The 134,853-nt window shown below is 60.1% G+C and overlaps 9 protein-coding genes and 2 long non-coding RNA genes across 18 annotated transcripts in view; 5 read left to right on the top strand and 6 right to left on the bottom strand.

The window, feature by feature from the left end:
• SCARF2 (scavenger receptor class F member 2) overlaps positions 1–8,831 on the top strand; it is an 11,102-nt gene extending 2,271 nt beyond the window's left edge. For 2 of the 3 annotated variants that reach the window (XM_043489735.1, XM_043489755.1), the window contains exons 2-11: positions 2,537–2,595; positions 2,701–2,802; positions 2,982–3,501; positions 3,603–3,821; positions 3,930–4,058; positions 4,613–4,716; positions 4,790–4,907; positions 5,209–5,339; positions 6,345–6,497; positions 7,236–8,831. In XM_043489735.1, coding sequence (XP_043345670.1) covers positions 2,537–2,595; positions 2,701–2,802; positions 2,982–3,501; positions 3,603–3,821; positions 3,930–4,058; positions 4,613–4,716; positions 4,790–4,907; positions 5,209–5,339; positions 6,345–6,497; positions 7,236–8,071 — 2,371 coding nt within the window. In that variant the 3' untranslated portion in view covers positions 8,072–8,831. The remainder of the gene's footprint in view (positions 1–2,536; positions 2,596–2,700; positions 2,803–2,981; positions 3,502–3,602; positions 3,822–3,929; positions 4,059–4,612; positions 4,717–4,789; positions 4,908–5,208; positions 5,340–6,344; positions 6,498–7,235) is intronic. The other variant, XM_043489744.1, reaches the window with a different exon arrangement.
• Positions 8,832–31,695: 22,864 nt separating this feature from the next.
• On the bottom strand, positions 31,696–42,504 carry ZNF74 (zinc finger protein 74). The gene is made up of 5 exons (XM_043489724.1): positions 42,083–42,504; positions 41,729–41,799; positions 34,450–34,576; positions 34,050–34,145; positions 31,696–33,519 (listed from the first exon to the last, which is right to left on the bottom strand). Exons 1-5 carry the CDS (start codon positions 42,108–42,110, stop codon positions 31,967–31,969), a joined length of 1,875 nt encoding a protein of 624 aa, XP_043345659.1. The 5' UTR covers positions 42,111–42,504; the 3' UTR covers positions 31,696–31,966.
• A 6,517-nt stretch (positions 42,505–49,021) lies between these two features.
• On the top strand, positions 49,022–50,274 carry LOC122440264 (protein FAM246A-like). Its single transcript, XM_043466328.1, has 2 exons — positions 49,022–49,116; positions 49,437–50,274. Exons 1-2 carry the CDS (start codon positions 49,022–49,024, stop codon positions 50,272–50,274), a joined length of 933 nt encoding a protein of 310 aa, XP_043322263.1.
• Positions 50,275–54,024: 3,750 nt separating this feature from the next.
• On the bottom strand, positions 54,025–81,889 carry DGCR2 (DiGeorge syndrome critical region gene 2). 6 transcript variants are annotated; one of them, XM_043489624.1, is made up of 10 exons: positions 81,614–81,887; positions 74,183–74,305; positions 65,987–66,112; positions 62,963–63,182; positions 61,818–61,894; positions 61,325–61,501; positions 60,726–60,929; positions 57,638–57,790; positions 56,877–57,113; positions 54,025–55,962 (listed from the first exon to the last, which is right to left on the bottom strand). In XM_043489624.1, the coding sequence occupies exons 1-10, from the start codon at positions 81,690–81,692 to the stop codon at positions 55,715–55,717; spliced, it is 1,644 nt and encodes a 547-aa protein (XP_043345559.1). In that variant the 5' UTR covers positions 81,693–81,887; the 3' UTR covers positions 54,025–55,714. The 6 variants fall into 6 exon arrangements, with proteins under 6 accessions (XP_043345559.1, XP_043345568.1, XP_043345603.1 ...); XM_043489633.1 differs by having other exon boundaries at positions 62,963–63,173; XM_043489668.1 differs by lacking the exon at positions 61,325–61,501 and having other exon boundaries at positions 81,614–81,889.
• A 1,841-nt stretch (positions 81,890–83,730) lies between these two features.
• Positions 83,731–85,263, top strand: TSSK1B (testis specific serine kinase 1B). Its single transcript, XM_043489697.1, has one exon. The coding sequence runs from the start codon at positions 83,964–83,966 to the stop codon at positions 85,065–85,067; it is 1,104 nt and encodes a 367-aa protein (XP_043345632.1). The 5' UTR covers positions 83,731–83,963; the 3' UTR covers positions 85,068–85,263.
• Positions 85,264–88,537: 3,274 nt separating this feature from the next.
• On the top strand, positions 88,538–89,998 carry TSSK2 (testis specific serine kinase 2). The gene has a single exon (XM_043489711.1). It carries the CDS (start codon positions 88,631–88,633, stop codon positions 89,702–89,704), a length of 1,074 nt encoding a protein of 357 aa, XP_043345646.1. The 5' UTR covers positions 88,538–88,630; the 3' UTR covers positions 89,705–89,998.
• On the bottom strand, positions 89,806–97,381 carry ESS2 (ess-2 splicing factor homolog). The gene is made up of 10 exons (XM_043489682.1): positions 97,212–97,381; positions 96,086–96,254; positions 95,899–96,000; positions 95,384–95,553; positions 95,175–95,292; positions 94,813–94,946; positions 94,160–94,262; positions 93,373–93,482; positions 91,656–91,771; positions 89,806–91,297 (listed from the first exon to the last, which is right to left on the bottom strand). Exons 1-10 carry the CDS (start codon positions 97,344–97,346, stop codon positions 91,018–91,020), a joined length of 1,437 nt encoding a protein of 478 aa, XP_043345617.1. The 5' UTR covers positions 97,347–97,381; the 3' UTR covers positions 89,806–91,017.
• Positions 97,382–97,942: 561 nt separating this feature from the next.
• GSC2 (goosecoid homeobox 2) lies at positions 97,943–101,637 on the bottom strand. Its single transcript, XM_043489611.1, has 5 exons — positions 101,394–101,637; positions 101,023–101,276; positions 100,357–100,627; positions 99,383–99,703; positions 97,943–99,079 (listed from the first exon to the last, which is right to left on the bottom strand). Exons 1-3 carry the CDS (start codon positions 101,635–101,637, stop codon positions 100,523–100,525), a joined length of 603 nt encoding a protein of 200 aa, XP_043345546.1. The 3' UTR covers positions 97,943–99,079; positions 99,383–99,703; positions 100,357–100,522.
• A 9,843-nt stretch (positions 101,638–111,480) lies between these two features.
• SLC25A1 (solute carrier family 25 member 1) lies at positions 111,481–114,404 on the bottom strand. Its single transcript, XM_043489595.1, has 9 exons — positions 114,168–114,404; positions 113,827–113,934; positions 113,649–113,748; positions 113,418–113,556; positions 112,955–113,039; positions 112,710–112,814; positions 112,499–112,614; positions 112,333–112,406; positions 111,481–112,128 (listed from the first exon to the last, which is right to left on the bottom strand). Exons 1-9 carry the CDS (start codon positions 114,250–114,252, stop codon positions 112,014–112,016), a joined length of 927 nt encoding a protein of 308 aa, XP_043345530.1. The 5' UTR covers positions 114,253–114,404; the 3' UTR covers positions 111,481–112,013.
• A 530-nt stretch (positions 114,405–114,934) lies between these two features.
• On the bottom strand, positions 114,935–115,991 carry LOC122454959. Its single transcript, XR_006273558.1, has 3 exons — positions 115,909–115,991; positions 115,734–115,786; positions 114,935–115,536 (listed from the first exon to the last, which is right to left on the bottom strand). It is a non-coding gene; the product is annotated as an uncharacterized LOC122454959 (long non-coding RNA).
• On the top strand, positions 115,800–119,985 carry LOC122454952. The gene is made up of 4 exons (XR_006273557.1): positions 115,800–116,310; positions 117,002–117,839; positions 117,976–118,061; positions 118,621–119,985. It is a non-coding gene; the product is annotated as an uncharacterized LOC122454952 (long non-coding RNA).
• The last annotated feature ends 14,868 nt before the right edge of the window (positions 119,986–134,853 follow it).

Genomic DNA, 134,853 nt, shown 5'->3' with positions numbered 1-134,853 from the left:
CCTGGGGCAGGAGGGCAGAAGGTGCGAGAGAAGCAGGCAGGATGAGGTGGCCGGGGTGGGGGGGGGGCAGGGGACACGTGGCCTGTCCATCCTGGGTCCACTTGGGAGGGTCGAGCCGGGTGTTTCTCTGTGCATCGTCTCTGGGAGGGTGCGGAGTACCAGCCTCTCAGCCTGGAAAGGCAGGCCTTACCCTGAGATAGAGTCCACTTGGGGTGGGGGCTCGTGGGGAGGAGGCCCCCAAAGCATTGCCATTGTCTCGCTGGGACTCGGGGAGCCTCGTGAGGGAGCCAGAGTCGACAGAGCAGGGGGCACAGTGGGGGGAGTACCCATGGGGGGCGGGAGGAGAGCCTGGCTGCCGTGGAGTCCCGGGGGTGTGGGGGCAGAGGAGAGGGCAGACACTGGCACAGTGAGTGGGCAGTGCGCTTGGGCGGGTTCAAGATCAGGGTCTAAACCAGCACAGCTCCAGCGGCAGTGACCGTGCTCCGTGTGGGGGCACCGCCTGCTTGCTGGGGGGCCTGGACTGACACGCAGGGTCCCGCCTGAGTGTCGGAGCTGCCCCGTCCCCGGCCCTCTTTCTCGACCTCTCACTTTCATTAGATCTGGGACGACTGGGCTGCCAGCCCATCCCAGCCTTTCCTGCCGCCCGTCTCAGGAGGAGAGGCCCCACAGGCTCATCCTCTACATGGGCTCTGTCCCGCCAGCGGTCGGGGTTTTTAGCTCTGCTGGGTGGGGCCTGGGTGCCAGCCGTGCTGGGGGAGCTTCCGGGGGCCTGTTCAGCATGGGCTGAAGCACACACAGCAGCCTTGGGTGAGTTCTTGAGCTGTGCTTAGTCACTCAGTCGTGTCTCCAACTCTGCGAGCCCACGGACTGCAGCCCGCCAGGCTCCTCTGTCCATGGGATTCTCTGGGCAAGAATACTAGAGTGGGTTGCTATGCCCTCCTTCAGGGGATCTTCCTGACTCAGGAATTGAGCTGGGGTCTCCTGCATGGCAGGCAAATTCTTTACCAACTGAGCTACCAGGAAATTTCCTGGGTGACTTCTTTTTTTTTTGGGGGGGGGGTGGTAACTTTTTTTTTAGTGACAAAAGCTGGACACATCTCACTCTCTTAATCCTCCTGCCAGACCTGTGCAGACCCCTTGTACAGACACAGTGGCTGGCGGTCAGATTAAGTTCTGTGTACAAGGCCACACAGCAGGTGGCAGACCCAGACACCCAGTGCACCTTCCTGGGGCCCTAAGGCGAGGCTCCCAAGCTGGTCATAGAGCCAGGCAGCCAGGCCACCTGGGACAGAAGGCAGGCAGTATTCCCAGGCCATCCCAGCAGGCCACTCTGGTGGGGTCGCCTGCAGAAGGACCGGCTCCAGGGGCTCTCCATCCAGAGTCCTGGGCTCAGGCTGGCAGAAGAGGCAGGGGGTGACCCAGGGTTTAGTGATCATCGCAAGCTGGGAACACGGAGGGCATCTTCTGAGGGGCCTGCTAAGGGGGGCTCAGCCTTTCCTTTCCCTGACACCCTACCCACCAGGGCCATCAGGCCCCTCCCACCTCCCCCACCAACACATGCCAGTTCTGGGTTCCCATCCTCCCTCCTGTGCTCTGAGGTTGGATGGAGGCCGTGTGCCTTTAGGATCCGAGACCGCAAAGACCTGAGTGTCTGTTCCTTCTTGACCTCCTTTGCCTGCAGCATGGGCACACCCTACCTCAACCCTCATGACCCTTTCCAGGGGCCATGGCTTCACTTGGGCAGGGCCGCCGAACCTCTGTGTCTGCCCACCCCATCAGCCCAGGGCTCGGGAGGCTGCACCACCCCAACATGGGCACTTAGGAAGTTCTTACCTCCTACTGTACCTTGGAAAAGCCAAATAAAATTGAGGTTTCATGAAACTGCACAGAGAGGACGTTCCAGCGTGGCCTTCCTCGAGCCCGAATCTCGCCCTGGTGCTCTGCAGCCCTCTGTTGCACTTTCCTCACCTGGACAGACTCCCTGGGTGTCCCCTGCCCGTCCCCGAGCAAACCCCTTGCCGAGGCCACCTCGCTCAGAGGCTGCCTGTTTTAGCCCCAACAGGGCATCCTGATGTGCTGCCCAGCCCAGCCAGTCCTGGCACTGTCTGGGTCTGAACCCTTGACACCCATCGGGCCAGACTCTGCCCCATCCTGGGGTGCCCTAGCCTGCCTCACTGGAGCTGGTCCTGGAGGCTCAGAGACCTTTCTCCACCCCTACCTCACCACTGCCCCTCCTCCGACGCCTGGGGTCTCTTCTCAGGCCTAGTGGATGGGGGAAGAGGGCACAGATCAGGAGAGGCAAGACCCCCAAGTAGAGAGAACTGTGAATTTCTTGGAAGTGGTCTGTGCTCTGCCACCTCCCAGGGTTTGCTCTGGATGGCTGAAACTTGTGACTTACTCGAGTCCCCCGAACCTATAGCAGCGCCTCCGATAACCACCTCCCACCTCCCGAGGGCAGGGTGGGGATTGCTGGTGGGGGATGGGCAGTTCCCTGCGCGAGGGGCTCAGACTCAGGCGCCAGTCTCTCTGCCTGCAGCTCCCAGGAGCTCACGTGCTGCGCCGGCTGGAGACAGCAGGGGGACGAGTGTGGGATCGGTGAGTGGGTCATCTGGGATCGCGCCCGGGGTGCGGGTGGGCACGGAGAGCAGGAGACAAGTGCGGCGGCTGGACTGGGGACACCCCGGCCCGTCTCGTCCGCAGCTGTGTGCGAAGGCAACTCCACGTGCTCAGAGAACGAGGTGTGCGTGCGACCCGGCGAGTGCCGCTGCCGCCACGGCTACTTCGGGGCCAACTGCGACACCAGTGAGCGCGGATCCCAGCGGGCGCGGGGCGGTGGGGGCAGGGCCCAGAGGGGGCGGGGTCTGGGCTGGAGGCGGGTGCTGAGTGGGCGGGGCCAGGTCCGGGGGCGGGGCGCCGGGTGGGAAGCTAGCAGGCTCTCTCGCCAGCGCCTGGGCAGCCCCCCGTCTCCACTCCTCCTACAGAGTGCCCGCGCCAGTTCTGGGGTCCCGACTGCAAGGAGCTGTGCGTCTGCCACCCGCACGGGCAGTGCGAGGACGTGACGGGCCAGTGTACTTGTCACGCGCGGCGCTGGGGCGCACGCTGCGAGCATGCGTGCCAGTGCCAGCACGGCGCGTGCCACCCTCGGAGCGGCGTGTGTCGCTGCGAGCCCGGCTGGTGGGGCCCGCAGTGCGCCAGCGCGTGCTACTGCAGCGCCACGTCACGCTGCGACCCGCAGACGGGCGCGTGCCTGTGCCACGCGGGCTGGTGGGGCCGCAGCTGCAACAACCAGTGCTCCTGCAACACGTCGCCGTGCGAGCAGCAGAGCGGCCGCTGCCAGTGCCGGGAGCGCACGTTCGGCGCGCGCTGCGAGCGCTATTGCCAGTGCTTCCGCGGGCGCTGCCACCCGGTGGACGGCACGTGCGCGTGCGAGCCCGGCTACAGGGGCAAGTACTGCCGGGAGCCGTGCCCCGCCGGCTTCTACGGCCTGGGCTGCCGCCGCCGGTAAGCGCGGGCCCCGCCCGGGGAGGGGAGGGAGGGACAGGCCGCCGAGGGGGTGGGGGTGAGGGGCCCGGGCCCCGCCTAGCCTCCCGCCCCTTCCCCAGATGCGGCCAGTGCAAGGGCCAGCAGCCGTGCACCGTGGCCGAGGGCCGCTGCCTGACGTGCGAGCCGGGCTGGAACGGCACCAAGTGCGACCAGCCATGCGCCGCCGGCTTCTACGGCGAGGGCTGCGGCCGCCGGTGCCCGCCGTGTCGCGACGGGCACGCCTGCAACCACGTGACCGGCAAGTGCACGCGCTGCAACGCGGGCTGGATCGGCGACCGGTGAGCGACGCGCGTGCGCCCCAGACACGCAGCCCCCCGCCGCCCTCCGCACTGGCCTCTGTGGGCTTCGGGGCCGTTGGCCCTGACGCCCCCTCCCCCTGTTCCGAGGTGTGAGACCAGGTGCAGCAATGGCACGTACGGCGAGGACTGCGCGTTCGTGTGCGCCGACTGCGGGAGCGGCCACTGTGACTTCCAGTCAGGACGATGCCTCTGCAGCCCGGGCGTCCACGGGCCCCAGTGAGTGCTCGGGGGCGAGAGGTCTGAGTCAAGGCACAGGGCTCCAGCCAGACCCCAGAGGCTGCTCTATTGGTGACCAGGCGGGACCCAGGCTTGGCCCTCAGCCAGCTAGGGAGCGACCAGGGGTCTTGGGGGGCAGTTTCCTGCCCTGGCGTGGAGCTGGCGTTCGAGCCGGATCTGGTGGCCAGGTCAGCCTGTGGTCAGTGGGCTCCCCTGAGCTGATGATATGAAGTGCGCAGAGACCTCCACGTAGACCCACAGGTCTGGTCCGGCAGCCTATTCCCTGCACATCAAGAGTCAGCCCCGAAGTGGGCACCGCGGCCAGTGATCTTGGCCGGTCCCCCAGACTCCCCGGCGCTGGAGCGCACCCATTTGTTTCCAAGACACTGATCGCCCAGGACGTGCTGGAGGTGGGGGTGGCCGCAGTCCCTAGAGAGTGGAGCCAGGGAACGCGGGGCCGGCCGGCCGCGGGGTCGAGCGCGGGAGGCGTCTCGGAGGGCAGCTCGGCGGCGCCCCCAGACCCCGCCCGCCTCCCTGACCTCGCGCCCCCGCAGCTGTAACCTGACGTGCCCGCCCGGGCTCCACGGTGTGGACTGCGCCCAGGCCTGCAGCTGCCACGAGGACTCGTGCGACCCGGTCACCGGTGCCTGCCGCCTGGGTGAGTGGGTAGGGGCCGCCGGGTGGGGGCGCGGGGGTCGCTGGCCCCCGCTCTGATCGGGCGCTCCCCACAGAGACCAACCAGCGCAAGGGCGTGATGGGCGCGGGGGCGCTGCTCGCCCTGCTCCTCGGCCTGCTACTCTCGCTGCTCGGCTGCTGCTGCGCTTGCCGCGGCAAGGACCCAGCGCGCGGGTGAGGCTTCGCCGCCCGGCCCTAGCCCGGAGCACTGCGCGCGGTCGCCCTTCCCGGCCCCGCCCCGCCCCCGGTGGCACCGCCCCCGTTAGTTCAGGCCCCGCCCCGAGGGGCCCAGTACACTGTAGGCCCCGGCCCCTGTTAGCTCAGGCCCCGCTCGCCGCCCCGCCCTGCCCCTTTGCTCAGGCCCCGCCCCGAGGGGCCGCGTCCACTGTAGGCACCGCCCGGCCGCCCGTGGGTGGGCGCCGGCTGACTCGCCCCGCCCCTCCGGCCAAGGCAAGGCTCAGTCCCCTTCGCTCAGGCCCCGACCCCGCAGGGAGCTCTCACTGGGGAGGAAGAAGGCGCCACAGCGCTTGTGCGGACGCTTCAGTCGTATCAGCATGAAGCTTCCCCGGATCCCGCTCCGCAGGCAGAAGCTGCCCAAGGTCGTAGGTAAGGATGACCAGGGAACACCTCGGACGCAGGCGGCTGCCGGGAAGTGGCCGTGACCGGGTCAGTATAGGGACGGCGGGGCTTTGATTGTCCATGGGAGGGTCGAGGAGGGGTGCGCCCAGGGCGAGGAAAGAGGGCTCGCGGGTACGGGGGAGCCCGGGAGGAAGGCAGGGGGGTGGCCTGGACGTTCCGTCGCCCCGCAGTCTGCAGGAGTGAACGCACCGTCTGTCCTGGTGCGGAGCCGCAGGTGGACGCGGGACCTGTGCGTGGGAATGCCCTGCCGCAAGAAGCCCCCGCCCCCGGCCCAGATTTCTGGCAGTGCCCAGGGTCTTCCCTGGAAAGGGGGCAGGCTGACCCCTGGGCCCCACCGCGATGTCAGGACGGGTCAGCTGCGGGTTGCAGGGCGTGCCGTTTTCTCTCCTCTCTCTGCGCTGGTTCACACCGGGGTGCACGCTCTGTGTCTTTCCCGGTCATTTCCAAAGATGAAGGGCACGAGGTGATGAAGTCTCCTGGGAGGTAAAGGTGGAGACAGCTGAGAAAAGCCACGCTGGGCCCAGTCAGCTTGGTGCGGTCTGTGGACGCGGGTGTAGGGGCTGGAGCCCGCCTCCTGTTTGTGCGAGGGGGACAGGCTGGCAGGCTCTGCGATTCCCTGTTGGCAGGGCCTACATCTGTCGAGGCCGAGGCCGTGCCTGGGGGTGGCAGCCTGCTGAGGTGGACTGAGCCAAAAGCTGGCCTCCCCACTGCGCGTTTGCTCTCAGAAACTGCTCGGGGCAGGGTCTGAAGCATGGCCTGGAGGGCCTGATGCCTCTCCCAGCTAGGTGCTCCCTGTTTTCACAACGTTCGGCCTGACCTCGGTCAGCTCCCTGGCTGCTGGGAGAGGCCTGTCCTACTCAGAATCTTGGGGTACAGCTTGTCGGGTCCCTACCTCACTGTGGCAGGAGGGCTGGTGAGGGCCCTGGCTGGGCAAGGCAGGGCCCCTGGCAGCTGTGCCCCCGTCCTCCCCAGTGGCCCATCACGACCTGGACAACACACTCAACTGCAGCTTCCTGGAGCCGCCCTCGGGGCTCGAGCAGCCCTCACCATCGTGGTCCTCCCGGGCCTCCTTCTCCTCCTTCGATACCACGGATGAAGGCCCCGTGTACTGTGTACCCCATGAGGGTGAGTTGGCCTCTCTTTGGGGTGAGGACCCCTCTCGCTCTGACCCAGTGAAAGATTCTCGCTGAAAAGACCTCTGTGCTCAGAGGGACAGGCAGGAAGGGCTGGTGATGCTGTCAGCTGGTGGGTGGGCACACAGCTGAGGCTGCAGGTCAGGCTTCTGTGCTGCCCAGCACCAGACTGGGCTGGGGGTCTGGGGAGGTAGCCACAGCCAGTTTCACATCTGGGGAGACCAGGCAGAAGTTTCTGGGCTGGGGGAGGGGCTGGCAAGAGGAGACAGGAAAGGGAGTCTTTGAGATCTGGAGGCACACTTTCCCGGGAAGCCTTGGCTCACAAACGTCAGGAAGCAACCTCACTCGCTGGACTTCTGGCCCCTCTCCTCCTGCTACCATCCCCGTGAATGATCCTGGGCAGGTGACCAGGTGACCCTGAGCCCTGGAAGGCCTTGCTCTTAAAGAAGGATAAGGAATCGAGGGTCAGATATAGCGATGGTGGCCGTGAAGGAGGGGTGCAGGGGGCCGAGGTGGGGCTGCGGCCCAGGAAGGAGCCCCTCGTCCTGCCTTGGGGCTCCAAGTCAGCGGTCAGCGGGGAGCGAGCCAGCCCTGTTTGGATGCCAGGACGCTTGAGCGCCAGTGGGGGTGGGAAGAGGACAGGAGGGGGCGCCGGCGGGGGCTTGTGCCTGTAGGCTGGAGGGCCGAGCTCTTCCCGTGGGCGGTGACCGTCCCGCTCTTCCCTGGTCAGAGGCGGCCGCCGAGAGCCGGGATTCGGAGGTCCCCGCCGCGGCGCCAGTGACCACGCCGGCGGAGGAGGCTGCGCCCCTCCCCGCGTCCTCCGACAGCGAGCGGTCGGCATGTAGCGGTGACGGGCCCGGAGGGGCGCTGTATGCGCGTGTGGCCCGGCGCGAGGCCCGGCCGGCCCGGGTCCAAGACGAGGCCCGAGGTCTGTCGCTTTCGCCATCGCCCGAGCGCCGGAAGCCGCCACCACCCGACCCCGCCACCAAACCCAAGGTGTCCTGGATCCATGGCAAGCACGGTGCCGGGGCTGCCGCCGCAGCCCGTGCGCCCTCGCCTCCACCTGCGGGCCCCGGGGCCGCTCCCAGCCCCAGCAAGAGGAAACGGACGCCCAGCGACACGTCAGCGCGGCCCCCCGGGCTGGCAGAGGAGGGGCCGGCCCTCGCGGCACCCTCCCCGCCTCGGGCTCGGGCTCGGGGCCGCGGCCCAGGCCTCCCAGAGCCCACGGACGCTGGCGGGCCCCCGCGCAGCGCTCCCGAGGCTGCCTCCATGCTGGCCGCCGAGCTGCGCGACAAGACTCGCAGCCTGGGCCGCGCCGAGGGGCCCCCGGGCATGCAGGGCCCCCGAGAGAAGCCGGCGCCTCCGCAGAAGGCCAAGCGCTCCGTGCCTCCCTCCTCGCCAGCCCGTTCGCCCCCCGCGCCCGAGGCCCCGGGGCCCGAAAAGGCGGCAGCCGGCACGCCCGGATCCGACACCCCTCGAAAGAAAACCCCCATTCAGAAGCCGCCCCGCAAGAAGAGCCGGGAGCTGGCGGGCGAGCCGGGCCGGGCGGGCGCGCCCACGCTGTAGTAAGGGCGGCCCACGGGCCTGCAACTTCCCCGCTTAGCAGCACTGCTTGGCGCCCCGTGCCCTGCGCGCCCTCCTCTGCCACGGGAGCTGCAGGGCGGGACGCTGCGTCTCGCTGGTTCGGCCCGCGGCCCTCCTGGACGGGCCCGTGCTTGCTGCGGCAGGAAGCCCCATCCCAGTGGCTGAGGCCTGACAGGCGCTTCGCTGACCCCTCCCTTCCCACAGCCTCCCTGGGGAGGGCTCCCGCCTGCCTGCTGGGCTCTCCAAGGCCAGGGGCAGGAGGGCTCTGTCTAGAGGACACCTCCCACTGGCCCAGAGTGCCTCCTCTGGGCCACCTTCTCACTGGCTGGGGCCAGAAGCACTTCCACCCGGGATGCCTCTCCGGTCAGGGCCTGGCGCCTCTGGCTGGAGGCTCCCTCCCCGCGACCCTGGCCAGAGGCTTCTTCCACTGGCCGAGCCCCAGGGTCTCTGGTTGACAGGAGCCTGGGGAGGAGGGCTGGTCTCTGCTCCTCAGGGGGCTTGGCTGTCCCCCAACCAGTCCTCCCCAGCCTCCCCAGCCCCCTCTGCTGTCGAGCTGGTTTTGATGGCCTCCCAGCACCCCACATGCCTGGGAATTCGAGGGGCAACTCCAGTGGCCTGAGGAGATGTATTTATAGGCCCCTGGCAGGGCTGCTCCCACCCCCCCACCCCTGGGGGGCCCCAGGATGGGCTCCTCTCGGCAGGGGCTTGGCCAAAGCTTTCTGAATAAAGTGCCTCCCCCCCCCACCACCATGGTCTGCCCGCTTCCTCTCTGCTGGGCCTCTTGACAAGGACGTCACCCCAAGAAACCTGGCACCCCTTGACCCAAGTGGCGTCTGGGAGCCCAGGTGTGGTCCCCCAAGACCACGTGGGAAGTGGGTCCTATCTGTCTGCCCAGCCTTCAGCTTTTTATCCAATGTGTTGGGCATCCACTCAGCCCACCCCCCCTCCACTGGCAGCTGGTGACGCCGGGCGGGCGGGCAGGAACAGATAGGATGGTTACAAGGAAGGAGCCCGTGTGCGGCGACTCCTGCCCTGCGCCTTCCCCACCGGCCACCGCTGTGACACTCGGGGCCCCAAGCTCTTTGGTGTGTCTGGGGCGGGTCAGAGGCTGGGGCCAGGGGGCAGCAGGCCAGGAGCACAGCCTCTAGCCGGGCCACGTCTGGCACAAACAAGACCGTCTGGCCATTCACAGAGCCCTGCTGTCCGTCTCAATGGGCTCCCTGTCCTCAGCCGGAAACGCTCAGCCGCCCACCCTGCTGGCTGCGGGAGCTGGGGGAGGGGGGAGCATGCCTGGCCCCGAGCCCCTGCTGGCCCCTCTCTGTCCTGGCCTTCTTTCTGCATCCCTTATTATGTGTCTTCAGGGCTTGTGGCCCTCAGGAGGGCCTCGCAAGTGATCTTCCCGAGCTCCATAACCTCACCTCTCTATGGTGTGCACTGTCCCCGCCCACCTGGGCTCCTCCATCGCCCGCCTCTGCCTGGCGGGCCTCTTCCTCACCCCCCAAACCCCGTTGCCAGCTCTTTCCATCAGGAGATTCAGCCAAGACGCTCCCATCACCTCCCCACGCCCTCCCTGTGGACCCTGGAACGACCGGAGTGTGACCAGTGCTGGTGGCTCAGGGGTCTCACCTCGTGAGTCTCCGGTCCTCTGGCCAGATGCCACCTGGAGGTCCATGTCGGTGACCCATGCAGGGGCCGAGCCAGCTGAGCGGAGACGCCTCATGGCACGGGTGGACATCTGGCGTGGCTCCCGTGGCCGTGGTCCCGGCCTCTGGCCTGGTCGGGCCGCACGTGGAAGGCGGGCTCCCGCTCCCTGGGCACACGGCTTCCCTAGAGCCATCCGGGCACCCTCCCAGCCGTGGCCCTGCGCCTGGCCACAGCCTCATCCCTTCCTTCCGGCACCAGGCTGTGCTGGCTGCCGGGCAGAGAACACAGCCTTAACATTGGCCAGGAGGGGCAGAGGCCCAGCGAGGGCAGGGCACGGACTGAGGAGGGCGTGGAGGGCGGGTGGTGGGTCAGGCGGCAGTGGCTGGGCACCCCCACTCACCGTGCCCACCCTGTTGCTCCCCGACCCCCCCGACCCCTGCTCCAGTGGGCAAACCACTCCCCGGCCTGGATCAGCACGGTTTGGGGCAACCGGAGGGCTTGGGCCCCATATCTCACGTCCAGCAGGCCTCCCCCGGGGCCCCTCCGCCCCCTGCCCCGGAGCCTCCGAGCATCGGAGACCCTGAACTTCAGGAGCCCCTCTGTGTCGGCGCCCCATGGAGCAGGGGCCCCTCTGGCACTTCCGGCAGCAGCCCTGCTACCGGCACCCTGGAGGCCAGATGCTGTGGCCTGGGGCACCCAGCCCAGGAAGCTCCCCCCCCCGGAAGGTCTAGGTAGCAGCCTGGTGAGGGAGCTGCCAGACCCCACCCCGGCCCGACACCCACTCCCCCCCCCACGGCCCTGCAGCAGCGCCAGCTCCCAGGGCAGGCGCCACAAAAGGGAACCGCGGCTGCTGGAACCTCCGTTGCCATGGGGACGGGGACCACAGGACTCACATCTGGTAGCGATTGAGGAGGAAAAATTATGAGTCGTGGAAAATGCAAATATTTTTTGTAGCACAGAGCACAAAGGAGGGGGAGGAATGTGGGACTGGAGAAGGCCTGAGCCGGAGCACACGCCACACAGAGGCCGAGCTACATGCACACACGCGTGCACACACACGTGCACACAGACACACACTCTGAAACGTACCTGCACCTACAGCCAGGCCAACAGAGATCGAGAGATGCCACCAGTGCCCCCACCCCCGCCCCGGGGCGGAAACAGACAGCCCTGCCAACACAAACACAGAAACTGAGGCCGAGGCCCTGTCACACCGCACCCGCACACGCACACCAGGAGAACCGGGGAAACACAGGGAGAGACGCACACACTGAAGCGAACACGCGTGTACGAGGAAGCATGCTCTCTCGGCAAAACTCACCTGGAACAGAGAAGGCTCAGCAACGCACAAGGTACCACCAGGTGCGGGACACGGAGACGGCATGGACGTGCGGCACAGCACAGCCCCCAGCTCAGAGAAGACCTGGGAGAGACACAGACCCTGCAACACGCGCGTGCGCACACACACACTCACACACACACACCCTGCAGGCTCCCAGGAGGACCCACAGCACTCAGTCCACTACACATCAGGAGGCGGACACGGGACGATGCTGCTGAATTTGTCTGTGTTGGAGGTCGCACCCCACTGTGAGCCCAGAGCCCGATCCTGAAAGGCCAAGTTGTCCTGGCACGTGCCAGACTCCCTCATCCGTTCTTGTAACTCCCTCGATCACCCGGCTCTAGAAAACCCCAGCTGCTACCTTTCCTGGTCAACATTTCTTGTTAGCAAATGTTGCTCCTGCCGCCATCGCGGGAATAAAACCATCCGCTGACTGTCTGGTACATCTCTCCGTATGGTCCTGCAGCCCCGACCCTTGTTTTGGGTCCTGGTCACTCCTCCAGGTAGCGCCCAGGAGCTAACCCTAGTCCCAGGGAGCCCCCAGGGCCTGTGCACCAGGGCCTCATCTGTTGGGAGCACAGGAAGAATTTGATCTTTTTTGAGGACTCGATTTCCGGTGTCTGCTTCTTTTGGTTTCAGGGTCTGACCATTTTGTCTATTTGTCTGTGTGTCTGTTTTGAGCTTAAATCAATCGAGTTAGTAGCTGCTGGGAAGATGGTTTGAGGTGGCCGCAGATGGAAAGAGCCATGTGGAGGCCAAGGTTTCCTTAAGGCTGCAGAGAGGCTATGACAAGGTCAGGGGCGGAAACACCCAGCAGTCAGTCCCTTTGGGGAGGCTCACGGAATGCAGGGCCCCCCCAAGAGGGCAGTGAAGCTGGGGGGTGGCATTAGGAGAGCGGAGGTCTGAGAGCAGACAGCCAGAGTCCAGAGACAGGCGAGGGTGTCTGCAGAGGTTGGGCCCCCCTCGGAGGACAAGCAGGAGGGCCCGTGGGTGCATGAAAGGGAGTCTGGGTGGAGAAGCCATCGATGGGTCCAGTGGGGCCGGTACCCTGGGTCCTCATGGGGACAGTCGTGGTGAGTGAGGGCATCATCGGATGAGTCCGGCTACAGGGCCGAGTCACCTGGGTTAGTCAAGAGGTTAGTTAGTTTCACATTAGCGAAGATGGGAAAATGACCCAAGTGTCTGTCGACAGATGAATGGATAGCAAAGGGAGGTCCATTCATGCAATGGGATGTTTACTCAGCCTTAAAAAGGGAAGAAATTCTGACACATAATACAACAAGGGTGAACTCTGAAGACATCATGCTAAATGAAAATGAAATCAGCTCATCACAAAAGAACACATACTATATACTTCCGCTTACGTGAGGTATTTACAATAGATTCGCAGAGAGACAGAAAGTGGGGGGCCAGGGGCTGGGGTGGAGGGTGGGCAGTTAGTGTTTAGTGGGGACAGAGTTTCAGTTTTACAAGATGCAAAGGGTTATCAGGATGGCTGGTGGTGACGGCTACACAACAGTGTCAGTGTACTTATTACTGAGCTATGCACTTAAAAAGGGTTAAGATGGTAAAGTTAATGCTATGTGTCTTTTACCACACCAAAAAAAAGAAAAAGAAAAAGTCAGGAGGTCAGCGCCTCACCGGCTGAGCTGTGACATTGGGCTGAATACTGGACTTGAGGCAGCTGGTGGTCTGGGAGCCTTGGACACACATGACTGTGGTTGGGTAATGACTTTGGGGGTGCAATGGGCAACAGAGTGGCCCCCACTGGGTTAAACCCCAGAGTCGTGTTGCATGTGTTGCAAAGTCAAAGCTACTTGGTAAAAGCTGGTTTAACAGAAAGACAAAGCTTGGCCTTCACCCTACAGTTTTCATTAAGCCAGAACCCACTTTATATTCCCTTGACCCCTTTTTCAGAGTTTTTTTCCTCCTCACCTTGAATTACTTTTCTAAAAAAAGTAGTTTTTATTTTTTTAGAGCAGTTTTAGGTTCACAGCAAAATTAAGCAGAAGGGACAGAGTTCCCATATACCTCCTCTCCCTTGACACTCATATCAAAATCTTCCTCCCAAGTAGGATATTTGTTACAATCTGTGGGCCTGCAGTGAGAGGCCAGCATCCCGCAGAGCCCGTGGTTCCCATCGGGGTCACTGATGTACGCGCTATGGGCAAACGCGCGATGACCCATGTCCACCGCTGTGACACGGTCCAGAGCAGTTTCTCTGCCCTAAAACCCTTCCTTCTCCCGCTCTTCAGCCCTCCCTGTCTCCCCAGGAGACCACCGCTCATTTTCTGCCCCCACAGTCTCGCCGTTTCCGGAAAGTCGCCGAGCTAGACCGGCTCCGGGCCCCCGGCGCTCGCTGCGCCCCTGCCCGCGCGTTCGTGCCGGGCGCTCGCTGTGGGTGCTTGCGTGTCCCTCGCGCACCTCCCGGAGGAGGGCGCGGCGTCTCCTCGTCTGACGCGCCTTCCCGGGGGCGGGGTGCTGGGGGGCAGGGACCGGGTATGGGACTCTCCGAGGAGGCGCCCGCTGCCCGCGGAGCGGTGGGCCCGCGCGCTAGTGCGGGGTCCGCGCCGGAACGCGCGCCTGCGAGGCCGTGGCGCCATCTAGCGGGGCCCTCGGCAGCACCCGGGGCGGGGCCTGAAGCAGGGGCGGAGCCCGAGGCGGGAGCGGGGGCGGGGCCCGAGGTCGGGGCCGGGCCCGAGGTCGGGGTGGGGGTGGGCGGGAGTGGTTACCTCCATCGAGACCTCATGGGGACGGTGTCCACCTTCTGAGGCGGAGGCAGCAACCCGCCGCTCCCCGGTGCGTTCTCCGGACGTCCACCCACTCTGCCCTCCAGGTACCGCCGGCATAGGCAGGGAGTGCGCTGCCCCTTGCAACCAAATGCGGAATTTTTGTAGCTTAAAAAAACCCACAGGGACTTCCCCGGTGGTCCAGTGGTTAAGAATCCGCCTGGCAATGCAGGGGAGGCAGGTTCCATCCTGATCCCCGTTGGGGGAACTAAGATCCTGTGAGCCACGTAGGAAAAATAGAAGAAAAACAAACAAAAAAAACAACAGTAAAATTGATGTTACCTGTTGCAGTTGAGTCGCTCAGTCGTGTCTGACTCTTTGGGAACCCATGGACTGCAACACGCCAGGCCTCCCTGTCCATCACCAATTCCCAGAGATTGCTAAAACATCATGTCCATCCAGTCGGTGATGCTATCCAACCATCTCATCCTCTGTCGTCCCTTTCTCCTCCTGCCCTCAATCTTTCCCAGCTTCAGGGTCTTTTCCAATGAGCTGGCTCTTTGCATCAGATGGTCAAAATATTGGATCTTCAGCTTCAGCATCAGTCCTTCCAATGAATATTCAGGACTGATCTCCTTGAGGATGGACTGGTTGGATCTCCTTGCAGTCCAAGGGACTCTCAAGAGTCTTCTCCAACACCACAGTTCAAAAGCATCAATTCTTCAGTGCTCAGCCTTCTTTGTGGCCCAACTCTCACAGCCGTACATGGCTAGTAGGAAAACCATAGCTTTGACTATACAGAACTTTGTCGGCAAAGTGATGTTTCAGCTTTTTGTATTTTATAATTACTGTATGAAACAAATGTGAATGTGAGTGGAGGATGGCGGCTGGAGGCCTCTGTGGAATATAAGAGTGCAATAGTAACAACAGAATTCTGGCCAGTGGATCACTGCCTGCTGGAGCCACTGAGGCTGTTGGGACAGGGCCTTACCTGACACTGGTTCAGGTCACAGCAGTTCACAGCAAGGTGCCATTCATCCTTTCTTGGTTGAAAACTAGGCCACATTGGACTGTTCACTAGAGAAAGAAGGGGGATCATCACCCCACCTCTTCACATCTGGTGTAATGGATCTTGCCTTCAAGTCCCTGTTTGAGTGAATTTGGGGCCATAGTAACAATTTGCATGGCTCAGGAAACTCTGCAGGGTCTTAGGCCAGAACTAAGGAGTAAAGCTTTATTTTGTTCCAATCAGAGCGCCCGTCTTGATAGTGGGCAATCTCAGAGGAGAGGGAGCCAGACCCTGGAAGAGTCAGGTGACCTTTTTCCTTCCAAGGTCTGAGCACTGGGGAAGCCCAGGTCGCAATGTGCCCACACCAGGTGGGGGCAGCCAGGGACATTCTGACCTGGGGGCTTTCCTTGGTGGGAGGCTTTGGTGCTTTGGGCTGAGGGAACCAGGTCGTAGGTGTTCCCCAGTAATTCCCGGTCACCTAAGGCCTCCGTGTCTGCCGAGAGCCATGGGCCCGGTCCCCGTCCTATTTACCCGCCACACTTTTCCTTCTCTACGATCCACAGGAGGAATTGGCCAGCTGCAGCCCAGGGCCCAAATCTGGCTGGAGGCATGTTTTCATAAACAAAGGCTGAGTGGCCCACCCCTGCCGCCCGCTGCCAGGAGTGCTTACACGGTGCAGAGCCCTTGGACCCTGCCAGCTATTTCGTAATCCGTACCCGCCCCGAAGCCGCTGCTGAGGGCAGGCCACTTTCCACGCCACGGTGCTGGAGCGAGGGAACACACCTGGTGCCCATTGCCCACTTCTCGACACCAGCACCCTGGCCCCAGCGCCCCACTCCCAGCCTGAGCTCAGGCTTCTCGTCGCCTTGCTCCGACCCTGACTAGCACCCAGATGCCATGACTCATCTCAGGCTCGGGGAGGGGCCCTCCACTCCCCAGGACAGGCCCACTGCCTGCCTGTCACCTTCCGGCTCTGCCTGTGGCTCCCGCCACCAAACCGTCGAGGAGCGCGTGGAGGTGGCCTGGCTGCTGCCCTCCCCCGCCCCCACTGTCTGTCACTCGCAAGCAGCGCCATGGGAAAACCTGTGGCCCCTGCACTTTATCATTCAAGGTGGAAATTGCTTTTTGTGACGATTACAGAAGTAACGTGTCTTTACATGTTATTTTAATAATTCATTTTAATGAATTATTAATTCATTAAAGTAATTTTAATAATTCAGAACGGGACTCATCACCTAGAAATCCCGTGCATATATTAGGGGTCCTCATGAGTCCTGTCCTGGCCCCCACCTCACTTCATTCCTCATTTCTTGTTCTGTTTTTGAGTGAGCAGACCGGCCCTGCAGGCGGAGCTGAGCTCAGGCCCCTTCCCACTCTGGAGCAGGACCAAGGCCCCATCTCAGTGGTTGTTTCCTGGCAACACCAGAGTGACATCTGGGGCTCACTGCGGGGCAGCCTGGCTGGCGGCACCCCCAGTTCGCACACCCCGAGCATTAGCGCACTGCTGCCGAATGGGGCTTATCCCAGAAACACAAAGACGGTGGGGTGACTGGAAACCTATTCACAGTCCAGCTGCGTCTCCACCCGGAAACAAGCCCGCAGCCATTTCTGGGGCTGCAGAGGAGTTTACCCCGTTCAACATCCAGCAGCGATTTTCCAGAGACTTAGCAGACTGGGCGCATAGAGGTAGTTTATTGATCTATTTATCTTTTAAATTTTATTCAGACAGTTGTAGCTTCTCCTGCGTTTTTAGAAATGTTTTTCTTCGTTTGTGGCAGCGGCGGGCTGCCTCTCAGGCTTTGCTCTCGCTGCCTCGTCCCTGCAGTGGCGTCTCACTGAGAAGCACAGGCTCAGTGCTTCCATGGCACGTGGGATCTTCCTGGACCAGGGATGAACCTGTGATCCCTACATTGGCGTCTCCTGCATTGGCAGGTGGATTCTTTACCGACAAACCACCAGGGAAGTCCAAAGATGGTTTATCAACAGGGTAAAAGTCAGTCTTGGCCAGTGGTAGGCATTTCACCTGATACTGAAATACCAGCTCTGTCACCCTTAAGTCGGGATGGAGACCTGAGCCCATGGGTAATCAGCCAAGTTGGTTCCACTGGCCAACGCAGAGTCACGTGGGCTTAAGACGGGCGAGTCCTCCAGGTGGCATGGAGCCTGAATAAGGAGTTTGCCTGAGTTGTTTTCTAGGCGTCTGGAGTCAGCTGCGTCTAGTTTGAGCTGAGCTGGTTAGGCCCGGCTGGGACCCCGTGCCCCGCGCCCCGGCTCGCCTGCCCGTGCCCCACGTGCCCCACGCGCCCCACGCACCCCACGTGCCCCACGCCAAGGCCGTGCTCCTCCTTCGTCCCGCGGGCACCCTGGCCCCGGCCTGCCGGGAGGCAGCTCTGTGGCTGCTTCTCCTCGCTGCGGCAAAACTCGGCAGCTCAGCTTCCAGGGAACTAACAGCGGCCAGCGGAGGGGTGAGTCCAGATGGACCCTCTGCTGAGGCTCGTTTGAGGCCGGCACTGAGAGGCCGTGGCTGAGTCTGGGCACCGGCCTGGCCCCTTTGCTCCAGGACCGCCCCCGGACTTTCTCAGCGGGTGCTGAGACCTTGCTTGCTTAGTTTTGTTTTGTATCAAAGAGATGGTTTGGTTTGGGGGGATTTGGGTTTGGAAGACGCTTTTGGGTGAATATGGGCTTCCCTAGTGGCTCAGCGGTAAAGAATCTGCCTCAGTGCCGGAGATACAGGTTCCATCCCTGGGGCAAGACGATCCCCTGGAGGAGGACACGGCAACCACTCCAGTATTCTTGCCTGGGAAATCCCGTGGGCAGAGGAGCCTGGTGGGCCGCCATCCATGGGGTTGCAAAGAGTCAGACACGACTTAGCGACTGAAACAAGAACGAACAAGCCCTGAGTCGGGCACTCCACTTGCTACTGTATTGGATCTGAAGGAGGTCTTTTTTTTTTTTTTTTTTGCATAACATGAGTGTTGAATCCCAAGTGTTGTCTGCTTTCAAGTGGGGAGATCCAGATGTAAGAGTTAAGCCATGCAAGGTGGACTTCCCTGGTGGTCCAGCGGTAAAGAATGCGCCTGCCAACGCAGGGGACACGGGTGGGAAGATTCCACAAGCTTCAGGACAGCTAAGTCCGGCCGCCACAGCCACCGAGCCTGTGCACTCTAAAACCCACGCTCCACAGCAAGAGAAGCCAACTGCCCCAAGGAGCCCACGCACAGCCACTGGAGAGTAGCCCCTCTCTCAAGCAGAGAAAGCCCGAGACCCGGCACAGCCAGAAAAGAAAAGTTAAGCTGCACAAGGACTGCCGGGCAGCACTTCCTGGGGATTTAGCAAGTCCTGCCCCGCCCCAGGATTGGGAGGAATCCTGGCAACACATTTGTCAGCCCTTGTTACACACGTGGGTCTTGAACACACAGGACAGAGCTGCTCCGGGGGCGGGGACGCCCTCGCCAGGGTGGCCGTTCCCACCAGGACACGACCTGGGGGTGACCGTGTTCCACTGCACGTGGATTCCCAACTTCCCAGTTGTGGGCAAAGCCCCTTAGGGAGATTGGTTCCTTTATGTCATATTTTAGATTTCCCATATAAATGGTGTCATATGCTATTTGTCTTTCTTTCCTTTTGATTAATGACTGTTTACTTTTGGCTGCTCTGGGTCTTCGTCGCTGCGTGTAGGCTGTCTCTGGTTGTGGTGCGTGACTGCTCACTGCTGTGACTTCTCTTGTTGTGGGGCAGAGGGTCCAGGCGCCTGGGCTTCAGTGGCTGTGGCTCGCGGGCTCTAGAGCACTGGCTCAGTAGTTGTGGCAGACAGGCTGAGTTGCTCCATGCACAGGGGATCGTCCTGGACCAGGGATCGAACCTGTGTCTCCTGCACTGGCAGGCAGATTCTCACCACTGCACCATCAGGGAAGCCCAGACATTTGTTTTTTTCTTTCTGACTCACTTTACTTAGTATGATAATCTCTAGTTGCACATATGTTGCTGCACATACCATTCTTTTTTTTTTTTTCCTTTGGCTGCGCCACACGGCATGCAGGGGGGCTTGGTTCCCCAACCAAGGATCAAACCCGTGCCCCGTGCCGTGGAACCGTCAAGTCCTAACCACTGGACAGCTGGAGAATTCCTGTCATTTCATTCTTTTTCATGGGCTTTCCTTGTGGCTCAGCTGGTAAAGAATCTGCCTGCAATGTGGGAGACCTGGTTTTGGGACGATCCCCTGGAGAAGGGAAAGGCTACCCACTCCAGTATTCTGGCCTGGAGAATCCCATGGACTCTACAGTCCATGGGGGTCACAAAGAGCTGGACACGACCGAGCACCTCTCAGTTTCACAGGGCTCAGGATATTCCGTCGTATGTCTGTGCCGCAGCCTCTTTACCCATCCCTCTGCTGGTGAGCGCTGCGGTGGTTCCGTGTCTTTGCTGTTGTAAGTGGCGCTGCAGTGCACCCTGGGCTGCATGTGTATTTTTGAGTTATGGTTTCGTCTGGGTTTATGCCGGGAATGGGATTGCTAGATCATATGGCAACTCTTTTTTTTTTTTTGAGAAACCTCCATACTCTTTTCCATGGTGGCTGCGCCAATGTACTTCCCGCCAACTGTGTAGGAGGGTTCCCTTTTCTCTACACCCTCCCCAGCATTTGTTATTTGTAGACTATTTAACGATGGCCATTCTGACTGGTGGGAGGTGATGCTTCATTGTAGTTTTGATTTTGCATTTCTCTGATAGTTCATCTGCCTGTTGGCCATCTGTAGCTCTTCTTTGAAGAAATGTCTATTTAGGTCTTCTGCCCGTTTTCTGATTGGGTTGTCTGGTTTTTTGTTGTTGCCGAGTTGTATGAGCCGTTTATGTATTTTGGAGGTTAAGCCCTTCTCAGTCACATCATTTGCAAATATTTTCTCCCAGTCCGTATGTTGTCTTTTCATCTTGTTTATGATTTCCTTTGCTGTGCAAAAGCTTGTGTGTTTGATTAGGTCCCATTTGTTTATTTTTACTTTTGTTATTATCTCTGTTGCCTTGGGAGACCCTGACCTAAGAAAACATTGGTGTGATTCATGTCCGAGAATGTTTTGCCCATGCTCTCTTCTAGGAGTTTAATAGCGTCATATCTTACAGTTAAGTCTTTAAGTTATCTGAGTTCATTTTTGTGCTTGGTGTAAGGGTGTGTTTGATTTCGATGCAGCTGCCAATTTTCCCAGCATCACTTGCTGAACGGACAGTCATTTTCCCATTTTATATTCTGGCCTCCTTTGTTGAAAATTAATTGATCATCGATGTGTGGGTTTATTTCTGGACTCTCTGTTCTGTTGATGTGTATGTCTGTTTTTATTCCAGCACCACACCATTTTGACTAGTTTTGGACTATTATCTGAGGTTTTGGAGGCTTATGACTCCTGCTTTGTTTTTTTCCCCCTGAGGCTTGCTTAGGCAATCCTTGGTCTTCGATGGTTTCATATAAAGTTTTGGTTATTCTTGTTCCATGAAATTTTTATGGGAAATTTGATAGGGATCAAACTAAATCTGTAATTTCCTCGGGTTGTTCAGTCGTTAAGTCATGTCTGACTCTTTGTGACCCCATGGACTGCAGCACTCCAGGCTTCCCTGTCCTTCACTATCTCCCTGAGTTTTCCCAAACTCATGTCTGTTGACTCAGTGATGCCATCCAATCATCTCATCCTTTGTCATCCTCTTCTCCTCCTGCCTTCAGCCTTTCCTAGCATCAGGGCCTTTTCCAATGAGTCAGTTCTTTGCATCAGGTGACCAAAGTATTGGAGTTTCAGCTTCAGCATCAGTCCTTCCAATGAATACTCAAGAGTGATTTCCTTTAAGATGGACTGGTTTGATCTCCTTGCAGTCCATGGGACTCTCAAGAATCTTCTCCAACACCACAGTTAAAAGCATCAGTTCTTTGACACAGAGCCTTCTTAATGATCCAGCTCTCACATCCATACATGACTAATGGAAAAACCATAGCTTTGACTAAACAGACCTTTGTTGACAAGTTGATGTCTCTGCTTTTTCATATTCTGTCAAGTTTCTCATAACCTTTCTTCCAAGGAGCAAGCTTCTTTAATTTCATGGCTGCAGTCACCGTCCACATTGATTTTGGAGCCCATGAAAATAAAATCAGTCATTGTTCCCACTTTTTCCCCACATATTTGCCATGATGTGATGGGACCAGATGCCATGGTCTTCATTTTTTGAATGTTGAGTTTTAAGCCAGTTTTTTCACTCTCCTCTTTCACCTTCATCAAGAGGCTCTTTAGTTCCTCTTGGCTTTCTTCCAATAGAGTGTTATCATGTGCAAAACACATCATCAGCCTCAGTCATCTGAGGTTATCAATATTTTTCCTGGCAATTTTAATTCCACCTTGGGCTTCACGCGCACACTTTTCGCATGATGTACTCTGCATATAAGTTAAATTAACAGGGTCACGGTATACAGCCTTGTCATACTGTTTTCCCAATTTTGAACCAGTCTGTTGTTCCAGGTCCAGTTCCAACTTTTGCTTCTTGTCATGCAGACAGATTTCTCAGGAGGAAGGTCAGGTGGTCTGGATTTCCATCTCTTTAAGAGTATTCCAAAGTTTGTTGTGATGCACACAGTCAAAGGCTTTAGCTATGTCAATGAAGCAGAAGTAGATGTTTTTCTGGAACTCTCTTGCTTTTTCTGTGATCCAGCAGATGTTGGCAATTTGATCTCTGGTTTCTCTGCCTTTTCTAAATCCAATTTATCCATCTGAAATTTCTTGGTTCATTTACTACCAAAGCCTGGCTTGAAGGATTTTCAGCATAATCTTGCTAGCATGGGAAATGATTGCAATTGTATGGTAATTTGAACATTCTTTGGCATTGCCCTTCTTTGGGATTGGAATGAAAACTGACCTTTTCCAGTCCTGTGGCCACTGCTGAGTTCTCCAAATTTGCTGGCATATTGAGTGCAGCACTTTCACAGCATCATCTTTTAGGATTTGAAATAGCTCAGCTGGAATTCCATCACCTCCACCAGCTTTGTTTATAGTAATGCTTTCTAGGGACTCTTGACTTCACACTCCAGGATGTCTGGCTCTAGGTGAGTGACCACACCATTGTAATCATCTGGGTCATTAAGAGCTTTTCTGTACAGTTCTTCTGTGTATTCTTGCCACCTCTCCTTAATCTCTTCTGCTTCTGTTAGGTCGTTGCCATTTTTGTGCTTTTTGTTCCTATCGTTGCATGAAATGTCCCCTTGGCATCTCCAGTTTTCTTAAAGAGATCTCCAGTCTTTCCCTTCTTTTGCTTCCCTCTGTTTCTTTGCGTTGTTCACTGAGGAAGGCTTTCTTATCTCTCCTTGCTATTCTTTGGAACTCTGCATTCAGATGAGTATTTCCTCCTGCTTCTCCTTTGCCTTTTTTTTTTTCTCCTTTGCCTTTTGCCTCTCTTCTTTTCTCTGCTATTTGTGATGCCTCCTCAGACGCCACTTTGCCTTCTTGCATTTCTTTTTCTTGGGCGTGGTTTTGGTCACCGCCTCCTGTACAATGTCACGAAGCTCCGTGTCCGTAGTTCTTCAGACACTCTGTCTATCAGACCTAGTCCCTTGAATCTATTTGTCACTTCCACTGTATACTCATGAGGGGTCTGATTTAGGTCATACCTGAATGGCCTAGTGGTTTTCCCTACTTTCTTCAAGTTGAGCCTGAACTTTGCAGTAAAGAGCTGATGATCTGAGCCACAGTCAGCTCCTGGTCTTGTTTTTGCTGACTCTATAGAGCTTCTCCATCTTAGGCTGCAAAGAATATAATCAGTTTGATTTTAGTACTGACGATTTGGTGACATCCATGTGCAGAGTCATCTCTTGTGTTGCTGAGGGTGTTTGCTGTGACCAGTGCATTCTCTTGGCAAGACTCTGATAGTCTTTGCCCTGCTTCATTTTGTACTCCAAGGTCAAACTCACCTGGTTAACCCAGGTATCTTTTGACTTCCTACTTTTGCATTCCAGTCCTGTGATGAAAAGGACATCTTTTTGTTTGTTTGTTTTTGGTGTTAGTTCTAGGAGGTCTTGTATGTCTTCATAGAATTGTTTCGCTTCATGTTCTTCGCTAATGGTGGTTGAGGCACAGGCTTGGATTACTGTGATGTCGAATGGTTTATCTCAGAAATGAACTGAGATCATTCTGTCATGTTTAAGATTGCACCCAAGTACTGCATTTCAGATTTTTTGTTAACTATGAGGGCTATTCCATTTCTTCTAAGAGATTCTTGCCCACAGTAGTAGATACAATGGTCATCTGAATTCAGTTCACCCATTCCCAAACATTTTACTTCATTGATGCCTAAAAGGTCGATGTTCACTCTTGTCATCTCCTGCTTGACCACGTCCAGTTGACCTTGTTTCATTGACCTAACATTCCACGTTCCTAAGCAATACTGTTCTTTACAGCGTCAAACGTTGCTTTCACCACCAGATACAACCACAGCTGGGTGTCTTTTCTGCTTTGGCTCAACCTCTTCATTCTTTCTGGAGTTTTTTCTCCATTCAGCCCCAGGAGAATGGGGGCTCATCTTTCAGGGTCATATCTTTTTGCCTTTTCATTCTCTCTGTGGGGCTCTCAGGCAAGAATGCTGAAGTTGCTGCCACCCGCTTCCCTGATGGAGCACAGTTTGTGAGGCTCTAAGCAGCAGGCACGTGCCCACAGCCGCTCGTCTTAGCTGGAGGCCCTTAGCTGGAGGCCCTGCTGGCCCACTGCTGGTCTTCATTTGAGTGTGTAAACCTTCGCTGGCCGCCGGGGGTCGGTCATTGTGCAGCTGGAGGTCTAGGCAAAGGCCCTGCTGGAGTATCTGGGAGGTGGGTCTGGGGAAGGCTGGGGCGATGTTGGATGACGCCCAGGAGCGGAGGGCCCCCGCCTTCTCCGCTGCTCTGGCCGCCTTGCTTAATAGCAACAATCTGATTGGTGTTCTTGTCTCTCGTCTTGTAAGCTGTGCAAACTAGAGAGAAAAGCAGGAATAAAGTTAAATTTGTGAGAGTTGCTTGATTTGTGTTTGCCTTTTCACTTGTTTAGGGCTTCCCTGGTGGCTCAGCTGCAATGCGGGAGACCCCGGCTCAATTCCTGGGTCAGGAAGTTCCCCTGGAGACGGGAGAGGCTATCCTCTGCAGGATTCTTGGGCTTCCATGGTGGCTCAGACAGTAAGGAATCCACCTGCAACGTGGGAGACCTGGGTTTGATCCCTGGATGATGGCACGGCAACCCACTCCAGTGTTCTTGTCTGGAGAATCCCATGGACAGAGGAGCCTGGCGGCTACAGTCTGTGAGGTCACAAAGAGGTGGACACCACATGTCATTTTTCCACCATCCCTAACCTCCTCAGATGTAACATATAAGATTAGATGAATCGCCTGTCTCCTTTTTCCTTGACGAAGCTAAAATTTGGTTCTCTCCTCCTGTCCTCTGATAAAATTAAATAGCCCTGGTGTGTGTACCCCTGTCAAGGTCCTACTTGATCAGGTTATTGTGAAAAACCGTTTTTATTTCCCCAGCCTGTCTCCTTCCCATATTAAAAAAAAAAAAAAAAAAAGCCATTTTGTTATTTATTTAGCTGTGCTGGGGTCTTAGTTCTGGCATGCGAGGTCTCCTGTCTTCTTTGGGCATGCAGGAGCTGGTTCCCTGGCCAGGGATGGAACCCAGGCCCCCTGCATGGCGAACAGGAGTCTTAGCTGCTGGACCACCGGGGAAGTTCCGTCCATTCCGTATTTAATACCTAAGTGTTCCAGCCAGGCAGGTAATGATACAGACACTCCAACATGTAAAATGTAAGATGCTGACCCTACATGACGTATCCTAGACAAAATCCCTACATATAAGAGCCGAACTAAACGTCAATAAAAATTAATTTTAAAAAAAGAAAAAAATTTTAAAATGTAACCATATGTCTGGCATTTACCGTGTCCCCTGAGGTACACTCTGTCTCCAGTTTGGGGCCTGTGGTCTTAACAGCTGGCCTGAGGGTGGTATGTTTATTGGGATCAAAATGTTAACCTGAAACCAGGCAAGAGTGAAATCAGGTGAGTGCTAAGCCTGCCGCTCTCAGCCCCTGATGGGTCTACGCCCGCAGCAGAGGAAGCAGATAGAGCTGCCCTCACGCGTCATCCTCAGCACTGAGAAACAGAGAAGATGGGGCGGGGAGAGGCCGAACCTGGGGGTGATAGGCCAAATTCATTCCCCCTGCCGTCACTGGACAGAGTCGTTTCTCTTTTTGTTTCTTTGTTAATTGAGAAAAGAAATTCTTTTTGGTCAGGCCTCACGGCATGCAGGGCCTTAGTTCCTTGACCAGGGATTGGCCCTTGCCCCTGTGGTGGAAGCGTGGAGTCCTGACCACTGGACCCTCTGGGAAGCCCCTCAAGGGCCTTTCAGAATGTGCTTGTCCTCCTGGAGGCAGACTGTGAGGTATTTGTCCACGTTGTTTTCTAGGACCTTGGAGTAGCTGTGTCCCCTTTGAGCTGAGCTGGGGGGACGCATGTCTGAGACTAGCTCTCCGTTCTTGGCTACAAGACTGGGCGTCTCAGGATTTTGGTTTGCTGTGCATGGGGCAAGACCAAACCTGCTTTGGTTACAGACCCAGATGCTGTGCTGATGAGGAATACAGCTGCGGGGAAGGACCGATGTGAGAAAAACAGCTAAAAGCTCGTAATAGGAACTCAGGACGTTGGATGCCGGTGGTGAAAATAGCCACTCGAATTCCATCCAAGACCCAAGATTCTTTCATTTGTCATTCCACCACGTTTGGCTTTTGTCCTCAGTTGTGTCTCGGTTGCAAAATGCTATACCTCCAAGCATTGCATCTGAGTTCCGGGGAGAGAAAGGAGCAGTGTCTCCTATTAAGAAAGCCAAGACTTTCCCCAAACCTCTAGCAGACTTGGTCGTCAGAACCGGGCCACAGCTGCACCCATTTTAGAGGCCAAAGTGTTGAGGAGGACACAAACTGAGTCACCCTGCCCCAAACAGTCTGCCACAGGTGACCACTGCTACCAGCTCGGCGTTGCCCTGAAGTGCTGGCCAGTGTGGGTTTTAAGAAGAAATGAAATAAAAGGCTACCTATACAAAAAGGAGAGGCAAGCTTTTTATTTCCAAGTAATGACTTTACCTAGAAAAAAACAGGATAAACCAATAAACCGTTAGAGACTTTCTGGAATGACCCAGCAAATCTGCTCGGTGTGAAATAGACAAAAGGATAACCGCAGGCAAGAGTTGCCCTCTGTATCTCATCACGTGGCTGATTTACAAACCCCGCAAAATTAAACTGAACTCAACAATTCATATATGAACACATCTGAAGGCAATGATAAACGCTTTCTCCTTGTACATTTTTATTTACATTTATTTTTGGCTGCGCTGGGTCTTGGTTACTATGCTCGGGCTCCCTCTAGTTGCTTCCTCTAGTTGCGGCGTGCGGGCTTCTCACTGCCGTGGCTAGAGGTGTAACAGCAGAATGTAGGTGCACAGGCACCAGGAGCCGCCGCTCACGGACTCCGCTGCCATGCAGTGAGTGGGGTCTCCCCGGGCCAGGGACCGAGCCTGCGCCCCCTGCGTTGGCAGGTGCATCACTGGACCACCAGGGAAGCCCTATAAGCCTTTTCTGATGCTTAGAGGCAGACTTGAAAGAACAGTCATCTTCCATGTTCTTTGATGTGAAGACCAAATCTCACATAGAACTATGTTAATTCTTTCCAAACTGGCCAGTTATAATCAAAACCCCAAGGAGATCTGCAGGGGCATGAAGAGGCCAAGTTCTGAGAAAATGATTCCTGCCTGGCTCACTTATAAAAAAAAAAAAAAAAATTTTTTTATACCTCCTAAAAATGTGACCCCAGTCCTACTGTCTATGAATTACAGAGCAGCAGTAATGGAGAAGACAGGCAGGTCTGTGGAACCGTGAGGGATGAAGTTCAAGAAAGGTGTGGAATCTCGGACACTTATATCCCAGATGGGTGGATTTAAGAGTAAATATAAAATACAACCAAAAAAGGATGTAAGGAAGGGCCTCTTTGAGCCAAGGAAAACGATAAAGGAAAGAAAAATTGAATAGACTACACAGTAATCAAAAACCTCTGTACACTGAAAATGCAGTAACAAAATGTTCGTGCTAGGGCAGGATGTGTGTACTTATTGCGTGTGTGTGTGTTGCATATACATATATATGTGTATAGATATGTATGTGGGTATATTGCATATAGGTACATATATTTTAAAGGTATCTTGCTTTCGTATTATTTTTAATTTTAATAAAAACATTTTCTTGACTGCTCTGCGGCTCGTCGCCGTGTGAGGTCTTTCTCTAGCTGCCGTGAGTGGGGGCTGCCCTCCCGTTGCGGAGCACGGCTTCTCGTTGCAATGGCTTCCCTTGCTGCGGAGCGCGGGCTCCAGGGTGCGCGGCTTCAGAAGCGGCACACGGGCTGCTTCCCTGCGGCGTGTGGAATCTTCATGGACCAGGGATTGAACCAGCGTCCCCTGCATTGCAAGGCGATTCTTCATCACTGGACACCATATATATGTGTGTGTGTGTGTATTACATGTTTATATATTGCATGTATTTGTGTACATCTAAAAATGGAATAGTGGACAAAAGAGAAAACTAAACTGTCAAAAAGCAGGAACAAATAACCATTCTATTTCTAATTATTTATTTGGCTGCCTTGGGTCTTTTTTATCTCCAGTGGTGGTGCATGGGCTCTAGACTTCATGGGCTCAGTAGCTGTGGTCCTTGGGCAACTAATTTCTCTGCAGCGTGTGGGCTCTTAGTTCCCAGACTGGGGAGTGAACCCGTGTCCCCTGCACCGAAAGGTGGATTCCTGACCACTGGACCACCAGGGAGGTCCCACAAGTAGCATTCTTAATGTAACAAAATGCAAATATAAAGTGAGTGGCTGGGATTTTCCTGGTGGTCCAGTGGTTAGGACTTGACGCTTTCACTGCCGTGGCCCAGGTTCAATCTCTGGCACAGGAACTAAGATTCTTCAAGCCATGCGCAATGTCCAAAAAAACCCCAAACAAACAAAAACCTGAGTGATGACGCCAGTGTTGGTGACGTGCAGAGGAACAGACTCTCGGGGCCTGTGTGAGTGTGAGCAGGAGCGCTGTGGGTTCAACCAGAAACAGCTTTGAACCTTCACGGCCTTTCGTCTGTTCACGTCCCAGAAGTACTGATGGTCCAGGTAACCGTGCTGGCAGACCCTAAGGGAGAGGAAAGGCACGGTCCAGCTGCAAGACAGAGAACTGACGAGGCCACCAACACGGTCTTTGAATAATCTCTTGTAACGTGGAAAATGCTCATGATAAAATGTTAAGTGGAAAAGGATAAAGATAACACGCAGAGTATAGATGCAGTTTTGAGAAAAAGCACGTGGGATCCTCCCTGGTGAGCCAGGGGTTAGGACTCTGAGCTTTCCATGCAGAGGGCAAGGGCTCGATCCCTGATTGGGGAGCTGAGAGCCCATGTGCTGCGTGGCAGGGCCAGGAGAGGGAGAACACGTGTGTAGCTAACTGTATCCTGATGGAGCTTTTTCTGTAGACTGACCTGGCTGTGGTTACCTCACAGAATAACCACGTGGTTCCGTTTATTCGGAGGCTGTGTTAGATCTAGGGGAGGAAACAGCAAACAGAGTTGCTAATAAACTATGAAAACCTAACAGACTTTTTTTTGGCTGCACTTGTGACCTGTGGGATCTTAGTTCCCTGACCAGGGGCCGGTCCCGTGCCCCCGGCAGTGGAAGTCCGCAGTGTCAACCCTGGACCCTCAGGGGCGTCCCCAAACTGCCTTTGACCTCACGTATTAGCATATACTAGCGGTTCTCGGCTGTGGCAGCTTCGGAGTGACCATGGTTTGCACTTAATGTACATTTGTTGCTAAGTCATGTCAGACTCTTCGTGACCCCACGGACTGTGGCCCACCAGGCTCCTCTGTCCGTGGGATTTCCCAGGCAAGGATACTGGAGTGGATAGCCATTGCCTTTAGCACGGGATCTTCCTGACCCAGGGATCAAACCCTTGTCTCCTGCATTGGTAGGCAGATTCTTTATCACTGAGCCACCAGAGAAGCCCTAAAACATGTTTAGAGGATGTCTGAAATTCAGAACCAGGCAGAGCCTTCTCAGCTGACCCTAAGTATGGTCTGACAGTAAACTGCTTGAGGACACTGGATCCCAATGATTACAGGTGGGGGATTTTTGAAGTGTGTCCATATTCCATTGGAGATCAAAGAAGTCCAACTAAAAGGATCGTGGACTGACTCTTACAACTGTGGACTGAGCCGAAATTCTTTCTGGAAGGGCTATTTTGAAGATTATGACTCAAACACTGGGGAAGGGAAGGTGATTGGCAGTAGAATGAGTCAGAACATGTATAATTTCTTAAAAATTTATTGACTTAAATAATTTTGCTTATAATGAAGCCCTTTACACTTAAAAAAGTGTATACATGTAGAGAAAAAACAGGAGTAAATGCATCTCCAGGCCATGACTGTGAACTGAGGATTGTTTTAATTCTTGTATATCTGATTTCCCCCCCAATTTCTTCAATATACACGTATTATGTGTATGATGAGAACACAAAGTTTGTATGTAAATAAAAGAGCATTGAGACATCAATGGAAGGGGGGCCAAAGGGTATTTCCAATGGTTTTCTTGAAGAAAGAACAGTAATAAGAACATGTTCCATTTCAAAATTTTTAAAGAGCTGGGAATACCAGACCACCTTACCTGCCTCCTGAGACACCTGTATGCAGGTCAAGAAGCAACAGTTAGAACCAGACACGAAACAACAGACTGGTTCCAAATTGGGAAAGGAGTATGTCAAGGCTGTATATTGTCACCTTGCTTCTTTAACTTCTAGGCAGAGTACATCATGCGAAATGCCAGGCTTGATGAACACAAGTTGGAATCAAGATTGCCGGGAGAAATATCAGTCATCTCAGATGTGCAGACGACACCACCCTTAGGGCAGAAAGTGAAGAAGAACTAAAGAGCCTCTTGATGAAGGTGAACAAGGAGAGTGAAAAAGCTGGCTCAAAACAACATTAAGAAAACTAAGATCATATCATCTTGTCCCATCACTTCAAGGCAAATAGATGAGAAAAAACTGAAACAGTGACAGACTTTATTCTCTTGGGCTCCAAAATCACTGCAGATGGTGACAGCAGCCATGAAATTAAGACACTTGCTTCTTGGAAGAAAAGCTGACAAACATCAACAGTATATTAAGAAACAAAGATGTTACTTTGCCAGCAAAGGTCCATATAGTCAAAGTTATGGGTTTTTCCAGTAGTCATGTATGGATGTGAGAGTTGGACCTTAAGGCTGAATGCCAAAGAATTGATGTTTTCAAACTGTGGCACTGGAGAAGGCTCTTGAGTCCCTTGGACTGCTAGACCACCAATCAATCCCAAAAGAAATCAATACTGAATATTCATTGGAAGGACGGATGCTGAAGCTCCAATACTTTGGCCACATAATGCAAAGAACTGACTCATTGGAAAAGACCCTGATGATGGCAAAGACTGAGGGTGGGAGAAGGGGATGACAGAGGATGAGATGGCTGGATGGCATCACCGACTCAGTGGACATGAGTTTGAGCAAGCTCTGGGAGATGGTGAAGGACAGGGAGGCCTGGCGTGCTGCCGTCCGTGGGGTCGCAGAGTCAGACACCACTGAGCAACTGAACATTATCAAAGCGCGTCGCTCGAAGTGGTAAGGTGCTGAGTCAGCTGATGGTGCTAGCAGCCCCGCCGGCAGGCAGCAGTGTGTGTATATGGGGGGTGGGGAAACGGGTAATTTGTATGTAAATTTCTTTTAAACTAAGAGAAATAAGTATGGTAACAATCAAAGTTAGATTCTATTTGTTTTTTGCCAATGAAGTTGTCAGAGCTTCCCTGTTTCCTGCAGGGAAGGGCTTGCAGCCAGCTCCAGGGACGCTGGAGGAGCAGTGGGTCAGCGCCAAGGGCCCAGAAGCCAGGCCGGGTGGTGCCCGACCGCTGTCGCCGGCTCTCCTCACACTGAGACAGTGTCACTGTGTTCTCACACAACCCAAACCATACTGGAACGATGCAGTACATAGTTCATTTCCTTTATCTCAAAATTACTTCTAGTAATCTACCACAGGACAATGTTAAAGAAGAATGCAAAAAGATGGTGTATGAAGGATGGTTTATAATAGTGACAGCTTGGAAATAACTTCGCATCCAACGGAAAAGCAGCTAACAGAACAGCCCGCCCTACCCAGAACCTCAGCTCCAAAGACAGCAGGGCTCTGCTGGAGAAAGGCTGGTCATGCGGTGAGGACGCTGGGGGACCAAAACGACAGACGGTGCACCCGTGTTTACAGAAACGTGAAGACGCACCATCAGAAAGCAGAAGGTGACGTTACCAAAGTGCGAAATGCAGTTTTAGTAAGAATTGTGGGTGTCTCTTCCCTTAATTCCGTTTCCTGAAATGTGGTTATTCAGCCTCCAAACATACTTTAATAAATGTGTGTCATAGACTCCAGCGCTCCATACAGATGTGAGCAGGCAGCTGATCTCTGCTCTAAAATGTGAGGGGGATGACCGAGTCATAACCAAGCCCCAGAGGGACGCCATCCTTCTCCGGGACCACCAGGCACATAGCCTCTCGGAGGCTGAGCACCATGGGGTCTGGGGCAGCCCTGCAGGTGGCCTTGCCATCCCGGGGTATGAAGCCTGCTTCTGCCATGGACAGGGTGGCCAGACAGGACGCTGGGCTGCACGGCCACTAACACGTGAGTGTGGAGAGTCCGGGGAATTTGCTTCTTCCCAAATGCCCACCATCTGAGCCTATTCTCCCCTCCCAGAGCAGAGTTCACTTAGAAGTAATACTGTTAAAAAAAAAAAAGTAATACTGTTTGTGATTCTCCTGTTTTCTCTCCCCTTTAATTATCATGTTAAACATCAAAGAGTTTACAGAAGAAACTCGGGGTGGAAAGCAAGGAAGCGAGGACAGGGCCCCCCCTTCACCTGAGGAGAGCACTCCCTCCCCGCCTTCCAAATATCAGCAGAGAGGACAGGACACCCTCAGGCGGCCTTAGCACTCTCCTACCGGCTCCCTCTCCAGCAGCCCACAACCTCTAGGTGTGTTTCAGGTGGCAGGAGGGTGTGTTATACACACACAGGAGTCAATTTCCGGGGTTGCTCCCAAGGGGGAAACTCCTGCTGGCCGAGGGTGGGGCCACACCCAGGAACTTGGTCACATCCAGGGCATCGACCCGGCCCTCGTTGCTCCCGCCTGAGGCCCCTGGGCCCAGCAGGCCGCCGGGCAGGTAGTAGGTGCTCAGCAAGCGCTGGTCCAACTGGACGGCAAAGGGCTTCTCCCCGCCATGGAGCCTGCGGTGCTCCGCCAGAGGCCCGCTCCAGCCGAACACCTCGCCGCACTCGTGACACTTGAAGGGCTTCTCCGCCGAGTGGGTCTTCTGATGCTTAACGAGGCAGTGGTTCTGGCTGAAGGCCCGGCCGCACTGGCCGCACTTGTAGGGCTTCTCGCCGGTGTGCACGCGCTGGTGCACGATGAGCGACGAGTGGCAGCTGAAGGCCTTCCAGCAGCGGCTGCAGTCGAAGGGCTTCTCACCGGTGTGCACGCGCTGGTGCACGATCAGGTAGGAGTGGGAGCTGAAGGCCTTGCCGCACTCGTGGCAGCGGAAGGGCTTCTCGCCGCTGTGCACGCGCTGGTGCACTGCCAGGTACGCGTGGCAGCTGAAGGCCTTGGCGCACTGGCCGCACCGGAAGGGCTTCTCGCCGGTGTGCGCGCGCCGGTGCAGCGTCAGGCGCGAGCGGCTGCTGAAGGCCTTCTGGCAGTCGCTGCAGCGGAACGGCTTGTCTCCGCTGTGCAGCTTCTCGTGCGCTGTCAGCGACGAGTGGCAGGCGAAGGCCCGGCCGCACGCGCCGCAGCGGTAGGGCTTCTCGCCCGTGTGCACGCGGCGGTGGCGCGTGAGGTGCGTCCGCTGGTTGAAGGCCTTGCCGCACTCGCCGCAGCGGTAGGGCCGCTCGCCCGTGTGCACGCGCAGGTGCATGGCCAGCAGCGAGCTGCAGCTGAAGGCCTTGGCGCAGTGGCCGCACTTGTAGGGCCGCTCGCCGGTGTGCGCGCGCCGGTGCACGTTGAGGGACGAGTGGCAGCTGAAGGCCTTGCCGCACTGGCCGCACAGGAAGGGCTTCTCGCCGGCGTGCGCGCGCCGCTGCTCCAGCAGGCCGGTGCTCCAGCTGAGGGCCTCGCCGCACTCGTAGGCCTTCTCCCGCGCGTGCCAGCGCCGGTGCAGCGCCAGCGCCGCGCTCCGCGGGAAGGCCTTGCCGCACTCGCCGCACGCGAACGGGCCGCTCCCCGCACCCTGGCTCCGGCGCCGGCGCCCGGCGCCGGAGGACCGCACCCTCCCAGGCTGGCTTTCTGGAGAGGCTCCTTCCACGGGAAGGCTGGGCTGGGCCGGCAGGGCGCTCTGCAGGCCAAGTGCCTCCTTGGACTCATAGCGGCCCTGCCGGCGCTCCTCGGCGGACCCAGCACCGGCGTAGGAGGCTTCGCCTCGGGTCAGAGCAGTCGCCAGGCACCCCCAGATACACTCATTGCTGAACCCGGGGTTGTGCAAATTAGACCTCGCCAACCCGTCTGCGATCGGCTCCCAGGGCGGCTCTTCCTTGTAAACAAGCGTCTCCTCCGCTGCAGGCAGGGGTTCCCATCCTGGTTCTGGAAGGGAGAGGCCACCCTCTGAGAGCAGGCGGAGGGGCGGCGCCAGGGCTCAGGGCGGGGAGTGCCCAGAGCGTAGGTGAGCGAGTTAGCACGGGTGCAGGGGCGGGGCGGGGCGGGGCGGGGCGGGGCAGCAGGGCAGGCGGGGTGCGCGGAGGTGGGGCGGCGGGGAGTGGGTGGGGCGTGAGGAGGCCGGGCGACGGGCAGGGCGCCAGGTGGAGGACACGGCAGGCAGGCCGGAGTCTTGCAAAAGCCAGGCCGCTCTGTAAGGAGCAGGGCGCGGGTGGAGGAGCCCGCACTGACAGCCCCACGTGTGAACATCCCACGTGCGGATGCTCCTGTCTCCCTCCAGCTCAAGGCAACCGGCTGTGTCCCTTCTGTGCACTGCCCCCAGCGCAGGTCCTGGCACACAGTCGGTGCTCAATGTGTGCTCGGGGAAGGGAGGCAGGAGGGGCCGAGCAGGTGCAGAGGGAGCCGGCAGCGGACCACAGGGGCAGTGGGGAGGGGCTCTGCCTCCACACCCCGCTCACCTGGACCCGGCCCCGCAGGCCCGTCTCTGGCAGCCTGCCATGGCTCCTCGCCTCGCTCCAGGTGGGAGATGACGTCTGGCTTGCAGACCGGAGGCCCTGCATGGGGAGGAAGCGACGGGGCTCTGGGCGCCCTGTGCGCCAGCCCCGAGGAAGGGGGCTCAGACGGGGAACCCACGCTGACCTGTAGGTCTGAGGACCCCACAGGGACTGACGCCCGCTCCGAGGCAGGCTGGGCTCCCAGGGCCTGTCCACCTCCCTCCCTCTCCTCCAGCCCCCACCTGCAGGCAAAGATGCCAATGGCACCACAAGGGCCGAGGGCAGAGACAGGAGCCCACGTTCTGCCAGGTCCAGCCCCTAGGAGAGACGGGACCTGGCCTCCTCACCTTGGGCACCATCTTACCCAGGGAAAGAAGGTTCTGGTAGTTTTCCAGCATCACATCCCGGTACAGGGCCCTCTGGGGGGAGTCCAGTTGGCCCCACTCCTCCTGGGTAAAGTCCACAGCCACGTCCTTGAAAGTCACGGACCCCTGGAAGGACACACACATTCTCTTTCTCACCCAGGACGGCGGAGTCCACCTGTGCTCCTGGGTGACGGAGGAGCTCAGCAGCGGAGACCTCGGGAGCCATCCTGAGTGTGGCCAGAAGGCTGTGCTGTAGACACAAACGGCTCCAGCCCCGGACAGGCGCCGCACTGCGCCCTGAGGGTGGACCCTGGACCCCTCCGTGTCCTTCCTGCTTGCCCCCCACTTCTTCCTGCCAGGCCCCCTGCTCTCCCTGGGCCACGTCCCTGGCTTAACCTGCTCCCACCCTCCCCCAACACTGGCCCCTGGTCTGCGGTGCCCTCCTCGGTCACCCCAGCTCCAAGAGTCCTGAAAGCCCCAGTGACTCTCCGTGTGACTCTGCTCCAGAACCCCGGTGTTCTGGGCAAGATTAGCCGGAGATTAAAGGCTTCCCTGGGGTCACACTGAAACCTAAAAACCTCAGAAAGATCCAACTACATACTAAGTAATTTCACCGCATCCCAGAACATGTAAGGAATTAAACCCAACACTCAAGAAAGTAAAATTCACTCTGTCCAAGAACAAACATGGACACCAAAGGGGAAAAGGGAGGGACAAAGTGGGAGACTGGGGCTGACATGCACACAGGGCTACGGATAAAACCTAACTAAGGAGAGCGTGCTCTACAGCACAGGAACTCCACTCAGTGCTCTAAGGTGACCTAAACGGGAAGGAAATCCAAGAAAGAGAGGCTACGTGTATACACAAGGCTGATTCACTTTGTAAAGTAACTATACTGCAATAAAAGCTTTAAAAAATTCACTCTGTCCAGAATCCAACCAAGTAACTAAAAGGAAAAGCTAATAAAATCAGAAGATTTAAGCGTTTCATAAAACAGTATTTGTTTACCTCAAAAAAAGGTGTTAAGGGCGAAACAGAATCAAAGATACAAGATGGAGAAAAGAAACAGCACAAGGGCGGCTACAAATTCAACCACACCAATAATCATATAAAATGTGAATAAATACCCCAAGTAAAACTGGGAGACTGTCAAAATGAAGTTAAACAGCAAAACCCAACCACATGCCAGCTACACAATCCAATTTAAACACAAAGACTAAGACAGATTAAAAGTGAAAAAAGACAGAAAAAGATACACTGTGCCAACGTGAATCAAAAGAAAACTGAGGTAGCTATATCAACATCAGACAAAGATTTCAGAGCCAGGGATACCAGAGATAAATCATAATTCCATGATTATGTAGTGATCATTACTATAGGATCAATTCATGATGAGCTCACAAGAACTGCAAACAAAGATGAACCTGTCAGCAGGGCCTCAAAGTGCACAAAACAAGACCTGACAGGGCTGAAAACAGGCTGCCTGGTGGCTCCGTGCTAATGACTCTGCTGCAGGAGACACCGGTTCGGTCCGTGATCCAGGAAGACCCCACGTGCCGTGGAGCAGCTGAGCTTGTGGGCCACAGCCACGAAAGCCCGCGCACCGAGGGCTCTGCTGCTGCTGCTAAGCCACCTCAGTCGTGTCCGACTCCGTGCGACCCCACAGGCGGCAGCCCGCCAGGCTCCCCCGTCCCTGGGATTCTCCAGGCAAGGACACTGGAGTGGGTTGCCACTGCCTTCTCCACTAGGGCCCGTACTCCACAACACAAAGCCCACGCAGCACAACTCAAGAGTAACCCTCGCCCTTCACAGCCAGAGACAAGCCCATGCAGCAACAGCACCCAGCACCCAAAAGTAGTTTAAAGAATGAAATGAAAACCCAGTTACACTAGATGATCCTGACGACAGTCTCTCCCCGTAACTGACGCGACACACAAGCAGAAAACGTCAGAACACGGAACACCTGAATAACATCACGATTCAATGTTGACTTGGTATTTACAAAACACTCTAGCCCACAAAAGCAGGATACACATTCTTTTCAAGTGCACACAGAACATTTACCAAGATAAACCACATGCTGGGTAATAAAGTAAGTCTCAGTAAATTTGAAAGATTTCAAATCATACACAGTTCCTTCTCTGATTATAGCATAATTAGAAACAATAGCAGACACCTGGAAAATCCTCCACCTATTTAGAATTAACAGACTCCTAAATAATACAAAGCTGAAGGAGAAATCACCAAAAAATTGTAGAAACTTCTTTGAACTGAAAAAGGAAAATAAAACATACCAAAATTTTCAGCATATACCTAAAGAGAACTTAGAATGAACTTTATAGCAGTGAATGCTACGTGAGAACAGGTATCAAATCAATACTTAAGTTTCAACTTGAAGAAACCAAAGTGAAAGAAAGAAACAAGAATCAGAAACCAGTGAAAAGAGAAAAGAAAAGCGACAGAGAAAAATCAATGAAACCAAAAGAAGGTTCTTTGCAAAGATGAATAATTAAACATATATTTACTATATGACTCAGCCATCCCACTCTTGAGTATTTATGCAAGAGAAGAAACACACCTGTAACGCGTATGCCAATATTTATAGTAGGCTTATTTGTAATAGCCTAAACCTGTAATCAACCCCTAAACGTTCATCAGCTGGTGAGCAGATAAACAAATAGTGGGGTACATATACAATGGTTTAATGTGGGGAACCATGTCCCCTCCACATTAGTTTGTTGAAGCCCTAAGTTCCAATATGTTAGAATGTGACTTGACTTGAAGATGGGGTCTTTAAAGGGATAATTAAGGTAAACGAGGTCATTAGAATGGGCCCTGACATAAGACTACTGTCCTGATAAGAAAATGAAACTTGGACACAGATACGTACAGAGGGAAGGACATGTGAGGACATAGAGAAGCGCCCTCTATAAACCAAGGAGAGCTGCTCAGAAGAAACCTACCAACACCCTGACCTCAGACTTCGAGCCTCCAGAACTAGGGGACAACACACGTCTGCTGCCTGAGCCACCGAATCTGTGGCATTTCGTTAAGGCAGCCCAGCAACCTAAAACGGAGTGCAGTCTCATTCAGCAATCAAAAGGAACAAGTTGCTGACTCAAATCAGGACATGGATGCAAAAGCATCATGCTAAGTGAGATAAGTCAAAAACAAAATCACATATGTAATTCCATGTGAAATTCTCCAAAAGGCAAAATTATTTTGGTTGCCAAGGGGACAGGTGGAGAAGATGGACTATAAAGGGGCATGAAGGGACTTTCTGGGTGATGGAAAAGTTCTGTCCTGACTGTGGTGCTTACACAACTATATGCATGTGCCAAAACTCACCAAATCCTACATGTATAAAACTGGAGAACTCTTCCTGTGTATAATCATAACTCAGTAAGTCTGACCATAAAGAAGGATGAGCAGCAAAGAATCAGTGCTTTTGACTGTGGTGTTGGAGAAGACTCGAGAGTTCCGTGGACTGCAAGGAGATCCACAGTCACTCCTAAAGGAAATCAACCCTGAATATTCATTGCAAGGACTGATACTGAAACTCCAATACTTCGGAAAGACTAGAGATCTCTTCAAGAATATTAGAGATACCAAGGGAACATTTCATGCAATGTTCCAACCAGTCCATCCTAAAGGAAATCAGTCCTGAATATTCATTGGAAGGACTGATGCTGAAGCTGGAACTCCAATACTTTGGCCACCTGATGCGAAGAACTGACTCCTTGTAAAAGACCCTGATGCTGGGAAAGATTTAAGATGGGAGGAGAAAGGGACAACAGAGGATAAGATGGCTGGATGGCATCACCGACTCAACAGAGTTTGAGTAAACTCCGGGAATTGGTGATGGACAGGGAGGCCGGGCATGCTGCAGTCCATGGGGTCGCAAAGAGTTAGACACGAACTGAACTGATTTCATAAAAAAACAGGCGCAATAAAGGACAGAAACAGTAAGGATGTAACAGAAGCAAAAGAGATTAAGAAAAGGTGGCAATAATGCACAGAACTGTACAAAAAAGCTCTTAATGACCCGGTTATCCACATGTGGTGTGATCACTCACCTAGAGCCAGACATCCTGGAGTGTGAAGTCAAGTGAGCCTTAGGAAGCATCACTACAAACAAACTGGAGGAGGTGGTGGAATTCCAGCTGAGCTATTTCAGATCCTAAAAGATGCTGCTGCTGAAGCGCTGCACTCAATATGCCAGCAAATTTGGAAAACTCAGCAGTGGCCACAGGACTGGAAAAGGTCAGTTTTCATTCTAATCCTAAAGAAGGGCAATGTCCAAGAATGTTCACACTACCACACAATTGCACTCATTTCACAAGCTAGCAAGGTAATGCTCAAAATCCTTTAGCTAGGCTTCAACAGTATGTGAACCGAGAACCTCCAGATGTACAAGCTGAGTTTAGAAAAAGCAAAGGAAAAAAAAAAAAAGTCAGAGGAATCAGAGATCAAATTGCCAGCTTCACTGGATCACAGAAAAAGCAAGAGAATTCCAAAAAACATCTACTCCTGCTTCACTGACTACACTAACGCCTTTGACTGTGTGGATCACAACAAACTATGGAAAAAATCTTGAACAGAAGAAAATACCAGACCACCTCACCTGTCTCCTGAGAAACCCGTATGCAGGTCAAGAAGTAACAGTTAGAACCTTACATGGAGCAACGGACTGGTTCAAAATTGGGAAAGGAGAGCCTCAAGGGTATATATTTTCACCCTGCTTATTTAACTTACATGCAGAGCACATTGTGCAAAAATGCTGGGCTAGATGAATCTCAAACTGGTATCCAGATTGCCGGGAGAAATATCAACAATCTCAGATACGCAGATGATAACACTCTATTGGCAGAAAACAAAGAGGAATTAAAGAGCCTCTTGATGAAGTTGAAAGAGGAGAGTGAAAAAGCTGGTTTAAAACTCAACATTCAGAAAACTAAGATCACGGCATCCAGCCCCGTCACTTCATGGCAAATAGATGGGGAAAAAATGGAAACAGTGACACATTCTTATTTTCCTGGGTTCCAAAATCACTTCAGACAGTGACTGAAGCCATGAAATTAAAAGACAGTTGCTCCTTGGAAGAAAAGCTATAACCAACCCAGACAGTGTATTAAAAAGCAGAGACATTACTGACAAAGGTCCACATAGTCAAAATCATGGTTTTTCCAGTAGTCGTGTATGCATGTGAGAACTGAACATTAAGAAGGCTGAGCACAGAAGAACTGATGCTTTTAAACTGTGGTGTTGGAGAAGACTCTTGAGAGTCCCTTGGAGAGAAAGAAGATCAAACCAGTCACTCCTAAAGGAAATCAACCCTGAATATTCGTTGGAAGGACTGATGCTAAAGCTGAAGCTCCACTACTTTGGCCACCTGATGCAAAGAACTGACTCACTGGAAAAGACCCTGAGGCTGGGAAAGATTGAGGGCAGGAGGAGAAGGGGACGACAGGAGATGAGATGGTTGGATGGCATCACCGACTGAATGGACATAAATCTAAGCAAACTCCAGGAGATAGTGAGGTACAGGAGAGGCTGGCATGCTGCAGTCCATGGGGTTGCAGAGTTGGATACGTCTTAGCGACTGAACAGCAACAGCAAGCCTAATACAAAAACCCCACTGGACTTCAGGGAGACAAGAAGGTGGGAATGAGGACACGCTGAGACTGTCCACAGCTGAGGCGCTCAGGGATGAAGCAAGATGGTGAAAGCAGAGAGAAGGTGGGAAGGGGCAGAAACGAGATCTCAGAACGTGATGCTGGTAACAGAGCTCTCAGCGGCTACATGGCTTCAGTGTGGGGGTGTCAACAGGCAAGAGCAGCATCTGAGCCACATTGAGGACTTTCTAGGGGCACTCCCAACCTACCGGGAGAAGCCCACATCCGGTGTGTCTTCATTTTGCAGGGCAGGGAGCAAAAGGGTGTGGAATCAAAGGCAGACTTGGTAATGCAACTTGCAAAGGAGTCAGAACAGACCATGGGGATGTCCAGGCCGGGAAGTACCCGGGCCACAGTACGAGACTGTTGCGGAAGGAGAGCACTTCACACAGAGGACCAGCTATCCAAAGCCCTGGGAAGCTGGTGCTTCAGGATTAACGTCTGTGCACAAGAAGGGGAGTGCCTCCGAGGTGGCACTGTCAACACACACCCCGCTTTTTCCTCCATTTCAAGGTCAGCTGCAGACATCAGAACATCTCAGCCTACATTCTTCAGCCTGTACTTCCCATAGATGTTCTCTACACAACCACAGTGCCATCATCAAACCCATGAAGTTAAATACTGATACAAAGCTATATGAAATACATTTCCAAATGCCTTTGACAGAATTTTGGATCTATGACCCACCAAGGACCATGTATCTATCACATGTGCTCATCATGTCTCCTGAGTGTTTTACAGAACATTCTAACATTACAGAATCTGGGCCCATCTCACCATACACGTTTTACAGTCATTTCTACCTTTCAAGTGACAGGTTAACAGAATTACCAAATGCTAAAAATGACAAAGGACTCTCAACTCTCCAAGCCTTTCACCCATACTGTCTCTGTCAATTGCACCTTTCTGAACACTGGGAAGGATAGACAGGGGTAGGTGGTGGAGCAAAATGATGAGCAAAACCCGAAAGTCTGTAAAAGGAGTGATTTGTGCTTCACTCAGCTGCAGAAGCGGCCCCAAGGCCAACTCCCTTCAGAGCCCCGAAAGCCTCCGTAATTCCACGATTTTCCACGAAGGCCTTGTGTCAGGAACCGGGTACAGAGAAAAAGCATATCTGGACGCTTGATCTACTGTCACTGTGACCCCCGAGCGCTGCAACCCAGCCCTCCCATCAGCTGTTCCACGCCCTCTTACCAAACTTACTCCCAGAAAACGCCCCCGAACAAGGATCAACCACAGCAAACATCCCGTGGGCCTGCGTGTGCAGAGGAGCCAAGTGATCTCATGGGAGCCGTCACCTACTAGGTGTGGGTGGCACTAAACCACCACCGAGAGCTCCCGGCACAGTGCTGGGCACACAGCAGTCCTGAGCGACGGCCGACGGCTGGGCTGTACCAGGCTGGAAGCCACACTCACCTGGAGGGCGCACCCGAGCGTCACCGGACCTGACCCCCAACCACGCATACCCAGAGCTTCCTGAGGACCGCAGCACAGGCACCCAGATCGGGGGTCCCTGGATGACTGTATGGCCTGGGTGATGGAAGGATGAAGCCAACCCTCCTCATAAAGAAAGAGACGTTCAAAAAAAAGGACAGTCACTCACCTCCGACCTGGCTTCCGGGAGACCCTGAGGCAATGCGTCTTCTGGAATCTCTTTGAGGAGAGGAGCAGGATCTGTAAAAGACAAATGTTCTGTCCACAGCCACCAGGCACCCCCGGCCCAGGGAGAATCAAGGGGAGTCGGAGGCGAGCCCCAGCTTCGGCACAACCAGAGAACCTGGGGCTAATTCTGCTACTCGGCGTCTCAGACACGCCACTTACAGAGGAAACTGGGCGCCGTTCCCGTCCCCGTGCCCACCGGGAGGAGGCGGCGGCCGCCTGACTCTGGGGCGCTTCCAGGGACCCCGCCTGCCCTCCCCGTGCAAACCCAGGCCCGCGGCCGACAAGCCAACTGTACCTGTCACCCGCGTCTCCGGGGCGTCCATGGCGCCCTCCTTCGACGGCCGCCCCGACTGGGGGCGGGGCGGACCGGGCTCCCGGGGCTGGGGACGCTCGCGCAGCCCCGCAGGGGCGGCTCCGCGCCCCTGGTCGGGGTCAGGCGGGCTCCGCAGGCGCCGGGCGCGTCAGGCTGCGCTCCCGCCCCATGGCGCGCCCCGCCAGACTGTCAGTCACGCCTCCCGGGTCCGGGCGGGCCGACCAGGCCTCGGGCTTAGCCGCCCCGAGCTGAGGGTCGCGAGGGCGGCACAAAGGTGAGGGGCGGACCGGCGGACCGAGGAAGGGCCAGGAGCTCGCGCTGCCGAGCCGACCCGCCTCCCACGGGAAGACCGCTGCTGCCACAAAGGAGCGTCTGTGGGGCGCCGCGGGACGGGCGCATGCGCGGAACGGAAGCGCACAACTCCCAGGAGCCTTTGCGCCGCGCAGGGGCGTCAGGGCCGGAGCCGCTCTGACGTGCGTGTAGCACAGTCTTCTGGGAAGTGTAGTCATATGGGTCCAGAACCCCTGCGCTCTGGCCCCGCCCCTCTCCCGCCCCGCCCCCGCCCCCGCCCCTGCCCCTCGAGGCTGCGGAAATCACTTGCATCTGGGTGTGTGTGGCATGTGTATGTGTGATATGTGTGATGTGTGTATGTAGTGTGTGTGTGTATTGTCTGTGTGGTGTGTGTGGTTTGTGTGTGGTATGTATGTGTGTTGTGTGTGGTGTATATGAGTGGTGTGGTGTTTGTGATATGTGTGATGTGTGTGGTTTGTGTGTGGTGTGTGGATGGTGTGTAGTGTGTATGGTTTGTGTGTGGTGTATGTATGATGTTTGTGTGATATGTCTATGTGTGGTATATATGTGTGGTGTGTCTGTGATGTCTGTGTGGTGTTTGTGTGGTGTGTATGTAGAGGGGGTGTGTGTGTGGTGTATGTGTGTTGTATGTATGGCATGCCCAGTTTGTATGTGTGGTGTGTGTATGTGTGTGTGGTGTGTGTGTATGTGTGTGGTGTGTATGTGTGTATGGGTGTGGGGTATATGGTGTGTATGTGTGTGGTATATGGTGTGTATGCGTGTATGGTGTGTGTGTGTGTGTGTGTGTGTATATGGTGTGTGTCTGTGGTATCTGTGTGATGTGTGTATGTGTGTGGGGTGTGTGTGTGTATGGTGTGTATGCATGTATGGTGTGTGTGTGTGTGGTGCATGTGTGGTTTGTGTGGGGTGTATGGTGTGTATGTGTGTGGTATATGGTGTGTGTGTGGTGCGTGTGTGGTGTATGGTGTGTATGTGTGTGGTGTCTGTATGGTGTGTGTGTGTATATGGTATGTGTCTGTGGTATCTGTGGTGTCTGTGTGATGTGTGTATGTGTGTGTGTGTGTGTATGTGTATGGTGTGTGTGGGGTGTATGGTGTGTATGCGTGTATGGTGTGTGTGTGTGTGTGCGGTGCATGTGTGGTGTGTGTGGGGTGTATGGTGTGTATGTGTGTGGGGGGTGTATGGTGTGTATGTGTGTGGTGTGTGGTGTCTGTATGGTGTGTGTGTGTGTATGGTGTGTATGTGTGTATGGTGTGTGTGTGTGTGTGGTGCATGTGTGGTGCGTGTGTGGTGTATGGTGTGTATGTGTGTGGTGTCTGTATGGTGTGTGTGTGTATATGGTATGTGTCTGTGGTATCTGTGGTGTCTGTGTGATGTGTGTATGTGTGTGTGTGTGGTGTGTGTGGGGTGTATGGTGTGTATGTGTGTATGGTGTGTATGTGTGTGGGGTGTATGATGTGTATGTGTGTGGTATGTGGTGTGTATGTATGTATGGTGTGTGTGTGTGTGGTGCATGTGTGGTGTGTGGGGGATGTATGGTGTGTATGTGTGTGGTGTGTGTGGGGTGTATGGTATGTATGTGTGTGGTGTGTGGTGTCTGTATGGTGTGTGTGTGTATGGTGTGTGTGTGTGTGGTGTGTGTGATGTGTGTGGGGTGTATGGTGTGTATGTGTGTGGTGTGTGTGGGGTGTATGGTGTGTATGTGTGTGGTGTGTGTGGGGTGTATGGTGTGTATGTGTGTGGTGTGTGTGGGGTGTATGGTGTGTATGTGTGTGGTGTGTGGTGTCTGTATGGTGTGTATGTGTGTATGGTGTCTGTGTGTGTGTGTGGTGCATGTGTGGTGTGTGGGGGATGTATGGTGTGTATGTGTGTGGTGTGTGTGGGGTGTATGGTATGTATGTGTGTGGTGTGTGGTGTCTGTATGGTGTGTGTGTGTGTATGGTGTGTGTGTGTGTGGTGTGTGTGATGTGTGTGGGGTGTATGGTGTGTATGTGTGTGGTGTGTGTGGGGTGTATGGTGTGTATGTGTGTGGTGTGTGTGGGGTGTATGGTGTGTATGTGTGTGGTGTGTGTGGGGTGTATGGTGTGTATGTGTGTGGTGTGTGTGGGGTGTATGGTGTGTATGTGTGTGGTGTGTGGTGTCTGTATGGTGTGTATGTGTGTATGGTGTCTGTGTGTGTGTGTGGTGCATGTGTGGTGTGTGGGGGATGTATGGTGTGTATGTGTGTGGTGTGTGTGGGGTGTATGGTATGTATGTGTGTGGTGTGTGGTGTCTGTATGGTGTGTGTGTGTATGGTGTGTGTGTGTGTGGTGTGTGTGATGTGTGTGGGGTGTATGGTGTGTATGTGTGTGGTGTGTGTGGGGTGTATGGTGTGTATGTGTGTGGTGTGTGTGGGGTGTATGGTGTGTATGTGTGTGGTGTGTGTGGGGTGTATGGTGTGTATGTGTGTGGTGTGTGGTGTCTGTATGGTGTGTATGTGTGTATGGTGTCTGTGTGTGTGTGTGGTGCATGTGTGGTGTGTGTGGGGCGTATGGTGTGTATGTGTGTGGTGTGTATGGTGTGTATGTGTGTGGGGTGTGTGGGGTGTATGGTGTGTGTGTGTGTGGTATATGGTGTGTGTGTGTGGTATATGGTGTGTATGCATGTATGGTGTGTATGTGTGTGGTGTGTGGTGTCTGTATGGTGTGTGTGTGTGTGTGTGGTACACGTGTGGTGTGTGTCTGTGTGCGCACCTGGTGGGTGATGGAGAGTTCAGGCTGGACGACCTCTGAGTAGGGTGGACAAGGCTCCCGGGCACCTTTCCCGGGACTCCCGGGAACTGGAGGGCGGGCCGGCCATGCTTCTGACGGTGGGGTGGGCAGGGGTCTGCAGACGGCCGCGTCTCCATCCGCGTAGAGACCCCGCGCGCTGAGGGGCCGGGAGTTCCGGGGCTCAGACATGGCCGGGCTCTGGCTGGGAGCCTCCCCGTGAGGGCTGGGTACTGTGGGCGCGGGTCCGCCCCAGGAGGGCGCCAGCGCCCTGGGCCAGCCTGGGCGGAGGGCCGGCGCCTCCAGGACCGCACGCTCAGCCCGCGCTCTTCAACTGCGGGATGGAAGAGCCTGAGGGCGTCTGAAGAGGGTCGGGGTGGTCGTGTGGGTCTGAGCCCTCACCCTGTGGGGTGTGACGCCACCTCGGGGCGGACAGTGCCGGCGTTGGTCGAGTCCTCGGACGCCGCGCCCGGGCTGGAATGGGCTCCCCGGGAGGAGGCTCGGCGCGGGTGGTGACCAGAAGCTGCAGGAGAGGCGCTGTCTGTGAAAGGAAAGGCAAACAGGAGCGAAGACCCGCCTCCGCGAGCAGGCGTTGCTCCTCACACACGAACAGGCGGAGGCCGCTCTGCACAGCTTCCTGGGGGGCAGCCGTGGCTTGAGGCTCAGAGCCGCACACACACCCGCCCGGGGCGGACCAGCCGGAGCCTGGGCTTTGTGCGGGGGGCAGGGGGCCCCTGGGTTGGAGGGTGTGGGCAGCGGGGCGCTGTGACAGTCCCACCCGAGGGGTCGGGGCCGAAGCCGAGGCCTGGAGAAGGGCGCCCTTGCGGCACCGAGGCGCCGGGGTCTGGGGCGGCCCACAGGGCGTGAGTGGAAGGGCACGGCTGCCTGTCAGTGCGGAGAGATCCGACGGGGACAGACGGTGACCCCTGGCCACAGGGCGAGGTCAGAGCCACGCCAGGCCAGACAGTGAAGGCCGCGGACGCCAGGGCCAGGCAGCAAGGCCATCGTCAGGTACTGAGGCCAGCCAAGGTCAACTCTGGGTGGGGAGTTGCTCCCTGCAGAGCCACCTGACCCGGGGCGGCTCCCAGGGAACGCGGGGGCGGCCAGGGCCTCCAGGAGGCCAGGGCCCAGTCCCAGGGCCTGGTGGGCAGGGGGCGTTCCGAGGCACGGTGCGCCCGGGTCCAGCCCCCACAGAAAGCCCCGTTCCTGCCCTGGGACCCTGGGCGAGTCACTCCCCCTCTGACCCTGTCTTTCAAGGAGGCGCTGGTCTCGGAGGGAGTGCCCCTCGGGCCTCAGGCGTCCTGGGCTCCGACGTGGGTGGGGGGTGGGAAAGACAGGCCCGGCCCCAGGGACCACCCGTGGCCTGTGAGGCAGGACGAAGCGGCCTACTGTGTGCGGTGGGTCGAGCCAGACCTGCAGCTGAGCCCACCAAGGCCCAGCCATGCAACCTGCACGCTGGGCACTACGGGGCACCACAGCCTCGCCTTCTCTCCCCGAGGGCCCACGGTCCAGACCCTGCCCAGCCGGCCTCCCTTGCTCACCCTCCAGAGACTCAGACCGAGATTGCCACCCCCGCCTAGAGCCTGGCCCACACCGCGCCCTCCAAGAGCAGCTCCGAGACCACCCCCCGCCCGTGGGTGCCCTGCTCAGAGGTCCTGTCCCCCTCAGGCCCCTGTGCCGGGTCCCCGCCAGCTTTAGGACCGCCTGCCTCACCGCCTACACCGCTCTGCTGAGAAGCCTGGTGGGCGTTCAGCCACCCCCGCTCTGCCTCCTAGAGGTGGAACCTGGGCACCTGCACTTCAGATACTGCCCTGAGGACCTTGAGGTGACAGCCCCGAGGTTCCCCCCCGCCCCCCGGCCACCAGAACCCCATCAGCAGGCGATACCCCCTGGCTCCTCACCGCCCTCAGACCCCAGGAAAGAAAACCTCCAGGCTGGGTGGCCGCTCTGAAAACAACTCAGGGGTGACCACAGGGAAGCCCCACAGCGTGATGGCCCCCCTTCTCTGCATGGAGAAGCCCAGGGCCCTCTCTCCTACCCAAGCTAATGGGCAGCTACTCGCCCGCCGGGCCCAGTGGGAGGGCCAGTGTAAGGGTGCGGAGCCGGGCTGGGGACGCCCGAGCTGGTGGCTGCCCACGGACATGGCTGGCCTGGCCCTGGCACTCAGCTGGGGGTGCAGTGGGGCACAAGCTGGGCCTGTCAGCACCTCTGTGCAGGGAGCCCTCCCTCCCCGGCAGGACCCCTGCCAGGAGCTCCTGGGAAGAACGGGAGAGCAAGCCTGGGTGTCGCACTCCCCCCCACCCAGAGGTCCCTCCACCGCCCGGACGACAGCTGTGGTCACAGCCTCAGCTGGGCGCCCCGGCCCGCCCCTCACCCCAGGCCTCGCGTTCGCCCTGGCCCTGCACCGATGAAGCCCGGGCCGGGGTCTCCACAACCGGCTTCCTGACTCTGAACACGGGGACAGACGGTGGGGATCAGAGCTGTGCTGACGGCCCGGCCTGCTCACCCTGGTCGACACCTCTGCGCCCCACCAGGACCCACAGGGCCCTCAGGGTCTCTCCTCCTGTCTTTGCCCCGGTCACACCCGATCTGTTGGCCTCTGCCCGGGGCCCAGGCCACCCACCCTCGCCCCTCGCAGCTCTCACACTCCCTCCTGTCGGTCAGCAATCCTGGAGTCTCCCCCACGTCTGCTCCCACCCTCAGGGCCTCCCTGCAGCCCCCTCCTGGGGATCTGAGGGCCTCTTGGGTGCCACGGGCGAGACTCAGAGAGGGCAGAGGCCTGGGTCACACAGCCGGGCTCGGCGGGCCTGGGGACGCAATCCAGGGCTCCTGTGTGAGCCATATTTTAATTACAGAGGGGAGGGTGGGGGGGTATGGTTAACGAGGCTCCAGGGAACAGCAGGGCCAGATGCTGGGGGTCCCCCGGGGCCGGGTGACTCAGCAGGAGTGAGGGGCTGGGGGGTTGACCGAGGCCGGATTCTCCCCTCCCTCTGCGCCTTCCAGGGTGACAGGCTCCAAGGACTGAATGAGTCAATGAGCGAACGAGAGGGGGCCTTCACAGTGACCTGGGGTCACGGCTGCCCACGGACAGTCGACTGCACCCCCAATCACATGCATATGTGCACAGAGCTATAGAGTCTCCTGGGCGGCCCGGGGACACAGGCCCCATCAGCTGTCTTGCCATCTCCCTTCCCAGTCCAGCCTGGATCCTCGCCAGGCCCTCCCCGCCCACAATTTGCCAGGGCGGTCCCAGGGCGCCCACAGCCCTAACTAGTCCCTTGGCGCTGTAAGCACAACATGCCCTGGGTGGGGGGGGGGGGCATCCTGCCCTCCAGAGGGGCCCACAGCGCCCTGTCCGTGGCCCTGGGGTGGGCAGGGGCAACAATGCAGGTGCCATGGCAGCAGGGTGAGAATAAATGGGGTGCAGAGGTGAGGGGGTGAGGGGCGGGCGAGCCCTCAGGGATCCGTGAGGGCCTCCAACACCAGGCCAAGCGGGAGGTGCACCGTTGGCGGGAGTAGCCCCACCTGGGACCCTCAGCCCTAGATGCATTCAGCCAAGGACCCCATCCGACGACATTCAGCCTGCTCAGCACCACGGGGCCTCGCTGGGGACCCTGCTGTGGATGTAGGCGGACAGAGAACAGAGCCATTTCACTGGCTGCCAGGGTGCTGTGGGGGAGGGGCCCGAGTTACCAGGTGTGGGGCCCTGGTCCCGGAAGGTTGCTCTGCCCTAAAGGGATGCGTGGAGGAAGCCAGGAGAGGGGGCCCAGGGGTTCCCCCCAGGCAGGCAATGCAAAGGCCTAGGGGGTGGAGAGGGGTCGCTGGGAGGAGGAGGACGGGACCAGCACACAGACAGGGAGAGATGGCGGGGCCTCTGGCAGCCTCCGGAGGCCGGGGCCCAGAAGAGCGCACCAGGGACCCTGCGGAGCTCGAAGGCTGGGGCGGCAGTGCACTGGAGTGAGGGGGTTCCAGACAGAGCCTGGACCTGGTGTGGGAGGAGGGGCTTCGGCCAGTGGGCGGGGCTGGGGCCCGGCCCGCACTTGTTTTCCTGCCCTGAGTGGGCCGGGACAGTGGCTTTGAGCAGAGGATGAGCTCAGTTCCCCGTTTGGGTTTGAGTGTCTCCACGTCCCCATCGCCTCTGTTTGAAGCCTGTCCAAGCCCCCTGTGGGGACTCACTGACAATGTGGTCTCTCGGGCAAGCCCTGCACGCTTATACCCGCGGCGCCGTTCCCTTGGCTCCTTGGGTCTCAGGCCTGCCGGGGTTCCCCGAGCCCCAGGCCGGATCCCGCGAGGCTTCGGTTGTTCCCACAGCCGTCCCCCCGGGGCCCTCTCCACGGAGCGTCGCCCGGGCCCCATTGGTCGCTAGGCTGCAGGCTGGGGCTCAGGCCCGGCCGGGCTCTGGAAGCGGTGGTGGAGGCGGCGGCCAAGCGGATGGCGGCGGAGCCCCGGCGCCCGTGGGTCCAGGCGCGCAGCGCTTACGGCGCCAGCGAGGCGCTGCGGCGCGCGGTGGGCCGCCGGCGGGACCCCGGGCCGCAGCCCAATGGGCCGATCCCCGACGAAGCCCGCGGCCCGGGCCGCCTGGCTCGCTTGCGGGGCCAGCTCCGGGTTGAGGCGGCGGCGCGAGCCGACGCGCCCCGACTGCTACGGCTGGTGGAGCGCGCGGGGGCCGCGGCGGGGGAGGCGGAGACCGGGGAGCAGGCGGAGGAGCGCAGCCGCCGCTCCGTGTGCTCCGTGTGCGGCGAGCCTCGCGGCGGGGCCACCTACCCGGCGGGCGTCCTGGAGGTGAGCGAGCGGCGGCTGCAGGAGGGCCTGGCGGCCGTGCGCGCGGAGCTGGGCGCGGGGCTGGAGGCGCTGCGCGCGGAGCTCCGGGCCGAGCTGGACGCCCTGCGCGCGCTGCTGCCGCCTCCACCGGCCGCCCGCCGTGAGCCCCGCGTTCCCCGAGGCCCGGCCCTGCTGCGGGCACTGGGCACTGTGAACGCCCTGGCCGCGGGCGCCAGGCCCACCGACGACGCCTCAGACGGCCCGGCCAACGGCGGCGCGAACAGGGCCCCGGCCAGGAAGAACCTCAAGAAGACCCCGGTACCGCCCGGGGCCCCGCAGGGCGGCGGGGATTAAGCCTGGGGCGAGGGCCGGGGGCGGCGCCGCTGGTCACCCGGCTTTGCTACTCCGAAATGGACTGGGGCTCGTGAGGCGTGGCTCGGAGCGAGAAGGGTCCTCCGACGCTGCTCGCTAGCGCTCGGGCACCGAAAGCGGGTGGGGAGCGCGGCTGATCCGGGCAGCGCTGGGGAGGGGCCGGGTCGGAGGTCTGTCTGCCTCCGCAGACCTCGCGGAACAAGAGCCCGCCCTCCCGCCTGGGGGAGGGGTTGTACGTGTGTTTCCTTGAAGGGTCTCAGGGAGGAGACTGGCTGTCAGGTGCTGGGGTGGCGAGCCTGACCCACACACGGAGTCCAACAGGCACCAGGGACACGTGGGCTGCAGGGACAGTCACCGGACACCGGCTCACCCAGGACAGTGTCGCTCCGACGCACAGCACATTCTACTGCCGGCCCTGGACCGCAGCCTGACCCTAGCCAGCTTCACTCCCCCGACCAGCCCCACCTGCTCCTGGACGCGGTGCATCTGGTCAGCGCCTCCAGGACCGCCAGCTTCGCTTTGACAGCAAGGTCGCTCACGGACCCTCACCGCGGGCCGTCACGTGACGGCAGTGTCCACCCACAGCAGACTCCATGGCACGGTTTACCCAGGTGCTGCCTGGGTTGGGTCTCACTTGGTACAGAAGGCCCGTCACTCACTGTCTGTGTCCCCAGGGGCCGCCTGCCCAGCGAGGCCTCCGGCACAGAGCCAGGAACCGGCAGCGTCTCATCTCCCGGCCTCAGCGAAGTGGTAGCCAGAGGCATCACCAAGCCACATGGTGTCTGGGCTGGGCAGCCCGCTCCTTTGTAGAATAAATCATGTGCTTGCAGGCACTGACTGGCAGGCGGCCTTGCTTTCTCCTATCTCACCGGGGGACTCAAGACATAAAGTGTAGGATGGCAGGGTGGGCGCGTTCTCCCCCTCAGAGGGACTAGGGCAGTCTGGGCTTCTGGGTGAGGCTGGGGAGATCGGGGGTGCACCCAGGCCATCCCTGCCCCCAGCCACAGGAGGCCAAGGTCACTGTGTGCCTCCTATACCGTGGGAAGGGGGTCCTGCCTGCATCCCAGGGGCCCTGCCAGAGCCACAGGCCCAGCAGAGCCCTGCACCCGCCGACTGGGGTGGGGGCTGCCCCACAGACTGAGGCGCTGGGGGAAGTGAAGGCCCTGCCTCTGCCAAGAGGCTGCTGTGGCCAGGGGAGGGCTGGGGGAGGGGGACCGCATCCTCGAAGACTGTCCAGCGCACCATGGGCGCGCAGTCCACTGTGGTCAGCGACCCCGCCCTAGCCATAGAAGCGCAAGAGGCCAGAGGCGCTGGGTAGCAGCGAGACCAGCGGGAAGGTGGATGCCAGGTTCACGGAGGCCCCCGGGTTGGGGGTGGTGGTGAGTTGGCGGCTTTCCCAGCCAGCCGCCCCATCCCCCACTGCTGCAGACACTGTCTTCAGGACCCAGACCGCCCAGAAGTTGGCCTTGTCAGAGTCCTGCTCCTGGGGGGGTGGCTCTCAACACGGGGACACTCAGAGAGGTGTAGGGGAGACCAAGTGGGAAGAGAGGAGAACGGGGCCTTGCTGAGGGCAGAGCCACTCCCGCTGACCCTGCAGGTCCACAGCTTCTCACGGGCCACCTGCCCCCAGACCCCGTTCATCCCACAGGCCCTGATGGCCCAGCCAAGACCCCTTGCTTGGAAGCAGGCCATCACACAGCCGGCCCAGCACTCCCTCCCCGCCAGGAGGCACACCGGCCCACCTCACGGCCAACAGCATGGCCAGCCCCCCAACCTCCAGGCCCTCAGGTGTCCCTGGGTGTTCACGTGAACTGCGTGCATCTGGGGAGACAGACCCTGGGAGGTCCCCAGCCGCCCCCACCCGGCTCCCCCAGCCCGGCCTCCGTGGGGCACTCCGGCTGCCTCCCCACCTCCATGGGGCAGCGCGGTCTGTGCAGGCTGTGCTTGGAGCCCGCTCGCCCAGTGCCCCCCAGGGAAGCCCAGCTGCAGGGTGCAGTAGGCAGGTGGGGGCCCCCAGCGCCCTGCATCTCCAGGGGGCTGTGTGGGTCTGCGTCCACTGGGAGGGGCACCCTCACCACGAGGGCACGAGGTGAGAGCAAGGTCCCCGGCCGGCCTGCTCCCTGGCTGGGATCTGTGGAACAACGACACACAGGTGTCCAGGGCCCCTGCTGGCCAGCCGTGTGGCGCTCCACGGATGGCAGGGGAAGCCCCCTCCCTGCGTGGAGGCGAGGAGTCTGGGTCCTGACCCACCTTGGCTCTGTGACTGCCGGCTTGGGGTGACTCCGAGGTGCCCCGGGCATGCTGAGCTCTGGATATGGCCTCACTTCTGCGCCTTGGGGGACCAATGGCTGACTGCTACCCTGGGCAGGGTCCCTGACCTCTGCTGGGGACTCGACCACTGTGTGGTTTCTGTGCCGCTTATGGAGACTTTGGTTCCTGTGGGGGCATCCCATCTAGAAAGTAGAGGGTCTTTGTCCGTTCCGGAGGCTTCCTGACCCTTGTCGGGGGTCTTTGGTCCCTGGATGGCGTCTCGTCTCCTGTGCGGTGGTCCGGATCCTTGTGCGGGGGATTGTGTTCCTGTCGGTGGGGGGATCCTGACCTGGGTGCTGACCCGTATGACCATCATTCTGCAGGGTCCATAGGCCTGGAGGTGCAGAGTCATAGCCTTGGAAGATGAAGGGCCCGAGAGTGGGGTCCCACTGGACCCGGTGAAGGTGGATATTGACGGGGATTGGGCTGGGCCCCACCGGCTGGGGCCGTCTCCTTCCAATGGATGGGGCCTGGAGGAGCAGGTTCGGGTCTCTAGGGGGGCTCAGGAGACACAGGGGCACAGAGGAAGTGGCCACCCCACACACACCCAGGCCCCGCCAGACAGGTCAGCACTGCCCTCCCTGCCAACCTGGCTTGGCCAGAGCGCATACAGCACTGTCTCAGGGGCGGCCCCTCCCCTCAGGCAGCTGCTCTCCAGGAAGGGGGCGGGGAGGATCTCCCACCCCAGGGGCCTCCACCACTGCTCCTGCTTGGGCTGGCCACACGGGAGGCTAACAGGGCCACCGACTACAAGCAGCTTGGTGTCCCGGGAGTCGTAGCACCAGGCACCTGCGGACCCATCCCGGCCTGAGCACCATCCCAGCGCCGTCCAAGGGTGGGAGCCATGTCGTGGGACAGTGGATGCCAGGCAGACCCTGGTCTCCTCTTCCCCGACTCCACATTCCTTCTCAAGCGCCGTTCCTCGCCAGGGGCAGGGCGTCACGTGGAGGAGAGGAAGCATCCCACGGGGTGAGGCTCAGAGATGAGCAGGTTCAGAGTCAGAGCGCATACCGCCAGCCGCACCGCGAGGAAGGCGAGCGCCAAGGCCGGCCGGCGTGGTGCCGCGGTGAGCGGCAGCCTCAGTCGCCCCAGAGGCTCGGCCGGCGCCCCGCACCCCCCCGGCGCTGTCCGCGGTGCAGACGGGCCTGCCTGCCGCTCGCCGGCGTTCAGGCCGCCTCCCCAACCCCCAGGGCCTCTCCCGACTCCGCGCGCTGCCGCAGACTGCGTTAGGACGGCAGCAGGACTGCCTGGGCCGAGTCCGCTGGGCGCCCGCTGGTCCGCACACCAGCAACTGGCGAGTCACTAAAGAACACGGTCAGAGAACAGGACGCGGGTCTCTGAGCCCCACGCCTGTCCCGGTCTGCGGAGGCGGCTGGGGCCTCCTACCCCAGCTGGGGTGGCACCAAGGACCGCCCACACTTCTTCCAGAACACAGGTTTATTTGGCATTTGGATGAAATGGTTCTCACAGCATCTTAAGAAAAGAATTAGTGCCAACCCAACCAAAAATAAACCCAAACTAGAAACCCTTAGTGAAAGGAAAACATGGACAGGCCTTGAGACAGTGGAGTGTGGACACCCACCCGCAACAGGCAGCCAGGAGCCCCCCCAGGCACACAGGACTCTCAAGCAGGGCTGGCCAGGACTCGGCCGACTGCGGCCCACCGCGGCAGCCCCGAACACCCTCACCCACCTGACTGGCCCAGCACCCTTCGGTCCCCACACATCCTGTGCGCACGGGTCAGGTCTGGGCCAGGCCCCTCAGGGTGCCCACCCCAAAGCAAGAGTGCTCACGACCCTCACCTGCACCAGCTAGGCCTGCGGTGACCGCTGTGCCCAGCACACAGTGGTGGCAGGACGCACCTTCTCCCTCTCAGCACTTCGGGCCCGCCGCGGGGGGTGCAGGCCCATGCAGCACACAGCCCCCTGCACGGTGAGGCCTCCAGCACTGGCTCCTGGGGGCAACACGAGCATCTCACGCCACCCAGGAAGAAAACAGTCCGAACAAAGACTGCACCGGCATGGCCCGGCATCACCCTCTTTGTCACCCCCTCCTTGCTGCTGGCCCGCAGAGGCTGCAAGGGGCCCCAGGTGAGTCCCCGCGGCTGGCCGCTGCCTGCAGACACATGGACACAGACACACATGCACACAGAAAAGGAAAGACCCAGACACTCAACGTAGAAAAGATATGGATGTGCTAAAAATCGCACAAAACCCGCTTAATCTCCAAACCTCAGAAATGCTAAAAGCCCCGTGTCAGGAGACAAGACCACTGCCCAGAAGCAGGCAACAGGGAGCCTCAGTCAAACGCCCCGTGGGGCAGGGCACCCAGCACCCTGCTGCTGGGGACAGGAAGGTGGCATGTGGCCACCGGGTTCCGGTGATGGCGGTGGTGGGCAGGAATCGGGCTTCCAGGTGACAGCCCAGGACGTGAGTTTCAGCCCCTCCCCCTGGGACACGACCCTTTATGGCACACACAAGGTGGGGTGGGGGCAGGGCCAGCAGGAGCGGGGGCACCCAGGCTCCTGCCGCAGCGAGGCCCAGGCGGGACACCCGGGCAGGCTGGAGGCCACCGCCTGGCTCCAGGGCTGCGGGGGCGCCATGCATGGTGCTGGGGGAGCCTCGGGGCGGGCACCTGGCTTCACGGAGCCCAGCGGGGAACACAGCACAGAGCCAGCAGCCCCACCTCAGGGCCTCGGCAGAAGGGCCCCAGGCCAGGCCCACTGTGTGACAACGGGAGCTGGGGGCGCCCCCAGAGCAGCCCCTAAGGCGCCCGCCCAGGCCGTCGACAGTCCTCAGATCAGGCGTGCCCACGCCGGGGCAACAGTCAAGCCCAGCAGAGCCGGGGTGACCCTCCCCACGGCAGCCCGCTGCGCCTCCTCTGTGAACTCTGCCAGCCCAGCCGTTTAAAAAGAGACAGGAACCGGAAGTCGCCCGTGTCTGAGCCCTCAGGGAGCCCCGGGTTGCGGGTGGGATGCGCTGGGTGCTCCCTGGGGGCCGCATGTGTGCGCGGCCCGGGCCCAGGCTGCCTCCAGTCCTCACGCTGCCCATGGACACCAGTGTCTTTCTCAGGGCGGACAGGTGCCCCGCCCGTCGGGGCAGCGGGCCGTCCTCTACACCACGGTGTTGAGGGAACCTCGGCTATGCCGGCCGCCCCCTGGCAGCGCTTCTGGGGCAGGGGCGCCCCCACCCGGGCAGGGCTCAGGCGGCGCCAGGAGGGCGCTGCTGCTGTCGGCCGAGTCTTCCAGGTCGGCCAGAGGGGCCCCGGGGGTGCGCTCCGGGCGCCGGGGCACCGTGCCCTCCCCGCTGCCGTCCCCAGCGGCGGGAGGGGCGGCTTCCGCCGGCTCAAAGGCGTCGTCATCTGCGGGAGGGAGGAGACAGGCGTCAGTGGGGTGGGGCGGCTCCCAGCAGCCGCACCATGTGGGGGCTTCATGGGCAAGCGTGAGTCCCGCTGTGAGCAGACCCCGGTGGGTGTGCATGGGGGAAGGAACACGCTTTGACAGCAGAAGAAAGGGGGTCCTCACTCACACGCACGAGGCACGGGCTGGAACACGGGGGCAGGAGAGGGCGACGGCCAGGGCAGGGGTCCCGAGAACAGCCTGCCTGAGGGGGTCAGGGCAGCCCCGACTCCCATACGCGCTCTGGACGCTGGGCCCGGGGGAACAAGGCTGAGGCCCCGTGCACGCACACTCTGCTGTCCCGCCCTCGGAGGCGTCAGAGACCCGCTGTCCCAGGGGCACCCCTCGCTCTTCCCCGTCCCGGCCAGCAGGTGGCGACCTCTCCCCAGGGCAGAAATCAGGTCCAAGAGTTTTCTGCCTATGGCGGCCACACCGGAGGGAACGCTGACCTAACAGACCAGGTCATGGCAGCGCCGGCCTTGCAAAGCCTGCCTGCCACGTCGTGTCTGTGCGTGTGCGTGACCGCACGCACGTGTGTGACACGGGGACTCGGTAGGGACTCCTGCGTGTGTCCGGGCCAGGCTGTGGACGGGCACCCGGTGTCCCTCTGTGCCACCCCTGACGACTGGTCTTCCACAGCGTCAGACGGACCAGACTCACTCATCGGCTCTCTTCCCGCAGACAGGAGGGCCCGCCGCGGGGCGTGGCCTCAGCTAGCCACACGTGCACCCCGCCCGGGACCCCCTCCCCACAGGGCCCAGCTGAGGGGCCCCAGGAGGGAGGCAGGAACAGGGTGAGCCCGCCCACCCCGGCAGCAGGGCCACCTTAACGGGAAGAATGGGGCCTATGCTGCGGGCTCCCACGCCCTGAGGATCACCTGCGGGGTCGTAGAACACGCTGTCCGGGTTGATGGAGGCCTCATAGGGTGGCGGCGGATCATCAGGCTGGTCGATGTCCGGGTACTTGTACGCGGTGTAGGGCGGAGGGGGATCGTGGAAGTGGAAAGTCCCACCTTCCCCGTCGTCGGAAAGGTGCAGGGGTGTGAGGCCCGTGCCGAAGCCATCAGGGCCATAATCAAAGCCGGGGATCCTGCGGCCGAGGTTGAAGTGGTGCACTGGACGGGGAAAAGGGCGTGGGGCCGTCACTTGGGCCGGACCCCCCAGGTGCGGAACCGCGCACCCCGGCGGCCACATGCCCTTGCCGGCTGCCACCTGCCTCCGCGCCGCAGTCAGCGACAGCCTGGCTCCGATGCACCGGCCTGACGCCCACCCTGCAACTCCGCCCCCAGGAGGGTAGTGGAGAGCCTCGCTGCCCACGTGAGGCGGGCCCTTCACACCCGAGGCCCCGCGTCCTGGACCCGCAGCCTGGCCGCTTGCTCACCTGGCGAGAGGGATCTCGGAAGCTAGGCGGCACGGGAGGACGCACAACCACTTGCGCCAAGGGTGGGCCACGCCCCCAAGCGGCCACCAGCCACGCGCACCCGGGTCTCCAGGGCAGGCGGCCGGACAGCTGCCCACACGGCCCTGGGGCCGGCGCCCCTCCCACCACACGGACGCCGAGGGCGGGGGCGGGCAGCGCCACCTCCCTCCTCCGACAGGGGCCACGGCCTGCTGGGCGCTGGGCGGGCAGGACACTCACGGTTCGCCCCGATCAGGGACTCGATGCGCTCGCGGCGCCTCTGGCGCAGCCGGTGGACCATGAAGAGCAGCAGCGAGAGGATGAGGAAGGACGACACGCAGCTGACGATGAGGCGCATCCCACTGGCCATGGAGTCCAGCAGGCTGCCGCCGTCTGCGGGAGGGAGGGCAGCGCTCAGGGGTTCCGCGCCCCCGACCCCCCAGCGCCGCGGGACTGCAGCCTAGCCTCAGCTCCGCCCCACCTGTCCATCATCACCGGGCTGAGCAGGACCTTGCTGGCCGCAGGGCCCAGCAGGGAGGAGTGTCCTGGGCGGGGAGCTGAGGTCAGCCGTCCAAGCTTAGGCCTGGCCACAGAGCTCTGCCCGCCCTGCACCACAGTGCTCACAGAGGCTGGGCTCACCCGGAGCCCCCAGGTGATCAGAGGGTCTGGATGTGCCCCCAGGACCCCCGAGTCCCAGTTCCCAGCCCCCACCTCCCCTTGCCCTGCCAGTGGCTCTTCTGATTCCTAACTTCCCCGCGCCCACCCACCTGCTGGCCCTCTCTGGGGGTGGGGAGCCAGGGCCTCCGCAGGGGCTCCACTGCGCACCGGGGTCCCCCAGGAGGGAGAGGTGGCCAGCCAGAAAGGACGTCCTCCCCTCGGGGCCCCTGCCCTCATCTCTCCCCTGGGTCATGGTCTGACCCGATCAAGTCTGGCAGGGCCTGCTCTGGGGGGAGGGCCCAGGGCCCCCAGCAGCTCCCTGGGGCTGGAGCCGGCCCTACACCTGCACCGGACGCCTCAGGGCAGAGGCTCCGGCGGGCGCCGACCCACCCTGCCAGCCGGCATCCTGAAGTCCTCCACCCTGGGAGGTGCTGCTGCTGCTCTGCTACGGGCCGGTGGCTCCACACCCTGGGGGACCGTGGCATCGTCTGGTGACACCTCTGGTGGGCGTGGCGGGGACGCGGGTCAGCACCCTGGCGGCACCAGCCCAGGGCCCGGCCACCTTGCCCGATGCACGCCAGGCCTGTTGGGCGTGGCGGGGGCAGAGGGCAGGGTCGGCAGCCCCGGGCTCTCGCCCATGCAGCGGTCACGGGCATCACGTCACAGCATCGGAACGCCTGCCCCTGGACCCAGCGTGGAGACCAGGGGGCTTCCCAGGGCAGGGGTGGCCTGAGTGTGGAGTCTCCAGGTCCCCTCTCGACCCCCTGCCTCTGCCGCACGGGCAGGCACCCAACCACAGCCTGAGGACACGCTTCACGGCCAGGCTCACACAGACTCCCCCTGCAGGCTGTGTGTCCTGCTGAGACGCTGGGGAGCAGTGTGTGAAAGGGCACAGCCCCTCCAGAGCCCACCCATCGGCGGGGGGCGGCCGGGGTATCTGCCGACCTGTGGTTAGCTCAGAGGTCCCAGCATGGGGCGCGCGCTCTGCAATAACGAATTCCTACCCGGCCAGGGGTAGACCCCAGGACACGGTCAATGTCCCTGATGGCCGCCCCCGGAGCTCAGTGGCAGGAGGCACCAGCAAGCAGATGCAGAGGAGAGCAGCGTCCTCGGGGACAGAGGCCACCCAGGCCCTGTGGGCGCTCGGGCCCTGCCCGGGGGGGGATAGGCGGCGGGCATCGGGGCCCAGTCTCTGAGGCAGCTCTGGGACAGGCCAGCGCACAGAAGCGCCCCTCAGCTCCCGGCCCACACCCTCGAGGCAGGAGGCAGCCTGATCTTCCTCTGGGTGGCCTATTTGCGTATTTTTCAGTTGAGAGTCTTTCCATAGTCTGCACAAAAGAGCTCTGGGGTCTCATCTGTCTTTCTCTGTTGGTGCTTTATCTCTTCATTTCCTCAAGGGTGTTCCACAAACAGAAGTTTCTGATTTTGATGAAGTGTGATCTATTAATGTTTTCTTTTAATCTAAAAATGCTGTGTATCCCAAGGTCACAAAAATTTTTATTGTTTTTTCTATTAAAAGACTTAATTTTAAAAGAATGTATGCTGGGGAGGCATCAACTGTGAGACTGGGACTGACACATAGACATCACTATGTATTATTATAAAACAGAACCTACTGGACAGCACAGGGAACTCCACTCAGCACTCTATAATAACCTATAGGGGAAAAGAACCTTAAAAAAAAGTGGATGAAATAAAGAAACAAACCAAAAAAAAAAAAAAAAAAAGTGGCTGTATGTGTAACTCATTCTCTCTGCTGGACACCTGAAGCTAAAACATGGCAAACCAATTAAACCTTGGTCAATATTTTAAAAATTAAAAATAAAAGAACGTGTGCGTGCTTCTGGAAGTTTTATGAAGGTTGAGACAGGTGTGTGAACATTTTGGCATCAACTCTGAACACAGCAGGGAGTGTAGTATAAGGTTCATTTGTTGATTTTTGTCTGGCTTAGGGATTTCCAATTGTTCCAGCACCATTTGTTCCAAGTCCAACCTTTCTTCACTGAATTGCTTTAGTACTTCTGTTAAGTATCAGCTGACTCGTACATGTGGACTATTTCTAGACTCTCTTCTGTTCCCCTGATCTATGTGTCATCTGCTGAAATCACCGTTTCGATTCCTACGACTACAGAGTAAGTTTTAAACCAGGTACTGTGAGCCCTCTAACTTTCTTCTTTTCAAAAACTGGCTTGGCTATTCTACTTCCTCTGCCGTTCCACATAAATTTTAGAATCAGCTTGTCAACTTCTACAAAAAACTCTGCTGGAATTCTGATTGAGACTGTGCAGAATCCATAGGTAATCTGAGGGAGAATTCACCTCCTACTGATAACTGTCTTCTGATCCATGAACATGGTATACTCACGCCTCTCTTTCATCAGCATCTTACGCTCATAGCATACAGATGGTGTGCCTACTCTACGAGATGTACACATCAGGGTAAGGGTAAATGTAAGGAGGCGGAAGGACAGGTCACCACATAACCACCCACCCCTGACGTCCACCTGGGGACACCACCAAGCGGGAGCTCTGTGTCAGGACTGTGGACAGCGCCTCAGCTTTTTCTTAAGCTCCCCCCAACACCACACGCAGACACCGAAGTGCTCCAGGGGAGGCCGAGGTGGAAGCCAGCTCCGGGTGGAGAGGAGCCTGGCCCCAGGCGCAGGCCTCACCTGGGTCCAGGCACATGAACTTGCAGCACTCCTTGGGGTCCTTGCGGTACTGCTGGCAACCTTGCGGCCGCTCGCACAGCGCGGCCACGCACATCTCGGGCTCCCCGCCGTGGCAGGTGCAGCTCAGGCACGGGTCGTCCCCTTTGGGGGTGAAGTAGAAGCCTTCGTCCACCACATTGTCCTTTATGTCCACACAGGTCTGACCTGCAACAGGCACAGGGGACTTGCTCGTCAGCCGCCCGGGAGAGCCCTGGCACTACAGGCCGGGGGCGCTGGGGCTGTGGAGAGCGGGCGAGGTGAGGAGGGAGTCGGGGCTCTGGACACACCAGGCGCGGCGGGGCCTCCATCTACCCTGGGAAGGAGCGAGTGGTCACAGGGGATACCACCGCCCAGGCCCCAGGTGCCTCCAGGTCAGAGGTCCCCAGACAGTCAGGAGTGCTGAGGGGTCCCTGTGGACCCCAGGTGTCGGGTGGGCTGAGACCCCGGGGGCGGGGGCGGGGGCGGGTGTACTGAGGCCCTCCGGGGGCGGGGCGGGTGGGCTGAGACACCCCCGGGGGCGGGGCGGGTGGGCTGAGACCCCGGGGGCGGGCCCTGCTCACTCCTCTTGCACAGGAAGGAGGACTTGTCCTGACAGCTCTCGGCGCGCCAGCTGTGCAGGTCGTGGTGGCGCAGCGTGGGGAAGTGGAAGCACTGCAGCTGCGCACAGAACACGCTGTCGCCCTCCGCCGTGGCCGCCGCCAAGACGGGGTCCGGGGGCAGCAGCACCTCTGAGGAACCTGCGGGGCGGGCGGACCGACAGACGGCATCACGGGGACCGCCCGCCTCCGTTCCTCTGTGCGCAGCTCTGCATGGGGTGGGTGGGCAGGGACACGCTTCGGGGGTCGGCAGAGCCCATGGGACGGGGGAGGATGCCCCTTCCTCCCCGGGGACACGCCGGCACTCTGCAGGTGAGGGGCTCACCCCAGCAGCTGGGAGGGGCGGGGCCCCGCGGGCTCTGCTGTGTCAGCCACGGCGCCCGCACTCCGGGCTGCCTGCCAGGAGAGCTCGGGCAGCCGAGCTCAGCGCGTCTGCGCAAAGGCCAGGGAGCCTCACCTTTGGACGCCACCTCCCAGTGTCCTTCTAAGGAGTGGTTCCGGCCAGTGACGACGTATTGGTAGCCGACCCACAGCCTGCAGGAAGGCAGATTGCAGGAGGCGCCCGCTCTGAGTGTGTGCCTTTAATACTTTCGCTGACCTTTACAATGTGAGCCTCAAAAGCATGAATGGTCTTTTCAAAGGTTCATACTTAGTTTTAATAAAATTATTAAAATTCTATACAAATTCACCTGTCAGAGGAAGTTTTCATCTTGGGTGACTCCTGCCAAGACTGCTCTTATCAGCGAATCTTACCAGACAGATCCCATCTAAGCAAAACCACCCTAGGGCCTGCGTTGCAGGCCCTATGGACCCCCAGCCCCAGGGCAGCGTGCCACCAGGCCCCGCCTGGCTGGCACTCAGGGGCGCCCCACCCGGCCCTGGGGATGCCCACGGCCCCTGCAGCCCCACTTGCGTGCACCCAGCTGAGGGCACGGCCCGCCCTCCCCCTTCTGTAAGCACTCACCACCACCCTGCGAGCTATGGGCTTCTAAGATCACCGGGCAAACCCCTGGACCCCCACCAGGCACTGTGCCAGCCCCTGCCCTCATGGGCTCTGGCCACACTGCGGTCCACGCCCCGTGGGAGGGTGCCCTGGGGCCCGCCCCAGCAGTGTGGATGGGTCCTCAGCTCCCACCGGCCCCAGAACAAAGCCCCGAGCGCTGGGCTGGGGAGAGGCTGGCTGTTGACTGGTGTCCACACATTCTCTCCGACACTGCAGAGCCCTCAGGTGTAGAGCCAGGCTCAGAGCCAGCACACGTCCTGGTCACCCCCGGGTTCCCGTGGTGTTTCGGGAAGGGAGGAGCAGGCCCATGGCGGGCACTGGCCACAGGCCTGGCCCAACCCAGGCTCTCAGAAGGACCCTGTCCACCAGCACGGCCCGCGAGCCAGGCCCACAGAGCCCCACACGGAGCAGCCCGTCCTGACTCGGGCCCAGACTCCCTGCAGCTGCAGCAGAAGCACCGAGCAGGCCAGCGGAAGGGGCTGGCCCAAGGCGCCACCGCAGGCGCCATCCCTGCCTTCTGAGAGCCGCCGCCCCGAGCCCCCACCCTGACGCCCTCCACGTGCCCCACATGCCCTGCGGCCCGGGCCCGCCCGGCTCACTTGTGCTGGTCCTGCCAGGCGAAGCTCCGCTCCGGCTGCTCCCACTCCTGGGCCAGCACGAAGCGCAGCTCCTGGTCGGTGGAGAAGGTGGCCAGGGAGCCGTTCACACGCTGGCAGGTCTGCGCCGCGTCCCAGTAGCTCTCGCCGCTCAGGTAGACGCGGTAGCAGCTGGCCGTGCCCTCATAATGGTGCCACCCCGCGGGGCACTTCCCTAGGAAACATGCAGGACGGGCGGGCGGCCCCAGTCAGGACCCTCCAGGCCAACACACAGCGGCGGCCACGCGGCTCGGGGGCCTGCGGGGACACTGAGGGGGGCACTGAGGGGGGACCCTGAGGGGGGCACTGAGGGGGGGCACTGAGGGGGGGCACTGAGGCTGTGGGGACACTGAGGGGGGACACTGAGGCTGTGGGGACAACTGAGGGGGGGGACACTGGAGGGGGACACTGAGGCTGTGGGACACAACTGTGGGGGACACTGAGGCTGTGGAACTGGGGGGTACACTGAGGGGGGGACACTGGGGGACGACACTGAGGGGGACACTGAAGGCTGGGGGACACTGAGGGGGACGACACTGAGGGGACACTGAGGGGGGGGACACGAGGGGGACACTGAGGGGGGGCAACTGGGGGGGGGAACACTGAGGCTGGGGGACACCACTGAGGGGGGGACAGCTGAGGGGGACACTTGAGCTGTGGGGACCACATGGGGGTGGACACTGAAGGGGGGGAAGGTAAACACTGAGGGACGACACTGTGGGGGACACTGAGGCTGTGGGGACACTGGGGGGGTACACTGAGGGGGGGACACTGGGGGAGGACACTGAGGGGGACACTGAGGTGGGGGACACTGAGGCTGTGGGGACACTGGGGGGGTACACTGAGGGGGGGACACTGGGGGAGGACACTGAGGGGGACACTGAGGCTGGGGGACACTGAGGGGGACGACACTGAGGGGGACACTGAGGCTGTGGGGACACTGGGGGGGGACACTGAGGGGGACGACACTGAGGGGGACACTGAGGCTGTGGGGACACTGGGGGGCGACAGAGGGGGGACACTGAAGGGGGACACTGAGGGGGGGACACAGGCTGGGGGACACTGAGGGGGGGACACTGAGGCTGGGAGACACTGAGGCTGTGGGGACACTGGGGGGGGAACACTGACAAGGGGGACACTGGAGGCTGTGGGGACAAGGGGCCGACAGAGGGGGGACACTGAGGGGGGGACACTGAGGCTGGGGGACACTGAGGGGGGGGACACTGAGGGGGACGACACTGAGGCTGTGGGGACACTGGGGGGCGACACTGAGGGGGGACACTGAAGCTGTGGGGACCCCGGGGGGGGACACTGAGGGGGACACTGAGGCTGTGGGGACACTGAGGGGGGACACTGAGGCTGTGGGGACACTGAGGGGGGGACACTGAGGGGGGACACTGAGGGGGGACACTGAGGCTGTGGGGACACTGAGGGGGACAACTGAGGGGGGGACACCCTGAGGCTGTGGGGACACTTGGGGGGGACACTGAGGCTGGGGGACACTGGAGGGGACGACAACTGAGGGGGACACTGAGGCTGTGGGGACACTGGGGGGGGGACACTGAGGGGGACACTGAGGCTGTGGGACACTGAGGGGGACACTGAGGCTGTGGGACACTGAGGCTGGGGGACACTGAGGGGGGACACTGAGGCTGTGGGCCCTGGGGGGACACTGTGAGGGGGACACTAAGGAGGCTGTGGGGACAGACCTGAGGGGGAACACTGAAGGCTGTGGGGACACTGAGGGACACTGAGGCTCGTGGGGACACTGGGGGGGAACAGAACCGGGACAACTGAGGAGAGACACTGAGGCTGTGGGGACACGTGGGGGGGACATGAGGCTAGTGGGGACCACTGAGGGGGGGCACACTCTTGTTGAACTGGGGGGGACACTGGAGGGGAACACTGAGGCTGTGGGGACACTAGTTGGGGGGGACACCTTGGGGGGGGACACTGAGGCTGTGGGGACACTGAGGGGGGACACTGAGGGGGACACTGAGGCTGTGGGGACACTGAAGGGGGGACACATGAGGGGGGACAGCTGAGGCTGGGGGACACTGAGGGGGGACACTGGGGGGAGACACTGAGGGGGACACTGAGGCTGTGGGGACACTGGGGGGGGACACTGAGGGGGACACTGAGGAGGACACTGAGGGGGGTGACACTGAGGGGGGACACTGAGGCTGGGACACTGGGGGGGGACACTGAGGGGGACACTGAGGCTGTGGGGACACTGAGGGGGACACTGAGGGGGGACACTGAGGCTGTGGGGACACTGAAGGGGGGGACACTGGGGGGGACACTGAGGCTGTGGGGACACTGAGGGGGGACACTGAGGGGGGACACTTAGGCTGGGGGACAGAGGGGGACACTGGGGGGGACACAGGCTGGGGGACACAGGCTGGGGGACACTGAGGGGGGACACTGAGGGGGACACTGGGGGGGACACTGAGGCTGGGGGACACTGAGGGGGGACACCTAGGCTGTGGGGACACTGAGGCTGGGGGTACGGGCTTGCTGCTGGGGGGCTGGGGCGGTCAGGATGGGCTGCTGCGCCCACTGGGTAAAGCGGCAGACAGGATGGCGGGCCCCCGGGCAGGCGGCGGGAGCGCCCCACCCAGGCCCACGCCCATCTGCTCCCAGCTGCTCAGGCGGTCAGCGGTGCTGCCGCCCTTCGGTCTTCCTGCACTCTTCTGAGCTGAGGCTGTAGGAAGGTCACTAAGTAACTAGTTACTAACAATTTTTTTAAGCAGAGGCAGGGCGGCCTCCTCCATGGACCAAAGGGCGGTCCACCTGGGCCCCACGTGGCAAGCACTGTGCGGGGGGGAAAAGCTCCAGGGCCTGGTGCTGGCCTTGGCTTTCCCACCTGGCCGGGAGGCCCTGGGCAGGTCACCCTGCCGCCCCAGCCGCCAGAGGAGGCCTGCCGGGGTGTTTCGGGGTGCCGGGGGGTGCGCCCCGGGTCAGCGCCAGGGCAGGCCTGCAACTTACTGCCGAACCGCACGGGCTGCGCCACGCTCATGGCGTGCAGGTGCGAGGGGTCGCCGCCGTGCGCCCGGCCTGGCCTGGGGTCCGCAGCCTCCTTCCCATGGTGGGGACGTGCCTGCCCACTCACTTCTGAAAACAGAGAGCACTGGCTGCAAACACATCGGAGGGCAAGGCGCCAGACGGAAACGCCGGCAGGCAGACGGCTGTGCCGCTCAGCGAGCCCGTCTATTCAGGTTTCCTCAGAACCCTTCAAATATGCAGTTCATGCCTCACAGGTCACACACGCGTCTCACTGAGTGCGCCCAGGAAGTCTTCATTCTTCACGAAATGGGGCCTCCCCGCTGTGCTTCCTAACAGGCCCCTGCGGGCCCAGCACCGTCAGCCTTCCTGCTGAACCCCCGCAGCTCCGGCCCAGGGGCTCCCTGCGGAGCCCAGGCGGGGACCCCACTCTGCCCGCCTGCCCTCCCTCACTCTCAAGGCCAGGCCCCAGGCACCCGCGCAACAGGCCTGCAGCACGGCCCAAGCATGAACACGCATGAAGGCGAGGGGGAGGCAGACACCAGCTCCGTGTGTATGGTCCAAGGGTGACGTGCAGGCCCGAGTGAGGAGGCCCAGGGGAGTGAGATTCGCCCGGGGCAGCAGCAGGCCCGCTGGAGGCCACGTCCCCACGGCTCTGCGCCCCACCCGCGGGCCCTGCAGAGGACACGGCTGCAAGGTCAGCACAGCGGCCACAGCGGTCTGCAGACACACCACGCTGCAGACACCCGCACACACACACACACACACACACACACACAGACAGACAGACACATACACTGTGGGCTTGTGTAGGGGTGAGTCCAGTGGGCAGGACAAGGGGCGGGGGGGGTGCCGTAAACCCTTCTGATTGTGGCAACAAGACCCTAATTCTCCAAGCAGCAGCGGAGTTTGCCGTGCAAATCGCCGGAGTCCTGACCACTGGACCCCCAGGGCATTCCCCGATGTTGTTTCTACTTAGTCACTGTTACTTTTTCTCATTATAAAATAACACACATCCAATATAAAATACTTCAGAATCACAAAAGTCTGAAAAGGGGAAAACAGACCGACTGTTACTATTCTAGAGGTGGCTGCCCTTCCAGCCTCCCTTTTGTGTACAGATCCTTAAAAGTATTGGGATCGTGTCAAACACAAGTTCATGGTTTGCAGTGTGAGCTTAACACTATGATAGCTTTGATCATTTTACATGCGGGAAGGTCACTTCTGCCGGCCGTGCAGGCCCCGTGAGGGGCTCTCTAATGCGACAGCTGTGGGGCTCCCCTTGGCTCCTGGCTGGTGGAGCGGCCGTGTCTGCACCCCGAGGCCCCGGAGCTGTGTGCTGCCTGCAGCGACAGCGGTGGGGCTCCCCTTGGCCCCCAGCTGGTGGAGCGGCCGTGTCTGTACCCGAGGCCCTGGAGCTCTGTGCCACCTGCACCAATGGCTGGGCGGAACTTCCTCGGAGTTCCCACAGCCCGTCTCAAAAACAGAGGGATCAGCTTGCCGAGCACCCCCACCCATCAACTGTGCCCCCAGGCCTGAGAGAGGCTCCAGTGCTCTCTTTCCCACCCGGGGAGGGGGCTCCCTTCATGTTGGGGGCCCCAGGCACACACCTGGGCACCACTGCTCTCCTTCAGGGGGAGGCTGCAGCCTTCGGCTCTGACGCAGGGCGAGCTTGCAGAGCCGGGGCCCAGGGCAGCCGGCAGAGGGGCTGGCAGGTCCCCGCGGGGCTCAGAGGTACGCAGGGCACAGCGTGGGCACGCCTGGGGGCTGGCTCAGGCGTGGGGAGGCTTGCCCCACGTGGCTGCACTGCACACTACCTCCTGGCCACTCCAACGAGCAAGACCTGTGCTTCCACTGGGTTCCACCACGCAGAGCCCTGGGCACTCGGTCAGGACCGGTCAGACTGCTCAGAGACGGAATCTGGGGCACAGGGGAGGGGGAGGCCCAGCCCTGCTGGGGGTGCCGGGCGTCAGGTGGCCAGGAGGCAGCCTGTGGGGAAGCCATCTGCAGCCTGCAGAGGGCGGGGCAGGCGACCCAGCGCGTGGAGCATCTGCACCATTCCTCTGCACACCTGTGCGCCTGAGTCTGCCTTCCCGGCTCCCCGCTCAGTGCCCCCCACCCAGCACACGCGGCCTGAGTGTCCCGGGAGCCGGGGGCACTGAGCCCTGAGCGGGGACCTCAGCCTCACTCCTGAGCTGGGGCCGGGGCTGCTCCAAGCCTGGAATCCAGCCCGAGTGCGGCCCTGACGGCTCCGAAAGGGCGCTCCTCTTGAGACAGCCACCCAGGGCGGTGGCGGAGCCCACGGGGCACTTGGCTGTCGGAAGTGGAGAGGACTTGCGGATAAAAGACAGAATGTGAGCCCACTCTGTGTCCAGACGCGCCTGTGCGGGCTGCGGGCAACACGCCGCTTTCTTGTCTCACGCCAAACTGCGGTCGAGAACCGTAGTCCAAAAGCCAATGCCTCCGTTAGCCAGCGCAGGCTTTCTAAAGCTGGAGAGCTCACAGGCACACGGTTACCAACGGGCTTTCTGTTACGCTGCCCGTGTTCCTTCAACTGATTCTCTCTGCCCTCAGGGGGGCCAGGCACTGTGCTTGGGGTGGGGGGGTCTCACGGTCTGGGGGAGCCCAGGGCCGCCACCTCTGTCTCATTCCCTCGGGGACACCCGCATGACGTGGACAATGTGTGCAGCACAGAGAGAAAAACTGTAAACGCACAGCTAGTTCCACGTCCAAAAGCAGCCTCCTTCCATGATCCCGGCCCATGAACGTCTCAGGTCTGAGTCCACAGAAGGGGCTGTACCTTCCTGTGACGGCACAGGAGCACTGAGGGAGGAGGGGGAGGTACGGAGCCTGAGCACACCGGGAGCACTGCGGGAGGAGGGGGAGGTGGAGGTACGGAGCCGTGAACTCACGGGGAGCACTGAGGGAGGAGGGGGAGGTATGGAGCCTGAGCACACGGGGAGCACTGAGGGAGGAGGGGGAGGTACGGAGCCTGAGCACACGGGAGCACTGGGAGGAGGGGGAGGTACAGAGCTGAGCACACGGGGAGCACTGAGGGAGGAGGGGGAGTACGGAGCGTGAGCTCACAGTAAGTACTGAGGGAGGAGGGGGTACGGAGCCTGAGCACACGGGAGCACTGGGGAGGAGGGGAGGTACGGAGCCGTGAGCTCACAGTAAGTACTGAGGGAGGAGGGGGAGGTACAGAGCCTGAGCACACGGGGAGCACTGCGGGAGGAGGGGGAGGTACAGAGCCTGAGCACACGGGGAGCACTGAGGGAGGAGGGAGGTACGGAGCCTGAGCACACGGGGAGCACTGGGAGGGGGGGAGGTACGGAGCCGTGAACTCATGGGGAGCACTGAAGGAGGAGGGAGAGGTACGGAGCCTGAGCACAGGAGGAGCACTGCAGGAGGAGGGGGAGGTACGGAGCCATGAGCTCATGGGGAGCACTGCGGGAGGAGGGGAAGGTACGGAGCCGTGAGCTCACGGGGAGCACTGAGGGGAGGAGGGGGAGGTACGGAGCCGTGAGCTCACGGGGAGCAATGAGGGAGGAGGGGGAGGTATGGAGCCTGAGCACACGGGGAGCACTGCGGGAGGAGAGGGAGGTACAGAGCCGTGAACTCATGGGGAGCACTGAGGGAGGAGGGAGAGGTATGGAGCCGTGAGCACAGGGGAGCACTGGGGGACCTATGATCCATGTCTGGTCTGCTTATAACTGGTCAGAGATGCATTTTTTTCTGGACAGATTTCCTTTCAGTTTGTAAAAAGGTATGGCCTTTAGGACTGCAATCAACACAGCATAGGATGAGTATCATTTAAAAAACATTCACTCCGCACTTCCATCGTTAGTTATGTAACCTCCCTGCATTATCCTTTGCACTTAGTTTTCAGCGACCCTGTAGCTGGAAAACGCGTCTGTCCCTCCCGTCCTGGGGCTGCAGGGTGCTAAGGGCGAGGGCAAGCTGGGCATCTCTGCGAGGAGCCCGGCAGCCCTTTCTGGGATGATATGGGCTTGTCTTCTCCGAAGTGAGTCTTAAGAAGGTTAACAGACACAACCACAAAGACAGTTTACCAGCCAAACTCGTTAAAAAACTACTCAACTGAGTGAAGGTGAAGCTCCTACTGACATTACGAAGTGATTCCTGAATCGGGCGCGTCCCACCCAGCAACTGTTAACAGCAGGGAGCTCCTGAGACGCGTAACCCAGACAGGACGTTAAGTCACGGCCCTGAAGCTGAGATCCACCTGCGCGTAGGACTTCAAGAAGCTCAGCTTCCAGAGACAAAGTGCTATTTAGAAAGGAACGCTCCACAGAGTGTGGGCCATCTCTGAAGGCGAGAGCGGCCAGCAGCAAGACTTTAAAGAAGGCAGAGTCACAGAGACAAACACAGCGGCAGAGAGGACGACAGAGGTCTAAAGACGGGAGGACAGGTGATGACGCAGAGAAGGCGACCGCACGCCGAAAGGCACCTGGTCACCCTCGTTGTTCCAGCATCCGGTCCCGGTTAGCGTCTGTCAGCCTCAAGCGTCTCCTACCGTCGCAGGAACTCACTGTCGACTTACTTGAACCTCGAAAGCTAAACCCTAGGCCCACAGTGGCAGAGTGAGGAATCTGCAAAGCTACATACCCGACACAACAATCTGACATGTAAGAATTCACATTAAAGATACCTCTCCAACCCGCAAACAGAAAAGTCTCCCCCAACCCCACATATGCACAAGGTTACTCATTGACATTATCTGTAACAGCAAACTAACAAGAACAACCTAAAGGCCCACACTAAGAGCCTGGCTAAACAAAACATGGTACATCCTCAACCACTCACATCACAGCAATCCAAGTCTATGCTCCAGCCACAACTGCCGAAGACGCTGAAGTTGATGGTTCTCTGAAGACCTACAAGACCTTCTAGAACTAACACCAAAAAAGATGTCCTTTTCATTATAGGGGACTAGAATGCAAAAGTAGGAAGTCAAGAGATACCTGGAGTAACAGGCAACTTTGGCCTTGGAGTACAGAATGAAGCAGGGAAAAGGCTAACAGAATTTTGCCAAGAGAATGCACTGGTCACAGCAAACACCCTCTTCCAACAACATAAGAGAAGACTCTACACATGGACATCACCAGATGGTCAACACAGAAGTCAGACTGATTATATTATTTGTAGCCAAAGATGGAGAAACTCTATAGAGTCAGCAAAACCAAGACTTGGAGCTGACTGTGGCTCAGATCATGAAGTCCTTACTACAAAATTCAGTCTTAAACTGAAGTAGGGAAAACCACTAGACCATTCACGTATGACCTAAACCAAATCCCTTATGACGATACAGTGCAGGTGACAAATAGATTCAAAGAATTAGATCTGCTAGACAGATTATCTGAAAAACTATGGATGGAGATTTGTAACACTGTACAGGAGACAATGACCAAAACCGGCCGTAAGAAAAAGAAATGCAAGAAGGCAAAGTGGTTGTCTGAGGAGGTTTTACAAGTAGCTGAGAAAAGAAGAGAAGCAAAAGGCAGAGGAGAAAAGGAAAGATACACCCAACTGAATGCAGAGTTTTCATTGAATAGCAAGAAGAAATGAATCCGAAAGCCTTCTTCAACAATGCAAAGAAGCAAAGGAAAAGAACAGAATGGGAAAGACCATAGATCGCTTCAAAAAAACCTGGATCTGTAAAGGGAACATTTCATGCAATGATGGGCACAATAAAGGACAGAGACAGTAAGGATCTAACTGAAGGAGATGAGAGGTACAAGAGGTGGCAAGAATACATAGAACAACTGTACCAAATAAGTCTTTATGACCCGGATAACCATGATGGTGTTATCACTCACCTAGAGCCAGACATCCTGGAATGTGAAGTCAAGTGGGCCTTAGGAAGCATCACTACAAACAAAGCTAGTAGAGATGATGGAATTCCAGTTGAGCTATTTAAAATCTTAAAAGATGATGTTGTTAAAGTGCCGCACTCAATATGCCACCAAATTTGGAAAACTCAGCAGTGGCCACAGGACTGGAAAAAGTCATTTTTCATTCCAATCCCAAGGATGGGCAATGCCAAAGAATGTTCAAACTACCACACAATTGCACTCATCTCACATGCTAGCAAGTTTATGCTGAAAATTCTCTAAGCGAAGCTTCAGTAGTACGTGAACCGAGAACTTCCAGATGTATAAACTGGATTCAGAAAAGCCAGAAGAACCAGAGATCAAATTGCCAACATCCACTGGATCACAGAAAAAGCAAAGGAATTCCAAAAGCCATCTACTTCTGCTTCACTGACTACACTAAAGCCTTTGTGTGGATCACAAGAAACTGCGGAAACCTCCTGACGAGACGGGAACGCCAGACACCTTCCCTGCCTCCCGAGAAACCTGAGGCGGCTCAGGAAGCTGTCTGCCGCGGCGGCTGCCCTGGCGCCTCCTCTCGGCAGCACCCAGGCTCCCAGGCCGCCCACAGGCTCTCCGGCTCCAGGCGGTCAGCGTCCTGAGGTCCACCAACCTGAGCAGCTGCCGAGCAGGGCTCGCTGTCGCCTGACCACACCGGCGCAGAGCGTCTACCTGTCTCTGCACCATCCGTGTTCGCTGCTCTGTGACACGCCTGACCAGCTCCTGCCCCCTCGCAGGCCTTCTCTATGTTTGCTAGACTACAATCTCCCTCAAAGGCGTGCCTGTTCACATTCTTTATCAGCACTTTTTGATAAAAGGGAGACTTAACTTTAATCTGGTAAAACTGGTCGTCTCCATCGCATTTATTTTCAGCTGTGCTGGGTCTGTGTGGCCACCTGGCCTTCCCTCTGGCTGCGGTGCTTGTGCGTCTCCCTGGGGCGGCCTCTCTCGTGGTGGAATCCAGGCTCAGTAGTTGTGGTGCGCGGGCTAAGCTAATCTGAGGGACGTGGGATCTTCCCAGATCAGGGATTGGACCCGTGTCTCCTGCACTGAAGGAAGATTCTTTACCCGAGCCACCAGGAACGCCCTGCTTTATCTCGAAGTTGACCTTTTCTGTGACTTGAAAACGACCGTTCCCTACACCGAGGTCACACAGGTCTGCTCCCCTCCCGTCTTCCAGGAGCTTCTCTCCAAGCAGCCTGCGGCTGACCTCTGGACAGGGGCATCGGGGACCCCAGCACTCCAGCTGCAGGGTCGAGGGCGCCTCCTGCCGTGTACCGAGTCTCTGCACTCTGCCTCAGGCAGCTCTGCTGCCTCACGGCCGGCCTGGTTTTGCTGAGCCAGCATGAAGGAAGCCTCCTGCTCTGACTCTTCTCCAGGTCCCCACCTTGGGACTTGATCCTCCAGATGTCTCAAGTGACTCATTCCATTTTCCCAAAAACCCTTCAGGGATGCACTGAACCCACAGACTAACGGACCAACAGGTAGCTTCACCACGCCGAGCCTTCCTTGCCAAGAACACCCTCTTTACTCAAGTCTTTTCTAATGCTTCTTAATAAGGCTGTAACTTCTTCTCCATTAAAACTCTGACACGCTGTTTACAGCCCCATCTGCACCAGAGATTGGTCACTCAGGAGAACAGGGCCCAGGCAGCTATTTCCAGCAAAAAGGGGTTTACCACAGGGAGCCTGTGCTTTCCAACAGCTGACAAGGCTGGAGGGAGCACACAAAACGCACGTCACCTCCAGCCATCAACCACCCTCCGGGGGGGCTGCAGCAGAGAGTGGGCAGGGGAGGGAGGTGCAGAAAAGCGTTGCCAGGACCACCGCCCCCTGCAGGCCTGCCACGCCCCCTGATCTGAGCCCCTGCACCCACATCCCCCACACCTTCCCAGAGCCACGGAGACGCACCCCAGGCTCAATGGCAGCAGGAGCCGTTGGCAGGGGCTGTGGGCACAGCGGCTGCAGCCCCCTTCCAGCCCCTGGCGGGCAGGCTGTCGGGAACACCGTCTGCTTTTCATCTTCCAAAGACACCGCGGGCACGACCGAGCCCTGGGTCATCTTTCCCCGTTTTCTTGGTCCCTGTGGTTTTACGTCTTTAGTTGTACTTCTAGTAGGCTTTCAGCAGGACAATGAAATAATCTCCTGTGGTCACTCCAGGAGGCCTTCAGTCCAAGCTCAAAAGCCGCCGGGCCGAACATGGCTAGGCTCTCCCACGGATTCACTGAAACTCCCGCACAGGAGGCTCAGGCAGAGCCGGCCTGCAGCCCGCCTCACACACGCGCACTCACCCGGACAGGCGGCCTCGTCACTCCCGTCCTCGCAGGTCACCAGCCCGTCGCAACGCCAGGGCAGGGGGATGCACTGGATGGCACCGCTGCGGCAGGCAAACTGGCCAGGGTTGCAGCGCAGCTCTGTAGGGCAAAGGCAGGAGGCCCTGAGCACGCGGCCCGCCTGGCACGCAGCCTGGGCGCACCCGGAGCTCGGGAGGCGTGTGGGGCAGGGGGCCCTGAGCACGCGGCCTGGGCGCACCCGGGGCTCGGGAGGCGTGTGGGGCAGGGGGCCCTGAGCACGCGGCCTGGGCGCACCCGGGGCTCGGGAGGTGTGTGGGGCAGGGGGCCCTGAGCACGCAGCCCGCCTGGCACGCGGCCTGGGCGCACTGGGGCTCGGGAGGCGTGTGGGGCAGGGGGCCCTGAGCACGTGGCCCGCCTGGCACGCGGCCTGGGCGCACCGGGGCTCGGGAGGCGTGTGGGGCAGGGGGCCCTGAGCACGCGGCCCGCCTGGTACGCGGCCTGGGCGCACCGGGGCTCGGGAGGCGTGTAGGGCAGGGGCGGGAGGGGCCGCCAGGGCCCAGAGCTCAGGCGGAACGTGCTGCCACCTCCACGCGGGTGGGAGCGTGACAGGGCGCGACCTGCGCTTAGAAGGAACAGAGGCGGGGCTTCCGGAAGCGCCTGGAGCGGGGAGCCAACAGGACAGACGGGCCTGGCTGGGCCGGCGCCTGCCTCCCACCCGCCCAGCTTCCACGCAGGGGCTCCCAGGAGTGGGGAGGCTGCTGCGGAGTGACCCGAAGCTGGAGATCTAACTCTCGAGCCCTTGGGAGGCAGCCTGCGGACTCCTGAGCCGAGGGGCCACCCCAGGAGCCCAGGCAGACGGCAGTGAGGGCGGATCCGGTCGGCCAACCTGCAGGAGAAGCAAAGCGCCTCGGCCCAGGGGAGAGGGGGCAGCGGAGGGCTGGACTCCCGGCCGCCAAGCTCACCAGACAGAGAGGTGAGCGGCAGGAAGGCAGGGCTCAGGCCCTGCAGAAGGGCCCTCGGGGCCGGAGGAGCGGCGAGGTCAGACACCGCCCAGGCCAGGAGAGCCCACCCTGAGCCGGAGCGCCACAGGCGCGAAGCGTGGCTCTCAGCGTCCAGACCAGAGATGCCCAACTCACAGGCGCGGGGTCAAGACGCACAAGAGCCTTGCCTGACTAGCGGGAAAACCTGACTCCAGGTCAGGGCTGCCCTAGCCCTGCCTAAGCGAGCCCAAAGCAGAGCTGAAGAGACCGCACTGTTCCCCAGTCACATCCCAGACACATGAGCACTTACAGGAACGTGCAGAAACATGCAGAACTCAGAAAGTCAAAACCCACAGTCTGTCATTCAAGACGCGCAAACGAGCATGGCTGATAAACTGAACTTCAGAGTTAGTAAAACTTCTTGATCAAAAGCTCAGGAAAGGTACCTGGGCCAACGGAAGAGAAGACAGAGCCCAGAGCACACTCACACTGGCACGGCCAACTGACTTTTGATGGAGGTACAAAAACAATTCTGTGGAGAGAGAACGTCTCAGCAGGTGGCGGGGAAACGACTGGAAACCCACACACACATCAAAAGAGAAAGCTCGACTCACAGACTAGAAGGCAAACTCGGGGCTGCCCCCGGGGGCGGGGAGGGGTGCTGGGTGACAGGGTCCTGCCGCCTCCGCGCGCACCCTGCTTCCTGCGCTGCGCTGCGCTCGGGGCGCGGCATGCTCTCAGCAAACAGGAGTGTGGGGCTCACAGACGTGGGGCCCTGGGTGTGCAGACGCGCTCTATCTCTGGTGCACACACACACACGCGCAGAGCACACAGATGTGGGGTGAAGCAGGTGTCACACCGGGGAACCGCAGTGAGCTGAGCACAGGTGGAGTGCAAGTACCAGTCCTGCAACTTTTCCAGAGGCAGGAAATGCTCCCAAAGTTAAAAGTTTTGGAAAAATGATGAGGTGATAATCCTCTGCCTCTCTCCGAAGAAAGGTATTTTGAAATCTTAGTTCTTTTTGAAATAAAAGGCTTCCCATGTGGTGCAGTGGTAAAGAATCTGCCTGCAATGCGGGAGATGCGGGTTCGATCCCTGGGTAAGGAAGATCCCCCGGAGGAGGGAATGGCTATCTGCTCCAGCGTTCTTGCCTAGAGACAAGGAGCCTCTGGAGAGACGTTATCTCTCCACAGAATTGTCTTTGTACTTCCATCAAAAGTCAGTTGGCCGTGCCAGCGTGAGTGTGCTCCCACGGACAGAGGAGCCTGGCGGGCTACAATCCCTGGGGCTGCAAAGATGTGGACATGACTGCAACCGCAGAGTCACCACCCGACAATAAACATGCAGACCACTGCGTCTCAGGCTCTGAGTCTGCCCTTAAGGCACCTCCCAGCTGAGCGATTCTGTTCATGTCAGAGCTCCTCTGCGTGGTCACTCTGAGTCTCAGTCCCCCTGAGGTAAGCAGGCACACAAACCCGAGTGACAGCCTCACACAGGTCAACACCACTAGCCGACCCGGGGGGCAGCAGCTGGCTTTGGATCCTCAGCACCCACCACGCCTCCCCTCACAGGGCCGCCCTCTAAACGGCAGCTTCCTGTGGAGGGAAAGTTTTGATAAGAGGTCTGGAAGGTGCCCGCAGGGCAAAAGAAGACTGAGCAAAGTTCTCATTAAGGTTTGTTTAAGATAAGAAGAATGCCGCAAAGCTGCGCTGACTGACCTACAAACCTCTAAACACTGCCAAGTGAAAAAGCAAAACCCGTGTACACAACATCTAATTCCAGTCTGTGTAACAATGGAATTGGATATGCGTGAGCTTCTCTAAGTGTGGGAGGCTGTGCCGGGCTTTCCCACGGCTCACCCCTGCCTGGAGCCCTTCCCGTGAAGGGCTGGGTGGAGGAGGGCCCCGCAGACGCCTTCCAGGCCCCCCGGCCCCGTCCCGTGCAACCGCAGGGTGCGGCGGGTCCCCACCAACCCAGGGGCCCCACGGAGGAGCCAGCGGTGCGCAGAGGCCGGGTGCACCAGCGGCCTGGCACCTTGCGTCTCCCGCTGACCCGCCAGCGGGCCCCTGCCCAGCGCCCTGGGAGTCCTGGGCACTCCCCACAGCACCCAGTTCCTGAGCAGCGTGCCCAGGGAGGAAGGCGGCCTGCAGCAGGGTGGGGCTCAGGGTGGGGCTCAGGGTGGACGCAGAGACCCTCATCATCCAGCATTCACACAGGGCTCTGCTCTCAGACCCACCCTCTCCGGCACGGGGCTGTCCACAGCTGAGAACGGACAGCCGGCAAGCTGCCAGGCACCCAGCAGCCAGCCTACAGAGAAGGACAGGAAAGGGGCTGGGGGGATGGCCACACCAGACAGAGACGCGAAGGGCAGGAGACGGGGCCAGCAGAGGGGCCGCTCGCCCCCCGCGCGGCCGGGGACCCTGGTGAGACCTCAGTGGTGAGCAGCCTTGCCCGCTGCCCGCCCTCGCCTCTCAGGGCAGCTCTCGCCCCCGGGAATGACCCCCCGGCCTGAGCCCCAGGCCAGTTGGCTGGGTCCCTGCTGCCCCCACCGGGCAGCTGCGAGGCCCGCGGGAGCCGCCGCTCTTTATGTCAAACAGAAGGAGCCATTTGTGCATCAGCTCCATCACCGATTTCTGAGCGCCTGCTCCGGGCCAGGCCAGGCCGAAGCCCCAGTTCAAACGTGCCTGAGTGTGAAGCGCACCCACAGGAACAATCCTGGCCCTGTCCACAGCGCGGGGTGGCCGGGGCACCCGGCCAGCCCCCCCCTCCCCCCAGCCGCAGCTGGACTCACCGAGCGCGCACCAGGCGTCCGCGAGGCCCAAGCCACGGAGCTCGCCGCCTGGAGTGGGGGGCTCTCCCGAGAAACGTGCCCTTGTGCACCCACCTCTCAGCGCGCGGGTAATGCTCACGGCCCTTAGGGAGCGTCTGTCCCATGTCAGACAGTTCTCAGAACCAGAGGCCAAGTCACACCAAGCCTGTGTCCCCAAGAACCACATCTGGGTTGCAGGAGAGAGACGAGGACAGTGAGCGGGCAGCTCCACACAGGGCTCCACGCTCTCCAGCCACTGGCCCACACTCGCCTGGACCCGGCAAGCAGGCCCTGACCTCAGGGCCCCTCTCCCGTCGAGGCCCCGCTTCCACAGAACAGCCCAAGCTGGCCGGGAGCCACGCAGGAAACCAAGACGCGGTCTCGGGTGACAACCGCCCGCAAGGCTGCCCATCGCCCTGCAAACACCCAACTGGTTCGAAGTTGGCTCGGCAGCCTGGTCGGGGGCCACCTCCGAACCGACTCCCCGCGCAGCACGGGGGTGGGGGGGGTGGGGTGGGGCAGCCCCGCAGCAGCCGGAGGAAACGCTGGGCACCAGCAAAGGGCATCCTGTCGGCACGGCTGCTCCCGGGGCCGGGGGTGGGAGGACCAGGGAGGCGGGCTGTGCCCACAGCACCCTGGGCGAGAGGAGCCGCAGAGCGGTGCACACACGTGCCCAGGAGCAGCAGCCGCGCGGGCTCCACCCCCGAGCCCAGAGTCACCAGCAGGACCCTGCCCTGATCCCGGCCCATGGCCCACGGCCAACCGCGCCCTCACAGGCTGCCTCCTCGGAGAGCAGGCCACGACGCCCGTCCCTTGTCCCCCAAGAATCATGCGTGCCTGCGTCAACACTCATGCACAGACACACGTGCGCACACACACGGGTGCACGAGGGGGCTGGGGGGGAGGGTAGGCAGACGAGGTCAAACGACAGCAGGGAGGTCTGGGCAGACGGTGCCCCCGGCTCTTTGAGTTCACTTTCTCCCTGCAACTCTTCAGTAAGTTTGAAATTATCCCCAAACGAAAGTTTCTTCACTAAAATAAAAAAGCTAGTGAGGTGGGAAAGAGCACTATGCTACCGTCCGAGTTAGAAACCAAGTGGCCAGCCCAGGGCTCCAGAGGCCCGCAGGACCAGCTCCGCATGGTGTGGGTCAGGACTGAGCGCAGGCTCCTACTGGGGCGGGGGTGCCTGGCCAGCCCCAGGGCTGACTCCACGGCGTCCAGCCGCGTCTGTGAGCTGCGGGCTTAGGCCACATCCGCCCACTCCCTGGTCCCCATCACAGGTCGCTCATGTCAGGTCCCCAGCAGCACGCGGAAAAGGATCTGAACCAGCAGGCAGCCTCTTCCTGGGCCCAAACCCAGCCCCGCGGCTCCCCGCTGCGGCCTCAGGCCCATCGCTGGCCTCTCCCAGCAGGACAGCGCCTGTGCGCCTCAGCTCACCCAGCAGGGTGAGTGGGGGTGGCAGAGGGGTCGCCCGGACGCAACTGGGGCTAAGGCCACGCAGGGTCTCCTTCCACAGCTGAGGTGAGAAACAGTTTTCCCAGTGCGCCTGAAGCTGCACTCCTGGAGAACCGCCTGCAGGCGAAGCCGAGTCACTGGGGTGTCCAAGCCAGAGGCCCCCAAAGGTCCCTCCAGCTCCGTCGCCCCCAGGCAGAGGTCCCGGCCTTCCTGCCTTACCAGCCGTCACTTGTGATGCCCCGTCACAGTGGGGTCCCAAGAGGAGGGCACCTCTGGCCCTCAGATCAGGGCTCTCGGATGGGCGACGGGCCACAGACCCACCGGGAGAGCCTCGGGTAACTCTGGGAGCAGGGGGCCCGAGGGGAGGGGCAGCAGGGCTGCTGGGGAGAGAGGCCGGGGAGAGGCCGGGCCTTGGGACCAAATCCTCCCCAGAGCTGCTGGGGTCTCCAGCTCTATTCTGTGGATCCCTCTGTAAGAGGGAGCTAGCAGCAGGACTTTCCCCACAGGGACCCCCCGAGCCCCTGCACCCAGCACGTCCTCAACCACCAAGACCACAAACGCTGCCCAAAGGCCCGGCTGGGCGCTCGCCTGGAGCCCACTCTGTCAAAGGCCAGCCTGTGTCATGAGGGGCCACGGACGCTCCACCTGGCAGGGGCCCTCCAGGGAAGCGGGCGTGCCCATTTTTCCCTCCTCACTCCCCAGTGGGGGGTCTGAGCCAGAACTCCAAGAAAAAGCTGGCAGGCTAAGACTGGCAAAGCCCCTCCCAGGTGCCAGCCCGCAGACCCCGGCCTGGTAGGACAGAACACGTACAGGCCCTGGGGGAGACGCCACGCACTGCTGAGCCAGAGTCAGGGAGTCAGCTGGAGCCCCCAGGTTTCTCAGGGCAACCCCAGACACCCGCAGGGGTTACTGTGAAGGTCTGACCTTGGCAGCCACGGACGCAAAGGACAGCTTTGCGCCCCACCCAGTCGCCTTCCTGCCCCAACTCAGGCCTGCTGCAGGCCACCGCTTCAGCCAGGGGGACCAATTTCCCCGCCCCTGCTTTCAGCTAAAGAGCACGCCCACGAGGAGGGCACCTTGTCTTCACGTGAGCATCCCTAACGATGGGCAGGCCAAGATGCTTTTTGAACTGCTGCTGGCCGGCTGGCAGGATGTGTGGACAGAAGGCAAAAGAAAGGGAGTTGGGGACCCCGGTCACATCCCTTGGTGGACCCAAAGGCCCCCCCCCTCCGAGGACACAAGCATGGTGTGGTTCCGCCCCTCAGAGGCCAGCGACATAACAGAGGACCCAGGATGGAAGGGATGACTCGCGCCTCCCCACAGGTGTAGACATGTTTTCTGAAGAACGTAATAACAAGCAGGCACAAACCCGTCAGTTCTGGTCCCTCACAGTCCATATAGCACCCTCCTGCACGGATGCTGGCTTCAGTTTCTACTGAGACCACCCCGCGGCCAGCCACCCTGCCACCCCAGAAGCATCACTGGCCCCTCCAGCTGAGTGTGGGCCAGGGCCCTGGCTGCCGAGGGGACCCCGGGGAGGAGGTGGGGCGCTCGACGGCAGATGGTGAAGGGCAGCGAGGTGCTGCGTGCCCGGGCCGGGAGCCCACCTGGGGCCTGCACACCGCCGTGCTCCCCGACCTGCTGGAGACACGCAGGCCTGACAGCACCCACACAAGGGGCCCTGGCCACCTCTGCCTGCACGGGCCCCTTCTTCCACTAAACAGGGTCAAGAACCTCACTCTGCCACCGCATCGATATAAAAATGAACGCATTTATACGTGCATGTTACAGCGTCTCCTTCAACCTGAACACTCAGGGGCTCCTTCCCGCTGATTTTAGAACATCTCTGCAAGCCACCAGAGCACCGCGGCCCCGGCCTTCTGCGCGTGACGGGCGAATCGGCCCTGCGTTCGGGCTCTTGATTTCTCGCGGACGGTGGGGAGGGGGGTGCACACGTTCAAAACAAGAGGCAAGGCTCATACGGGACCTTCTGCGGCCCGGATCCCAGCTCCCCACCCGGGCTTCCCTCATGAACGCCCGCCTCGGCAGCTCCTCACGCGTCTGAGGGTCCCCCGCCGGGCGGCCGGGGCTTCCAGGCGCCCGGCCCGAGCCCGCCGGCTGCGGACGGCGCGTCAGAGTGGGGTCCCCGGGGCGCCCCCGGCCCGGCCGCCCCCCGGCGCGCACCTGGCCGCAGCGGCTCGGTGACCGTGAGCACCAGCAGGAAGAGCAGCAGGAACGCGCCGCTGTCCGCCTTGGGCACCATTTATCCTCCGTTCATCGTCCCCGGGGCGGCCGCGCGGGCCGGGCCGAGGGGTCGGGCCGGGCCGGGGCCGGGCCGGGCGAGGGCGCCGCGGGGAGGGGGCTCCAGGGGGCCGCGGGCGGGCGCGCGTTCTCGGCCGCCACCTCGGGCTCCGACTCCGGCTCAGCGCAAGATGGCGGCCGTCCTGCTCGGCCCGCACCGCCCCGCCCCCGCCCGCGCCGCCGCCAGCCAATCAGCGCCGTGAGGAGGCGGGGCCTGCGCGCTCCGCCTGCGCAGTGACCGAGAGGGGCGCGGCACAAGGGCGGGGCGGGGGCGGGCCCTCAGGGGCGGGACTACGAGGGGCCGAGGGCTCCATTGGCTAATCAGAGAAGGGCGGGGCTCGGGGCGGGGCCTGAGCTGCGGGGCCTCCCGACTGCCGGGCGGAGCAGGAGCTGCGGGGCCGGGGCGCGGAGAGGCCGGAGCAGAGTGGGGGGCGCGGCGCCGACGGAGCCGGGGATGGGGGGCGGAGTTGGGAATCCCTGAGAAGGGCCCTTGGAAGAGTGTGTCCCAAAGTGGCGCTTTAAAGGCCGAACCGCTGCGGAGAGGGGAGAGGAGACCTGGAGAAACTCCGAGGTCCCGGGAGGTGCTTCCGCAGGTGCGGCTTCAGCGGCGCGTGCAACTGGAGTGTTGCAGGCGGACGAGCAAGCAGGCTCAAGGAGGGTCCCGCGCGGAGAGCCGACTGGGACGCCCGATCCCCTGGAGAGGGGCTTCCCCCCCTGCACAGTGGGGGCGGAGCGGGGCCGGGTGGGGCGGGGAGACGCTGGCGCAGCTGCCGCCACAGCAGGCTCTTCCGCACGGAGGGAAGCGTTGGCCGCGCACCTGTCACCGCAGGAGGGGACCCAGCAGATGGGGAGTACTAGCGAGGGAGGAGCAAGCCCTCCGAAGGACGGACCACCAGCCACGCACATGAGGCCCAGCCCTGGGCGTCAGAGTGGGAAGAGGGAGAAGATGGGAGTGGAGAAAATGAGGGCAGAGGCGGGGGTGGGCGGTGCACCCAGACCATCAGCAGCTCGCTCCCCAGGAGCAGTCACCCCAAGCCCCTCAGGGGTGATCCTCCTGAGCACCCCAGGATCCCAGCCTAGGACATTCAGGGTCATCTGAGAGAGGCACCCACTCCAGATGCACGGATGTAACCAAAACCGACCCCAAGGCTCTGCCCGGCCTGCCTGCTCCCGCCTTCCCGCGCCACCCCACCCTTCCCTACAGCAAGGCCCAGAGCAGAGAGGACCCACTGCTGGCTGGAATGGTGGTTCCCATTCAACACCGCCCTGTTTGCCTGTCCTCAGGGGGCATTTCTGGGAGCAGCTGCTGCTCTCAGAGGAGTCCAGGCCCACCTTCTCCCCCACCCCCAGACCTGCCCTGGGAGCCCAGCCAGGGCTACTGCAGGGCAGGCCCCCGGGAGGGGGCTCACAGCCAAGGGCAGAGACCTGGTCAGTTGTCCCCAGCAGAGCTGGCCAGAGAAGGTTCAGATGAGAGCAGCATGGGGGAGTGAAAAGTCTAGCCAGACCTTCCTGCCGCACCCACCTTTTCAGCCGCCTGCCTGTGCAGACCTTGCGGAGGGTTTCCAGGGCTGCATGGAGCAAGAAGTCAGGAAGGGTTTCCCAGCCCCTTCCCTGGGGGAGATCACCTAGGTCACTGCCTTGGTCAAGGCAGCCCTCCCGGCACCACTGTCCCCGGGTTCCAGAAACAACTGTCCCTTCATCCGAGGGCCCATCACCCACTCGGGGTTCTCGACACGGTTCCATGTGGGGAGATCATCCTCTTGTCAAACCCTCACATGCAGTCCTCACTTGAGCATCTCCTGTTTGCTGCTGAGACCTAGATGGTTGGGACCATTGCCCTGAGTTTCCAGGGATGCCCTGGGGTGCAGGAAATCAGCCCACTGCGCTGCCCCCCCCAGCAGTCCTGGCTCAGGTGTGGAGGCTTGGGAGAGCCGATGTAGTCCCCACGGCCCCCTCCTACCTCGGCCCTCCGTCTGCTGCAGGGTTCTGAGCTCGAGTGGCTCAGGCCGGAGACCCATTCCGCAGAGCACTCCTCCTCTATGACTTCACGCACTGAAGTCGCCCGGGAGACAGTGCCGAACGTTCCAGCCCAGAGTCTTGGCCTCTGGGAGGCAGGGACGGGAGGCCCGGGCAGCCCAGAGGACTCTGTCCACAGTGTAGATGAGGACGCGCTGGCCCATGTCCCGCAGGGATGTAGAGGGCAGCCTCAGGGGCACTGGGCGCTCCCGGCACCATGGATGACGCTGCCGTCCTCAAGCGACGAGGCTACATCATGGGGATCAATTTGGGAGAGGGCTCTTACGCCAAAGTCAAATCCGCTTACTCTGAGCGCCTCAAGTTCAACGTGGCGGTCAAGATCATCGACCGCAAGAAAGCCCCCACGGACTTCCTGGAGAAATTCCTTCCCCGGGAAATTGAGATTCTGGCCATGCTAAACCACCGCTCCATCATCAAGACCTACGAGATCTTCGAGACGTCAGATGGCAAGGTCTACATCGTCATGGAGCTTGGGGTCCAGGGCGACCTCCTCGAGTTCATCAAGACCCGGGGGGCCCTGCAGGAAGACGACGCTCGCAAGAAGTTCCACCAGCTGTCCTCGGCCATCAAGTACTGCCACGACCTGGACGTCGTCCACAGAGACCTCAAGTGCGAGAACCTTCTCCTCGACAAGGACTTCAACATCAAGCTGTCCGACTTCGGCTTCTCCAAGCGCTGCCTGCGGGACGACAGCGGCCGGCTGACGCTGAGCAAGACCTTCTGCGGGTCGGCGGCGTACGCGGCCCCCGAGGTGCTGCAGGGCATCCCCTACCAGCCCAAGGTGTACGACATCTGGAGCCTGGGCGTGATCCTCTACATCATGGTCTGCGGCTCCATGCCGTACGACGACTCCAACATCAAGAAGATGCTGCGCATCCAGAAGGAGCACCGCGTCAACTTCCCGCGCTCCAAGCACCTGACAGGGGAGTGCAAGGACCTCATCTACCGGATGCTGCAGCCGGATGTCACCCGGCGCCTGCACATCGACGAGATCCTCAGCCACTGCTGGGTGCAGCCCAAGGCCCGGGGCCTGTCCTCCGCAGCTATCAACAAGGAAGGCGAGAGCTCCCGGGCCACCGAGACCCCGTGGGCCCCAGAGCCCAGCTCCGACAAGAAGTCCGCCACCAAGCTGGAGACCCGGGAAGATGCGCGGCCCGAACCCCGGGCCGAGCCAAGCCCTGAGGAGGAGGCGGCAATGGTGCAGGTGTCCCGGCAGTCGGAGGCCATGGGTCTGCCTGGCGAGCAGCCCAGCAAGACCGAGGAGGGGGCGCCCCCGCAGCCTTCAGAGACGCACGCCTAGCCCGCCTCTCGCGGCCCAGGCGGCCAGCAGGGAATGAGGCCGAGCTCGGGGCCCCGAGCCTGAGCTCCAGAGAGGCCGCGGGACCAGCCGAGAAGGAAGACGGTCCCGGACACGCCGCTATTTTCGTCAGTTTCTTCCCCTCCCTTTGAACTCGGTAACTCACGTGGCTAAAGAAGCAATAAATCACTATATTACTGCAGCCCCCGAGGTTGTTGTGTGTGCCCTGCCAGCTTCGGTCACCCAGGGAGAGGACCCTGCACCCCCGTGGCCCCCTCCGCGGGTCACACCGTGCTTCACCTCCCACTGGGGAAAGAGCTCCACGTGTCCAGCCCTGACGATGGCATCGGGCCCTGGACCGGAGAGAGTCAAGTGAGGAAGATGCTGCTTCAAGCGCGGGGCCCACAAGCGCCGAGCTGGGTGTGGAGGCGGCGTGGGGGCTGCAGGCCCGGGCAGGCGTTCTGGGCCCTCAACAGCCCCCGAGGTGCCTGCCTGTGTGGGGGCCTGCAAAGGCCGGCCTCCCTCCCTCGGGGTCCCTCCCCTCCTCCTGCTCTGGCTCCAGGGTCTCCCCCACACCCAGCCAGCACCCCGTTCCCTGCAGCACCCAGAGCATCCCTGCCTGGCCCGCCCCCCAACCTGCATGTCCCCCCATCACTGTGCTCTGACCCTCCTGCTCCTCTCTGGTCCCAGCTGTCCCCGGGGTGACGCTCCCTCTAGCGTGGGTAAGCGGACACTGGCAAGCAGGGGGCACAGGCCTCCTCTCACATGTGGCCGGGACGTCCGCAGGGGGAACAGGCCTGCGGGCTCACTGCTGGCCGCGGGGGCGCCACCCACCGTGAGGTCCTCACCTGGCGGTGCGCGGCCACCGCCTCCTCTTCCGATCCGCCTGTGCTCTGGACACGCGCGCACCTGCGGGTCTGACACCAAGGGAATGGGGCCTTTAGACGGGCCCCTCCTCCCGCCGCTGCCGGCGTCCAGCAAGGGCCCCCCCCGGCCCCAGCCCCTTCACGGCCACAGCCACGGACCCTGGCCCCACCCCTGTCTCCCCATCACCTCCTGCAGCAGCCGAGGCCCCCATCCTGCACCCAGTCCGGGTCCCCTGCCTGCGGGAAGGATCTCCACACCTGGCCCCTGAGGTCCTCCTGGGTCTGGCCTCCTGGCCGCCCAGCCACTCGCCGTGGGCCCCAGTCCTGCTGGCAGACAGGCCCCGGAGCCCCTGCCCACCTCTCCAGGCTTCGTCAGGGGCCGCAGCCTCCACATACGAAGCCTCTGGGAGTCACTGCCTGGGCAGGCGGGCGAGGGACCAAGATGCAGCAGTCCTGGCGGTGGAGCCACACACCTGCCCAGTGGCGGAGCGGGATTCCAGGGTGCATGGGGCCAGCGGGGGTGCAGATGCCCCAGGAAGCTTGTGAACTCCTCCCTGGGTCAGCAGTGGTCAATTGGGGCCTGGGGGCAAGGCTGGGCGGAGGGGCCTTGGGAAGGAGCACCTGCTGTGTGCTTCCCAGGCGGGGGCACCACTCAGAGAGGGCGGGCGGCCGCCTGAACCCACCCAGCGTGGTGCAGGCCGCGCTGCGAGGCCCTCCGGAGGTGGCCTGAGGCGCCGGCTGCTCCTGCCGGCTGCCCCACTGCCCCAGCCGGGCTCAACCCCACAGCGACTCCCGGGACCCTCAGCGCGGCCTCCGGGCCAGCCGTGCACCTCCCGCCCGGCACACTCTCACCACCTGGCCGTTCAGACCCTCAGCAGCACCTCTGTCCCCATCCTCCACGGGGCCTGACCTCAGCCCTCAGCCTCCCCGAGTCCAGTCCCAGCTCCATCACTGCGCGTGCCTGTCACGGCCCAGCTGCAGGGCACTCACGCCCTGGGTGACGCTGAGCCACCTTGGGCCCCGGGAAAGCAGGGCCCGCTCCTGTCACCCAGGGCCTGACGCCAACCCTCAAAGCTCTGAGGGCAGCATCCCTGGGCCTGTGGTCTGGCACTCACAGGCCTGCAGCTGGGAGCACCCTGAAGCCCGTCCAGCTTGACCCTGCCCCGAGGGCCCCGGCAGTCTGACACACACATTCTGGGCAGGGCCCCTGCTGCTCTCCCGAGTCTGCAGGCCTGACGTCCCTGGAGAACCAGAGGCCACGGTGTCCTGGGAGAGGTAGGGTGTGAGGAGCAGGAGCCACAGCAAAGGGCACCCCGGACAGAGTCCTGGGGGCAAGGGAGACAGGCCAGGAGGGCACCTAGCTGGGGGCCTCGCAGCTGGCCCCTCTGAAGTTCCGCTGGTTCCTACTGAAGCCCCCAGAAGAATGCAGGCGTCGGGTACGTCCCTGCCGCTGGCCTCTGGGCCTGGCTGCCCTGCCTGGGGACCTTCCGCTTGGGCCTCCTGCCAGGAGCTCTGTGTGGCCCAGGCATGTGCACACGCTCCCCTCCCAGCAGCAGGCGAGCCCCGCTGAACCCCCACACGGGGCTTCTGGGTCACTCCCACCCACCCAGACACAGGATGCCCCCTCCCCGAGCACCCGTCCTGGGCAGCGAGGACAACAGGACCATGGGGCTCACAAAGGACCTGAGCCTATGGGGGCGGCGGTTCCCGGGGTGGGAACAAAGCAGGTTGACGCTGCTTCTAGGTGCAGAGACGGTCTAAGATGCAAAGGTGATGTGCCTGCCCAGGCTCCCAGCGCTCACAAAGGCCCAAGTGACCTAATTCAGGACGCTCTCCCCAGCCCCAGATCCCGCCCCGGGCCCCACCCATCATGTGCCCTCCCCACAGGCCGGCGCCCGCCAGCCACCCCTTGCCCGGTCACAGGCTCTGGCCGCCCTTCGCTCCGTGCTCTCACAGGACCTGTCCTAAAGCCGGGCTTGGATCCCGGCAGCTCCTGCAGCCTGCACCCCCCGACCCTCTACTCCACGTCCCCCGACCCCGACGCCGGGACCCACCCATTCTCACAGCGTCCGCCTCCCCCAGGCCCTTCCCTGCCTGGACCTCAACTCTACCTTCCCTTGGAACGCCAGCCCACTAGGGCTCCACACCACCGGGCTGGGCACTCAGAGGGTCCGAGCCGCCCTTGCCCCCTCCGCCCCCTCCCCCATCAGAGCAGCCCCTCCCAGGCCCGGCCCCCGAGGGTGTGCTCGGCCCACCTCAAGGCGAGCTGGGAAGGAGGCCCTCCCTCGAGGGACAGGATCTGCTGCAGGGTCAGTCCCCACACCCAGGAGGGGTAAGCGGCGGGGGGCCGGCACGCTGGCTGGACCTGGGCGGCCCTGGGCTGACTTGGCACAGGGCGGCACGGCGAGATCTCCAGTCTTGGGCGCCAGCTTCCTCCCTTCTGGCAGGCCGCGGGGCTCTGTCAGCCCAGTCAGCCTTCCAGGGCTCCAGGGCCTGTCCCCCGCCAGTTCCCACTCCGGGCAGCCTGGCTTTATGACTTCACAGGCTGAAGTCACGCGGGGACAATGCTGGGCGTTCCACACCTCCAAGTGCAGGCCTAGCCTGGCCAGACGGCTCCCCGCAGTGCTAACAAGGACGATGCCCGCTGGCCCGAGAGGGGAGGGGATGTAGAGGGCAGTGGCGCAGGCCGCTCCGGGCACCATGGACGATGCCGCGGTCCTGAGGAAGAAGGGTTACATCGTGGGCATCAACCTGGGCAAGGGCTCCTACGCCAAAGTCAAGTCCGCCTACTCTGAGCGCCTCAAGTTCAACGTGGCAGTCAAGATCATCGACCGCAAGAAGACGCCCACCGACTTCGTGGAGAGATTCCTGCCCCGGGAGATGGACATCCTGGCAACCGTCAACCACCGCTCCATCATCAAGACCTACGAGATCTTTGAGACATCCGACGGCCGCATCTACATTGTCATGGAGCTCGGGGTCCAGGGCGACCTCCTCGAGTTCATCAAGTGCCGGGGGGCCCTGCATGAGGACGTGGCACGCAAGATGTTCCGGCAGCTGTCCTCGGCCGTCAAGTACTGCCACGACCTGGACGTCGTCCACAGAGACCTCAAGTGCGAGAACCTTCTCCTCGACAAGGACTTCAACATCAAGCTGTCCGACTTCGGCTTCTCCAAGCGCTGCCTGCGGGACGGCAGCGGCCGGCTGACGCTGAGCAAGACCTTCTGCGGGTCGGCGGCGTACGCGGCCCCCGAGGTGCTGCAGGGCATCCCCTACCAGCCCAAGGTGTACGACATCTGGAGCCTGGGCGTGATCCTCTACATCATGGTCTGCGGCTCCATGCCGTACGACGACTCCGACATCAAGAAGATGCTGCGCATCCAGAAGGAGCACCGCGTGGACTTCCCACGCTCCAAGAACCTGACAGGCGAGTGCAAGGACCTCATCTACCGCATCCTGCAGCCGGATGTCACCCGGCGCCTGCACATCGACGAGATCCTCAGCCACGCGTGGCTGCAGCCCCCCAAGCCCAAGGCCATGGCGTCCGCCTCCTTCAAGCGGGAGGGCGAGGGCAAGTACCGGGCTGACTGCAAGCTGGACCCCCGGCCCGGCCCGCGGCCTGAGCACCGGCCTGAGCACAAATTGGGGGCCAAGACCCAGCATCGGCTGCTTGTGGTGCCTGAGACCGAGGACCGGGTGGAGGAGCGGCTGGCCGAAACCTCCAGGGCCAAGGACCACGTCTCCGGAGCTGAGGTGGGGAAGGCGAGCACCTAGCGGTGTGGAGGGCCTGGGGGGCGTGGCTCTGTGAGCGCCCCGTGGGCTAAGTAAGCGGTAGGAGCTGAAGAAGCCACAGGTGCAAGAACAAGTAAAGTCCGTCAATTAAACCGCTATTTTGATTACGTTCTATTAGCTTTTTTCCACTTAGTAGCAGAGACCTTAAACCCTGACCACCAAATAAACCACAGTGTACAGCAGAGAGGCGCGCGGAGTCTTTTTCTCTGGGACTCAGCACCCACTCCCTGCGTCCCGGGGGCTCCGGGGAGCCGGCCTCGTGGGCACAGAGTCCACGGCCTCCCACCAGGCCCCCGCTGCCTTCCCACCCGCCCGCGCCCTTCAGGCAGCCCATCCTCAACTCCCACTCACCCTTTGGCCCTTTAGAACTTCTGGCAGCGCCCCCTTGCCCCCTCCAGGCACAGCCTTGCCTGGAGGGCGCCCTCTGCATCTCACTCGCGGCCCCCCCAGACCTCCGACCCCACTTCCTGGGGCTCCCTCAGGCCCACGCCCACCCTTCAAAAACAGCCCTTTCCTGACCCCATGGCGCCAGCCCCACCCCCGTGGTGCCCAGGCAGGGCTCTGCCCAGGAACTTGCAGGAGCTCCGTGTGGAGGAGCGCAGACCAGCCGGACCCCAGGCAGCCTCCAGGGAGCCTGAGGACGGCCTGCTGGGGCGTGCCTGCTCCAAGTATGAGAGGCTTGTCTTAGCGGATCCCACACTGCCTCTCTGAGCAGGACCCGACCCCACCTGAGGCTTAAAGAGCCCGCTGGGACTCCCTGGGGAGCTGGCCCAGAGCAGAGGAGCAAGGGGGCGGGGTCAGCCCTGCCCTGGCTGGAAGTCAGGAGGGACGGCTGAGGCCACTGGGAAGGGCCTCCCCTGGGGAGCAGCCGCGTATGCAGCAGGTCAGGCCTGGTTGGGGAGCCTGTGGACTTGCGGGCACAATGGCTGAGGGCTCTACCCCCCAAGAGGAACAGAAGTGGGGGGCACGGGGGAACGAGGGGCCAACTCAGCGCAGAAGGCAGGTCCCCCGCCTCGGTGGTGCCACCATAAGCCACGCAGGAAAGGCTGGACACCCTGGCCCCTGAGGTCACCACCCAGCGGCCCTGGGCAGGTGACGCAGGTATGAGGGTGGCCTTGGGGCAGAGAGGCATCCCTCGTCAAGCCGGAGGCTCTCTTTAGTAACAAGTAAATAGAACGGGCGGGGTCCTACAGAACAGGGTATCAGCCTGGTGGGCCTGGGGACTTGGAAAGCTGGAGTCCCGTGCTGGGCGGAGAGCCGCCCCGCAGGCTCCATGGAACACCTAGGGCCAGGCCCTAGAAGAAGTCTGAGGCCTTGCGCCGGGCAGGGAGCTGCAGCAAGTTGTCCGTGATGCAGGCCGGGTCCTGGCTGAGCGGGGTGCGTGTCGCAGAGCCGGGGGCCGGCGTGCTCGTCGGGGTCTGGGGCCCGCTGGCTGGGGTCTTGAGGTGGCTGGCGCGGGCAGGGGACGGGGTATAGCTGGCCCGCAGGGCTCGATCCGTGTACTTGCTGGCCGTCCTGCTCACCAGGCGCTGCAGGGCTGGAGACATGGCGGGACTCAGGCCCTTGGGGGTGAGGCTGCAATGCGGAAGGCGTGGCGAGAGGCAGGGTCAGGCCTGCCCAGCAGCAGGGCCCTCATTCCCCGGGAAGATGCCTGGGGGACACGTGCTTGTGCCTGGCTGGGATCCTGAACAGCCGCGCCCTGGGCCGTGGGGCTGGAGGGGATCCCGACCCTCTCCAAGGGGGGGGCGATGACCCTGACTCCACAGGCGGATGGGAGCTTACGGGGACAAGGCCTAAAGGCGCCCCTTAGAAACGCATGAGAACGGGGGCTAGGGACGTGCGAGGGGCACTGCAGACACAGGGGAGACGGCCCGGCCCAGAGCCGCAGCCACGGGCCCAGGCCCCGGTGCCGAGCGCGAGGCCCGCCCCTCACCTGGCCAGGTTCTCTGTCACCCTCCGCAGGGCCTCCTGCTTCTTGGCCCGGTTCTTGGCAGCGGCCTCGTTGGCCATCTTCAGGCCCAGCCGCTCCCTGCGGCCCGGCTCCAGGATCTAGAGGACGGCAGGCAGGCTCGTCGCGGGTCGTCAGCCTCCTGACCCCCACCCTGAGTGGCCCACCCCCTGCGCCGGGTTCTTGTGAAGCTGGCACCACCCAGCCAGGCACTGGGACCACCGTCTGGGAAAGGCCCTGTTCAGCCTGCTTTCCGCTGGCTACCAGGTGCGATGGCTTCTGCGTTTCTTTAAAGAACTTCAAGATACACGTCCTGGCCCATCTTCTCACCGGCTCTGTGCTCCCTCTCTTGCTCACACAGCATGCTGGCTGTGTTACCACATCACACACCCTCCCGCTGTCTGGCTGTCAGCTTGCAGTCAGACCCTGGAGGGCTCCCACTGCGCTGAGAGATGCCCAGGGCCCAGCGCCCACTCCCTTCCCGGCTTCTCCCTCTGCGGCCGCATGGACACCCCTTTCCTGCCTCCCTGGCGCGTGGGCCTGAGGCTCACGCTCGCTGTCTTAACGCTCAGCGTTCTCGTCTCCCTTGAACCTGTCCTGCTGTGCACCAAGGAACCGGCTGTTCCTGTCTCCACACGCCTGCGAGAAGAGGGCTCCGTCGCCCCCTTGCCCTGGTCCTGACCCGCCGGCCACGGCGGCGGACTTTAATGCCTCGGTGCACACAGCGGTCCCCAGGCTTTTCCCAACTATTGTAGCATCCCAGGCTGAGGGCCCCGAGGGCAATCTGGGTTCTGGAGGGATCCCCGCTGTAGGGGGAGCGCCCACCCCTCAGCCCCTGCTGCAGCTCCCTGCTCCTGGAGCTGCTGCTATAACGGCTGTCACTACGGTGACTGACGCTGTCTCTCCACACCTCACTGCGTACTGCCGTCCCGAGAGGACCCCGCCCTGCTCCACAGACAACCTGGACTCCAGACCCTGCGCTGGTTCTTTGGGTTCTCAAAGCAGGTGAAGTGATCCTGGACCCTTCGGTCTCGGGGCGACCCCCACGGGCACTCCACAGTACTCCTGAGGCTCCGGGCGCCTCCCTCACAAGCCACGCCCAGTGCTGGCTTTCCCCACAAATCCCGCGACATCACGGACCTGCCTTCCCAGAGCCACTCGGGCCCTACCAGCCACACGCTGGCACCTTCCTGGGCCTCCCCGTCCCCACACACCACCTACCACCCAAATCCCCTGCCTGCCTGGCCCACAAAGGGCCTCCCTTGTAGGGGTCCGGCCTCGGGAACCCCCACGCTGACTGCTCCTGGGACCCTGGCAGGGGCCACCCAGTCTGGATCCCCCGTAACCAGAGGCCTCCCTCTGCAAGGACTCAGCCATCCCGAGGGCACAGCTGCGTCCGATGGATGCTAGGGTTTCGGGGCTCCTCCCCGGCTGCAGGCTGCAGGGGAGCTCCTGGCCCAAGACCCCCGTCTCTGAACAGCCCCGTCCTCTGGACCTGCAGGCTCCCAGGGGCCACGGGGGCTCCCCACCCGTCTCCCAGCCAGGCCCAAGCCCCGTCCACACCGGTCCTCAGCGGAGGCCCAGACCTCACAAGGGGCCATGGTGCCCGCCCCAGCATCAGCCCCGTCCGCTGTGCACAGCCACGAGAGCACGGCAGATCCCCGTACACCCATGCGGCCCCCCACCCACCACGCCGACCCACCTTGAATGCTGGCCCCGGCGTCCTGTCCACGTAGGGCGTGTCCGACCCTTCCACTCTCAAGGGCGTGTTCTCGACCTCCCCCCAGGTCATCAGCGGAGACTCACTCACACCTGCATGGGGACCGCCCACAGCCACCTCAGCCAGGGGCCACCAACGCGGGCCGCTGGCCCCTCCTTCCCAGGGTGGTGCCCCGCTGTGTCTGCCTGTGAGAGGGTCCCGGCGGCCGGCCCGGGGGAGGGGCCTCCAGAGGAGCCGGGCTGGGCAGCTGGACCCTCAGGCTACCACAGGGCCGGGGAGCCCCAGAGGACACCCACGGAGATCTGGAGTCTTCCAGGTGAAGCCCCCACCCCGAGTCTGGTCAAACCGCGGTGCCTTCCCAGGCCCGGAGGCCATCACATGCCCAGGAGGCCGCCCCGAACCTCGTGAGCTCACTTAGGTATGTCAGCTCCGCACACCTGCTGGCCTGAGACCCACGACCTGGAAACGTCACCCCAGGACTGACAGGGACCCCCGGCGGGAGCACGAGTGGGCAGCCTGAGAGGCGTACATGCCCCCAGGATCCCTCAGGCCCGGCCTGCCCACCTGCAGGGCCCTCATGCAGCCCCAGGGGGCCCAGGTGCACCCCACTTCCTGCAGATTAAGCCTGGTTTCCACACACGCGTCCACACAGGACGGCGCCAGGCGTCTGAGGTCGGGCCCATCTGAGAGCCTGGCGCTGCATGAATGCGACCCTGGGCCCCGGGGTGTGGGCAGGCCCCAGTAGTCCCACAGAGGGCACGTCTCTCACCAGGCGCAGGAGAAGGCGTGGAGACGAATCCAAAGCCGCCGACTCGGGGGGATTCGTGGGGGATGAGCTCCTTGCCGTCGGGGCCCACCTTGCCCTGTTTGTGCTGAAGCCAGAGGGGAGGTGGGGTCAGGGCCAGGCCGCACCGCGGGCTGAGGCGCAGACACTGCTCAAGCCCAGGGCAAGTGAGGAGGACCCCAGCACTGCCAAGGCCTGTCGGAGCAGCGGCCAAGGGATGCGCCCCGGCCTTCCACAAGGGCCACTCCTGACACCTGCTAGCTTTGGGGGCCCCTGACTTGAGGCCCGGGGCGGGGGGTGGGGCAAGGCATCTGTGAAGACCTCCGAAACAGTGCCCCCCGCTCCGGCCTCCCTTCCAACCCCCCCGATCACTGGAGTCACTGCCCTGCACGACTCCCAGGGTCAGCTCTGTAGTCCGCCACCCCGAGCCTGGCCCAGCCCGCGAGTCCAGCTGCACGCTGCCTCCCTTCTCTCTTACCCCTGCCCCACAGGCTGGCACACACCTGACCCACCTGTCTGACCAAAACAGGACCTGACCTCAAACCCCGGGACGGAGAACAGAGCCAGCCTTGACTGTGCTGCCAAGCCCTGCCGAGCCCAAGGACGCCTGAGCAGAGAGCTGCTGGCCCAGCCCTCACCTGTGCGTTAAGGGCGGCCGCCTGCTGCAGCTGCGACCTGCTGAGGGCCTGGCTGAAGGGGTCCCTGAGGAAGCGCGTGTTCTTATGCACCACCTGCCGTGGCTTCTTGAACAGCTGCTCTTCGTCGGGGACGCCTGGTGGAGGGAGCAAAGCCCATGGCGTCAGGGGGGCAGGCCCGAGGGAGATGAGCTGGTCCCCACCGAGCACAGCCTGGGCGCGCACGCCTGTGCTGACTCCGCCTACAGACCCCACCCCCCCAACTCCCCCACCGCCGGCTGCCCTGAGAATCTGGACCCCTGAAGGCCCAGAGAGGAACACACCCTGGAGACCAGTCCACCCCGCAGGCCCTGCCCTACGCTCACCCTCTGGGTAGTACATGAGGGAGTTCTTGGCCTTGTACTTCCAGGTCTCTACTCCGGCCTGGCCGCTCTCGACCGCCTGGTGCTCGGCCGACGGGAGCGCGAGACTGTCCTTCTGCCTCTGTGCCATGGGGGAACAAGGGTCAGGGAGGCCCCGAGCCCTGGCCCAGGAAGCCCGCCCTGAGAGAGCACCGTTACCCCACCCCAGGCACCTTCTCAAACTCCTCCTCAGCCTGGTAGAGCCACGCATGGCGCACCCGGCCCCTCTCCTTGGCCACCTCCATGATCTCCCGGAAGGAGGCGTTGTCCTCGCTGGTGTACCGGCTCAGGAAAACGTCCAGGCTGGGCAGCGGCTCTGCCGCCTCCTCCTCTGCGGCCTCTCCTGTCCAGGGCGCCATGGCGTGAACACCACTGTGCACCTGCTCAGTCCCGGACACCCTCTGCCTGGCCGTGGGTCTGTCTGTGAGACCCCACACCGCCAGACAACACCCAGGGGTGGAATCAACACCCCCAAGCCGCCCAACCCCCTATCCGCTGAATGCCGGTGAAGTGTGTGCTCTGACTCAGGCCCAGAAGGGGTGTCGAGTGTTAAGAGTCACAATATTACAGTGGGTCCCCCGCGGCACAGTGAGCAGCCGGGAGACCAGACGCAAGATTCCCAGGGCACAGGCGTCTGGAACACCCCAGGCAAGCCCGACAGCGCAAGGGCAGCGGGACGCTCACTCACCGTCACCGTCCTCCAGGCCACGGCCCCGGGCCCTGGCCTTGCTGCCCACCACGCTGGGGCCCGTGTGTAGCTCAGGGGTTTCAAACGTGGCCGGCGAGACATCTGGGGGACAGAGGGGGTGAGGTCAGGGGGCCTGAAGCATCGGTTCAGCGAGCAGCCATGCCCGGCCCCACGGGACTCCTCTCACAGGGTGGTGGGGGCTCTCGGGACATCTTGCCCAGGGCGGAGCCGAACTTGATGGCGATCTGGCGCATCCGCTCCAGGTCTCCATTCTCCTCGGCCTCCAGGTACTCCTTCTGTGCCTGCAGCTTCTCCACGTCAGGAAAGAAGTCCCTCTGGATGACTGTCTGGAGGCCCTGAAGGACAGGTCAGATCGCAAGTCAGAGCCTCTGTCTGCCTCCCCCGGCTGCTTACCCCACAGAGTGTGTGCTGAGACCCCAACCTCCATTCAGCCCAAAGATCCCCAGAGCTTGGGAACACTTCCTTTTTCCTTTTTTTTTTTTTGGCCCTGCTGTGTGCTTGTGCGACATGGGATCTTGGTTCCCGACCAGGGATTGAACCCGGACCTGCGGCAGTTGAGACCATGGAGTCCTGACCAGAGCACCTTCAAAGCCTTCTCTCGCTCTGCCTGAGTTTCACCCTCCTTTGCCGCCTTCACCTCCACATCAGCTGAACCAACCTGGCTGTTGCCACCTTCACCCCGCCCACGGCCTCCTATTTCCAATCTGATCCTTTCACCCCACCACCAGCACGGGTGGAGATTCCCAGCTTCACACCTCCAGCCGGACTCGCCTCTGAGCTGCGCGTCTGCCGGCCCAGCTGTCCACTAAGACCACTGCCTGCCCACCCCACTTGTCTCCCAAACCTGAGTGACTTCCTCGAATCTCCCGCCTGGCTGCGGTGGGGCGGTGTCAGGAAACGAACCCGCTCATCGATGCGGCCACCCTGGGAGCCGGCTTGCGGGGCCCCCAGCCCTAGCTCCTACCACCACCGCTGCCCAAGAAGGCCTCTCCGCCGCTGTCCAGACCCCTGCTGACTCCCTGACAGATCCCCAGACCCCTGCTGACTCCCTGACAGATCCCTGTCTTTCCGGCTCCTCACCGCGTGCACACACCCACCCCCGCGGCCCCCCTACAGCGCGGACAGCTAGCCCCACACTCCAACGGCTTGGCCCTCCGCCTGTCCACACGCCGGGGGCGAGGACCCAGGCTGCCCCACCGCCTCGGGGGAGCGCGGAGCGTCGGGAACCGGCGGGGAGCGCGGAGCGAGGAGCGCGGGGCCCGGAAGTCGCGGGCGTCCGCGCCGAACGCTACCTCAATGTACTCCTCTTCGTCCAGGACCCGCTGCCGGCCCGTCGCAGCCCCAGCCTCGCCGGCTGCGCGCTTCCTCCGAGGCCCGGACGCCACGGGAACCAGCTGGGGGCGAGCTGGCGCGCCCGGCGACGCCATCGCTATCCCAGCAGCGCCCGGGCGGCGCAGGCGCGGCGGGGCGGGGGCGGGGCGCGCCAGGTGCGCAGACGCCTGAAACAGCCGCCCAATGGGAGAGCCGCGTTCGCCGACGTACTGACGTCACCGCGAGCCCTGCGCCTCATGGGAGCTGTGGTCTTCGTCCCGCCCCGCTCTGGTCACGGCTCTCTGGGCTGTGGACGCCAGAGGGCGCTGTGGTACGGGCTAGGAGCTAACCCCGAAAAACTCCAGTTTTGCGGAATCTGAAGGACTTGAAATTCCAGTTTCTCGCAAGAAATCACTATATGGGCTTCCCTGGTGGCTCAGGTGGTAAAGCGTCTGCCTGCAATGCGGGAGACCCGGGCTCTATCCCTGGATCGGGAAGATGTCCTGGAGAAGGGAATGGCGACCCACTCCAGTGTTCTTGCCTGGAGAATTCCATGGACAGAGGAGCCTGGTGGGCTACAGTCCATGGGGTCGCAAACAGTTGGACATGACTGTGCGACTTCACCCTACCCTAATCACTATATACACTTCTATGCTATTAACAAAGACACCGCTTCAGAAACGTTGGCTATATTTGGCTTCAAAATTTTTATTCAAAGTTTAGGCAAGAAAAGAAATGTCTGGTCCCTAAGTGCCCGAATTGGCTTCCCAGAAAGCTGATCCTTAATGAAATGGACAAGAAAATTGTCTGAGCATTTTCCAGGAACGATCATTTCTTTCCGAAAGGAGGTTGTACATTATGTCAAGCAAGTTCTGCCCCAAGAAGGATTCAGTACAGTTCAGTAGGAAATCCACCATATGGTTCCTGCCCTTGTTGGAGCTGAGCATGAGATGCAAAAGACCGCCCCACAAACAAACAGCGGGCAGGTTCGAGGAAAATGAATCCCACCCAGGGGGCATCTTACCCAGGGGGCATCTTACCCAGGGGCATCTACCTAAGGGGCTTCTACCTAGGGGGCACACGGGAGACCTTCCCCTGGAAGGGAGTGGTTGCAGACCCAAAGGACAAACAGGCATTGACGACCACATGGAAGGGGAGAGCGTGTGCAAAGGACCAATGGGAGGAGACACAGAGTGCAAGGAACAGCGAGGTGGGAGCCCACAGCGGAGGGCCAGGCTGCACGGACCTTGTGGGTTACGGGTTGTGGGTCACAGCGAGGAGTTTTGTCTTTGTTCTGCGAGCCGTGGGAGCCCTGGGAGTGCTGTAGGCAGGGGAGAGGCAGGTTTGGACTTGCATCCCGGGTTTTATGAGAATGAGTCATAGAGGAATCAGAGTGGGTGCATGTGGACCAACTGGAGGCAACTGCAATGGCCAAGTCGAGAGGGGACGGCAGTTCTCATGATTGGTGCAGTCGAGGCTAGGGAGAAGGCAGATTCTGGGATTGTTTGGGGAGTCATCGCCTTGGCCTGGGCTTCGTGAGTGAGAGAGAGGAGGAGGCAGGGTGCATGCTGCTAGCTCTCTGGCTCACGTGCCTGGGATGCCTGGCAAGAGCTGCTGGGGACAGGGTGACTAGAGAAGCCCTGGGCTTCCAAATGGAGCTGTCAAAGGGACAGCTACCCAGCACAGGGGAGAGGCCTGGGGGCGGGCGTAACCGTGGGATGGAGCTGGGACTGGAGGCTGAGGGTGGAAGAGACAGACCAGGGCGCGGATGGAGATGAGCGGGAGAGCGTGGGCTCAGCCTCAAGGACAGCTGTGTTCCCGGCAGCTGCGGGTGGCCTGCCCGAGACAGCTGGAGAGAAAGGAAAAACCAGGAGGGCAGCATAGTGGCTGGTCCCGGGGCACAGAGCTCTGATCACGGGTGCCCCACACCTTGACACAAAGCCAGTCAGCCGACAAGGGCTGGGACCAGGGGAGTGGGGTGTCCCAGCTTGGGCGGAAGCCCTGCAGGCAGGCTGTGCAATCTCCAGGGATAAGGCCAGGAGTGATGGAGATGAGCTCCGTGACAGCTGGAAGTGTGCATCCTGTGTGTGTGTTGGGGGGGGGGGCGAGGGCTGCTGTCCTGGCCGGGACCCCACACGCCCTGTGTTCTCACCTGCCCTGGAGGGTCCTGGGAGCCGCAGCCCTGGCTTCTAGACCTTCCATGAGGGACTGTGTTTCCCGCCAGATGCTGCCCACCCCCATTCCGTCCAGGACGCATGAGGAGGCAGAACAAAGTCCCCACGCCAGATGGCGTGGGTGTCAGGTGCCAACTTGGGGACTGAAGCCTTGTCTTCACGCTGTCCTTCACCCTGGGGGTAGGATGGCAGAGGGCAGAGCAGACACTCTCCAAGGGGGGTGGGGGGCCCTCCCCAGTTGAACTGGCTGGGCCCCGCAGGGTGACAGAGGCTGGCCGCTGTGATGGAGGAAGACACACCTGCATGGAAACCTCCAGAGTGAGGAATCAAGGGTCCCGCCCCCGAGAAGCAGCTCCCGGAGGCCAGTGCAGGGACCAGGGGCCAGGCCGTGATCGTGGGGCCATCCGCTCTGCTGGGGGCAGCCTGGCACAGGGACTGAGGGCGCACCGGTCCCCACTCCCTGGGAAGGAGAGGAGGGCCAGGTCCCCGCCAGTGTGGCACGCAGCCGTGGAGGACTTCAGCCTGGACTGCTTTCCCCGAGGTTTCAGTAACTCGTTTGTTTCTCGGGATCCACACAAGACTCACAGGACTCAGGGGTGGGAAAGGGCCTCCTGGAGGTGACTTCACCAACCTTCTCATTCTAGGGGTTGGGGCTCCCAGGCCCCGGATGCAGGGGAGGGCCGTGGCTGGGTCCTGGGGGCCGAGTCCCTGATGAGCAGAACTCCGCCGCCCTCCCCCCGCGCACGCGCGGGTGTTGGGTGCCCGTGTTGACAAGAGGCAGCTGGGGTCGCCGGGTGGCTTCCTGCCCCGCGGAGTGTGATGGGGGTGAGGAGGTTGGCCTACTCTGTACCCCGCTCCCCACCCCTCCCCGATCTCCCCAGCCCTCCTGCCCAGTCGCCCTTGGGACGGAGGGTGCACAGCGCATGGGGCAGCCCCGCGCTCTGGAACCCACCGCAGGGCGGGTGGCCGCAGTCGCTCGCAGAGGGGCTCCCGCGGTCAGCTCCGGGGCCCCGAGTTGGAGGCTGGCGTCCTCTCCCACCTTCCTATGAAGGTCGGGCTGTGCGCTCCCCGGGCCGGCCCCAGAGGACGCCTCCACGCCGGGGGTAACTCTGGCGCCCTCAGCAGCCCTCCTTCGGGGGCTTCTTGGGTCCGGATAGGAGCTGCGCGGAGGACGACGCGCGCTTCTGGTGTCGCCACTTGGCCCGGCGGTTCTTGAACCAGACCTGAGGAGGAGGTGCGCTCAGGCGGGCCCAGCGCAGACCCAGGTCCCGCGCGGGTCCCAAGTGGTCCGGCCGGGTCTTCGGGACGCAAGTGCGGGCGGACGGGGGCCTCCGGGCGGCTGCTCCCGTCCGTCATCCCCTGCCGAGGGCCCGGGGCCGGAATCCCTTCCCCCCGCTTCCGCCGACCAGTGCCCCTCCTGCAGCCCCGCGCTCTTCCGAGCCCCCCGAATTCCGGCGCGCGGACGCGGGCTTGATTCGTCAGGGGCGGGTGGGGTGTTTAAAAATAAGGGAGCCTGACCTCCGCCGCGGCCCAGCCCCGCCGGCCGCCCCTCAGCTCCCGGGCCTCGGCGCCTCCGCCCGCCGTGCGGAGCCGCTCTCCCGAGGCGGCGGGCACCCACCTCCACGCGCTCCTCGCGCAGGCGGATGCGGCCGGCCAGGCGCTCGCGCGTGCCCACGTCGGGGTACTGGTTTTGCACAAAGAGGGCCTCCAGCGCCCGCAGCTGCTCCTCACTAAAGATGGTGCGGTGACGCCGCGTGCGCCGCGGCGGGCCCGGGACACCCGCGCCTGGCTGCGCCCCGGGGCCCCCGGGGGGCGCGGCCCAGGGCAAGGGCGCCGCGGGTGTCAGCCTCAGCGGCCACGCCAGCCGCGCGCCTGCCGGGCGAGGGCGTGGTGAGGCGCGGGCCGGCGGGCTGGCTCCCCTCGCCCTGCGCCCTCGCCACGGGGGCCTCACGCCCACCCACCCAGCCCGCGCGCCCCGCGTCCACTCACCCAGCCGCGCGTCTGTCTCCGGGGGCCCGCGGGGGCCGCAACAACAGCAGCAGGCGCAGCGCGCGGCCTCCGGCGCCCCGGGCTCCCCCAGCTCCGAGGGGCTCTCGCTGTCAGGGACGGGCGGCGGGCGGGCGGCCCGGGCCGGAGGGCTACGATCGGGCAGGCTGGAGAGAATGTGCTCGATGGAGAAGGGGCAGGGCCGCCCGGGTGCCCCGCGGCCCGGCGCGCCCCTCGCAGCCGCCATGCCGCCCGCCCGCCCGCCGCCGCCGCCGCCGCCGCCGCCGCAGCCGCGGGAATATATCCGTCGGGGGGCGAGGGGGGGTGGGGTCCGCTCCGTAATCCCCGGGCTGGGCGCCGCGTCCACTCGGGCTAATCCCGCCGCACGGCCAGGAGCGGGCTAATCCCTGGCGGCGGCGGCGGCGGGAGGGGCGACCGGGAGCTCCCTGCCCCGAGCCCGTGCCCCCGACCCGCAAGGCTGGCAGGCGCACGCAGGGCCGCCCCCACTGCCCGCCGGCCCCGGCCCAGCGGCCCGAGGACACCCCCACCCGGCAGACCTTGGGTGCCTGGTCCCGTAGCCGCCGCGCCCAGGGGCTGGTTCTGCGTCCCCTTCCGCACCCCACCGGGGCGGAGGACCGAGGCTGGAGAAACCCCCCAAACGGCAGTGTCCTGAGCTGCGATCTCAAACGGGGCCCAGCACCCGGGGCAACCCCGCCGTCCGCTGCACTCAGCCCGACTGCCCGCTCCCATACTCAGGAACTGGATCTCAACCTTGGGGAGGAGACGGGGCGCAGGCGGAAGCTGTCTCTGCCCATCCCCAAACCCGCAGCCCCATGCCTTCAATTCTCTGCCTTCTCTCCTGGGTGACAGAGCCCACCCGGCGCCATCCGGGGCTCCGCGGAAAGGGACTGTCTGCTTTCCTCTGTGTCCCAGAATCCACCCCCAAACCATTATCACCCCCCACCCCCCCACCCCCGCAGAGCCAGGCTTCCTGGGAGCTGACTGGTGCCCACACCCCCACTCTTCAGCCTCCCTCTGGGTCATTCTGTCCAACATCGCGGGGGACCGACCCGCACTTTGCCAGATTCCAGGAAGCCTGTCCACCTTCATCTATGCAGCCTGGGACAGCCCGCAGGACTTATGCTTCAGGCTGTCTCCAGACCGCCGAAAAGTTAGTGTGCGACTCGCGGGACCGGGCTGCAGACGGTCTGGCTTCTGCCCCAGCTGTCCCTTCCGGGCTCCAGGAGAGGCTCCTTCAGTCCACCCCACCCCATACCTCGGTTTCCCGACCTCTGAGCTCTAAACTGACATCATTGCGACCTAACTTTCAGATGCTCCGTGAGCTAACCAGTCACTGTGTGAGGTTAGATCCCCGCTGGGCAGGGGCCTCCGTGAACGGAAGGTACCATGAAGGGGGCAACACGCAGTCTCGTGCCTCTCCTCCCGCCTCACACGCCCCTCCTCAAACTCCCTTGTTGACTCCACTCGTGTCAGTGAGGACTCTGGACTTCCAGCCACAGAACCCACTGACTTGCTGTCACAAAGAGTCCTGACACAGACTGCCCAGGACTCATTAATCCGGAAGCTCCAGGAAGGAGCCACCACCTCTGTGAGTGGCCCACCTCATGGTTGCAAGATGGCTGACACCACCCCGACCTCCCATCTCTTCCCATGTATCCCTTTGGATCACCCTAGAAACCTCTCCCAGCCAACTTCCCTCACAGAACTGCAAGCTTACCAATAGATCACAGAAGTTCCTGGGAGTCAACAACCCATCAAAGTCACTTGCTCAAGGATGGGGGCTCCGGGACCAGTGGCCAGGAAGGCTGGGTCCTGGCTGTTCCTTCATCCCTCTCCATCCTCACCCTTGGTGACCTCTTACAACCTTGAACCTTCAGACGCCACCTGTGTGGCAAGGACTCCCCAGGTGATAACTTCAGCCTGACTGCTCCTTCTGCTCCAGGCTGGCATCTCCCTAAGCGCCTGCTCCATGTCCCATTTCAGCACCAAGGAACATTCAGTCACTATGCTTGGGACAGACTCAAGATCTCCTGGAAACCTCTAACCCCTGCCTGGCACCCCACCTTGATAAATGGGTTACCTACACCCCTACCCACCTAGGTGGACGTGCCATCTCTCCACTGATGTGATGCTCTTCAAACCTGTCAGCAAATCCTTGCACGCCTCCCTTCAAGAGGTGACATCTAATGTCCCTTTTTTTGTATGTGCACTGACTTAGTGACTCTCTTCTAACCGCTAGGAGGCAGAAATGACCCTGTGGTTTCTGAGGCCGGGTCCCACAGCTGGGTGACACAGCTCCTCTCCCATCTAGGGATGCTTGCTGCAGCAGCCACAGGAAGGACATGCAGAGCAGCCCCAGCTGAAGGACTGGCCCCAGACCTGCGTGGGGCCGCTCTGACGTTGACCCCTTTTAAATTTTGTCCATGATGTAGGTAAAGACCCAACTTTCATTCTTTGCATTTGGATATCCAGTTTCCAGTTGTCCCAGTCCCATTTGCTGAAAAGATTATTCTTTTCCCTGTTGAATTGTATCCCCCTCAACCCAGTTGCAAATCAATTGACCATAAACGTGAGGACTTATTTCTGGATTCTGAGTCCTGCTCCATTTATCTACATGTCTACCCGTAGTTTTTTTTTTTTTTTAACTGCTTTATTAATTATTGGCTGCCCTGGATCTTTGTTGTTTTGCATGGGCCTCTCTCTAGTTGCATCGAATGGGGCTTCTTCCTGCAGCGCCTTCTCTTGTTGTGGGGCAAAGGCTATAGGCATGCAGGCTTCAGTAGTTGGGGCATGCAGGCTTGGTTGCTCCCAGCATGTAGGATCTTCCTGGACCCAGGGTCAAACCCGTGTCCCCTGCGTTGGCAGGTGGATTCTTATCCACTGTACCACCAGGGAGGTCCTTACCTATACTCTCTTGATTACTGGAGCTTTGCAGTTGAGATTGAGATTTGGAGGTTTGAGATTGACAAGTGTGAGTTCCGCAGCTTTTTTTTTTTTCCCTCAACATTGATTTGACTATTATGGTTCTCGTGAACTTTCTTGTGAATTTTAGGACCAGCTCGTCAGTTTATTTGAAGAGACCAGCTGGAATTTTGATAGAGATAACATTGAATCTGAAGATCCATTTGGGGAGTCTTGCCATCTAAACAACATTAACAATCCATGAACATAGGACTTCTTCCACTTACTTAGATCATCTGGAATTTCTTTCACTAGTGTTTGTAATTTTCAGAGTACACATTTTTTTTTTCCCACTTCTTTGATTAAAGTTATCCTTCAGTATTTTGTTCTTTTGGGGATTATTGTAAGTGGAATGATTTTATTTCATTGTTGAACTGCTCACTGCAAGTGTATAGAAATACAAGTGATTTTGTACATTGATCTTGTTATCTTGCAACCTGCAGAATTTGTTTATTCTAATAATTTTTTGTGGATTTAAAAGGTTTCTATATACAAGATAACGGCGCTTGTGAACAGAAACTGTGCTTCTCGCTTCACAGCACTGCCGCCTTCTGCTCCATCTTCCCGCCTGAGTTCCCTGGCCAGTGTGTGTGCACTCAGTCGTGTCCGACTCTTGCGACCCCGTGGCCTGCAGCCCACCAGGCTCCTCCGTCCATGGGATTCTCCAGGCAAGAGTCCTGGAGTGGGTGCCATTGCCTCCTCCAGGGGTTGTCCTGGTCCAGGGATTGAACCTCTGTCTGTTGCATTGGCAGGTCCCTGACTAGAACCTCCAGTAAATGGCTGGACAACAACGGGGAGGGGGGGCATTCTCATGTTGTTTCTGATCTTAGAGGGAAAGGATTCAGTCTTCATCACTGGCCAAAAAAAGAAAAAAAAGTAGCAATTTGCCAATTTAGCAAAGCCTCAAAAGATATTAAAATGAGTGAGCCGAGTTACACTTCTCCTAATGGTAGTCACTTGCTTTGGACTAATCCTCCAGTGGATAGCAATGATAAACTCGGAACAATATATTTGGAAGAAAACCTGGGAACACTGGGTATGAACAGTAGAAACCAGAAGGGGGTCAATGCCAAGGCTGAGGGCCTCAACATCTCTTTTTGGGGGACACAGAAGCACGGGGTGACTATCGGTTTGCACACTGAGAGCACTGCCTGCTGGGAAGCTGACCAAAAGGGGGGACGTGGGTGGGCAACCTGGCAGCGGGACAGAGCCGGGGGAGGGCAGGGAGGCTCACCAAGAAGGCCCTGGGACAGACATGGTGGCTTCAGATCTCAAGTCTCGAGGATTCAGGCTCCAGCTCTGAGTCCCCACGATGCACGTGGCCCCATCACCCAGGGCAACACTCCCAGGTGGACGCAGCTGGGCCGCCACTGGGCGCTAACCAGGGGTGCAGGATGGGCGAGGGGCACTCCAGTGGTCGGGACAGAGCCCCAGTCGCCTCCATGATACCACCTGCTGGTCCACACGGACCCACTGTCCCCCTTGGTAAATGGCCCGCCTCACCACCTGGGTAAACCGCGATTACACTGCCGTCCACCGTGCTAAATGCACACCTGCCCACCCAGGTAAGTGGTCCAACTAGCCTCCCTGACACCCCCTGCCCTCAGAGCTGCCTGAGCACCAGACTTCATGCGGGACGCTGCCCCGCCCACCGGGACACCTCACCGGTCCTAACACAGTCCTCAGCGTTGGTGCCAATGCCCGGCCACCTGGGCCCCACACCGGCCTTCGGACGCACTCCCGGCCACTTTCCTGGCCTGACCCCCTCTCTGTCTGCACACAGATCCAATCACGGAGCTCTCCTGCTCAGGATAAGAGGATCAGCCGCCTCTTCGCCATGCTCCTCCGGCCCCTGGACTCAAACACCTCTCTCCGGCTGCCCTCTCCCTCCCGTTGCCCAGGTGGCAGACAGCTCCGCCAGCGGCCCAGCGCTCTCGGCAGGGTCCTGGGGTTCAGTGTGGCCTCCGCAGAGCGGCCTTCCCTGCTCACCCCACCTGCCCCTGCCCCTGCCCAACCCCCTCTGCGGTCCCAGTGGCTCCTGACCGCCCTCACTTCTGTCTCCCGGACTGAAGAGCAGACCAAGTTGCTTCCAGGACTGGTCAAAACTGGTCAGTGCCAAAGAGGCGGTGGATGGCGGGGGCGGGGCCTCCAGGGAGGGAGCAGTGGGGCGGGAGGAGCATCAGGGGCCAGGGACCGGGACCTCAGTGCGGAGAAACCACTGGCTTCGGACAGGCAGAGGCTAGGGCGCCAGGCGGGCCCAGCAAGGCCCAGGGCGAGTTTGGAAGTCAGGTCCCGGCACAGCCAACGTGCGGCTAGAGAGGAGACGGCGAGCACGGCTCTTCTGCCGCCAGGGAGGGTGGAGGCGGCGGAGGGCCCCGGGCGCCGCTCGGGGATGGTGAAGGCGGCCGGGACCCGGCGGGGTGGGGGGGCACTGCCTCCCCTTTTCCCTGCAGCGCGCACCCCGCCCCCTCCCGGCCCGGCGGCCAGGCCATCAGGACTCCCTGATTGCTTTCTTTCATGCCGGTGCCTTTCTCTGCAGCGAACGCCCTCTAATGCCTCCTTTATCACGGAATTAGGGGATTTAAGGCCCACGGCACAAAGGGGCCCTCGAGAGCGGCCATAATCAAGCGCCGATCGGCCGATCTCGAGCGGGCCCGGGAAGAAAGCAAGCGCGAGGATTAGCGCCGCGGGGCCGAGATAGCATCGCGCGGCCGCAGGCTGGGGCCGCCGGGGAGGGCCGGCCGCGCCGCGGAGAAAGGCCGGCTTAGCCGCCGGGCGCCGGGGATTCTGAAGCCATTAGCGGGGATTAGCACCCGGGTTAATCTACTTTGGCCGTTCAATTGTCAGCGGGCCGCTGGCGTGGTGGACCCTTGGTGGCGTGGCCGCGGGACCTCTGCGGTCCAGCAAGGGAGCCGGTCTCGATTTCCCCAGCGGTCACCGGGCCAAGCCTGGCCCCGAGTCCCAGAGGGCGGGATGAACCCCTCGGTCCCTCAGACCAACCGGCTCCGCGTGCACTTGGCCCAGGTTGGAGTGGGGCCCGGCTCTTGGCTGCAGCCTGTGCTGGGGATCAGGGCGCACTGGCCCATGCCCATCCGCGAGGCCCCCGCCCTTCCGGCCAGCTCCTCCTCTGCACTCTCGGCTGGCCCTCAGGTGTGGTTCCACAGCAAGGCACATCCTCCCCACCCCGCAAGGCCAGGGGGCCGGTCCTGCAGACCAAAGGGAGGCTGCCCGAAGCCAGCAAGGAGCCCCTGTCTGCAGACCCTCCATCCCTCCCACGGTCCCACCCCAGGATACGGACCCCAGCCCCGGCGGACGTGATCTCACCGTCTGCCTCCCCAACCCCAATCTTCAGCTCCCTCACTGAGGGGGCCGGGGGTGAGGGCTGTGCAGACCTGGCTCTCATAGGTCCCAGGCAGGCTCTGTCTCTGCCTGGGTTTTCCCGTCTGAGGAAAGGGCCTGGCCGAAAGGAGTGGTGCTGGCAGGAGGCCCACTGTGCGGTGTGCTACTGCTGTTTGCTGGAGGGGCGCGCCTCCGGCCCCACCGACGACGGGTTCCGGGGGTGGGGGGCTCGGCGGGGTGCGCCTGCACCACGAGGCTGCCCCGGCCTCCTCCTCCATGGCGATGGGATGGGGCACGGTCCCCGCCCCCTACACGAGCCCGCGGGTGGGAGCAGGTGCCCGGACCGGAGCTGGCCAGCAGCGGGAGGCTGGCGACCCTCGCGGCCCCATCCCGTGACCCTGTCCCCCGTCCCGTGGCTGGCACTGGGGACTCGGGAGCCAAAGGCTGCACGGGAGGGAGACACGGGCGCGAGCTCCGGGCCAGCGCGTCAGGCGCGCCCGTGGCGGCATCCAGCGTGAGCAGTGGGTCGTCGTGGGGGGTGGGGTGGGCGATGGCGGTGGCGCCGGACAAGCCCCGAATGTTGGCGGCTGCCCGACGAGGACCTTGCGAGTGGCCGTCCAGCGACGGGCCGAGCGCATGCGCGGGCCTGCACCGCCCTGGCGCGCAGTGACACCATCAGCGCGCGCCGTCCGATTTCCGGGCGCCGGCGGCCCCGCCCCCAGCAGCCTCGGCCCCGCCCTGAGGGCGCCAGCGGCTGGCGAGTCGCTCCTGCGTCGCTCCTGACTGGGCCCCGGGGTGGGGCTCAATCCTGCTCGAGCGGGCCTGGAAGGCCATTTTGGTGTCTCCGCGTCTCTGGGCCGAACTTTAGTCGACGGCCCGCGGGCGCAGCCCTTCCTCGGGTCACACAGTTGGGGGGGGCGGGGTCACCGGGCCGTCGGCTAAAGGTCGACCGACCGGAGGCGGGGCTCCTGGAGAGCGGCCCGCGGGCCCACCGGCGGCGGGTCCGAGAGCTTGAGCCCGAGGCAGGTTTTCAGTCGGGGGTTGGGCGGCGGCCGCCGCAGGCGTCTGAGCACAGGGACTGGGATGGCCCGTGCCTGTAGGTCACCTCGGGAGGCAGCCACTCCTCTGGCCGAGTGGGGTCTCAGGTCCAGGCCCGGCCAGAGGGGGAATAAATGGATGTGGCCGGCCCGGCCGAGGAAACAAAAACGACCACGGTTGTGGTGGGCGGGGTGGGATCAGGGCCTGGCCCAGTCTACGCAGCCGAGGTTGTTCTCGGGTAGTCTCAGGTGGGCGTGGAAGGAGGCGAACTACCAGGCCACGGCCCGCCGTTTTCTCCTTGGGTCACCCGCTTGGTTGGCCTAGGCCATGTCTGTCCGCGGTCCTAGCTGTTCCCTGTGGTCCTCCCGCGGTCCTTTTCGGCCACTTCTCTGCTGTGGCCGCCTCTCTCTCTCCTTGGCCCTGTTCCCAGATCTTGAGGAGGCAGGTCCTCAGACCTCCGGATTCTGTGCAGGGAGTCTGAGAACACGTAGGAAGTAGAATGTCAGTGAGGAAAGTAGTCTGGCATTCTCAGCTCTGATTGTTTGCTGTGAAGGCTGAGGACAACCTGAAACAGAATTCTCTTTGTTGGCTGAAAGGGGAGAGACCCATTTGTCAGGAGCGATTCTCTGTGTGTACTAAGCTCTGATTGCCATTCATCACCTACACAAGGACATGGAAAAACCTAGGGGATGCCTGTAGGGTAGTGGGGGAGGGTTCAAAGTAGGGCAGGGGGCCCTGGAGGGCAGCTGTCTGAAGGGCCCTGCCTAGAGTGGGGGTAGGACACCCCTCCTCAGCCACACACACAGTGATGAGATGGGGCTGGAGGTTGGCCAAGACCTGCCCCCGGAATGGCCATCTCACCCTTTGCTCCCTTGGCCTGTCTCTGAGGCCATTGTCCTGGGCACATTTCCTGACGACCCCAGGCTCAAGACGATGCCAGGTGGTGAAGGTTGCTTAATGCTGAGTGGCTTCCAGCTGGGCTCAGACGTTTCTGGCTGTGGGCCGGATACCTCGACCCAGAGTCTGTACTCAGCTCACAACTCCTCTGATAACGCAGGCACAGCTGCACCCAGGGTTCTCCCCGGCCCTGGCCTGTGTGTCCATGTTGGCCGGGGTGGGGTGGGGGAGAACCACACTGGAAGTGGAGTTTTTCGCCTCTCAACCGCTCAAAGTTCTGTCCACGTCATTCTGCCCCTTGGCCCAGTGCTGCAAGGGCAATGTCCCCTGCCATCGGCTTTCTAGATCTTGATTAAGTCACTGGGCTTTCTGCAGACATCTGCCTGCCCCTCTAGCCACTCTCCACTGGCTCACTTCCCTCTGGCTTTGCTGACATTTTCTCAGACAACGCCCCACCCCCACACCCCAGCCCCGCTTCCCTCAGGACTTAACTGCAGGAACTGAGGCTTCGATGGATCCCACCTTCTGTCAACAGGTGGAGTAGGTGGCTTCTCCAGGCTCACAGCCCCAGGGGACCCGGGCTCAGCTCCATCACCTTTTCTGGCTGGGCTCCCTGCTGTGGCACAGGTCCCAACACTTTCCTTCCGGCTCAGTGCAGCCCGACTCCTTCCTCCTTATGAAAGGAGGTAGGGACAAGGCTGGGGGTGCTTGTAGGCAGTCAGTGAGCAGATGCCACTCCTAGAGGTATTTCGTGGCAGAGTCCCCTCAGGGCCCAGCTCTGGGGCTCCGCCACATCCAGGAACTAGCTGGGCCCCCGAGCCCCTGCTAAATGTCCCTGAGGGCTCCCTCTGCAGGGCATGTTCTAAGCACCTTACAGACACTACAGCACTCCTCATAGCCCACAGGGCTTGGTTCATTCCGCAGTTGGGAAATGGGAGTTTAGGTGGCTTGCCTCAGCCTGTGAGCAGTCAAGCTTTGTTGCCAGGCCCTTTCTCCTCCCTCTCCTGAGAGGGCACACTGTTGGTCCTTATATCCCTCAAACCCACCCTTGGCCCCCAGATCTACCACAGACTCCAGGGATCCAGGTGCTGTGGGGGCTCTCCTCTGAAGGGAACAGCTCTAGGAGTGGGACTTGCCTGCTAGTTGAGCCAAATCCACTGTGTGGCTTTTGCTGCGGAGTCACTTGGACTGGAAGGCCCCTCTGCCCCGCACAGCCTGGGGCACCTCCTCCACTTGGCTCGCAGGTGGATTTCCAGCCAGATCTGGGCCAGGGGGACCCTCCGGTTCAAGGCCCTCTGGCCCCAGTGCTGGGCTGGGCTCCCAGCTGTGCCTGGGCCCCGGGGGAAGGTGGCCTCCTGCAAGGGGGACCCTTACTCTGAGGTTCAGTGCTGTGGGGTGAGAGCCTCAAGTACCCACTGCCTCCCAGCCTCGGTGAAGCATTAAGGGCCTCCTGCTTAGTCTCGGCGCCAGAAAATGGTCACTTCAAAGTAGTTCCCCGTGAGCAGATCACTGGGAAACCATGGAGTGAGGTGGGCCGGGCCCCCAGCTGCAGGGTGGACAAGAGCCCAAGAGCCCCTTCTCCAGGCCCGACCACCTGCTGCCTGCCAGGTGACCCCAAGGACATGCCCTCCGGCTCTCCTGCAGGATCTTGCCTCCTGGTCATAGGCAAAGCCTGGCACCAGGCATCCCCGGGGGTTGGCGCCAGGCCACAGCTTGCTTGCCCACCAGCCCGCCTGGCTCCCTGGCAGTGTCCTCGGTGGAGTGGGCCTGCCCTTGGCAGAGGTATGGGCACCACTGCCCACCCACACGTGGGCTCACAACAGGGACAGGAGGCTGCAACAGGATCCGGTTTATTGCCTTGGAAGGGTGGTCCTGAGAGTGGCAGGTGCCATCCTGTCCCGGGCGGAGGGAGGGCCCGAGGGCCATTAAGGCCAGTGGCGGGAAAAGCGGGGGCCATGCAGCCCCTGGAATGCAGTGAGGCCAGGCTGAGGCCCGGAGGCAGCTGTGGTGGGCCGGGGCACTGCCCCTGCTGCCCAGGGTGGAAGGCACCGGGCTGGGATGTGACCCCGGCCACACGGGCACCCCGGGAAGGGGGGCACAGGGTCACAGCACACGAAACATGACACGGGCACACAAGCACGTGGACAAGTGGGCACAGATTCACAGGCCAGAGGGACACCCAGTCTCAGCTGGACACACAGACACTGCGGTGGCGGTGTACAGGCCACAGAGGACATGTGGACCCGACGGCCACAGGGGACACCCAGGCCATGGAGTACGCAGGACAGGGAACAGGCCTTTTGGCACGACTGCACTGGAATTGTAAGAAGGAGGCGCCGGGCGCAGCCTGCGCACAGACCCCAGGGCTCAGTCCGTCTTCCACACTTTGTTGAGAAGCTTCACCACCTCGTCGTAGATGATGAACACGATGGCCACATCCAGGCAGACCCTGCCGAGGCGCGGGACAGTGCCCTTGTAGAACCTGGGGAGGGAGGCGGTGGAAGGGCAGGTGAAGGCACGGCTCTGGACAGGGCGGGGGTGGGGGGTGGAGGAGTCAGAGATTGAGGAAGCAAGAGCGGACCCTTTTGGGGATGCTCAGAGAGGGGGCGCCGGGGTGCTGGTGGCCCAGGCGGAAGGTGGGGAGGGCCTGGGGTGCAGAAGGCAGCGCTGCCCCTCGCCCACTCACGCTTTGAGTCCCTCCTTCCTCAGGATCTGCAGGCCGCAATCCCACGTGTTCCGGTACTTGTGTGCCTCCAGTCCCTGCAGGACACCAACAGCCCGGAGCCTCGGTAACCCGTGCCGCCCAGGCCCCGCCCCCGCCCCGCCCCGCCCCTCCAAGACCCCGCCCCCACCTGCATCCGGGTCTTGATCACATCCAGTGGAGTGTTTCCGAAGACACTGGCTGCACCCGCGATGGCTCCGAACACACCAGTGATCAGCGGGTTCATGGGCTTGTTGGGGTTGTCCCCTGGATGGGGGTGAGGGCTGGGGTCAGACGGGGACAGCGGGCGAGGGCAGGGCTCCAGGCCTGGAGGGGGGGTGTGTCTTGGGGCGCAAACACACCTCGGTACCAGTTGCGCAGGGAGGTCATGACGAAGAAGCGGATGGCCTGGTTGGATCCCTGCTTCAGCACGGTGGCCGTGAGACCTTGGTACGTTCCCTTCAGCCCTGGGGCAAGCAGGCATGGCCGTCACACCGACGCCTCCCGGATGGACTCAGGAGCGCCAAGGCAGGAAGCGCCGGTGGCGGCTCTGGGCAGCCTGGCCCAGGTCCCTGACCCCACCAGAGGGCAAGGCTGAGCGGCTCACCTTGTTCCCGCACGATCTCCCTGACCCCGTGGAAGAATCCTCGGTATTTGGGGCTGGCAGAGGTCTGGTCATGGATGAATTTCACCTGAGGAAGAGGTGGCAAGGCGCTGGCTCCCAGGGGTCAGGGCAAGGGCGCCCCTGGCCGCCTTACGGAGAAGCCTCTGCTGTTAAGTTTACTAGTTTTTCAAACAACTTAGGCAGCACACACGTGTTACCTTGTTTTATGCTCCTAAGTTTTTTAAGGCAGTGTTATCTTCCCACTGCCTCGAGGATAGAGTCCAGCCCCCAGGAGGCTCTTCCGGCGGGCTTTCGGCGGAGGGCTCCCCAGGCAGACCCCTGCCCACCTCGACGGTCTCCGCGGGGCAACACCCCTGCCCACCTCGACAGTCTCCGCGGGGCACAATGCCGCCACCCCGCCGCCCAGTGCTGTCTCACGCCTTGTCTCCTACGGGGATCTGCCCACCTTGATGGTCTCCATGGGGCACACGACCACCACGGCCTCGGCCACTCCGGCGCCCAGGCCGCACAGCAGCCCGCGCGTGCTGTCCAGTCGTCCCTGGGCGTCCCGCATGTGGTTGCTGAGAAATTCGAACGTCCCGAACCTGGGGCGGGAGGCTGAGGCGTGAGACGGGCCGCCGCGGGGCCGGGGCTCGCTCCCTCCCTCCCGCGGCCCCCGGGGCCCGAGCCGCCTCACCTGACGGCCGCCTTGGGGATGGAGCCGTAGAGCAGGGAGCTGAGGCCGCGGTACAGGCCCAGGACGCCATGACTGCGGACTGTCTGCCGTACGCAGTCCCCTGGGGGAGGGGGCAGTCAGCGACCCCGCCGGCCCCTGCCGGCCGGCCCGCCCGCCCCCGCCGGCCGCCCCCACTCACCGATGCCCCGGTAGCGCGGCGGGTGCGAGCGCTCGTCCAGCTGCAGCTGCGTCTTCACGTACTCGGTGGGGAAGGTGATGCAGATTTCGATGCCGCCCGCCAGGCCGCCTGCGGGTAATGACCGGGACCGGGACGGCGCTGAGACCCCTCCCCCGCCCGGACTATGCCCGCCGCCCGGGGACCGGGCCCGCGCCTCCCTCTCCCCCGCGGTCCCGGCGGGACGCCCGGGGGGCCGTGCAGCGGTGGCCGCGCCCGCCCGGAAGCGCGGCGGAGCCGGTACCCCGGGCCCGCTCGGAAGCGCAGCGGGGTCAGGGTCCGAGTGCGCGGTGCGCGCGCCCCACCTGCCAGGATCGCCTTCCCCGGGTGAGTGAGTGCGGCCTTCCCGGGCGCGGGCGCGGCGGCCGCCAGAGCGCGGGGTGCGGCCATGGCGGGCGGGCGGGCGGGGCGGGGGCCCGGCGGCGGCGGCGGCGGTGGCCTCGGGTCCGAGCTCTCGCGCTCGGTCGCGGCGGCGGCGGCACCGGTTATGGGCCGGGGCGGAGCCGCCGCTTCGGCCCAGGGCTCCGCCCCGCGTGGTCCGAGCCCGGCCCCGCCCCGAGCTCGCGGGAACTTGAGGCCGGGAACCCCTGCGGCCCAGCCAATGGCCGCGCGGTCCTGCCCAGCCCCGCCCCGATGACCCGCCCCCGGCCGGACGGCCCCTCGACCCAGCCAATGGCCGCGCGGTCCCTCCCAGAGGACACGCCCCCTCGCCAGGAGGGCGGGGCCTCTCCTCACCCCAGGCGCCGCGCGATCGCCGCGCCCCCCAGGGCTCCGGGCTCCAGGCGGCGCGCACGGGGAGTGCAGGGCCCCGCCCGCTGGCACCACCCGCGACGGGAAGCGGGGACACGCCGACTTTCATTTAACGTGCGGGGCTCACACACTGCCTAATGGATCCGCAACGTGACCCAGAGGGGCAGATCCCCCGGCGCGGAGTGGGCAGGGCGCCCTGCCCCTGCGCCCGGGAGTCCTCGCGCTCTACTCCCCAGGAGGGAGGACTCCAGCCAGAAGCCTCGGGGGTCGGAGTTCACCTCCCGCGAACAGTCCGTGGCCGCCCCGGGCTTCGGCGGGGACAGCACTCACTGGGCCCCAGCAAAATGAATTATGTCCGGGCGGCCCCCACCCTCGGGTTCTCCGTGCTTCCTGGTGACGCGCTCCTTGGGGAGGTTAGGGACCCGCAGAGGGCGAAGCTGAGCCCGGGAGCCAGCGGGGGGGCCGGCCGGCAGGGCCCGCAGCGGGCCTGCGGTCAGCGGAGGCGAGAGAGAGGCCCGGGTGGTGAGCAGAGCTCCTGCTGCCCCCGAGCGGCCAGGGGCCCAAGGAGCAGGGTGTCAGGCCAGTCCTGAGCACACAGAAGCCGCAGGGACACGGGCCTTGTTGTGGAGCGCCCCCGCCCCCCAGGCACAGACTGAGCTGAGCCCGCTGGGTCCAGGCGTGCCCATCAAAATAGTACAAAACAGGCTGACCTTCGTGCCGGGCAGGGAGGACACGCAGGGGGAGGCCTGAGGCTCACAGGCTGCATGCCCACACTGCTGGCCGGGGTCCCTCCTGCAGCCTCTGTGCATGGGACACAACCACCCTCTCTGCTTGAGGGCACGTCGTCCAGGCAGCTGTCCAGACCAAGGCCAGCGAAGCCTTGCTGCACGAGGGGCTGGAACATGCACACTTGCAGCTGGGCAGCTGCCGGGCACAAGGGTCAGCGACAGCGAAGGCGGTGCCGGCCCAGCAACCCTGGAGCACTGACCCTTCCACAGTGGGAGGCCTGCCCCACGTGGAGCCCAGCTAGGGGAACGCAGAGCCAACAGCTTCCCCACTCTCCTCCCATTCCCACCCCCACCCCCTGGACAGGGGGCTAGGGGCTACCAGTTGCCACCTACCACGCAGAAGTGGGGTGGGGCCTCAGGCTGTCTGCGGCGCCCAGTCTGTCCATCTGGGAAGAGTGGGGAAATGCTGAGTGCCTGTTTGATAGGTTGTGTGTGCATGCCAGGGACACGCAGGGGCATGCGGCTCACGCAAGAGGGAGAGCGGAGGATGGGCGCCCGGGGTACCCACCATGACGTCCGTAACCAGGCAGAGATGGGGTGGCGGCCTGATGAACCCCAGCCTCCGCTGTGGTCTTGGGCCTTCAAGCGGACACTAGGCCACCAGGGCTCCGGAGCAGTGGCCTTTGACCAGGGGTCACGAGTGCAGCACTGCCCGCCTTCAGCCAGCCCAGGCCGCCCACCCCTCCTGAGACCAGTCATCTGGGGCGGGGGGGAACGGGGTGAGGTGTGGCTGAGTGGACACACACCGTGTTCTCGGGCCAACAGCAACTGTGTGTCTGGGATCCCACACATGCACAGGGTGAGAAGACTCACGTGTCCGGCGTGTGCCCAGGTCTGGGAGGGAGCTGGCCAGCCAGAGCAGAGCCAGCCCTGCCCTTCCTCCACGGGAGCTGCGCCCACGGCACCCCAGGTGAGCTGGCACGGGGAGGGTTTCTTCCCAGGGGGTGTACCTTCACCAGGTGGGAGGCCCAGGGCCTGGGTCGCCACTGGTGAAGGGGGGGCCTGGCCTTCTTGTTGGGGCCCCTCAGCTCGTCCCAGACCAGCTCCTGTCCTGCTTTCCAGCCGGTTCCCCTTTAGTCTCCACAATCACTGGTGATAACCCTGTTCCTGACGTTCAAGCCCCAGAGCAAACAGTCCACCTGGGCTCCGGTCACCCCACTGCCCATCCACATGCACACGGGGATGGCCGCCCCTCCCCCCCCGCCACGATCAGCACCAGGCCCTCACCTCCGGCCCCGCACAAGCAGCGTCCTGCTGCAATGACCCCTCTCGGAACACTGGGCAAGTCCTTCCCTCCCACGTCCCTTGGTCCTGACCCCTGGATTTCTCCAGGAGTTATCTTGACAGTCCCGCCCTGCGAAGCACTCTGGTCCCTACCCTGCACACGTCACCCCCTCCAAACACTGCCCCCTGTCTGCCAACATCACCGAATGCAGATTTGACCCAAGAGGCTTTTCTGTTTTACCCACTGATAGCCACTGTCTGGAATAACGCCCGCCACACAGTAGGGGCTGGAACGTTTGCTGAACGACAAGTGTTTCACATACCAGCCTCAGGGTGGCTTAAACACCCTCCCTGGTTGCTTTACGATTTGTTTCTAGGACTTCTGCACGGCAGGAAAGCGCCTCTCACTGGATCTCGGTGGTATCCACCTGCACAGGCCCTGAGCCCTGCGACTCTTTAAGGCCCCTCCAGACTTGTGCCCCCGTTGCTGGGGGGAGGCTGGGGCTCGGGGTCCACGGGGAACACTGCCCAACAGCCCCCTCCCCAGGCTGCCTGGACCAGGCCGCCCCCGTGATCACAGCCCCGTGCAGGCCCATCACGCCAGGCACTCACACCACGGCGTCTCCCGGCCAACTGTCCAACGCTGAGTCCGAGCGCAGCACCCATGGGAAGGCCCCACCCTCCCCAAGGGCCCGGGTCCCCCTCCTGGACTTGGCCGCGGCCCCCTTCCCCAGGGCCCCGCGGGGGTGGCTGTGGCTGTCATCACCAACCCAGTGTTCTCAGCACGTCGCCCAAAGGTGGTCCCCAGGGTGGCCCCCTGGGCACCGACCGGGCTCCTGAAGGTCCAAGGAGCCGAGAGAAGGGAAGGCACCTCAAAAGCCCAGGCCTGGCCGGCGACGGGGCGCAGGCTGGCTCAGCTACCTGTCCGCCACACGACCCCCATGCCTGCAGCGCTGAGGTGCTGGCTCCACACCCAGCAACATGGGCTCTGGCCAGAGGGGGACTGGACGCCCACGTGGAGACATCCCCAGGGCAGAGCGCCGTCAGAGGTAGAGGGCCGGGCCTTGGAGCATCCCAGCCAGCCGGGCCCCACCAGCTCTGAGCCAGGTCCCCGCACAGGGACCACTTGCTCCGGCACTGTCCCACGCGGATCCTGGAGAAGCAGATGCTGGGGCCGCAGAAGGCTGGGGGTCGGAGCCCCCCGCTGACCCGCAGGTCCGGTTGGTGGGTGGGGCCGGGCCCAGGGTCTGCGCTGACGATGATCTGAATGTGCTTGTGCCCCGGCCCAGCCGCCCACAGACACGCTGGCAGGAAGCCAAGAAAGAGCCCCTTGTCCTCTCTCTTTTTTTAGAGCTATGTTTTATTCTGCGGAAATGGTTAGGATTTCAAGTCCGGAGACGGCATCCCAAGAAACCCTGAGAGAGCTGCTGCGAGCAGGTGAGGACAGGGAGCCAGGTTAGAGTCTGTAATGAAGGGCAGGGAGGCTGAACGTCCAAAGATCATTGTGAATTAAAGAAAACCAGATAACCAAGTTAGGGAATTTGGCTAGCACTTTTCCACACGTGGAAAGATGCAAGAGCCTGGAGCCCCTTGTCCCTGGGCAGGAGGAGGCTTCTGCTCCAAAGGCCCCCATGGAGCCACTGGGGTACCCGTCTCGGGGTGACCTGGAGAGCCCCCCACCAGCACAGCCTCCCCACTCCCTGCCCTAGAGGCAGGAAACACACGGAAAAGGCATGGTCTCTGCTCGTGTTTTCTGCATGAGGTGTCACCAGCACCCTGGGGACCCTTCTGGGCACGCATGTGTACACACACACGGGGCACACGCACACACACACACACACACACACACACACACGCTCACACACACACACAGATAGGGCCATGCTGTCATCCTTCCTCTGTTCATTCTGGACAGCAGAGCAGGTGGACTCCGGACACCTACACTGTTTTAACTAAAGTCTTGCTATTGACCGGATGCTTGGTTTTCACATTCTAGTACACAAGGCTTCAGACGTTCACTGATGCAAAGTCGCTGCACGTCTTCTCAAGCGTTTCCGACACGCAGGATCCTGGGCAGAGGGCTCCACGACCCGCCTGCGTGCTCAGCACAGACGCCAGTGAGGTGACACCACCTCAGACACTGCTTCACGCATGGGCATCACATGTACACTGATGCACACGTGTTCCATCCTGTCTGACTCTGTGCGACCCTGTGGACTGCAGCCCGCCAGGCTCCTCTGTCCACGGGGTTCTCCAGGCAAGAGTCCTGGAGTGGACGCCATGCCCTCCTCCAGGGGAGCTTCCCAACCCAGAGATCGAACCCTTATCTCCAGCATCGGCGGGCGGATTCTTCACCACTGAGCCACCTGGGAAGCCTCTGCCTGCTGATAAGTTCCCTGCTATGAAGACAATGCCTGGAGCCGCTTAACCGAAAGAGGAGTTCCCCGGCCAGTAGCCGTATCTGGTCTCATCACATCTACTCCTCAGTCTGCAATGACCCGGCTGAGGACCCGGCCTCCTGCCTCCTGAGGAACTGGTCGCAGTCCCAGCAGCCACATCTGGCGGGGCCCAGAGGTCAAGTCTAAAACTCTGAGCTCTTAGTGAACAGCCTTTATACAAACATAAAGTATCTTGAGTGCTTTATCAAGAACTCCACTCTTTTAAAAGCTGGGGTGGCCCTCTCTGTGATTCTCTGCTCTGTGCCCTCTGACCCATCCCGTGGTCTGCCAGGGCACGTCTGGCTCTTACAACTGGGGATCTCGCTTCCTTACACGTTCTGTCATGTTTTCACGATGGCTCATCACTTGCATCTGACTTTCCGTCAGATTCCCTCCAAGTCTTGCTGTGTAGGTTCTCCCGAAGAGGATGTGTGTTCACCTCTCGCAGAAATCAGAGGGGAGAGGGCACTGCCTGTCAGCAACCATTTTAAATGGAAATCCTCGGACGTCCCTGGGGGTCCAGTGGTTGAGGATCCACCGTGCAATGCCGGGGACGCCGACCTGATCCCTGGTGCCACGGGGGAGCTCAGCCCGTGCGCCCCAACTACTGAGCCCATGTGTAGAGCCGGGGCCGTGGAGAGAAGCATCGCAATGAGAAGGCCATGGGCCGCGACCAGAGAGGAGCCTCCAATCACCATGACTAGAGAGTTGCCTGCACTCACAACTAGAAAGGGCTCCCTACTCATCACAACTAGAGCAAGGCCACGCAGGGCAGTGAAGACCCAGTGCAGCCAAGGATAAGTAAATTAATTTAAAAAAATAAACTGAAACCTTAACTGAAGGATTTTTTTAGACATGACTTTTTGCTAAAAGCCACGCGAAGGCAGGCTTGCCAGGGCCTCTGTCCCCACGCCTGGCACCAGGCGGGCACAGGGCTGGCCAGGGTCATCACAGCTGTGCTCACCCCTGGGCTGACAGGGGCACCCCCTCCACGTCCCACAGGCCTGAGTCCTCAGGGTTTGTCCCTCCTCCTTCCCCGGGCTGTTGTTTCTAATCTCAGGCTTCTCTGCTCACTCTGGGCTCACTGATGCACTCTGCACATTTCACCTTCATTTCACGTTTTCCAGTGACAGGCCTGCAGGATCCCATCTGCCTGCACAGAAAACCACGCCTGTGAGGCTGTCGGTCACAGAAAAAGCCACGAGGATGGCAGGGCCCTGCGGGTCCGGGAAGGGCCGGCGTGTGCGGGGAGGCGGCACACAGTCGGGACCACCTCGCAGCGCCCTTCCTGCCAAGTGTCCACAGGCAGACACCCACTCGAGGAGGCCAGCCGGAGGCAGGACAGACTGCCCTGGGCACCCCAGCACGGAGGGCAGGATTCAGGCCGGGTGTATGAGCCCACCCAAGTAGAAGGTCACTGTCTGTGATATCCCGTGCAGCACTTCCGAGTTCACACACACACAGCCCTAAACACAGCCGCACAGGCCGCGGGGGCCTTTCTGGCCTACGAACCACACCTGACACTTAGACCCTTACAGCAGGATTCAGGATGTGGAAGGACCAGAGTCTGTTTGACAGAGAGTCTCTGATACTGAACTACTGGATACCGAACACGTGTGCACGCTCAGTCCTGTCCGACTCTTTGCGACCCCATGGGCTGTAGTCCACCAGATTCTCTGTCCATGGAGGTTTTCACACAATCATACTGGAATGAGTTGCCATTTCCTCCTCCAGGGGATCTTCCCAATCCAGCGATCAAACCTGAGTCTCCTGCCTCTCCTGCATCAGCAGCCAGATTCTTGACCCAGACAACCATGATGCTGTGGTCACTCACCTAGAACCAGCCATACTGGAGTGTGAAGTCAACTGGGCCTTAGGAAGCATCACTACGAACAAAGCTAGTGCAGGTGAAGGAATTCCAACTGAGCTATTTCATATCCTAAAAGATGATGCTGTGAAAGTGCTGCACTCAATATACCAGCAAATTTGGAAAACTCAGCAGTGGCCATAGGACTGGAAAGGGTCAGTTTTCATTCCAATCCCAAAGAAGGGCAATGTCGAAGAATGCTCAGACTACCACACAATTGCACTCATCACACATGCTAGTAAGGTAATGCTCAAAATTCTCCAAGTCAGGCTTTAATAGTATATGAACCAAGAACTCCCAGATGTACAAGCTAGGTTTAGAAAAGGCAGATCAAATTGCCAACATTTGTTGGATCATGGAAAAAGCAACAGAATTCCAGAAAGACATCTGCTTCACTGACTACGGTAAAACCTGACTGTATGGATCACAACAAACTGAAAAATTCTTCAAGAGATGGGAATATCAGACCACCTTACTTGTCTCCTGAGAAATCTGTATGCAGGTCAAGAAGCAATAGTTAGAACCGGACACTGGAACAACTGTTTCAAAATTGGGAAAACAGTATGATAAAGCTGTATAGTGTCACCCTGCTTATTTAACTTACATGCAGAGTACATCATGCGAAATGCCAGGCTGAATGAATCACAAACTGGAATCAAGATTGCTGGGAGAAATATCAATAACCTCAGATACGCAGATGATATCACTCTAATGGCAGAAAGTGAAGAGGAACTAAAGAGCCTCTTGATGAGCATGAAAGAGAAGAGTGAAAAAGCTGGTTTCAAACTCAACATTCAAAAAAACTAAAATAAAAAAAAAAACACTAAAATCATGGCATCCAGTCCCATCATTTCATAGCAAATATAAGTGGAAAAAGTGGAAGCAGTGACAGATTTTATTTTCTTGGACAAATTCACTGTGGATGGTGACTGCAGCCATGAAATTAAATGACACTTGCTCCTTGGAAGGAAAGCTATGACAAACCCAGATGGCATACTAAAAGTCAGAAACATCACGTTGTTGACAAAGGTCCATATATGTCAAAGCTATGTTTTTTCCATTGGTCATGTACAGATGTGAGAGTTGGACCATAAAAAACGTGAGCGCTGAAGAATTGATGCTTTTGAACTGTGGTGTTGGAGAAGACTCTTCACTGGAGAAGACCCTGGACTGCAAGGAGATCAAACCAGTCAATCCTGAAGGAAATCAGTCCTGAATATTCATTGGAAGTCCTGAGGCAGAAGCTGAAACTCCACTACTTTGGCCACCTGATGCGAAGAACTGACTTATTGGAAAAGACCCCGATGCTGGGAAAGATTAAAGGTGGGAGGAGAAGGGGACAACAGAGGATGAGATGGTTGGATGGCATCACGGAATCAATGGACGTGAGTTTGAGTAAACTCAGGGAGATGGTGAAGGACAGGGAAGCCTGGCGTGCCACAATCCATGGGGTGGTGAAGAGTTGGACATGACCGAGCAACTGAACAGCACCTCTGACAATGACTTTAAAGTGAGGAGGGATGGTGTAGCGAGGCTGGGGGTGAGGTCACAGAGAAGGAGGAGGAAGGGGCCTACAGGAGGGCAGGAAGGGCAGCGAGCCCCCAAACTACCTGGCTGAGTGAGCCCGAAGTCCACAGGCTGACGTGCGGATGACCCTGCGTCTGACAGCGTGGGGTTCTCTGTTGGAGGCTCAGCCACTCGCTGATCCAATTCTCACCAAGAGCAGCAAGACACTGCACCAGGCCCCCTGGGGACGGCCGGTCCCGCCCTGCTCTGGGCTCCAGGGCAGCCCGCCCAGCCCCCTTCCCAAGCTCTGCTCTCCTGGACCCACTTGGGCTGGACCCCGTGACCGCGAGACAGTCGACCGTGGCAAAGGCTCGAGCCATTCAAGGTCACGCTGGGGACAGGAGACAGTCGGGAGGACTGGAGGAAGGGCGGGCGGGGCACAAGGGGCCAGCCCGTGCCCGTTAGGACATTGCGTGGGCAGGTGCCATCCTTGACATGCCTGGGAGAAACCACAGGCGGAGGATCTGAGACATGATGCAAGGGTCGGGGAGGCTGCAGAGGAGATGGGAGTGAACCTGGGGGACGGTGGGTCTGGCTGGGCCAACAGAAGCGGGGGTCCTGCTTCGAGGGACCGCCACCGTCTGGGCCTGCGCCAGACCAGGAGGGGGCTGAGGGTGAGAACGAAGGGACACAGGCCCCTCCCTTGCAGACCACGGCCCCCGCCCCGGCCTGTTCCCTGCGGATGGCAGCTACGTGGGTGAGTGGCCCGGGGCTAGCACCTGCAGGCCGAGACCTATGCCAGAACCCACCCTGTGCGCTGTCACCCCCCATCCCGGTGGCCCTCAGTGCAGGTGCCCGCTGGGCAATCATGCCCGCCCCCCAGCTGTGCCCTGTGCTTCTGGCTGACGCACCAGCCAGACTCCCTGAAGCAGAATCACCTGCCCAGCCGTCAAGATCCACTTTTCCTCTCCTGGCGCCAGACGGAACTGCTCCGGAGACAGCGTTCCTTTCTCAGTCCTGAACGGGTGGAGATGGCCCCATGGGCCGCGTACGTGCACACATCTTTGGTGGGCTTCAGGGACGAAGTCAACAGAGCGTCTCCTGCTCAGATGACCCGGGGAGACACGGGCACAGCTAACGGAATCCTCAGCTAAGCACCCGTGCCCTTGCTGAGGTCCCGCAGGCGTCGCTGCCTGTTTTGCAAGGCTCCTGCTGTTTGTTTTTCTCCTGCCGTGCGGGTCTTTGTTGCTGAGCTCGGGTGTTCTCTAGCCTCGGTCCACCGGCTTCTCACTGCGTGGCTTCTCTTGTTGCCCTGGGCAACTGCTGGTTACAGGGCCCTGTCTAGGGATAGCAGCTTGAGTGGCCTGTCAAGGAAACCCTTGCCCCCTACCTGGGAATGTGCATTCATTGCATCATGGGACAAAATGGTCACGAAACACCTCCCAAACCATGCTCGAAATTCAGACTGAAGGGAAGGGCTGTCACACAGAGAACGCGGCCCATCAGGCAGTTCTTCTACACAAGAATCAAGTCAGCTACCCAAGTAGCCGGTGCGCCCGAATGGAATTCAGGGCAAGTATCTGGACGAGGCACTTTGTGCCCTGGGAAAACTGGCAGAACCGGCCCCCAAGAGACTTAGACATTTTCAGGAGAAAATTTTCATGAATGTTTATTGCCTTGTCTCATACTTGTTGCTGTTTCAGTTGTTAAATCATGTCTGACTCTGCAATTCCATGGACTGTAGCCTGCCAGGCACCTCTGTCCACGGAATACTCTAGGTAAGAAGACTGGAGTGGGTTGCCATGTCCTTCCCGAGGATCTCCTGACCATGGATGGAGCCTGTCTCTCCTGTTCAGCAGGCGGATTCTTTACCACTGAGCCGCCAGGGAAGCCCCTTCCTATCATTTCAGTTCAGTTCAGTTCAGTTCAGTCGCTCAGTCCTGTCCAAATCTTTGCGACCCCAGGGACTGCAGCATGCCAGGCCTCCCTGTCCATCACCAACTCCTGGAGCTTACTCAGATTCATGTCCATCGAGTAGGTGATGCCACCCGACCATCTCATCCTCTGTCATCCCCTTCTCCTGCCTTCAACCTTGCCCAGCATCAGGGTCTTTTCCAATGAGTCAGTTCTTCACATCAGGTGGCCAAAATATTGGAGTTTAAGCTTCAGCTGAATAGTTATAACCCTGTAATTAGAAAAGCGCTAACACATTAATTAACCATTAAGATAATGTGTTCTCCTGAATAGCAGTGACCTTCTACGCAGCTGGGTGCTTTGGTTGCATGTACCCTTTTACCAAATCACATAAATACTGATCTCCCCATTTCCTCTTTTTAAATTTTTTTTTAATTAAAAAAGTTTTTTATTGGGTTGGCCAAAAAGTTCATTTGGTTTCCCAGTAAGATGGCTTTAGTGGCGCGTGTCTTTCATTTCATTCGAGACAAGTGTGTTATATTGTACCGTGATAGCTGTCATAGCAGCGTGCATTAAAAAAAAAAACAAACTTATCACTACTGGTAAATTTTTGTGTAGCTATTTTAATATTGAAGATGGAAGGAAAAAAACTACATTTTCTGCATATTATGCTCTATTATTTCAAGAAAGGTAAAAATGCAACTGAAACACACACAGATTTGTGCAGTGTTGGGGAAGGTGCTGTGCTGATCCAACATGTCAGAGTGGTTTGCAGAGAGCAGTGGAGTAGGGCGCCCCTTCTCACTCCAGGAACCTTCCTGGTCCGGGGACTGAATCCACGTCTCCTGCATTGGCAGGTAGATTCTTCACCACTGAGCCACCAGGGACGAAGGTGATGTTGCGCATGTGGTGGGAGTGGAAGGGAGCCCTCTCTTAAGAGCTCTTTCTGGAAAACCAAGTGATTAATTCCAACAAGTACTGCTCCCAGTCAGACCACTGAACGCTGAACAAAAGTGTCTGGAATCAGCCAACAGAAAACATAATTTTCCATCAGGAAAACACAGGACCACATGTTTCTCTGTGGTCTCTGATCAGGCAAAAACTGTTACAGCTTGGCTGGGAAGTTCTGATTCATCCGCCATAGTCACCAGACATAGCACCTTTGGAATTCCACTTATTTTGGTCTTTACAAAATTCTCTTTAAAAAAAATTTTCAAAAATCTTTCTTTCTGTATTTGACAGTGCCACATCTTAGGTGCAGCACATGGGATCTTTAGTTGGGGCATGTGCGGTCTAGTTCCCTGACCAGGATCGAACCCAGGCCCCTGCACTGTGAGTGTGCAGTCTAAGCCACTAGACAGCCAGCAAAGTCCCTACAAAATTCTCTTAATGGAAAAAATTTCAGTTCCCTGTGAAAGGACTGTTAAAGGCACATGGAACAGTTCTTTGCTCAAAAAATTAAAAAGGTTTGGGAAGATGGAATTATGAAGTGGCCTGAAAAATGGCAGGAGGTAGTGGAACAAAATGTTGAATACACTGTTCAATAAGGTTGTTGGTGAATATGAAAAATCTGTCTTTTATTTTTACTTAAAAACCAAAGGACCTCTTTGGCCAACCCAACACAAAGACAAGCCCAAGCCCAGACGGCTTTCACTGTAGGATTCTACCAGATAATCCAGGAAGTTGTGTATTCAGTTATAAATAACAACTCTTTCACAAACATTTTCAGAGAATAGGAGGAACCACTTCCTATCTCATTCTGTAATGCCAATACTAACCTAATTATAAAGTCAAACAAAGACAACACAAGAAAAGAAACCACAAACCAACTACCATAAATACAAACTGACAATATCCCTAAACTATTACTGAATGAAGTCTAGCAGCACATAAAACCATCATCAGGACCAACAGGGATCCAGCACAGGAATGCGAGACTGCTCAGCAGCGAACGTCAGCTCACGGGACACGCCTGGGAGTCCAGGGGCTGTGCATCCGCCTTCTGATGCAGGGGACGCGGGTTTGATCCCTGGTTGGGGAACTAGGATCCCACCTGCTGCAGCTAATCCAGCCCACCACAACTCCTGAGCCTGAGCCAAACTACAGCCCGAGGCAGCCAAAAATAAATAATAAACAAATAATTTAAGAAATCAACTCACAGAATACCTCACAGTAATAAAAGACAAAAACCATGGTACCATCTCAACAAATGCAGGAAAAGCAATTGACAAAATCCGACACTTTTTCATGATAAAAACTCTAAACAAAATATATGGTAACTTCCTTGGCTAAATAAAGAGCTCATCTACCCAAATGCATAGCCAACGTCATATTTGATGGTGAAGATGAAATCCTTCCCCAAAGATCAGAAACAAGTCAAGGGTGTGTGTTCTTGTTCTCGCCACGTCTATTCAACACTGTCCTGGGTTTTCCAGTCGATGCAGTGTTGAAACAAACAAACATACAAACCGCACCGAATCCAGATGAGAAACTGCACGTAAAACTGTCTACATGCAGTAAACCAGGAGACCGTGTATCAAAACTCAAAAGAAATCCACTAAATGCTCTAAGAACTAATAAATGAGTTTAGCAAGTTCACAGAATACAAATAAATATGTACAAATTATATTTCAATACACTAGCAACAAACAATCTAACATGAAATTAATAAAACAATCCAGGACAAAATAATGTAAAAAGATAATAAAAAGCAAATTTAACAAAAGAATTTCGGGATTTGTGCATTGAGATTGCAAGACATCACAGAAAATAAATAGAAAGACGTTCCGTGTCACGTGTCCAGAAACTCAGTATTGACAAGATGACAATTCTTGCTAACTTGATTGACAAATTCAGCTCAGTCCATATCAGTCTCCCAGTAGGCTGTTCATAAAGGTGACAAATTGATTCTAAAATTTATGTAGAAATTCAAAGGACCTAGTTTCAAAGACTGTTTTGAAAAATGCAGTTGGAATGCCAGCACCATCTGATTTCAAACTTGCCATAAAGTCAGTCAGTCGTCGGCATGAGGCTGAGCACACCGATCGGAGGACTAGAGCTAAAAGCCCAGAAGTGAGTGTTCACACTCACTGTCAACTCACTGTCACCAACGGTGCCAAGACAACTCAATGGGGAAGGACGGTCGTTTCAGCAAATGGTGCTGGGACAAGGCAGCATATACACGCACTTCTCTGGGGGGAGAAGGAAAGGAAGAAAAACCTTACACCCTTGTCTTGCACCATATACAAAAGCTAACTCGAAATGGACTACACACCTAAATGTAAGAGTTAAAACTCCAAACCACGAGAGAAAAAGTGCAGAAAATCACCATGACCTGGGGTTAGGCTAGCGCTCTTAGGCTAAGTCTTAGACAGCACTCCAGAAACATGATCCATTAAAAGAAAAAAATTGATAAGATGGATTTTATCAAAATTAAAACTCTAGCCCTTCAAAATATACCATTAGGACAATGGAAAGACAAGTTACAGACTGGGAGAAAATATATGTAAATCACATAGCTGATAAACAGCTCATATCCAGAATATACAAAGAACCCTTAACATTCAATTAGACAAGCAAGAAATGGGCAAAAGGCTTAACAGACTCTTCTCCAAGAAGATACATGAACGCAGCACTAATAACCATGTGAAAAGACACTTGTTTAGTTGCTCAGTCATTTCCAACTCTTTGTGACCCCATGGACTATAGTCCACCAGGCTCCTCTGTCCATGGGATTCTCCAAGTAAGAAGACTGGAGTGGGTTGCCATTTCCTTCTTCAGGGGATCTTCCTGACCAGGGATTGAACTCACTTCTGCTTGGCAGACAGATTCTTTACTGCTGAGCCACCAGGCAAAGCTAGCAACACTGGGCGTTAGAAAACTGCAAATGAAACCCGTAATAAGGTATTAGTTCACAATCATCGGAGCTGCTATAATAAAAAGACAATATCAAGTACTGACCCTCACACATTGCTAGTGGGAACATAAAAAGGTACAGCCACTTTGGAAAACAGTCTGATAGTTTCTTCAAAAGTGAAACAACTTTACCATGGGACCCAGCAATTCCATTCCTTTCACCCAAGGAAAATGCAGTAAGGTTTGCAAGAAGCAAGTGGTCATAGCTGCAATATTCCTAACACCGCCAAACTGGAGCCAGCCCAAATGTCCACAAACTGGCGAGTGGAGAAGATCCGGTCTGCAGCTGTAAACTTTAATCCAACAACAAAAAGGAATCGACTCCAGAGCCTCAGACGCCCCTGCTCCGTGAAGGGGGCCAGACATAAAAGGTGTATACTACATGAGTGCATTTGTCTGAAAGACCCAGAAAAGGCAGCTCTGCAGGGGCAGAAAGCTGCTGGGGCTGGTGGGGCGGGGAGCGGGGGTGACCCACACAGGAACAGAGGGGCCCCAGGGGCAGCCGGGGCTCCACGAGTTGCTAAACTGACTGACGAGTGCTCAGCTGGCCACTGAGCATGAGGGAGCTCCAGGGCCTGCAGGTTCCACCTGAGTAACGTGGTCAAAGCCGAAACAGAGGTCGGGCTGCAAGTGCAAGTCCAGGACGGGGCAGGGCTCCAGCACCTCCACCCACCCTCTCCAGCGGGAAACGTCATCCAGCTGGAATCCCGGTCAGAGGACAGGCTAAAAATAACCTGCTTTACACTTGTGGCACAAAATACCTAGCGTCACAAAACGGAAAGAACAAAACAAGGTCCAGAGCTCTTGGGGAATCAACCTCAGGTGAGACCAGGTCCTCGACGTGACCACCAGGGGGCACCATCCACCGCCCGCCCGCCCCACAGACACTGCAGGAGCGCTGAGGGTAACGCCAGGATTCTTGGGCTGTGACACGGAGTCACAGACTCTGTACAAGGGTGTGAAGACAGACGGATACTCAGCCATGGGGCCTGGGTTTTCTAAATGATCACTGTTTCTTAGTTTGGGGATCAGTGTTTGGTTAAGACAACGACACTGTGGTTTCAGCTCCAGACACCGTCAGGAATGTGTGCTTAATCTCTGGAGCCCCGGAGGGTCTCAGAAAGCAGCGAGTGCTGGGTCCAGTCCCTCAGGTAGGAGCTCACACCACATTCATGGAACAGGGAAAAGGCCTCACAGATAAAGAGGCGTTTCCTCACCTGAGAGCCCTGGGCCCAGGAACGAGGCGGGAGCACGAGGACCAGAGCCACACGGGGGTTCCCGGCCGGCCAGACCCTGCCGTCTCTGCAAACAGGCAGGGGCGGCCGCGGCCACGTGACAGGAGACCCTCCACGCTGCAGCACGGACCCTAAACACAGCGCCCTCCCCCAAACACCAGACACCCCGAGCTGCACCCAGGAGCCGAGACAAGAGTCCGCAGACGCGGCAAGATTACCATGGACCCGGACTCTCAGAACCTAACACCCTATCAGAGCTACTGGAAGCAGACAACACAGTCTTAAAGATCCTCTGGGTTCTCTAGGTCTGTGATGAAACAAGCCCAAATTCAAATCTGACACTGAGGAAAACGTGAAAGGAACTCATCTGAGGGGCCTGAGGCTGCCCCACCCACAGGCGGTGGCCGGCAGGTGGCTGCAGACACCCACCCGCTGCTGGTGTCAGAGAGAGAGGCGCCCCAAGGGCTCAAGCCCAGGCTGCCGGCTGGGCCTGCTCCTCCGCGTCCATCTCCCCATCAGGCCCGCCCCCTGAGGACCCAGGGCCGCGCACACAGGTGTGAAACAAGAAACAGCAGAGAAGGTCCTTGTTCCCGGCAGGCAACACCACGTGTGGCTCAGGAGCACACACTTCACGGTTCACACTCATCGGCAAGGCTCCTCCTAGGCTAGAGGGAGCGCTGCAAACAAGGGCCCGTGAAGAACGGTGATCCTGAGGTCTCTCTTGGAACTCACTGGGAATTCGAGGACTAGCTCAGTCCAGGACAGTTTCAGAGCTACATTTATAGTGCCTCATAGGCCTCTCAAATGACACCTCTGCATGTTTTCTCTATTTTAACACCAATGCCTAAGACCCTATATTTATCCGGATTAAATGTCAACTCCTTGGATCTCAGGCTGTCAGGATCTGCCTGGATTCTAATTCTGCCCGAGAACTTCGCCACTCAGCTCTGGGGCGCTCTTCCTCAGCCAGCCCAGGTTGCCGGTATCTCCCCGGCCTGGAGGGTCCGGCGGGCCTCCGGCAGGAGAGGTGGCTCAAGAAAATGCAGGACAGGCTGAGAGCAGCAGGGGACACGCTTCCAGACGGGGTGACGGGGGGTCAGCAACTCCCGTCCCAGGAGGTTAGTTAGTAAGCGACTCTGTCAAGTACATGCTGGGATCTGTGTGGCACTTTAAAAGAAAGAGTGTCAAACCGTGTTAAGTTACAAAAGCAAAGGCCAGGAGAGTATTTTTACTATGACACTTTAAATCAGTTTTTGAAAAATATAAAGCTTACCTCAGGCTTTCCTGGTGGCTCAATCAGTAAAGAATCCGCCTGCAATGCAAGAGGTTCTATGGTTCTATCCCTGAGTCGGGAAGATCCCCTGGAGTGGAAACGGCAGCCAGTATCTCTGCCTGGGAAACCCTGTGGACAGAGGCACCCGGTGGGCTGCTGTCCACGGGGTCCCACGAGTAGGGTATGGCAATGACTAAACCACCACCACTGCCACGATGCTAACCTCAATAGTTTCTCGCGGCGAGAGACCCCGTGGTCGCACAGCGTGGTTTTCATTCACACCTCCTATCCAGGGCGATTCTTCCAGGCACACGAGCTACTTTATATAAAGCTCCTTCCAGACACTTCTGCCCCGGCGACAGGACGCCAAGGAGCCTGGGGAACTTGGCTAGGATTACGTAGGACATGATACCTGCATCGACCCAATTAACTCAGAGGAGAAGGACGCTGCTGCAGTTCTGAGCATGGACGTGTGCACTGTGGGGATGCCTGGTTTCTCCAAAGAGGCCCGACTCAAATCCATTTGCTGCTTGGTCACACCCGCTACACACACACTTTGTCAATGGTAAGTGACCGGCCTGGGATCCACCTCCAGCATAAGGACCATCTGTCTGCCACCAGGCGAAATTCAACAGGTCACAGGAGACCTCACAAAAAGCTTCAGACACATGTGGAGTGGCAATCCTAGGACCCGGTGAGCCCGCCGCTGTGTGCCTTAGAGTCCGGCAAGGTAAGCCACGCGTGTCCTGGGTGTGAGCACCAGGCCCTGAGGGGCCCAGAGGACTGGGCACCCAGCAGACCCTGCAGCCACCAGCGGTTTCCGGTGCTGGAGGTCTGCAGTTTGAGCTCAGTGCCCACTTGGGAGTTCCGCCTTCTCACATCACGTGAAAAAGGCTTTGAACATGAACTGCTCTCTTTACCTGCAGATTAGGACAAACCTCTAGCAGAAAGGTTCACGGCTTTGTCTGGAAACCAACACCGCTGAGCACAGATTCTGATCCCCACCAGAGGTGGCCCCTCGTGGTGCTGATGAGTCCCAACGATCTGAGCCGCGCTGACCAGGCCCAGAGAGGTGAGAACTCGCCACCGCCTGACGCCAAAGTGGAGGGGACACCTCATTACCGCGCAGGAGACATGGCTCGCATGGCCTCTGCTCGCTGCGCCCGAGAAAGCAGCGGTTCCCGCAAGTGGATTTCTGTTTCCCCACTGGCCTCTATAACAAAGTATTGCTTTTCCTCTGAGGAACTTTAAAAACAAAAAAATCAATATTCTAACAATCAGATCATTTGTAAAGCGTCTGGAATTATTTTTTATACGTGGCAAAAAAAACAAGATCTAGAGGAAAAACAATTTAAACAAACAGAACTGGCATTTCATCTCTTCGGCGTCCGAATACTGGGCATCTGGAGGACGCATGTCCCCTCTCTAGCAGGGTTCCGGTCCGCGGAGGGTCAGGCGGACACAGAAGGAGTGGGAAGGTGGTGGGCGGCGCGCGCTGAGCGGACTCCGCACCCGGCCGGCACACGGTCCTCCCGGCCACCGGGAGAGCACCTTCCCTCCTTCCCCGATCTCAGGGCCTGCTCCGCCCCAGGCCGCGGGATCCCGGGCTCGCGGTGACCGTGGCACGGGAAGGGGCGTCCTCAGGGAAGCCCCCAGGCCACGGGCGTGGAGGGGACTTTCATCCCAAGGTCGTCGCCAGGGCAGAAACCGAAGGCTAAGCGGCCCTGGGCGGGGAACGCCGGGCAGCGGCGCGAGCCGCGGCCTGGGGGCCAGAGTGGGGGCTGCGGAGCCCGGGGAGGGCACGGGGCCGCCCGCCGAGGGATTGGAAGCGGACGCGGGACTCCGGGAAGGCGTCTCCGCCGGGGGCTGGGCGGAGGACGACGCCCGGGGACTGGGCCAGCGCCGCTCTGGCCCCCGGAGGCGCGCGAAGCCCGGGGCCGGACACGCGCGCGCCGAGAGGCTCGTGCGGGCGACCTTCGCCGTCCGCTTGCGTCCAGGTCTGAACCCCAGGGGGTGCCGCGCCCGCAGCCCCCGCGCCCCTCCCGCGCTGGGCGGGGTCTGCGACGCCCACAGCCTCCTGGGGGCCTGAGCGCGCGCCCGGGCCCCGCGGAGCCCGGGCCTCACCTGGAAGGCCCTGGAAGCCCGCGGGCGCGCTTCCTCTGACCGTCGAGCGCGCCCGGGAAGATTCTGCCCGCGCTCCCGGAGCCGGGCGTGCGGGGCTGGCCCGCGGAAAGCAGCCTCGCGCGTGGCTGTGGGTCCTCCCCGCCCGCGCCAGCAGGAGCGAGTCTGCGCGGCCCCACTGGTATCCAGGGCGGGTGAAGGGGTGCCGGCAGCCCTGCGGCAGGTGCCAGGGTGTCTGCGCGCGGGCTCTCCAGTGACGGGGTTCCAGGTGGAGCCTGCGCCCCAGGCTCGAGCCCCCCCCACCCCCCACCCCGCCCCGTGCAGAGATGGGGGTTAAGGGGGAAGTCTGGGCCGGGGAGTTCGGTGACGCCCTTAAATTCAGGCACGGATGGCCCAAAAACATCGCAAACGAAGCCTGGGGAGTCCGTGTGACAGGCCCTGTGCCAGGCGCTCCCCGAGGGCGCGCTAGGAGCGCGGCTCTAGAGTCGGGACGTGGGTGCAGAGCCGCGGGGGCGGTGTTCTGCGCGGCAGGGGTTCCCCGGTGGTTTTAAGAAATGAATGGGACCCCGTGAATAACGTAGTCATGATGCAATTATTTGCACAGCACCTTCACATTCTAGCAGCTCAAAGCATGTTAAAAAAGAAATCAGGCTGCTTACTTTCAAATTAAATCTCTTTCCAGGAGCCGCGGCGATCTGCGCAGACCGCGGGTTGGACAACAGCAGCGTCCTCTTCCGACTATGTGGACTCTTGCTGTGGATTGTACTGCATTTCCCAAAGCTGTTTTGGCAGTAACGCCTGTGACCCCAAGTACCCTTCACCCCAAATGTTACAAAAACCCTTCAGTATTTGTACTATGTCCTCCCCTAAATCAGTTCAGTTCAGGCGCTCAGTCGTGTCTGACTCTCTGCGACCCCATGGACTGCAGCACGCCAGGCCTCCCACCAACTCTTGTAGTTTACCCAAACTCGTGTCCATTGAGTCAGTGATGCCATCCAAGCATCTCATCCTCTGTCGTCCCCTTCTCCTCCTGCCCTCAATCTTTCCCAGCATCAGGGTCTTTTCAAATGAGTCAGCTCTCCGCATCAGGTGGCCAAAGTACTGGAGTTTCAGCTTCAACATCAGTCCCTCCAATGAACACCCAGAACTGATCTCCTTTTAGGACTGACTGTTGGATCTCCTTGCAGTCCAAGGGACCCTCAAGAGCCTTCTCCAACACCACAGTTCAAAAGCATCAATTCTTTGGTGCTCAGCTTTCTTTATAGTCCAACTCTCATCCATTCATGACTACTGGAAAAACCATAGCATTGACCAGACAGACCTTTGTTGGCAAAGTAATGTCTCTGCTTTTTAATATGCTGTCTAGGTTGGTCATAACTTTCCTTCCAAGGAATAAGCGTTTTTTAATTTCATGGCTGCAGTCACCATCTGCAGTGATTTTGGAGCCCCCCAAAATAAAGTCAGCTACTGTTTCCCCATCTATTTACCATGAAGTGATGGGACCGGATGCTGTGATCTTAGTTTTCTGAATGTTGAGCTTTAAGCCAACGTTTTCACTCTCCTCTTTCACTTTCATCAAGAGGCTCTTTAGTTCTTCTTTGCTTTCTGCCATAAGGGTGGTGTCATATGCATATCTGAGGTTATTAATATTTCTTCCAACAATCTTGATTCTAGCCTGTGCTTCATCCAGCCCAGCGTTTCTCATGATGTACTCTGCATGTAAGTTAAATAAGCAGGGTGACAATATACAGCCTTGACGTACTCCTTTTCCTGTTTGAAACCAGTCTGTTGTTCCATGTCCAGTTCTTCTTCTTCTTTTTTTTAGTTCTACCACTTTGTTGCTACCAGCCCACCTCCCTCCACCCTCATGCAGACATGCTCAGTCATGTAACCCCATGGACTGCAGCCCGCCAGGCTCCTCTGTCCATGGACTTTTCCAGGCAAGAATACTGGAGTGGGT

This window comes from Cervus canadensis, chromosome 1, assembly GCF_019320065.1.
Source record: "Cervus canadensis isolate Bull #8, Minnesota chromosome 1, ASM1932006v1, whole genome shotgun sequence".
NCBI classification, from domain to species: Eukaryota; Metazoa; Chordata; class Mammalia; order Artiodactyla; family Cervidae; genus Cervus; species Cervus canadensis.
This window is presented reverse-complemented; position numbering and strand designations above follow the sequence as displayed.

Excerpts from the sequence above, each read along its gene's own strand:
- ZNF74 (XM_043489724.1), bottom strand. The coding sequence starts at position 42,110 with ATGGACGCCCCGGAGACGCGGGTGACAG. Across the intron at positions 41,800-42,082 it reads CCCGGAGACGCGGGTGACAG|ATCCTGCTCCTCTCCTCAAA; the intron begins GTACAGTTGGCT and ends TGTCTTTTACAG. Across the intron at positions 34,577-41,728 it reads TCCCGGAAGCCAGGTCGGAG|GGGTCCGTGACTTTCAAGGA; the intron begins GTGAGTGACTGT and ends GTGTCCTTCCAG.
- LOC122440264 (XM_043466328.1), top strand. The coding sequence starts at position 49,022 with ATGGCGGGGCCTCTGGCAGCCTCCGGAGGCCGGGGCCCAGAAGAGCGC. Across the intron at positions 49,117-49,436 it reads TGGGGCGGCAGTGCACTGGA|GCCGGATCCCGCGAGGCTTC; the intron begins GTGAGGGGGTTC and ends CCCGAGCCCCAG.
- DGCR2 (XM_043489624.1), bottom strand. The coding sequence starts at position 81,692 with ATGGTGCCCAAGGCGGACAGCGGCGCGTTCCTGCTGCTCTTCCTGCTG. Across the intron at positions 63,183-65,986 it reads GCAGCCCGTGCGGTTCGGCA|GTTTCCTAGGGAAGTGCCCC; the intron begins GTAAGTTGCAGG and ends CCCGTCCTGCAT. Across the intron at positions 55,963-56,876 it reads CGTGTTCTACGACCCCGCAG|ATGACGACGCCTTTGAGCCG; the intron begins GTGATCCTCAGG and ends TCCCTCCCGCAG.
- TSSK1B (XM_043489697.1), top strand. The coding sequence starts at position 83,964 with ATGGATGACGCTGCCGTCCTCAAGCGACGAGGCTACATCATGGGGATC.
- TSSK2 (XM_043489711.1), top strand. The coding sequence starts at position 88,631 with ATGGACGATGCCGCGGTCCTGAGGAAGAAGGGTTACATCGTGGGCATC.
- ESS2 (XM_043489682.1), bottom strand. The coding sequence starts at position 97,346 with ATGGCGTCGCCGGGCGCGCCAGCTCGCCCCCAGCTGGTTCCCGTGGCG. Across the intron at positions 95,554-95,898 it reads TGGCCTGGAGGACGGTGACG|GAGAGGCCGCAGAGGAGGAG; the intron begins GTGAGTGAGCGT and ends CGCCCTGGACAG. Across the intron at positions 94,263-94,812 it reads CGGCCGCCCTTAACGCACAG|CACAAACAGGGCAAGGTGGG; the intron begins GTGAGGGCTGGG and ends CTCTGGCTTCAG.
- GSC2 (XM_043489611.1), bottom strand. The coding sequence starts at position 101,637 with ATGGCGGCTGCGAGGGGCGCGCCGGGCCGCGGGGCACCCGGGCGGCCC. Across the intron at positions 101,277-101,393 it reads GGAGACAGACGCGCGGCTGG|GCGCGCGGCTGGCGTGGCCG; the intron begins GTGAGTGGACGC and ends CTCGCCCGGCAG. Across the intron at positions 100,628-101,022 it reads TGCGCGAGGAGCGCGTGGAG|GTCTGGTTCAAGAACCGCCG; the intron begins GTGGGTGCCCGC and ends CCTCCTCCTCAG.
- SLC25A1 (XM_043489595.1), bottom strand. The coding sequence starts at position 114,252 with ATGGCCGCACCCCGCGCTCTGGCGGCCGCCGCGCCCGCGCCCGGGAAG. Across the intron at positions 112,815-112,954 it reads GGAGATCGTGCGGGAACAAG|GGCTGAAGGGAACGTACCAA; the intron begins GTGAGCCGCTCA and ends TGCTTGCCCCAG. Across the intron at positions 112,407-112,498 it reads TGATCAAGACCCGGATGCAG|GGACTGGAGGCACACAAGTA; the intron begins GTGGGGGCGGGG and ends GGTGTCCTGCAG.